This window comes from Labrus bergylta, chromosome 1, assembly GCF_963930695.1.
Source record: "Labrus bergylta chromosome 1, fLabBer1.1, whole genome shotgun sequence".
Taxonomy (NCBI): Eukaryota; Metazoa; Chordata; class Actinopteri; order Labriformes; family Labridae; genus Labrus; species Labrus bergylta.
This window is the reverse complement of record NC_089195.1, coordinates 17,755,917-17,884,124: the sequence shown is the minus strand read 5'-3', so window position 1 is coordinate 17,884,124 and position 128,208 is coordinate 17,755,917. Positions and strand designations below refer to the sequence as shown.

The window sequence follows — 128,208 nt, the reverse complement described above, 5'->3', positions numbered from 1 at the left end:
AAGAGAGAGAGAGTATAGTGTAGCGCCCAAATTTCCCCTCTGGGGATCAATAAAGTACTATCCTATCCTATCCTAGTGTACCAACATTTCCTGTCACATTTTTAAAGAACATTTGAACAAATTCTTACCAATTAATGTAGCTATTCATCATGATATTATTATTTTTTTTTTTTCTGCGCACCACTTATACTGGGACAGCATGGTGGAGGTGTCTTTATGTATGGAAAAATACTTTGTCCAACTTATAAATCATGTCTAAAACCTCAATTTTTCCACCAAAGAGAAGAAAAAAAATCTATCAATTTCCACTCATTGTTTTATGAAGAAGGATATTTCCAGAGAGAGCTAACAAATGGATCTCTACTTTTGATTTTGTTGTCAAACTATTGTTTCGAAGGTCAAAACTGTTAAAGTCAAAATTCTGGAGGTAGTCTCTGATAAACCCCGCTCTGTGGGGGCAAGCATTGTCATCTTGGAGGATAGAGTTCGGTCCCAGACTGTGGAGATATGGGATTGCCATTGGGTTTCAGAATCTCATCTTGATATCTGTCTACATTGAGATTGCCTCCAATGATGAAAAGCCTCTTTTTTTCAGTGAGGGAGATGCCGCCCCACACCAACAACCTGCCGCCACCAAAATCAGCATAGCGTTCTCTGTGTCTTCTCCACACTTTGACCCTATGAGCCAACTGCTGTAGGCAGAATCGGGGTTCCTCTACATGTTCAGGTTCCGGTGCACCAGCGAGAAGCTCAAAACAAGAGTCAATAGCAACAGCAGAATAAGCTGTTTGGCATTGGCAGAGAAGATATGGCAAGTTTTTCATGGGCACAACCCACATACTCAGCTCTGCTGCTCATCCCACAAATGCAGGTTCCTTACAAATGTGGCACCATTTAAAAGGGAAATAAACAGGCTTTCCAACGGTATAAGATTTATTGCCATGAAGCATCGTTACAACAAAGAAATAATCTACCAAACTCAAATTTACTGACTTTTTTGTGCAATGTTTATATATCTATATTAATATGATATATGCTTACTCTAGCAGTAAGCCACTGAGGATATAAAATATCAAATTCCACATGCCTGACTTCTACACAAAACATCTTATTTGTCACAATGCTGGGATGTTAGGCAACACTCAGTTGAGCTTATCCAGAACTTTGTCCTGAAGACTGAATGCTTACATTGCAACTTTTGCTTAAACCATAGCACTAGAGTTTGTTAATATCAGGGTTTGACAAACAACTGACTTTTGCTAACTTCTAACATTTGATTGAATTTAATAACATTTCTGTCTAATAATGCAGTTCATGAACTCTCTTTTTATCATATAGATTGGAAGACCTGCAAATCCTATGAACCTTTGAACATTTTTACAACTAACAAATGTGCAAACAAAAACTGACTTGACACAGTTTACTGTTTATAATGTAGTTAACAAGACTGACAAGAGTAGATTCACTGTAGGAAACATTAAAACTATGTCTGCTTCATCAACCATCTCTGCTCCTGATGTTGACCCAGATTACATACCGTTTACATCCTGTCCATAAATAGCGTTACCTTGTGATGTTGTGGTTGAACATTTCTTCAGTAGGTGACTGTGCAGTTGTGGTTTGTTGAAGTAGAAGCTCTATCACAGATTCATATTGGGGGAAATTTCCAAATGGTTGGTATTTCCCTACCCCTATGTCATCATTGTAGTGAAATGTGACACACTCTCAAAGCACATATAACTGAGATAGCATGTTTGAATGTCAAAGTATTAATCTTGTTGCAGTGCATATTTTTTTCCACATGATGGCAGCAGACTACAAGACGAACTTAATATAATTCTGTTTTAGACAACCAAATATACAATAAACAAATTTAAATATCTCAGGTTTGGGAAGGGCTGTATATGGGCCTTTTTGTAATCAGCCCGCATAATTTCTTATCATTAATAGATTCATATTTGATTTATAAATCCTTATTAAAATAACCTTTCACACAAGATACAGCAGATCAAGGTTATTTATGATTTCATTATCAATGTGATGAAATGCCTTCATTTCTCTGGTCTAATTTACTGAGTTGCCAAGAATAGACATGTCTGGCATTTTTAAACATAGCGACACCTCAACCAATTTTTCAGACACACCAAATTCATAAAAGATACATAAAAGTAGGATAGATAAACGTATACCATGACAGAATTTTTTATTTCCATTAAAAAGTCATGGAGCTTCATATCAACAGTGTATGCTTAATTAATTAATGTGCCATTCACAGAAAAGGAGAGAAATATTCCATTAAATACTGCTTTAACTTACTTTAACTGCAACTTTAGAGTTGCAGTACATTTTGGTGTTATGAAGACATGCTCGATTAGCCAAATGGAAAAAGTTCTAGCCTTGCAGATTTCCAAACCACTGTTAACATTATACAAGCCACTTTTGTGTTGATATCAATTTTGGCTTAAAAACAAAACAAAAAAAATCTAAATCAACAATACAACAAAAAAAAAATATGTGTGTGATCACACCTGTAGTGTTATGTGAGGGATCAACAGCAGAAATAGGTAGGGATGTTGTTAAGTAGGATAAATATATGGAAGAAGGAGGTGTATACTTATGGTTTTATGCAAAATAAATCCCTCAAAAAGAGAGAAGGGAGAGTAGGAGTAAGAGGCACAGAAGAATAGGATTAAGGAAAGCCAGACAAGAGTACGACGGAAACAAAAGTGATGTGAGGATGCTATGAATGGCAGTGCAAGCAAATACTGCCACACCAACACTTAGTCTCTGCGTCTGACATTCACAGAGAGTCTCAGCAGCCTCCTGCCTTGAATGCTCAGATCCCCACGTGGTGTTCTGCAGGGACTGAATCCAACGACGAGGCTGTAAAGCAAATGTGAAGCATCTCAAAGCAATCACCTTTCCCACCATGAAGGGGCTGATGAATGGACTCCATGTTTCTTTATAGATGCTTTTATGTGTGTTACTGTTTCCTTTTTACAATGCCACAAAAATCATTTGCCTCTAGAAAGCTGTTGCCAAGGTGACCTACAAAGATATGTGCATCTATTGTTATGTGGCCTGTTATGCAGCTTCACAAAAAACTAAACAGGTACAGGTGTAACAATTCAAATGGTGAGTGTGTATGTCTTTGTGTGTGATACACTTTTGAATGTGTTTAATGGTCTGAGCACATAAAATATCATCCAGATCCAAGACAGAGCTCATAAAACTGTTTAAACAGGTGGAAGTGGACTTGTTTATGGCTCGATGCAGCGCTGCCGTTCAGCATTAATGGACCTGTTAAGACTGTTTTGTGTGCGTGTGTGTGTACACGTCAGTATGTATTAACACTCTGCGACAGCTGAATCTTTAGGGTGTCGAGGGACTTCAAACTCAGGAGAGTGAGTGAGAGAAAGTGAAAGGATAAAAGCCAGAGCAAAATATATTGTATGTATGTGAACACAAAGGAAAAGACATATATGGAAAAAATACATCACATTTCATTCTGTTTACCTCACCTAACTCCTCTTCTCTCCCACCTCAAGAACCTCTGTCCAACTGAGAGGAGGCAGAGGGAGTGAAAGGAGGAGAGTAGACATCTTTAAAAGTTTCTGCTCGCTGAATACTAAAAAGAAAGCCAAGTCAAAAGTAACAAATCCAACAGTGCATCTCAGATATCCAATTTATAAATGTTTAAAACCTTTTTTTTTGGTTCTAAGCCTGAAAACACCTGCACAACACAGAGTGAAAGTGGATACATGATAGAATGTGTAATAACAATCTAAACATCAGCCATAGCAAAGAAGATTTATGAAAAATATCATTGTATCTAATTCTCTTTAGAAGGTTGCTGCCTTAGGATGTTTAACAGTATGTTAGCACAAGTATATTAAATACACTTACAACCTCTTAAACTTCACAAACGTTACAATCTGTCATCCTCAAATATAGTATCTTTCTAAAAGAATAAGATGTATCAATATCAGTGACAATCTTTTAGAATGTGTGTGCGTTAAAATAAAGGAGTTCAAAATCTGAAATGCCACTTAGCAAGGCTTGGGTATCTTTTTGAAATGGATTTCTATGTTCTGTTTTTTAAAGGAAGCTCAATAAAAAAAAACAAATGGATTAAAAGTCAAGAAAGCGTGACAGGGACAACCAGTGGCGATTCCAGAGATCGTTGGGGCCCCAGGCTAAAATCGATTGGCTGACCCTCCTACAAGTGTTCAGGAGGGCAATGATAGTGAATGCTGTAAGATGGGGCCCCTTTAAGGGAGGTTGCCAACTGTCATTGCAAAATGTGCACATAATGGGTCACTGCTTTAGTTTGAATTTTGACAGCTCTCTGGGCCCCCCTTCTGGTCTGGGCAATAACTTCTCCTTGACGTGTCATCCACTTTGTACCACGGTAGAGTGGAGAAGGAAAACAGGTGGACAGAAATGGCTGCAGCCTCCAAAATACCTGTGAATATGCAATAGCTAGTTAGCTAAAAGCTAGCTATAGCATACTCACCGGTAATGATCCTTCCGCAGGTTCACCTACTAAGCCTAGTTTTGACTTTTACTTCCTTTAGATTGTCAAGTTTGTGTTGCAAGTTTAACGTGAGCTTTATTTAGTGTGAGCAGAGAACAACAGCATCACTTGATAGCCAGAGGAGAAACAGAGAGAACAGTGCCACCCATTGGTGAAATTACTGTACTACAACAGTTTGACCGTTTTCTTGTGGTTCAAAGAGAAGGACACCTCAGAGGCTTCTTTACTCTCCCTCAACTCCACAAGTTTCTCCTCCTCCTCCTTTTTAGTTTTCTGCTGAAAAGTTGGAGCTGTAAATTTCCAATGTGTTCAAACCCGTAGTTCTGCCATAGTTGTGATTCCATCAGCATTTAAAAACTAACTATTCGGTATGCTCCAGAACAGGGGCTGTAAACTTTGGAGGGCGCATTTGAAGACAAATTACACAGAAAGGACTTACCCTAAATCAACCATGAGTCTCCCCTATCCCCTTCCAAATAATACAGACTGCATGTATAGAAAATGTATTGTGTTGATCCCTCAATTGCAGTTATCAAACACTTGTGGAAAAGATATACAGATAAACATATACACAACATAGACAAGACGGTGACTCAACTATAACTGTACATGTGTCACGCTTGACACTCTGGAGGGGGATGATGCTTGTTATAATACCTACAGCACACTCTGCTGGTGACAGCCAGAAAGAGTAGTGAGTACCAGAAGCTGCTAATGTAATACAACAATACTCAAATGAAATGCTATTTGACTGGTAAATAAATCTAGTAACATACGCACATATCTGCGATAACATTAGTGATTACCGATAGTCACTGGATAATATTGGCTGATATTATTGGCTGGACGATAAATCGGTGAGGCTTTAGTACTATGCATTGTCCACTTCTACCTGGTCGTGTTACTGTGCTGCACTCTGTTTTTCCCTTTTTATAGATATTTGGTTTCACTACTCCTCTTATTTAACAGATGAGCAGAGAGAAATCTAACATAAGCAGAAGCCCCGTTTAAGTCTCTTTAAATTAAAGAGTGAATAAACTCCATCTCCTGTTGGGGCTGACCCTGACCTCCCTGTGTACTGGGCTCAATTGAAATGATCATTTCACCTCAAGTCCAGAATCATTCAAACATCAAGTATCAAGTCAGTAAGAGTCCATTTTTTCACCTTCACCCAGTGGACTCACATCACCACCAGGTTTAAACAGCTGTGAAATAAATGCTTGTACCTTTGTTTTAGAAACAGCCCTTTGTGTAAACCAGACTGAAGAGTTTTAAAAGATACTTGAAGATGGTGCTTAAACTTTGTAAAATTCCCTACGGCTCTTTAATGGTAATGTACTGAGTCAAAATTGCTGTTCTAAGCTTTTGTTCCTCAAATAGATTGGACTCTCATACCATATTCTATTATTATTCACTGTTAATAAAAGTTATGTGATATATTTGTATGTCAGATACCTTAATAGGTCAATCAGCATGAAATGGTCCTGACCATAGCAACAGTTTCCATGTGTTTGGAGTTATGGCAAAGAGTGGCGAAATGACCTTTTTAATGCATATTTATCTCATCTCCATTTACAAACAGAGGATGGATCAGAGCTGGTGGATGTGGCAATGAGGGGGGCGATGGAAGGAAAAAGAAGGCAAATACTTCAAAGAAAGTTGTACAGGATAAAGAAACACGCATACACAAACACACGCACACATACATGACCCCCTGCCAGGCCTGGGAGCGGAATAATTCAGAAGAGCAGAGATGTTTCTGAGGGCAGTATTGTGTGGATTGTCACACAGAAATGTTCCATTAATCAGTCAGAGAAAATCAGAAAAGCTGAGCTGATATTATCACATTTTTCTAGTGTGATTACATGCTTGAGTTTTATGAGCTTCAGAAAACTGAGGGCAATGGATGATTCCTAATATCACAGGTAGTGTCATAATGTACACTGAATTTAAATGGCCTCCAATTAAAAATCTAGATTTAGTTAGATGGTATAATTCAAGCTCATCTTATCTCGATTTCGAGCCCTGAACTTTGCAAACCCTTCTAGTCATTGGCCAAAATGTCCAAATACATTCAATCAAAAAGTTTATCAAAAAATGAAACATCATTAGTGCTCTCTAGTTTTTTACTCACAAGTAGAACAAATTGTGTTGGTCACACTTTAGTTGTGTTATTACACTTCTGGAGAAGAAGTGAATATTTGTATCAGCAGTCCCTTTTTCCTGTTAATAAGGGAACTTGTCAGCCAGTGCAACACTAGTGTGGATCATTAATGTGTTTTTAAACATTTATATTTTAAAGTGTGCCACAAGGGAATCAACTTTTAGATGCTTTGAACACACAGGCACTATGTTCATCGTTTAAGTTCATTGTTGGTTTTAATTGGACCCGTTGGCTGAATTTATGTTTTTCTCTTAGAAGTCTCTGATTAAATGTAAAAGAGAATAGAATCATGGTTGATTTTGTGAGTTTAATTTACCCTCTACCATGTCTCTCTAGATTCTTTAGTCTTTTATACTTTTTCTATGCTTATTTTTCTCCATCTGAGACGTCATCAGTTTCTCATCTCTGTTCTGTCAGTTTGGATTTGTATTCCGCCGCCCTGTGTAAACAAACAAACACTGAACCAGAGACGCTGAAAGTAATTTTCAGTTGGGGCTGCTGAGAAAAGTTATTCTATTTGATGATGTTATACTTTTTGCTGCGCAAAAGCACATTTCATTAGTTAATTGTTTTGTGTTTAGTATTATAAACACTTAGCCTAGAGTTAGCATCTCTTACAGATTTAAGGACATTTTAACAGACATCAAACCTCACACTGAAAGCTCAGACTTGGCTTATGACCAGTTTTAATAGTTTTAAATAAACAGAGCAGTGAGGGTGACGTGCAGCGGCACAAACAGATGCTCACTCAGCGCACATTAGAGCGTCTGGAAGGCATCAGACATTTTTACAGAAACTGCACTTAATAGTGTAGTTCGTACACTTCACTGGTAAACCTGTAAACTGTTGAGCAGATGACCAATTTAAGTTGTTGATTCATGAAGATATTACTAGATTTATTTACCATTCAAATAGCATTTCATTTGGGTATCATTGTATTACACTAGCTGTTTCTGGCTGTCACCAGCAGAGTGTGCTGTAGGTATTACAACAAGCATCATCACCCTCCAGAGTGTCAAGCGGTGACGCACGTACATGTGCAGTTACTTTCCAGTTGAGTGACCATCTTGTCTACGTTATGTACATGTATATCTGTATATCTTTTCCACATGGGTTTGGTAACTGCATTTGAGGGATCAACACAATAAATGTGTATATCTATTAGAGGTGGGCGATATGGAAAAAATATCATATCAAGATTTTTTTTATTGCAAAATCACTATCACGCGGTAACAGGTATAGCATTTTTAACCACCCTCAGACATGTAAGTAGTGTTTGGGGGTCCAGATCAGCTTTTTAAGGACTCAGAGCATTATTGGACTCTGCAAACGGCTGACATTGTTGTGGTTAGCCTCTCTCTACTCTGCTGTGTCTCCGCTTGTGCATAAAACGGATTTGTTACTTGGTAATTGTTTATTGGTGTGAAAAGCTTGAACGGTGCGAAAGTTTGGGTTTATGACCGTGGTTCAAGACGGTCTAATGAATGTAAAATCCGCTTTGTTACAGTATCTGAGCTTTATAAGACTCTGCTAACTTCCCGGATAACACAGCTGTTGTTGTCCTCTTTCTACTCTGTCGTTTCTACGATGTCGTAAGCCAGACCATTGACAATTGATCTAAACAGCTGGGCCAGTGTTCAGGTGGTGTTGTTTAATCATAGCACTGAATGAAAAAGAACGGGTTAACCCATAGATAATACATTTATAAATTCAAAAACGTAAAGATGTGTGCAGCAGGCACTTTTGTTTTGAAAGATATGTGTGATCTGCTTATTTAGCTATGAACAAGAAGACAGTGCATTTCTGAATCATGTTAGATTGCCATGCTAAATTTACATTTTTTCTGTACTTTTTTCAGAGTACATCACAGCAGATTACACAGACATACCTACCTCCAAAGGGGTCATCAGTCCACACACAGTTGGCCTGGGGTACACTAAGGGACAAGCAAAGGTACGCACACACACCTAAAAATCTGTTTATTTAAATTAACTTAATCGCACAGTCCCTACGTTACATTTCAAATTCTAGTGACTTCAGGGATCGACCACTCTAAAATATGCAGCTCAAGATTTGTTTTTTTTGCATTTCATTCTACACTGTTCATATCTCCTGAAAGAGAGACAGACAAGACAGGGTACATTAAGGACAGTATGCAGGTTGTGTTGTTTACATAGACTTTGACATGCAGATTTAAAACGTGCATTGTGTTATCATCTTCATTTTAAAAACATATTATCACTTAAATGTGTAATTTACTGACTTGTGTTGCAGAATGTTGTAGGCAATTAATGAATATTGTGATAAATGATTGGACATCTCATTCAGACAGAGAGAGACAGAGGCAGACAGGAGAGAGTCTTTAAGTGATCATTCCTTTAGGAGTAAGGGAGAATTCAGCTGAACAGAGTGAAGCAGTAAACTTCTCTGTTTCAATCATTTGATTCAGTCATGAGAGATTAAAAACCTCGGGCTAAAGAGTTCTAATAATGGCTGTTTGAATCTTTCTAGAAAATTGCAGAGAATACAGTTAATTTGTTAATGTAAAAATAATTTAACACCTTTTGTCTGTTTTACATTAGAAATAGACACTGAATTCCCTGAATGAAGCTGCATGAAGAACAAGTTACTAAATGTTAACAGTGCCCATATAATTCTTTTTTTTATCCATAACCATGCCTAATAAAGCACACTGACTACTTCATATTTAATGCCATCAAAGTCTGTAACTTGCACATCATTTGATTTCCTCTCTGTTCTTTTATCTTTTATTCTGGTTTTTATTTTCAGTCACTTGGTCATTTCAATGATCAAAAATGCATCACATCTCTCCCCATCTTTTAAGGTACTTCCTGTACCCATTACCCCTCTCTCTATGTGATCAGCTTGCCATGTTTCTGTATGTAAGTCTGCACAGTCCAGGTCATGCTGTTGCCCTTGTTTGCCAGGGGCACCAGATGGTCCATCCACAGGAGTGTGCCAGCCCACAGGGCCTCCATCCCCCCCATCATACAGCAAGGTACAGACCCCAAGACCCACCCTGCTCCATGAAGTCACCAAGCCACTGCACTTTGCACAGGGCAGGTCCTGAAAGGAAAAACTTGCATTAACATGTATGTACATAACTACATAGGGCTGGAGAAAATATAGATATTTATTTCTGTATGTATACAGGCAAAAGTGCAAAACACATTTTTTTCGCCGAGTATGCAACAATATGATTTAGTATCTGACGTCACATGGATTGTGGACATTTTCCAATAGCTTCCTCAGTTCTTGATAATATAACTCAGCCAAAGTTGTAGAACACCTGATCTTTATATTTGTAAACTGATCTAAGATTGAGTCTTGCATCATGAAAGAATTTCATTTTTCAATATAATAGTGGATATTAATATGAAGACTTTCGATATTCGGCCAACTTTTATTCATTATTACAATGATGATGGTATTATTTACAAAAAGTTTTTTTTTTTCTGACAGTCCCAAACTGTGACTGTCCTGCAGGGGCGATATGCTCACAGCTGTCCTGTTCTTAAAGTAAAGTCCCATAATGACCACTTAGCTCCATCAAATGATCGTCTCCGTTTACCATCACTGTGACAGCTGTGAACGCGCCATTAAACATAACTGTCCTTTGTCACAACTCTGTCTGGTCTATTTTAGCTACAGTCTTTACACGGACTCCTTCTAGATAAAGATAGCTTGAGATGAAAAGAAATAAAAGAACAGACCAGTGCCAACGTCAAGAGAAAGCGAATAGAAGTGGTGGGAAAGGAAAGAAGAGGGGGGGAGGGGGCAGACAGGTGGGGGAACGAGAGAAGGAGAAAGGAGAGAGGAAAGTAGAAGAACAGGGGGATAGAGACAAAGTTTTTGTGTTTGTGTGTGTGTGTCACAGTAACTAAAATTTAAAATGGGCCCTCGATTGGTGCTTATTCAGCACTCAGATCACAGAAAGAGGGAGAGGAGTCAATAAGATGAGAAAGACCGCAAGACATAAATTAACTTAACTTAGTTTTCTGAAAACAGAAGTCAAAAGTATAGATGCAGGATGAATAACAAGAGGATGACATAAAAGAAATTAAGAATAAACATGCACCGGATTATAAAATATACTTTTCTCAAGCGAGAGAAACAACAAATAAGAACAGGCTTTGGGATGAAGCTGACAGATTGCCTTTGAACCAGGGTGTCTAACTGAGACAAAAAAAAACACACACACTGGCCTTTTCAGTATAAAAATGAGTAAGAAACGGCTTTAGTTCTACAAACTTCAATGCCCAGAATCCTCAAATGTGCAAACAGCAAATAGCTAAAAGCATGGTCCACTTTTTCCAGCTGTTCTGTGTTTATATATCCAAATTGTACGAAAGTGTTAGGCAAGGCAAAATATCGAACATAAACTTGGCTTCACCTTCAGTGCTGTTGGAAAGACCAGACAGTTTTAAAGTTATCATCTTAAAGTTCTCAGTCCTGCTTTACAGAATACAGCTAAGGGGAAGAAGTGAACTTGTCTCTGTGTCTTTTGTGTTCATCATCAGACTCCATGTGAATGATAACACTTGAAATCCGCTCGAATGTGAAATTTCACATCCATGCAGGAAGAACCACAAATGTTTTATTTCTATGAAATATTTTTTCTTTCACAAACTAAAGGGTAAAAAAACCTTCTTGCCAAATGTGTGCACAAAACACCCCAGAATACAAGAATTACAGTGTTTGATGCTCAAAACTTTCAGAGGGAGGACCCCCAGACCCCCTGAACTTATTTTTTTTCCCCCTTGAACTGTGGATATTAACACATTACCTCTAATGTTGTGATGATTTTAATTTGAACAGGGCACGTTGATTTGGATAATAAATTTGGTTTTATTGTGAGATTCGTCCTTTCTTCAATGACACAATTATTATAATTTCTAATGGCCTTTATAAAGTGTTGAGCCAGTATCAGCGCATGTACAGTACATGGTAGGAAAGGTACCATAACCACCTGATTTTGAGCCGGGAAAAATGCCGTCGAAACAGATCTACTTTCAGAAATTGTCCAAAAACAGTAAAAAAAAAAGTCATCAAATAATCGAGTCCCTCTACAGCAATAAAGCTAACGTAGCATAGCCTGATAAAGACGGCACATTTAGCTGGTGCGCAACAGATAGAGTCACTCTGTTTTGTTGAGTGCAGGTTGCACAGATACTTACGTTCAGATTTTATCTGGCAGTATCCATGCAAAAGACACTGTTTTTCCTATGACTGCTTACCCATAGGAGATCATACGTTTCTCTGGTTGAATGCGTCTTGTGATAACAAGCAGCAGCAGGAAAAGTTTTGTCTTCCAGGTGTTGTTGTGTTCTTGTTTTTTTTTTAAAACACTCCTAGGCACTGAGCATAGGATGAAGTGACAGTTTCTTTGCAGAATTGTGGCTCTCTGTTTTGTTGGAACATCTGCAATTCTGAAATAAACACTAAAAATGATATAATCTCTGCAGGAAAAATGTTACATATAAAATGTTACACAATGTAAGAAGAATAAAAAAAGTAAGGCCTGCCTTAGTGGACCAAATCTTCATCAAAACTTGCCCTTTTTGGCCTGTACTGTTGGTCACCAGCTCAGACATACATTTTTAGCCATAACTTTGTTGAAGAATTCTGTGATGAAAAATCACTAAAAGTAAAGTTGTAGCCAATGTTTGACCATGTGTGCTGGTGCAGCCTCTGCACAGCTATTAAACTTTACTCTGGCTACAACAGGAAGGCAGAAAAATAAGCAAAGCAAACACGAGGGTCTGTGGCCTTGTTTTGTGCACACTGTCAGCTGTCACAATGTCCCAAAGAATCAGGCCAAAGCCCAGTGCACCCAAAAATAATTGGCCATTAAAGTATCATGACAAGCACAAAAGAGCGCAAGTCTCTTGCTTGCTGATGGAGAGATGGGCACTTTGCTGTAAAATGTGAGGGTTTCTTCAGAGAGCTCAGAGGCCTGTAGCTTCCCTGGAGCTCCAGGATGATGAGGCAGCTCTCTCTGCCATCGCAGCCCAGTCAGGGGCCACTAATCTAGGCTATGCAGTCAGGGAGCAGACCTTGGAGTAGGTCCAGCTCCTTCAAAATCGGACAATGAGAAGCATAATCTGTGCATACTAATGGAGCTACTACTAACTAACTCACTCACTGTATGTGTTGTTATGTATTGTACATGTGGCACAATGAATAATGCATATGATACCACAGATGTTTAGCTGTCAACTCACCTATGTACTGTATAATGTGTATGCTGACAGATGTTCAATGACATACGCAAGCATGAGGACAAACACACACACACACACACACACACACACCGACACATACACACGTACACATCTATTTGCAAACAGTCATTTAAGATGCAGTGCTTAATGCAGGGAGACCTTGCCACTTGACCTCCCAGCATTACAGAAAATAACTATTTGACATTGTGTGTGTTTAAGTGTGTGTGTGTGTGTGTGTGTGTGTGTGTGTGTGCGGAAGTTTCCATTGAAGTATCAGTTAAGTGAGTGTGTCTATCCCATCCATCCATTGAACATAACAATAATAATAAAATGTGGGCCATAAACACATGAGGGAACATACGGTCTCGACATTAGAGGATGATTTATCGCCTCCCCGAACATTATCACATTATTAGAATCTGCTAACTTCCACCAAAAAGCATCAACCGAGCTGTCGAATAAAGCCAAGTGTTCACTTTTACCGTGAATACCTGTTGTGTCTTTTGTTTGTTCTGTTGCTGTTTTCTTTGATTGGTTTGCGGCTCTTGCTTATGTCATATTTTGTGCAGGTTGACTATTTTTTTGTTTGCATTTAATTTTTATTTGTCAGACTTGACACTGACTGGCACCCCAAATTAAAACCTTGTCAAACCCGCTACAAGACCCCTTTGCCTTTGAGTGGCATTTTCTTTCCCTAGACCTCTGTCACAAATCATGACAGAATGTTCTCGGTAAACATTGCAACCCATATGTGCATCAACTGGACAGGTCTATGGAACAGAATAGCAGCAGTCTTCATTCAAGTTGCAAAATTACAACTCAAATTAAACATGTGACTTCAACATCCACGAAGCAGCTGCTTGACAGATGCCCAGGATTAACCATCCTCTAAACACTACATCAGATCCAACATCTTCATTCTGAGCTTTGACAGGTCATACTTTTGTTGTGCACTCCTCTAAGGGAGTGGGAATTTCCATCACCTACTGTTAATCTTGATGCGACCGACTTGTAATGTGAAAATAGCAACAGTGGATGATAACAAAAAACAACAGCATTTAAAAGAAATGTAAATACGGTTAAAACTTGGTCTATATTTTGGTGGATACTTGCTCCCCTAGGTGTCTTGTAGAGAACAGTACAGACAGGGAGAAGAGTTACACATTACTCAATTATTTCCTCTCTGCATATCTCTTGCAAAAAAAGAACTTAATCTGAATTTCCAGATAGTCCAAACTAAACCAGGACACTTTGTGGTTATAATGTTGACTAGAGGAACAAATCATTGCTTACCCACACTATGGGAGTTTCTCATTGCTAGCCATCAGTGTCCTGTCCCTTAAGCTAAGAATAGAATAGATGTTTATTGCCATTTGCACAGGTACAGGACAAACAGGTACATTGGAATTTTTGTGCATTTCTCCCTGAGTCAGCTCCTACAAAAAAGTTAAAATTATATATAAAATAGAATAGCATTATAAGAAAAAAAGAGTAGAAAAGTACAAATAAAATAAAAAAATAAATAAGTTGTAGTTAAGCTAAGTAAATTAAAATAAACTGTACAGAAGCTATACACTGTATTAAGGCAAATATATAATACAAGAAAATAACAAAGGGGAACACTGTACAATGAATGAAAATATAAATATGTTTTCTTGTCTCTGCTTTCATCTCTTATTCCACCTGAGGTTATTGCACACATGTTTTTCACATTATATAACTACACTGCTTTTTGTTTTTAAGGTTAATATTGCACTGTGAGGTGGTCAGCTGTCCATTTAGTCTGTGAGGTGTGGGGTGAAGTACTTCCTTCCCATCTTAATGTCCTGTGCTACAAGTCTCACAGCAGTCCTCCGATGCTTTAAGAAAGAGCATAGGCTCTAGAGAAACACACAGATAGACAGATGGACAAAACACAGACAAGCACACACACAGGCAAACATGTTGCCTTCCATCAGCGCAGCCTGCAGAGCTCCAGGGAGCTGCATGAGTCTCACATTTAATTATCTACCTAATGGTCACAGTGTAGTGTCATTAGACAGAAGAGCAAATGAGAGGCAGAAAGAGAAAGAAAAGGTAGAGGAGAAATAGAGAGAGGTCAGTTGAAAGGAGGTGGTAGTTTCAAGTACATGGCACATAAAAACAGTATAGCAATGTAAACAGTATTAGAGATGCCATATAGAGAAACGGTTATTGCACTATACTAGCTGTGTCGCTAACAGTGTAATTTATAGTTCAGGCGTTCATGTGATTAAATTAAGCATTCAACTCCAGACATGAATACATTAGGTGTTCAATATATGCATAAAGGCTGATGAATAGGTAAGCATAGTCCGACAGCATAAACCACACAAAGAACAGTAATGTTTCATCATACATTTAGCATAATTAAACTATGTTCAAACTGTTTTTCAAATAAACAGGGTCTTTAACCCATAATACACTAACTTTTTGCATCCTTTTCAAATAAAAATCTTCCAAAACAACTTATAGAGTAGCTGAGTTTTATACAAAGAGAAAGCACTCAAAATTGTAGAGCCAAAGCCTGCTCTAAATGAGCACAAATTATATAAGACAACTCTTTTGTTTCCTCAAAATAGGCTAACAAATGCACATAGTATCTGTACACATGCATTAGATCACTGCATTACACCCCTGCGATGTGTAGCTCATTGTGTCTAATACAAAATCCACTCTCAATATTCATTAGTAAATTGCCATAGGAGAACACAAGATGAGAATACACATTTATGACTCTCTAAAAATTGTAAATTGATGCGTTTTCTCTTCAAAGCCCTAAAGCTGCACATTCAATCTTTTGTTATTGCAGTCACTAATTCATTCACTGAACCCAGAGCAACTGCTGACAAACTGAAAACAAACAACAGTAATATCATTTAGTTAAAAAGTAAGCAGTCTTACCCTGAATCAAGTGTTTTCATTTTCCCTCTCCAAGGAGAAGCATGGACCTCCCTAAAATCCAGGTGTCTGTCCCCATTTTGAGAGACATTTGTTAGTTGTATAATTCTAATTTGGTGCACCAGCTTAAAGTATAAGCATAAAATAACTAACCTTAGTTGTAGTAATTAATTAATCTATAAATCTATCTCATATCATCGGAGTAAATTCTCAAGCAGTTAAGGTGGCTAGCCCTAAGTTGTTTTGGCAGAATGTGGTTGGAGAATCTGTATTTTTGACTTGCTTATCGTAGCATGTAGTTTAGCTTAGCTTAGCATGTAGCTTAGTTTAGCCCATAGCTTAGCATAGCATTTAGTTTAGCATTTAGCTTAGTTGATCCCTTAGCTTAGCATTTAGCTTAGCATAATTTGCTTAGCATTAATGTTATAATTGTATTACAAGTGAAATTGATTATTTAATTATGTGAGGTTATTTATCGCACCTTGCTAATTTGTGCATTTTCTTTGTTATAGTTTTCACTCTGGATTCAACCTTGATGAATAAACAAGATCAACTGAGAACGTGACTCACTCATCATTTGAATCGAGTTTGGCTGACTGTCGAACTGCGTACCCACACATGTAGGGAGGACAGTTACACCGACAAAGTACTGAAATTTTATGTGCGAAGTTTAATAAAGTAAACTGGTGAACAAAAGATATATTAAGGGAGTAAATATGCAAAGGATGTAATTACGACAGTGATACTGACATGACAACGTAAATAATGACAATGTTATGTATTGGTTTCTAAGTTGGAATGGTGAAGTTCTTATGTTAGAGTAGGGAGGTAAAACGCAATATCATTTGAGTGATTTAACTAAGGATTTAGAAGAAAGGGGAGTTAATGAATTTGATGAAAAAGTTGATTTAGAGGCTTTGATTCGGGTACGACAAGCTTTGCTGCTACACACCCACTACTTAATCAGAACGAATCCTTACTATGAGTTGTGTTCGGGAGAACTCCGCCAAATGGTACCACTTAGCCCTCGTCGAGTTCTTTCGGATCGAGGATGCCGGCGGTCCACGGTGATAGCGGTAGCAAATCTGGTCGGAGTTGATGAGTGAAGTGGGTGATGAAAAGCACAGCGGTCCGGTCGTCGTCCGTTGGGTCCGTCTCTCAGCGGCTCAAAGCGGGTCCAAACAACGTTCTTTAGAATTGAACGGTCGTTAACTCTCACTGACTTGGATGGTCAATTCTAGTCAGTTTGAGAATAACAAAGATAGTGTTCTGGAAGATGAGTGGTCAACACTTCAAAAAAGAAAAAAGGCTAAGCACGTAGCTTAGGTCAAAAGGGGACCTGAGTATGCGTGTGCATGAAAAATAGTAATAGAATATAAGATGGTAAATAGGTCCGCAGTTCCTACAATACCGAGCTTAAAATTGGAAGAGTCTCGCGGGAGCAAAACGGGAAGAAAGCAAATGTAGAGTAAGAGATCGTAAGATTTAGAAGAAGCAAGAGAGCGAGTTTGTAGAGACGTGCTGTTTATATCTACGGCGTTATTTTACAAGGGGGCGGGGCCTAGCATCTAAACATATCTCCGTTCATTAATTTGATTCAATCTGAGTTTTTAATTATTAAGAGTATAAATAAGAACTTGATCATATGAACATCACCATGTCAATATTTGTATGTAGAATTCTATCAGACATTAAACATTTCAAACAAATATACAATGAATAAGCATTGCGTCAAACCTGAGGACAATCAGTCGATTCCTGCCTGTATGAAAATAAAACCAACGTTATAAAATTCAACATTCTCAATAAAACACATTAATATAGTATGAAAAGTATAAAATCATATATTCAAATACCATCTCCTATAACTAGAACAAAATAACATAATTAAAACGTATCATCATTCCTTCGATTCTAAAACTTAGATCTGTGCAGTAATCTTGTCACTAGGGGGCAATAGTGCTCCATGAAAAATTCAGTGATGGTTCATCAGGTAATTTGAAAAGAACTTCCTAGATATAATTCCGTCATAGATGATCTTAGCGGAATCTAACTCACATGAAAATGTTACTCTTGATGTCACAATTATATATATCCAATTCAGGGATTGAACAGACATGCTTTTATATCAGAAATTGAGCATGTTGGTTGGGACAGATTGTTCATCAGATGTAAAGCTGTTAAATCAGTAGGTGAGCTAGTCCATCAAAAGCATTCCCTGCCGTGTTGATTAACTCTGGAGACGGCTGTGGTTCTGACCCCTTCTGAGTGTGCTAATTCCGAGGTCGTTCACACATAGCCAAGTGGTCTGTTTTACCGGTGCAGAGAAAGTTATCCAAAGTGTTTTATGACGTCCTGTCTCTACATTCCAATGCAAAGTCTCTTTCAAACAGTTAATCAATGAATTGTGTTTTCCCATCAGCAAACAGGAAAGGGGGTTTGGGCAAATTTGGGTTTATTCCAGGGCAACACGTTACACTTCCCCTCCGCAGTGTACATGTCGGTTTGCTTAGGCTAGTTAAGCTACCGCTAGTTAAGCTAGCACTCACTTGACTTTTCATTTCGTCCATATGATTTGTTTTTTTGTGAGTTGATGCTGGTTTATACAATATACAGAGTTCATGGTGTGGTGACGTTGTCCAAACCTTCCCGGTTCAATTTCTGTGACTAGACAAGTCAGTGACAGGGCAAGGCTGTGATGAAAAGCCCCTTGCTGCTTGCTACAAAAAATTACGTAGATGAAAAACGCACAAAACTGCCGGTTCAGCAACACCGGAAATCTATAAGAAGAAGAAATAGTGCCTATTTGCTAAGTGTAGGAGGAACCACAGTATCCAAAAAAACCCATTTGGTTTACTTTTAACAGGCTAACCAAACTAAGCTAGCTAACCTATCTTAGTTTTATTCATTGTAGTTGGAAGTAGCCAGTTACAGCTACATGGCCATACAGTAAATATGCCTTATTCATTTGCACAATAGTCTATGAATTGCCCACAGTCAATTTGTTATACAGATATACTACGTCAGATAATATATGACTAGTTATTTTCAAAGAATAATGTTGTAGTATGTAGGCCAAGTATTATTAAGTATTCGCTTAATGGGTGTTGTGTCACTCCCTCAGTAATTTCTAAAATGTAATGCTACTAGTTGTCAGTGACCTCATCACCAATATAGTAGTACATAGACAAAAGCAGTGGAAAGGTTGGGACCAATTAGATTAGAACTTCCAGGTGAGGCAAAGTTTAAAAATGCATTTGTATATCCTTATATATGAATATAACTCAACTCCCTTCAATCATGAAAACAACATAATGGAGATTAAACAATACTGTGCTGCATGCGCTGTTGTGCTCGTTTTAGTCGTGTGGTAAATGTTTCAAAGTGTTAGTTGGTATATTTTGGCATCAAGAGTACATCACCACTACCTCAAAAACATAATTTTATTTATGTTCATTAAACTGTTGTTATTATGTATATTTTATTGTTTATTCCTCCTTATTAATTGCATGTTTTTTAAAGTGCTCAGAATGTTAAAGCGTTAAGATTGAGTTTGATTTATGCAGAATATGATGATGATATATTGATGCAGATTCTGTAAAATCAATGAGTAACCGTGTTTAATAAACATGATCTCAATATCAACCGAAACTATCATGATTATGATTCATGCCCTAACTAAGCAGCGCTAACACAAAGCTAATTTCTGTATTCTATTTCTGTCAATGTCTCAAAAATCTCTTTATTCCTTTTTACTCTGGTCTTATATCTTGCCATGAAAGACATTAGAGAGGAAGCAGATCGAAGAGAACAAGGGAGAAAACATCTGTTTGACTTTTGAAACTAACTTTAGCATCATTTAATGTAACTTTGGGTCTTTTTCATACTCCAAACTCCTTAACCATTACAAGAGACTTTTTAGAATAGATATATGTCTTGCGTTTCTGTTCCAGTAATAGTGCATAATGGTGCTGTACTCTGAGCTTTGAAAGATCACAGACCTTTAAAGCACTGATTCTGAACCTAGCCGTCATGGATTTTCCGTCTAACTGCACTTGTAAAAGTTAGAATTTTGACCAATTGCTGACTGCTTTGTACTATATAAAGCTAAAATAAATATCTGTATGGTTTTAATTTACAGTAGCCCTGGTGTAGTATGTTTAATACTAGAAAGGTCCTCATACTAGGAAGTAACTGTATTTAGAAATGCACCTTATGGATATTTACTCCTATCTGATGTTCTGGGATTTCAAACTCATCTTTGCGTGTTGTAGATATTGATAAATGGAAATATTATTTTCAACTGAGCTGCATTCAACATTATGTCTACTCTTATGACAAATTAATATGTAAAATACCATGTTTTCCCAATTCCCCTCCAAATAAGAATACCACTTTAACTTACATTGGTAAAACATTCTGTATTTTTTATGTACATTATACATTTATTATACTTTTGTGTCTATGTTAAATATTAGGATATATTTTTCTCTAATCACAATGCAAATGACACATTGAACCACTATCTGAACCACAGATATGGGAACAGTATATCATATTAAAACTATTCCATCTCTAAGCGTTTTTTGGATGTATAGCTGAAGCATACTGGAGGCCTCATTCCCACAACAAATCATGGAAGTTAAATCCCATATTCAGCCTGCTGGAACAGGTCTACTTACAAAGTACTTGGTACCTTTTTGATAGAAATTACTGACTGAACAAAACCTCACAGAACTTTAGTGAGTAAACTAGAGTTACAGTTCACATTTTCCAATTTTAGCTCATAGTGAAAATATAATCAATAGTGTTTAGCAAGTACAATAGTATGCTGACTAAATTAAAATGCTACATAGTTAGGTTTGGTGAAGTGAAAAAGTTGAATGTTAGCCTTTAAAGGCTTTATATGCGATTTTTCACACTTAAACATAATAGAAATCAAGTATATCCTCTGAAAATAACTGTGAGTAATGACTGTCTACAATGGGTGTAACACCCGAGTCCCACTGTCTGTGATGTTTTCAGAGTCATATTTTCAGTTTGTTTACATCGCCGGGATGGCGGCTGACTCCTCCCCTCGCGTATAAAGTTGTTTAATTGAGGGACTAGAGAAAAGAAGAATAACATACTGTACTCATTTCAGGTAAATTTACATGCAGTGTGAAGATACGAGCATAATAAAGATCACTAGCATTAGCATGCTAACACAAAAATGCACTGTGAGTTGTTTTGGTTTCATGCTGGTGCTCAAGGGCGACATCTGCTGGATCAAAAAAAATGCATATAAAGCCTTTAAGTAACTTTATGAGATCACTCTGGATGAGAGCCTGGATCTCTTGCATTATAAGACTTGTCTGATATGTTGAGGGTTTGTGGTGCATGACTAGATCATTTAAATGGTCAATAGCCATCAACACAAGAATAATTTTGCATCATCTCATCTGCAAGTCATATTGACAGAAATGTTCCTTTAGTGCTGTTGCGCAATTTAGATTAAAAAGGCGATAATATCATGTTTTCCAATTTTTTGTGATTCATAGTTAACTGAGACCTTGTCACATGTTGCCATGAAACCTCATCGATCTCGAGTTGTGCCAGCTGTGGGACTTCCTTCAAGTTTCTCTTTCATTTCTTTTGTACAGACATGAATGGGCCCATTTCTTAAGGACACCTCAGTCCTACATCAAGGTCACTCCAACTGATGCAGAGCCACTAGTGAGATGTAATGGAGCAAGGAACAGGCTCATCTGCAAAGATCCTTCCTGCTGAGGCTGCTCAATGGCCCATCATCAGGTCATTCACAGCCTACATCTGTCAATATGGAATGTGTTGTACCCTTCAAGGCAGAGAACCAAACAAAGCATTTCTGTCCCAGGGGCTGTTGTTAAGATTTCATTTATAGAGAATTTTATTTCACAGTGTGTCATACTTAAAGACACTTAACAATAACAGAGGACTCTTGTAAAGCACAGCAGGGTTTACGTTGGCTGGATTTACATGATACTGAATTAATAACAGGGTTTTTTTTTTCTGTGCCTAATACTATTATATAGTTCTATAGGGTCGTAATTCTGGGATGTCAACAGGCATATTGGCTGTGAAGAGAAAGTCTAGCGTTTCTCTTTTTGGAGAAAAAAATTGGATATCACTGTGATATCCAATTTTTTTTATTCAGATCAGAAAATCATGGATGTACAATTTAACTTGGAGCTGTTAAAAAAAACAAGACCGTTTTTTAATGCCTCTTTTCAGTTCAAACGTTTTCCTGTAATTTTTAATTATGACCTTTATTAATCATTAAGCTTAATTAATTAAGCTATCATATTTTACTTCAGTGTGAATTGGCTGGCTGCCAACGTTCCCCTCCATTAAACTAAATGTTGTTACCCTTATTTTGTGAGAATCTCAATTGCTAATTATTGTACGTTTAAGAAAGAAAAGAAAACATGAATCATATGTTGCTATTGAACATGATACATGAGCATCTACATATTCCCTTTTAAGACATCATCCATAAGATTTACTTAAATTTCAAATATTTCAAGTATATTTTAGAATGAATCAAAGTAGGTCTAGTTTATTTATACTATAGTGTGATTGTTTCATTGGTTGGAGAAAGAACACCTCGGCTTAAGATGCCTGTGACAGGAAAAGAAAGGACAGTCATGACAGAAGGACAGATACATCTAAAAAGAATCAAAGTGTCCAATATGAGATTGACTATTTATTTTTCAACTAGTTTTGGACACTTGACTGTATTTCTCACAGAATGACATTTTATTGGTGGTGGAAACTTACAGGGATGTTTCATTTTTTTCGAAAACAAACAAGTTTACTTAAAATATATACTTTAAGCCATAATATTGTTCAATCAGTGAGATGTAAATTGAAATTGTCCTGAATAAAGACACTTAAACCACTTTTTGTACCAATCAATATACATGTTTATCTCTGCTGTAAAAGCTAGGGGTTTCACAGGGGTTGACTCCGTTTTTGGAGCCAGCCTCAAGTGGCCATATGAATATCTGCAGGATTTTCACTTGCATTATGTTCATGTTGCAGCGACTGAGTTTCCCACATGGTTAAAAACAAAAGCTGTCCTTTCAAATCAGGAAACCGAAAGCAGAATCTGAATTCTCTAGAACACTGAAATGAAACACAATAGGGTGAACATTTTATCAAGCCACTTTCTGCTCACTAAGTCAAACACTAAACCCCACATAGCCTAATAAACTCCCATTTTGGAGATAATTTCACCCTCAACAAAAGCACCTCTTCATCATAATCCAATGGCACCGAGATGCTTTGTTTGTTTCGTTATTTTGTAGCTCAGACCTTCAAAGCCCTTGCAAACTGTTGGTTTGTCCTGGAAACGCATGTGTGCAGAATGCAGAGAATAAAAAAATCAATCAGGCTGTGTTTTGCCATGCCAAGCTGCTTGCCATATTTTAGTTGCCTACCTTCTACTATTCCTTGTGCTCCATCACTGGTATGTATGAGGAACTGATGTGAAAAGAGACAAGTAGGCATTGAGCGGACAGCGGGAACGTGACCGAGGTGCACAACAACCACTCTGCCTCCGGGGTGGGATTGCTCACCAGCGTCTTGAAGGCCGCTTGACCTTCCTTGTTCTGTTTGCAGTGGCCAGGGAACAAGGTGAAATCCAATAAGATTTTGATAAAGTATGCTGTCACCTCCGCTGTGCTTCTCTGTGTGTTTCTGTGAGCTGCTGTGTGTGAGATAAAGAAGGGAGAGTTGTTCCCGTGTGTACTAGCACTACCACAGGTTCATCATCGGCATTTGTGTTTCTTGATGTGCCTTGTTTGTGATAAAGGAATGATGTTAGATCAAGATAAATCTTGTGTTTTAAGCTATCTTTGAGCTATTGAAGTTTCTTTAAGTGCAGATTTACCTAGTAACTTGCTTTGGGCAAATTGTTTTGTTTATGTGACTAACAGTTAGTCTGCACATTTGGGGACACACCTTTTGCGACTTGTTGGAAAATGGAAATGGAGAATGCTTAACAAGCCGAGTGTAAATCATCTTTTTTATATTTATTTTGAGACAGTCAGAGTAACGAACAATCTAAAATTGCAATGAGTTGTTCATCTCCTTTTTTTAAACCCCTTTTAGCAACAAAGTAAAGTCTAAAAACAGATCGGTGGCATGATCCCCAGTTGTTTGATTTAGAATTTCTTTTTCTTTACTGCTAGTGTTTTGAAACAATTAACTAAATCTTTCTTTATTGCAGAGTTGCTACTGTTGCTAGAGTTGCAATAATTTATGTTGAAATACTGAGATGGCAGTCTTAGTTTTCAGATAGAGAAAGTCGTATTTAAAAGACAAAAAACCCAGCATGTGTTGAATAAATTCTTGGTTATTGGCAAGTTGTAAAGAAAACATTATATCACCTAAGAAGAGTTGTAATGTAGATGTTCAGATCTAACTTCTATTCTTCAATACACGCTTAGTGTTGCATTTGGCACAACCATCTTTAGTTAAGAAGAAGAAAATGCTTTGCACAGACAAGTGACGGGTATGAAGTTGCCTTGAAACAGACACAGACATGATATTATTTCATTTCATTTCATATTTGATTTATTTGCTCATTTCAGTGTATGGTTTCAACACAATAATACACAACAAAAAAATATTTTCTCATAATACTGAAACACTGTTCATGAGCAAACATGATATTATAGAAATAGAGTCTGAGGTTATGTTGGATACAGTCCAAAAAGAGCAGAATGGAAAGAGACAAAAAGTTCAATAGAACAAAATAATGTTCCTTTTCTTATTGACTTGATTATAGGGTATTTTGTATTTCAGTAAGAGAAGGGGATGAAGGGGAGAAATGGACTAACATGAACCCTGGCTATAGACAGAAAAGTAGAAGAGGGGAGAAGTCTTTTAAAATGAATGACATATTTTACGAAATGGCTTCTACAGTTTGCTGCTAGTACTTTTCCCAATGCCTCAAAGCTCAATAAGCTCTAATGAAGCAGACATTTGCTTCATAGGCAAATACATGCTGGGCCCACTGATGTGCAAAGCTGTGTGTGTGTGTGTGTGTGTGTGTGTGTGTGTGTGTGTGTGGGGGGGTAAATAGTCGGAGATAAAGATGATCAGCATTAAAACACCACAGGAGTGTCTTGTTCAAATAGAAGTCAGTGATCTTGCATCTTTCGCTCAACTTTGCAATTAAACTGTGTGTAAAGCATGAATAAATCAACACAACACATACTCTGCCCTTGACAATGTAAGAGCATAAGTCACTGAAAGTCACAGTGGATATTATCATATTGTAAACTGCTCACCAATCCATCAACAGACGATTGGCTGTTTGAAATTTACATCTTGGTTCATTTTCTTTTTTTGTGTGTGTGAGTGCAAACTGTCCCTTAGGGCAGTTTGAATTGAATTTATGTCTTAGTTTCATTTGAATATGCCAAGTCAAGACCTCAAGGACTACCTTCTTTGTTGAAGATCAATACAATAATTTAACTGAACTGATTTAGCTAGTGATAGAATATATAGTGGCTGACATTTATTATCAGTCAGAATGTAAAGGGATTTTTTTTTTAACTTAGCTTGCAGGCACTGTCACTGCTGGCTCAGTCTCTGACATCCCCTCTGACATGAACAATCAAATAGTCCATTCTATAACAAATGGTAGGGCTGAGGAATACATTAGTTGACCAATAAATCATATTTGAGGTTTCGGAGGTTTTTTTAAATTGAAAATCTAGATTTTCTCTTTAACTTCCTCCGCTGCTCCCCTCCCGGCTCCTGTAGTTCACCTCCCATGTGTCCTTCTTCAGATGCACACAAGAACAGCATGGCTGCCAGCATTATTAAGTTGTCTTTTCCCCAAAAAGGCATAGTCTCTTCAGTCGTTTGGAACTGGTTTGGTTTTGCGGCATTAGCCCTCAAACAAACCACAGTCTGCTGCAAAAATTTTTCCAAGGCTGTAGCAACTCAAGGCAGCAGCACAACCAATTTATTTCAACATCTCAAACTGAGGCATGCAGCCAAGGGCTCGCTACAAGATGCAAAAGACTGCCACAGCCCACAAAAACCTGCTAAAAAGCAGCCAAAAATTAGACAATCGTTTTCCCAATTCAATAGGTATGACAAGAAAGGGACGCGGTGGAAAGCTTTTCCTGAAGCAGTCGCGCTGCATATCGCCAAATATGTGGTTAATCGATATTGGTGTGAAAAAATCTGATAATTTAATGTGGGCCATATTGACCAACCTTAGGAAATGGAAAGCTTGTTTATAGATGTTAAACTAATGTCTCACTCTAACCTAAAGGTTATGAAAAAATACTTTGTTGGCTTACTGTGTTTGACAATAACCTTTTATTCATAATTGCTGAGGTGCTTGGAATGCAACAGGGTCAGCGAGAATGTGTTGAAATGTTGAGACGATGGCAGTTTTGTTTTTCAAAAAGAGAAAATTGAGTTTGAAAAGACAAAAAACTCTGCATTATTATTGGCAAGTTTTAACACAGGAGAAGAGTTGAAATTGAGACGTTCAAATCCAATGACTATTCTTTAGGGAATTACATGCTAGTATATACATTTTTTTTTTAAGATTTATTTTTGAGCTTTTGGGGCTTTTAATGGAGAGACAGGACAGTGGATAGAGCTGGAAATCAGGGAGAGAGAGAAGGTATATATAGTATATATATATACATTTTACACTAATGTCTCACTCTCTACTTAGGGTCATGAAACTAAACTATTTAGAGATTACATTTTTTGATATCTAAGAAAGAAAGATGTATGATATAAAGCGGCCATGGCAACATGAGGCCATAATATTATTCTTTAAAAAAATGAAACACAAATAGAACATTCATTTATAAAATAAGTAGAACCTGACTGATGACTGATTGACTGGCAGATATAAGCCTTATACATGTACTGTATACATTACTGTTTCGTGTTTTGGGTTATTTGCTGGCATACGTTTTACAATGTAACAACCTTTTTACAAAATACATTTAGCAGGAAACAATGCTGAAGGTGATTTAGAAAAGTATTTCATTACATAGTTTGGCCAACAGAGTGCAGTTTTCACTGTTTGCAATACTCTCAGCACTGTCCTGGTATAGACATATCTGGAGAGCATGAAAGTGATAAAAAAGATGGCGGTTCTCACTGTAATTGGTTGACAGAAGTTAAATTAGATTTTTTATAAATTATATTTGTCAGAAAGCTGCTCTTCTCTTGAATAGTCATTTTATTAACAGTTTCAGTGTTCTTTTTTTCTTTCTAAAATTTCTGTTACAAAATCCTCATATCACTCTGGCTCTGATTATATAATAATGCTAGAATGAAATGGTCAATATAAAAAAAAAAATCTCCGTTGGTCACAACTGACACAATTTGAGTATTAAAATTGTTGCTGCATGCTGTGGGCAGCCCATGAGACTCTGAACATTTTTCTCCTCTAACTTTGCAGTCCCAGTTAACAACTTGGCATGCACACCCTGGCTGTCCTTACAGTGTTTTGTTCTTGGTTTTAAAAGGATTTGCCTCAGTGGATGTGTCAGCTATTTACAAACACAAATAGCAATGCTGGGACACACACCGAATCCAGCTATTCACACAATTGAGAAACAAATGTCACCATTTACGTCCTCCTACAAGCAAAAGAGAGGGAGGATTCTAGGAGAAATCTAGTTTAAGTGACAAGGCTGCAAAGATTATGAGAGATCTTTTAAATAACTATTTCACATGTTGGAATTTAGATGCAAAACATTCAAACATTTATGCATGTGTATAAAGCCGGTCTGGGCGATATGACAAAAGAATGTTATCACAATAAATGTGAAATCCTAATTCCTTTCAAATTTAAGGAAAGTTGAGTGAAAGTTGAAGAATCCAGATGGTTAATTGTGGTTTATCACTCTTTTTGTTCTGAACATGACAAACATTTGTTCAACAGAGGAATATTTCACTATCATAAGCACAAGTGCATAGTGCTGGAAAATGCTGAAATTACAGTTTGCTGCTTGCTTAGGGTCCACTAACACTTGTTGGTGACGTTTGACCATTCTTGCTTTCAGTTCTAATGGGTGATATTGTTTAAATTGGTGGAAAATGTTTGTGTTGTTGCCCCTTTTTAGCTACAGAGCACTTACTCTGTTTTTTTTTTTTTTGGCGGACTGTAAACATCCAAAATATCTCTGGACTCCTGAAGTTGAGTGGCCTTTCTTGTTGTCTCGTCGACAATCTTTTCTCCCTGCTTTGAGCTGGTAGTCTCAGCGTTTTCTTGGGTGTCGCTATTGCTCATTTCGGCATGTGTTTCCATTCTGCTTAAAACGTCTGTAAGCCTGCGACATGATTGGCTGTTGAAATATAATAGTTTTCTTGTTGCCTCAGGTTTATGATATTAAAGAACTGTCTAATCTTTCTATTAGAAAGAGATACAAAACCGATACGATGACAAAGCTATAGGGAAAATCAATTTTGAGCCCTTTAGGCAACCGTATTTAATCTGGCGTTCATGAAGTTACAAGATGATGGTACACATGCCTACCTCACCCTCAGCCGGCCCACATATTGTCTTTTATGTGAACCAGAGCGCTGCTGCCTGCCCCCCGGTCGCTGTCCGAGGTGCTGATCCCCCCCCCCCGTGCCTGTTCTATTTCACTCGCTTGTTGTTTTTCATGTCTTGTTTGGGTGTTTTCTCACACAGTCTCCTTAACTCATTTTGTCCCTTACTCAAACAAACATATCTCATCATTCTTTATCGCTCCCCCCCCCCCCATCTCTCTCTCTCTCTCTCTTTCTCTTTCGCTCGCTTGAATTTCTCGTCTCTCTGACCCTCTCTGCCACGCACGCGCTCACACACACCTCCCGTTAAAATATTAATCTCGAACACCTCAAAGGCCCGTTTTTCCCTCCCACCTGTATCCTACAGCGGAACCAATGGCTTGTGGAAGTAAACAAAAGACATACATATATTTCTGGCTCTCACATACAAATCTAGTAATTGATAACTAAACATCCCCTTGTGTGTTTTTTTTTTAGAACACAGAGGCTTTATTCATACATGTGGGCTATAAATCCATCATGGATCAAGTTAGCACTGTCAGTCAGTGTGTTACTCTGAGATGGATTCACCCGCCGATGTTTTGTGCGTAGGCGCAAGTGGCGACTAGGCAAACTGTTGATCACCCTCCACCACTCTGGAATGACCCATCCCCGGCTGGCAGGTGTACACACTGAATTGGTTTTATCGAGTCCGTCAGGATTTGACGCAATAAGGCATCTGTTTACGCGTCAGTTAAGGAATTTCCTGACTTTATGAACGAGCCGCGCACGGAGAGCGCAGTTGCAAACCCCTTTGTAAGCGGGGATGGTGGAAGCTATCCCACAGTTCATCTTGTTTCCCTGAAATTCATCACAGGACATCATTTCGGAGAACCTTGCGGGGGTCGTAGGGGCATCGATTAAGAGTGGAGAGCACACGGACTCGGCTGGAGGCACTCCTTCAGATCATCTTCGATCATTCTCATTCCCCTTTCTGAGAGTTCTGATACTCTCCGGTGAAAACGACACCGACCTGACATCAAGAGACTATACACTCTCGAGTCTCCGATGCGCAGCGCGTCAGTCTGTGCGGATGGAGCGGTTACTTTCCTGGTCAGTTAGATTACCGTTTCTGGGCCCCTTATCGACATAGGAGCCACTCTTTTGGTAAAGACAAGAGTGGAAAAAAAAGACGAGGAAAGACAGAATGGACACGTGGATTCCCGAGGCGCACGCTTGGATGTCGTTTTGATGCGCGCAGGTGTCCAATACATCAGCCCATTTCTTTCTGTCTCTCTTTACATGAAGTGCTTTCTTTCAGAATTCTGCGCAAAAGCACCCGGAGTGCTTTAAACACCGGAATGTTCCTGGTCGGATATTTGCTTTTGGTTTAAGGGGAAATCGCTCGGATATCAAACCGCTCCAGTGGAGCCACAGCGGAGGCTCTGGAGTTACAGAGAGCAGGGGAGAGGAATTTGGAAACTACAGCAACATACGGATTACCAACCTTTTTCTTCTCCTTAACAGCTGAAGACGCACTATTCTTTAATGTCTGAAAAGGTAAGAAATGTTTTCTCTATATTCCTTGTGGCTTTTATCTCCTGTTATATATATATATATATATATATATATATATATATAAACATTAATACGGTAAAACTGGTTATATAATATTGGTTAAATATGAAGTCAATTACATTTACAAGTGTCAAAATCATTCCTATTCAAAGATAGACATTATTTTATTGTCTGCAATACACGTTACTTTTTGTATACTGTATCTTGTTTGCAATAAGCTGTAATGAAAAGCATTCCTTTAGGTGACTATGAGAGATGACAAATCAAGCATTAAGTTATGCTCAAATTCACAAAAGCAACATTTACATTCTGTTGATTCCGAGATCGTGAGATTGAGATTGTCAATTATTCAATGTACAAATTGTTTTGTGTTTGTTAAGAGATTTTAAGCAGTTACTGGTTTAGGAAAATAACTATATGACTATTTCATCTAAAATTTAAAAAAAGCCTTCGATTTTAAGGTGTTTTTCAATTAAGTGACGCCCATGCAGGGTGTTCCAACCGCACTGTGGGTAATGAATTTCCATTTTCTTATAAGGCTCTGGGTCAACAGGTCCGGGGGCGTGTGTGTCTCTCTCTCTCTCTCTCACTCTCTCTCTCTCTCTCTCTCTTCACATGTGGTCTCCGCTAGTGCATAAACGAACACTGAGTAAAGTATTGATATTGATTTCCTTAAATCAGGGAAATACTTCCCCAAGTTTAGTAGGCTAATCTCACTTCTCCTGTCTATGTTGATCTGAGGGAGTAGGGCGATCAAACAGGCAACAGGGGGCGCTGTTTCAAGCGATTTCCTCTAACCCATTGCCTCTTTTAAAGCCATTAGGATTTGCTGCAGCAGATTAGATCACTTTCTATAAGGTATTCTTTTACTGAATGCACTTTGAATTCATGCAAAGATGCTGTGATGATGGAAAGGCAGTGTTGTATTAATGTTTTATCCTTATTACAGATGCTGTATGGATAAAATATAGATTCAGTTGTATCATTTTATCAATAGATAGATAGATGGATGGATGGGTGGATAGATAAGATAAATACTGGCTGCAGTTTGCTGCCTAGTAAACTCAACACATTGTATGTCATTGCCTTTTGGACAAAAGTGATTAAAGAGTAAAGATGCAAGAGGATGAAGGCAATTAAAATCCCAGAGGATGGCATTTAATCTCATCATTAAGAATGATTAGTAGGAGGGGTGTAATCAAGTCATCTTTGTTCACCATGTGCATGGTTGACCTACCAAACAACAACATGTATTTGTGACAGCAACATGACATCTCTATCAAAACCCTGATTTGATTTGAACCTTTCATACATTGGGTTTTGTCCTGATTTGTGATCTTGTGCTATGCTCTTATGAGTGGTGTTGTGGCTTGCAGGTTGGAGGAGTAAGCTTGTTACCACAAGGCTCCCAGCTCAAACCTCAGAGATCTCCAATTGGTGGGAGAAGGACTGATGCTTACCATTGCTGTGGTGGCCTCAAGCAAGGCACTTAATACCCCAAAGCCTCAGAGGAGCTGCTCACCAGTAACCACAGAATACTAATGGAAGAACAGTAAAAACGGTAAACAGTAAAAAAAACAAAAAAAACACTATAACTTTTTTTGTTTGAAAATCAATGATTTAGACATTTGCTGTAGGTTCCCAGTTCTGTTTGGCTACTGTTCACTTGTCTGAATGAATCATTCAAACACAAAGGACAGTCACAGATTGAACAGGTGTTACCCATTTATCTTCATCCCAGCCAGTGCAGGGATATTGAACAGTTGCCTTGAGTCACAAGTTCACCCATCTAAATCCCAAGAGATGTTTATTCCTTCTTATATTGAGGATATATCACCTTTCCTAAGATTTTTTTTCCCCATATGGCTACAAAAGTGTAGTATGGAGCTTTCAAACCACTTCTGTGAATTCTGCTCTTGCCACCCGACTGCTTGCTGACAACTTCTGACAGATTTAAAAGGAAACTGACATAAAGTGTCTTTGTGGGACGATGGTAGCCTAGCGCTAAGTGCGTGCCCCCCATGTACGGAGGCCTAAGTCCTAGAGAATCCGGGGTCAAATTTGACCCATGGCTCCTTTCCCACATGTTCTTCCCAAATCTCTCTCTCTCCTCGTTTTTTGACTCTATTCACTGTCCTATCTCAAACATAAAGCCATAAAAAAGCCCAAAAATAAATCGTAAAAAAAGTGTCTTTGTAAGAGAGTGGGCTGTTGAACCATTTAAGTAAAGACAATAAAAAACAACAATTTTTATGGCACATTTTAAACAAAGAGCCATTTCAGTGCGTGGCAAAAGAAGGGATTACAAACAAACAAACAAATAATTATTGAGGGATAAAGTCATCAGCAAGTTTCTCTAAATCTTTCCTGGACCTGAGAACTTGGAGTCATGCTGTTTGATTTTTACATGAATCGATTTTTTCTCCCACCTCTAGTGATTTAGTAGATTGGGTAGGATGATTATGCACTGGCATACACAATAGTTTGCTTAAGTAAAAGTTTTTTGTTCACAAGAAAGGCAGAGTTTCTTGTACACATGGGCCCATTTTTCCATTTCAATTGTAGTTTTCTGCCAGTTTAAAGACTTTTTTGGCTATAATTTTGCTTGTTTGCAAAAACAGTAAAATGCCTGAAAGATGCCTTGTTTTGTTTGCAGAAACTGCATAGTTGCCTGCGAAAATACACCTATTTGAACCAGCTTTAAGGCTTTGTTGGTGACCATCTAAAAGTACTTTCTTGCCCCATTTATCATCCCTTGCTTTAGATAATTTTGGCTGCACCCATACCATAAGCATTGAAAGTGTAGCAGGAATGATTTTGCTCCAAATATGTATTGTAAATCACCAACTCTAGCTTCTCTAGGTTCATGTGACTTGTGTGGTTTGTGGCTTAACGTTAGCTGCAGTTATTTTAAGTGGATCATCTTCGGATGACTGGGTGACATTTCTGCTGCGGGAGAGATAGAGTAAGTGAAATTTTGTTTGTTAGGGAGCAAGATGCAAGCCATGAAGACATAAAACAGTAGTTGTATTGTATACTACATTTAGTGTTCAGTACATCTATGGCTGTTTAATGGCTTTAAACAAGATGACAACTTTTTGGCACTATTTAGCATTACTTGAGATTCATTTCACAGAGGGCTTCGAAAATGTTGTTGCCAGGAGACAACATAGTACATGTCACTGGATGTTCTTGTGTTTTTTGTTGCAGTAAACACTGCCTAGTTACCTTTCAGAAACAGAGAAAATATGTTTTTTATCATATGTTTTACTGCTGGCTGGGATTTCTTAAACAAGATGACATTGAAAAAGTGTGTTTAAGCATTAGAGTGAAATATTAATCCTTTTTTGAAAAGCAGAACAAAATGTGATGGAAACAGTTGGGGGTATTGTTGTGGAGACCAGAAAGCACATTGCATTTTGATGGTGTGACTGGCTTGCAGCAGGAACAATAGTACTTCCCATATACTGCTCGGGGAAGAGTGCAATATGCAGAGAGAGAATGTCTATAATATGACTACAAGAAATGTAGGATGATTGTTTTAGCAAGCAGCAGAGAGAAAGTCAGCACAAGAACAAAGTGACATTCCCAACGTCAGCTGGCTCCATATTCCCAATCTAATCCCTTTATTCAGTGAATCAACTTTGTCAGAGACCATCTCTCTTGCCCTGTTGGTGATGGCGATGGCGAAGGCATTGGGGTCCAAGGCCAATGGCCATGAACCAATCACATTTAATGGATGAGGAGTTGTGTCTGACCTACAGTGCAGAGCTCAATATTGGCATACAGGAAGGGTTAACTGGGTTGCCTTTGGATTGTTAGTGTCCATGTATGTTCATATCAAAGTTAAAATCATTTTCTATACCCTTTTATTCATTTTATAGTATTGGTCACCTCTTGCAACATGTTCCTGTCAAACCAATTTGCTGTGTAGAGTGTTTTTGTGCCCTCAATATTGGTATAGTGATTTCTTGATTTGTATGCAATCAAACTTTTGGAAGTTATTTTTCACTTCTACTATTTATCAGTGTTATGACAGTCACTAGGGTTTCGTAGTACTCAGGACCTCAGGACTAGGACTTGAGTCCAGACACACACTTACTAACTCTCCCTCATTTATCATTTGGTACTAAATTATGTCCAGATATTTGAAATTTGGTGAAGATTGTGTTCAAAACAGTTATAACTTTGTCAGACATCTTACAGCCCAAACTGGTAATTTCTCTGAAAGCACCATCACCTTTTACATATTTACAGTATGTAGTTGAATTGTTTAATAAAATATCTAAAAAAACAGTTTGTTTTGATATATATTTCTAATCTTTATAGAGTTCCACAGCAGAGGGTCAACGTTAAAATCTCCCTAGCCTTATTGTTATATGACTCAATAAGGAGGTACATGTCTGAAGTCACAATAAAAAAAGGAAATAAATGTGGTTCCACATCTTTTTGTTTCCTTCCTTGATTTATTTTGCCACCAAATACATGTGATGGGGATGGCATAGGAAAAAGAGGTTTATTTAATATAATTCTGTTAAATGTAGGCAACTGTTAAAAAACAAACCACCCCCCCACCCTGCTGTCATGGAGCTGGAAACCAGGCCACTACCCATAACAGATACAGTAAAGACTGGGAACAATACAGGCCATAATCTGATCTGCTGAAAGGAATTCTCAGGAGATGGGCAGCTCTCTGCGAAACATTGTTAGACCTCCTTGGAAGGTTGTTCTACCTGTCCTGAGCTCTGTCAGAACATATCACTCCATCTCTTACCAAGGAACTCTTCCAGCCCCCTGGGGGACCGAAGGAGATGAAACTCTTCTTGGCTTTCTAAGCCTGAGAACTTTCCTTAAAGGTCTAATGATGTTAATCTAAGTGTTCAGGGAGGCCAAGTAAGGTGTTTAACCTTATTGTGTTGGTCACAGGAGCAGGGATTTATTTGTTAAGCATTGTATGCAGGAGGCATTATCTTGGAATATGGCATCAGGAAACCACATTGACCATCTTATGGGTTGTATAATATATGATCCACTAGGAGTCTTTTCACCCATGACTCCCCAGAGACAGCTGCCTGTACTATTACAGATACACCACATTGTGAAACATACAGCAACAGTTCGCTGTGGGTTTAAAGCAGCTTAGCCTTTTTTTAAATAAACCTGTTGAAGCAGGTAAAGGATCAAAGGGAATTTTATATTATTTTTCCACTGCTGAAGGCTCCAGCTTTTCTACTCGTGATACCAGGTTATGTGTCATTTTGCACTGGCGTTGGATTTTTTGATGACACCCCTTCTACGAACAGCAGGTTAGGGAATATCTTGAGGTAGAGTTTTATGTCAAGAGTGTGTCACAGACGTGTTGATTTAGTTCTTCAATTCAGTTCTTGAGCCTGTAAATTCATGCTCTTAGCAACGTTCCTGTTACATCTGTTTGTCAGCTTTAAATCAGCAAGCTTTAACCTACAACTCCCTTTTCCTCCTTGCCAAAGACTATTTCCTCCTGATAAATCATTTAGAAGTTTTCGAGGGAAGCACCTTGAGTTTGAGTACCAGTCGTTTGGCTTTTATTGACCTCAGTTGCCTTAAGGTGTTTTGAAACTCTTGCAAGGCCTTATTTAAGGTTGACACATACAACTTGTTGGTATTTTATTGAAAAGCTCACCTGCGTACCACTTCTCTTTTACTAATGGTTTAATAACAGTGCAGCCGACAAAGGTTCAATTAATTGCTCCCAAAACAACATGTAATCATCTCTTCTCTTAGTATCTATTCATGATAAGTTGTTATTGGTTACCACATGATTGTATAGGCACGTAGGAAATCCAAATAACATCCTCTTAATTAATGAAAACATATATGAATAGAAAAGTTAGACTTTGAAGTATAAAATATATCATTGACTTGATTTGCATAACGTTAATAAGTATGGGAATAGTCATCAGTTGAAGACCTATAACTAAGATACAGTTTTCCCCAAGAGTCTACGTTTACTATCCAGGTCATTCAAGACGAACACCATGTTATGCAACAGTGGATGCACTTAGGGATGAGACTGTGTTACAAATGAGTTAGCGAAGACTGATCCTGAGGTTTTTCCTCTCGTCCACCCTACAACACACATTGATAGGAGCTACTATCTGCACAAACAACCCACAGTCATTTCAAGGCTCGCTGGGATCGATACCTCCTCGTAACTCAGGGACCCTGAACCTGACTGCACATCATTATGGCCCTCTGGAGACAAGGCCGATACACACATACCAACACATGCTCACACACATACACAGGTGTTGTCTCTGCTATCTTGCCAACCTTCCCAAAAGGCTTTAAATATCCTCACAGGCCACACACACAAATTCAAACACACACAAGTAGTGTGGCTCAGTGGTGCAGGAAGATTGGAGTGCCAGGGGGCTGACAGGTGGAGGAGATGCAGTCAGGGAATACACTGGAAGAACAGAGCAAATGACAAGGAGGCAAGGGACCCCCTTCACTGTGAATAATATCTATTTGAGTCGTTTTACCTTCACCATTACCAAAATTATGAAACATTTCACAAGTTAAATATTGTTCAAACATACAGCCCTGGACATTTATTTGACAAATTAAATAAAAAAAAAAACACCCAACAGCACATTTATTTTTCGACAGGTGAGTTCGAAGAGATTAACATGCTATGCAGCTAGATGTTGTTGCTATAGATAAAACTGTTCAGAGTGGGCCAATCAAATAAAAGCACATTTATACATGGTATAATTATTAAATGATGTATTTTGTTCATTATGCTTTATTCTGCAACATCATTAAGGGTGTGTCTAGAAACGGCTTTAATCTACTCAGCTTTCCTTCAGTTTTAAGCATCTTCTAAATGAATCGCAGAATCGACACACACTATACATTACTTGGGCAACTGTAAATATACCTGGTTGGGCCGCCGTTATTGTCCATGTGGGAAACATTGCATTGTCCCACAAACGCGTCTGCTATTTACTGCATATCTGCGTGTGTGTGTTAATTGTGTCGAGGAGAAGGAGAGAGAGCGAAATTCGGGCTGTGCAATAAATTATTGTTATTATTACCTATTCATTGTCTTTACTGACTTGTTGAAGACAGCTTACTTTAGGTAAAATGATTGATCAACTGAACCTGTAGCCTTTTTTGAACATATTTTTTTCGGTCACATCTTTCAATATCTCTTTGTGAAGCTTGGTCATTCTTACTCTCTGTTTGAGTGTTCAGTGTTTTCTTGTTCAGGATGTGCAGGGCTCCAGACTAACTTTTTGCATTGGTTGCACTGGTGCGCCTAACTTATTTTTTTTGGTGCACCCAAATTTTTCATTGTGTCGCCTTTAATGCCATAAGGTCACCTTTTTATCGCTCTCCATAACTTTCATATAATGTGAATGATTTTTAAACAATGACAGTAGTAGGGCTGGTTGTAACAGTAGGCTTAGTTTTCGTAATGAAAAAACTTTCAATGTTTCTACCTCTCTTCAGTTTCTCTCTTTTTGTCGTGTTTATTTTCTCTTTCCGTTTCAGTTAGGCGCTCCGGTCGCTCGCAATTTTTAAACACACACAACTTATAGCAGTGAACAGGACCACAGCCAATCAGAGGCAAAGACCCACCCTAGCTCTGTCTCTTATTGGTTTAGACCACGATATGCTCCTACCATGAGTGTGAGTTCTGTCACAGGAGAACACAGAGAGATGATGCGCTTGCGAAAGAAATCTATGTTTTCACCCGTGCAGCGTCAGGTGCACCAGTGCGACCTAGAAAAAAATCTTAGTCGCACTCTTAAAAATGTTGGTCACATGTGCGACCAACTTGGTCGCACTCTGGAGCCCTGATGTGTGTATGAAGTGCTATTTCTGTCCTGTCTATGACCCAGCCTTAATAGTGTTTGTCTTGGATTGTTTGTGCTTCTCCCTCCATCATTTCTATTTTTAGGCTTCTGTCTCCCTCATTTATTGAGGCTGAACTCCGTGGACACACAAACCATTATGATGAGTTGATACAGACAAACAGTTCCTCAACTCCTCACTCAGGGGTGAATGCCATTCAGAGTTAAAACGAGCAGTCATCAGTGCAAACGATTAACATTATTATTTCCATGATGATTGTTGAATAGTGCAGCTTCTGCTTGATAAAGCTCGAGTGGATAGACAAATTCTTAACAAATAGTAAAAAACTCCAAGAAAACTGTTTTTTGGTAGGATGTTACATCTCATGAAAGCTAATTGACTCTGAAGCTTAATAAAAAAAGAAGCGTTCCTTGGCCATTTCCTTTTTCTGTTCAGCCAACAGCTTAGTCAGCACTTCTTCCATCACTGACATTTTCAAGTGGAAGCAAGTGGTGGTCCTTTCAATGATTATGGAGCTAAAAGTTCCACCTTAAAACACATCTTTAATAGCTGTGCAGCTCTGTAAATACCATCTGGAGTTTGCACTCCTACTAGCTACAGTACGGTAGTTGTAGTGATGTGTCGGTCATGAACGATTCGTTCAAAACGAATGAATCATCTGGGTGAACGAACTGAACTGAATCACTGACTGAAAAGAGTCGTTCATTTCTCAACTTCACTTGTGCTCTCCTCTCTCCCGTCTCGTGTCTCACTCTCGAGACCGTATGAGTCGCTCAAAGCCCGCCCTCCCTCTCCCTTTCATGTCCGTGATACGTACTGACTGAACCAACAGGACGGAGTGACCGCCTCCGAGTCACTCTCTTCCTCTCAGTCAGACAGTCAGTGAGTGATTTGTGTACTGAACGTACTGAACAGAATGGTCGGGAAAATAAATGTGATTGTTTTAGCAGCTTTCAGTTTGCAAACTGTAGCTTTATCCAACTACATTCTCAGCTCATTGGTTTATTATTCACCACCGGCTGTTCTCAGTACGATCGCGAGCAGAACTAAACGTTCGGCCGTGTTTCAGTTTATTAAATTCTGATTCACAGGCAGAGCTGCAGAGAAGTACTGAACGATTCGGTGAACAAATCACTTTACTGAACTGATTCTACTAATTCAGTACACTGAAAAGAACTGCTTTTCACATCACTAGGTAGTTGAGTTCTAAGCCTAAAGTGACAGTTAACTACAGACCCACAGCACGCTGCTCCCACTGTCAACTATGCTGGCCGCTCATTCAATTCAACTGTGGAGTCAGTGCTCCACAAGGTTTATTAACTGAACAATATACCACATTTCCTTTAAATATAGGAATGTGGCCTAATGAGGGAGAAAAAGTCAAAAGTGTCACTGCCAGCCTGTATAGCTATGTATCCCAGCAGGTCTTGGGAAATGATGGACGCTTAAAATACAAAGTGAATGGGGCACATTTGCAATCGCGTCAAGTCGCGTGTGTGGTGTTGGCAGCTGCAGTCGCAGTAATGACGGCGCGTGTGTCTGCATTTTATACTGGTATACAGTGGGTACGGAAAGTATTCAGACCCCTTTACATTTTTCACTCTTTGTTTTATTGCAGCCATTTGCTAAAATCAAAAAAAGTTCATTTTATTTCTCATTAATGTACACTCAGCACCCCATCTTGACAGAAAAAAAACAGAAATGTAGAAATTTTTGCAAATTTATTAAAAAAGAAAAACTGAAATATCACATGGTCATAAGTATTCAGACCCTTTGCTCAGTATTGAGTAGAAGCACCCTTTTGAGCTAGTACAGCCATGAGTCTTCTTGGGAATGATGCAACAAGTTTTTCACACCTGGATTTGGGGATCCTCTGCCATTCTTCCTTGCAGATCCTCTCCAGTTCTGTCAGGTTGGATGATGAACGTTGGTGGACAGCCATTTTCAGCTGCAGTGATAGTTGACTTTGTGGAACTTTCTCCCATCTCCCTACTGCATCTCTGGAGCTCAGCCACAGTGATCTTTGGGTTCTTCTTTACCTCTCTCACCAAGGCTCTTGGCTTTTCTAGCCTTCTGACTACTCAAAGCGCGTTTACACCACATGTCACACCTACACATTCACACACTGATGGCAGAGGTTGCTATGTAAAGTGACCATCAGAAGAAACTAATCCATTCATGCAAATGCTGCCGATGAAGCAGCGGGAGCAATTCAGGGTTTAGTGTCTTGTCCAAGGACACATCGGACATGTTGCTGCAGAGAGTAGAGTGAGAGTAGAGGTGAATATTTGATTTTGTGTAGGGAATGAGATAAAAAGATTGTTGTGCAAAAGTGATTAAAGTAAGAAAAAGCCTGACATTTTCAGTCCTTATATGCAGCTATAATTAGACCTACACAGAGATAAGCGCACACAAGTAATTGACTAGTTGTCTTTGACCAGCACCTTAATCAACTGAATTGATTAGACCCGTGTATGTATGTGTGTGTCTGGAGGATTGCTCAGGGCTAATTGGTTGAAAATCTCAGAGAGGATCAGAGGATGCACGAGAGCACTTAGAACTAAACTCAGATGTATCCGCTTAAAAAATACATCTGCATTTCTTCATCTATATTTTCTACTTCTTGCTCCATTTTGTATTATAGATCTCACCATCTGCCAGTTTGACAGTAAGTTTGGAAAAAATTACATTATAACTATATTGTTTCTCTGGCTGATCTTTGTATGTCCTCTCTACAGACTACTCTCAAGGGAAAGTGGCACAGACAGAAAATACATCTATTCATTCTTTGCCTGTGTTTGTATGTAAACCGTAACCAAAACCTGACCCTAGAAAAACCTACGAGATAACAACGTGAAGCAACCAGATACAAGTTTACGGTTACACCCTATTGACCCTATTTTTCCTAAGTAAGATATACTGCGTGTTCAGTAATATATTTGAAAATGAAAGCTAATAGTACATGTGGACTTTTTCTCCTTTTTAAATTCTAACATAAGTATGAACTTTCCCTCTCATTATTTAAATGTGGTGTGTGGCAAAGTAGTTGCTCACAGATTATCTTTGATGTTTGGCACTTCCGTCTGATGCAACACAATGAGAACACAATGCAATGAGGACAGTGTGCAACACAAATGCAACGTGACCTGAATGTGGAAGACAGTGCGTAGGAACAACCCCAAACTCAGATTAACCAACTATACAACATGTATTAGCATGCAATGTTTACAATAAAACTTTGAAAAAACTCGTTTTGGTTTATGTTCTATGGTGATGTTGTCCTTGTGTTTATTGTCTTCTGTGTGCTCCTGTTGCAACACAAATGTCCCCTTGTGGGACAATAAAGAATCTGAATCGGAAAGAATAGTTAAGTGTTTTTTTCACAAATAAAATTTCTGGCTGAAAGTCTGCCCAAATAACTCCGACCAATAACGTTAGCATGTGTAGCTAACTCATCAGGGTAAAGTATCATCATTGTGCTAACATTAGGTTGTAACACGATAACATCAGCTACCTTGAGATAGACTGAATGGGTTCATGGTGAAACGACTCTATAACTATGATAACAGATCCAACAAAGACAAAATGCAAAGAAAGGAGACACAAAGCTTGGAATAAGCATATTACTAACCAGCCCAATAGCAGCTGTTTCATAAAGCTCTCTCCAACTTGTTAAAGCCTGGCCAATATTTCCTCCGGTCCGGCGTCTTGCTCGGTCTCTCTCTCTCTTTTGCTCTTCTTAGCTTCATCTGTCAACATGCTCTTCCTCTTAACTTTAGCCATTGTATCAAACAGTACAGAGACAGGCTATCTAACTAGCTGCTTCAAGTGCTGCTGACTGAACTAGAACCGTAGAGGTGTACGTACTTATCGGGATATGACTGCAGGCTGTGGCCAAAGTTACATAGTGCAGTATTCGGGCGACCGGGCCGCTCTGTTGACATGGGAGGAATGCCATTCTTGTTGCATGTGTGCAATTAGATCAATTTTGAAACTCCTTTTTTAAGGTGGGAAAGTTAAATATTGCTGCTTTAAGAAATCTATGAACAGATTGTTACATGCAGAAACAGAACCGGCCCGAACCCATTTGGTGCCCTAGGCAAGATTTTAGCTGGTGCCCCTTGTATGCAACCAATTCCACTACCAGCCACAATATTTATCCACTAAAATAAAATTGGCATACAGCTTAATGTTTTACAGACTTTCTTCATTTAAACCTGATAGTTATCGGTACGGTCAATTTAACTCACTTCTGATAAATAGCCTGCCCTCCTCCCCCACCATGAGCAGGGAAGGACCAGCTGTGTTATGATGTGTCAGGTTGAGCAGGGAGCAAGAAAGTAGGGCCCTTCTTAAATAGGTGATGTAGTTATGTTTTCTTGGCTTCGTTGGTTATATTACTGAATAATAGCATCAAATTATATTGGATACATTAACATTTAGTGATGGTTAAACACGTTTTTCCTTCTTTTTCTTCTTATTATCTTCAACTTTTCTTTCTAACTTACTTTAAGTGCCAGGGTGCCCCCTATGGACGCCTGGCGCCCCTAACATTTACCTATACACTGCCTATGCTAGCGGCCGGCCCTGTGCAGAAGTCTGTTTATAGTGTGTTTGATTAAATGTGAAATCATCTTTAGGATAATATCCCATGTGAATAACATTAGGACATTCCACCACATTTTCTGACACTGATTAATTTCCTGCACACATTTAAAGCCTGTTTACAACATAAAGGCAGCTTATCAGTCCCTTCCGAGACCGCCTTTTGGTAAGTCCGATCATCTGTCAATTTTTCTCTTACCCACATATGTACAGAGGAATAGATTAGTCAAACCAACTGTTCGCTCTATTCAGTGCTGGTCTAAAGATGCTGAAACTCAACTACAAGGGTGTTTTGATGTCACTGACTGGTCTGTTTTTAAATCTGATGACCTGGAGGAATATTGTGACGCTGTCACTGGATATATTGACTTCTGCATAGACCTGTGTATCCCTCGTAAGGTTGTTAAGCAACACTCCTAGCAAAAGCCCTGGCTCAATAATGATGTCAGACTTAAACTAAAGGCCCGTGCCACTGCTTTTAAATCTGGTGATGTCACTAGTTATAAGCTGGCCAGATACTTGCTGGAGTGGTCGATAAAAGCACTCCTATGGAGAACGGATCGAGGGTCACTTTACTGGGAATGACCCCTGTCACTTGTGGCAGGGTCTAAACACAAACCCAGAAGCCACACTGCAGCTCACGACCTTTCGCTCCCAAATGAACTGAACATTTTTTACTCTAGATTTGATGCTGCAAACACTGAGGCTGCTGTATTCATCCCCTCCAATTCTAGTGACCAGAGAGGGCTGTCTGTGACACTACAGCAAGTCCAACCCACTTTGTCCAAGACCAAGCCTAAAAAAGCTGCTGGTCCCGACCATATCCCCCCTCGTGTTGCTAGATCTTGCTCTGAGCAGCTCGTCCCTGTACTCACAGACTTGTTTAATATTTCGCTGGAGCGCCGCATTGTACCAAGATGTTTTAAGGAGTCAACCATAATACCTGTAGCTAAGAAGTCACAGGTTACCTGCAACAATGACTACAGACCTATTGCACTTACCTCAGTGCTTATGAAATGCCTGGAGCGGCTTGTGCTTGACTACATTAAATGTCAGATTCCTAGTTCCTTGGATCCTTAGCAGTTTGCTTATAGGAAAAACAGATCAGTTGATGATGCTATTTCTGTGGCCCTGAACACTGTCTATGAACACTTAGACAAGGGGAAATCCTATGTCAGGATGCGCTTTGTAGACTACAGTTCTGCTTTTAATACTATTATCCCTTCAAACCTGATACGCAAACTGCAGTGCATTGGTTTGTGTGATGCTATCTGTGAATGGATTTTTAGTTTCTTGACTCTGAGACCTCAAAGAGTTCAAATCAGAGATTGTCCGTCTGATTAACTTGTTTTAAGCACTGGGTCACCGCAAGGCTGCATTCTAAGCCCATTGTTGTTCTCCTTGTGTACGTATGACTGTATTGCTTTACATGATAGTAACATCATCAGGTACAAAACTTAGTCAGGTGGAGTTAGTTAAACAATCTAATCCTGAACTCCTCCGAAACCAAGGAGTTAGTCTGTGACTTCAGACGGGAAAGGGTATCCCATCCTCCCATCATCATAAATGGCGAGGCCGTAGAGATGGTGGAGTTTTAAATTTCTTGGTGTCACTATTTGAGATGACCTCAGCTGGCACTTAAACACCAGTAACATTGTCAAGAAGTCCCAACAGCGTCTCTTCTTCTTAAGGAAATTAAAATAATTTACCTTAAACGGACACATCTTACATACCTTTTACAGGAGTGTTATTGAAAGCATCCTCAGCAGTTCGCTGACAGTCTGGTTTGGTAACCTCACTGTGCAGGAGAAAAAATCCTTAAATAAAGTAGTTCGCCGTGCAGGTAGAATGATTGGTGTCAGCCTGCCATCTCTAGAAGAGATTTATAGTGCTAGGCTCCTGTCACGTGCCCTCAGCATCACCAGGGCCCCTGCTGCGAGTCTTTTTGTTCCTCTTCCCTCAGGCAGACGGTATCGCTCTATTAAATGCACTTGGTCCCGTCATGCAAATAGTTTCTTCCCTTGCGCTGTGCGCAGCCTGAGCAAACTTGTATGATTCACTGGTATGTCAATTATTTATATTTATATTGCCAATTTTTTAATACTCACTGTCCTGTGTTCGTGTCCAATTGTTCTGTCTACCTCTTGCAAATGTTTTCCAATGTGGTTTTCATGCTACAAATGGCAATAAACTGAACTGAGCTGAACTGAACTGAACTGGATAAGTGGTTCCATTAACATAATATATATGGTTTATACTGTTCATGAACAAACAACCAGTGTTATTGTTGACAATTTCTGTCATTTTTTTCACCCGTGTTTGAATAGGAGTCTCTTGTACAAATAAAATATTTCTAACTGGTATGTTACCAGTTTAACCAAAAAGCATCACTTCTTTATAACCCATTTTGCTCCTCCTCTTCTTTCTCCACCATGCTATCTTGACTTTCTCCTCCCTGTCTTTAAAAAATAAAATAAAATAAAGATTTATTTTTTGGCTTTTTAATGGAGAGACAGGACAGTGGATAGGGTTGGAAATCAAGGAGGGAGAGTGGGGAATGACAAGAAGGAAAGGATCAGGCTGGATTTAAACCTAGGCCGCCCGCTTGGAGGACCATGGCCTCCTTACATTGGACGTGTGCACTAACCACTGCGCCACCAGTGCCCTGCTCCTCCCTGTCTTTTGATCAGCATCTCTTTTCCATACGATCTAATGCACCCCCTCTCTGCCTCATGTCTTCACGCTGTCCTCTCCTGTCCCTCTTCTCTTTATTTCCTTTGTACTTGTAATTAATCTTTGCTCGCCCCCACTCACATTTCCAACCAGCCTGCAATATCTCCAGTATTGTTTGCTGCTCTCACCACTTCTATTTGAGAGACCGTAGTGTATGTGTGCGTGTGTGTCTGTGTGTGTGTGTGTGACAGCGAGAGTCTTATTGGTAATATCTGCTGGTGTCTCCCATTGTTTATGTTTATAGAGACTCATGATTGCATGCATGCTGTTTGAGTGTGAGTGTGAGTCTGTGTGTGTGTGTGTGTGTGTGTGTGTGTGTGTGTTTGTGTGTGTGTTGAATGAAAATAATGTCTGTGCGTTACTGTAATTCCACACCTGGTTGTCAGGAGTGGTTACTCAGTGTTAGTGGCAGCCAGCTAATAATTAAGGCAGAGCCGAGTGCAGAAAGACAGACAGAAAAGAGAGGGATGAGCAACACCAGGAAACATAGAGCCATGAAGCAAAAAAGACAACACAGCCTTCAGAGACCCACTGTGAAAATAAATGTCTTTGCATAGTTGAGTTTAAATGCCTCTGGTTTTAATTTATTTACATATTTGTAATTGAACCATGTAATTTGTGTCATCTGAAACCCGTTATTCTCTCTCTCTCTCTCTCTCTCTCTCTCTATTCTGGTTCATCTCTCCCATTATTTGCAACCAAACTAAATCCGCCCACCTTTACTGGCACACACTGTCCTGTTATTTTTGCTTCTGCTTCTCTACCATCTGTAAAGCTGTTGCATCACTTCACCTGCACACTGTACACAACCTTCAAGTTCTAGGAAATCCATTTATTAGAGATAGTGCAGAATTGAATAGAGGGTTATCATGCCCTGGAAGAAACAACTCTGCTCTGTTTCTGGTGACTTTGGCTCTAAATCATGCAGGTTTTAAGGAAGGATAATTTTCACCAAGGAGCTTTTTTCTCAAATGCAATGTGAGACAAACATTTCAAAGTGAAATGTGAAGGAAAAGTAAAAAAATTCACATCAAAACACCCAAAATAGGCCTTTTTGAAGAACATCATCACACTAAAACAACCTTGTTTTCAAACTACTAATGTAGAGGACTAATTTGATTCCTTTTCAGATGCTTACAAATGTAGGTTTTACAGTAACCAGGTTACTTTAGGGGTGGTTTCACGTTCCATTGTTGTCATCTTTCCTTAACCTGATTGTATCCATGTGACCTGATTTATGTTCTCAATGTCAACATGGTCAATGATATTGTAACGTCTTAAAAAAAGACAGGGATACACTCAACTCAATATGACAAAAAGCATTTTCCTATTATTTTGCCTTGATCTGTGCGCCAAAAGTAGACATGCTTAAATGGAGTCCATGACTATCTTGACCTCACATCAGATCTTCTCTGTTTTCCTCTTCTTCCATTCCATGTTTTATTATTCTGCCATTTCTCCTCCTGTTGCTCACCTAAGTCACTGTTTTACTCATCCTCTCACTGTCTACCTCTCCGTATCTATATTGACCTTTCGCCTTAAAGCGATAACCAATGTCAGTAAGCGGATATAGATCCCTCTCTTATCACTTTTTAGTGCTTCAATGGATCTAGCTCCCAGGTAGAGTGATAGTGTGATACTGTGACTCAGTCAGAAACGGAAAACAGAGAACTAAGGATGAGACGTTTCAGTTCAAGAAATGTGACCTCTGCTGTTTGAGGTACGGGCAACGCCCTAACCCTAACCCAATCTTAATGGTAAAGCAGGGTCTTTGAACAATAAGAGCATCAACTACCATCATTAGATTATTCAGTCTTTGCACAGACTTGCAACCAAATTTAATTTCTATTATCTGTCGAAACTTAACATTCGTATTGCATGACTAAGAGACAAACAGTATTAAAAAAAACAGGAATAAAGATTAGCAGAGTCCAGAGGCCTTTATCTCATTTTACCAAAAACACTTTAAACAGCTCGATTGTCTTTCCGTTACAGCCTATCTGTCTGGTTGACACCTTTCAAACCTTTCATCTCCTGTTAAAACTAAGTCTTCAATCCAGTTCCTTTGAGTTGACTTTAAATTCAAGAAATTGTTAATTTAATTCCTAAACAGCATTTGACGGAGATTAGCATAGCTTAAGGAGGAGCTGTTTTTCACAGTTTGAAATTGAATCATAAGGACAAAACTGAGAGTAGGAGTCTGATGACCACAAAACTATAAACTACGGCCAACTTTTCTTGGCTGATACACTTGTTAACTGACCAAACGCTGGCATCAGCTCATGGCTGTTAAGTGGTAAAGTAAACAAGTGGACTTGAGGGAATCATCCATATCTCTTTCTTGCACTTTGTACAAATCTATAAAAAAAATTAAGGTTTATTTTGGGGCTTTTTATGCCCTTGTTTAGAGATAGGACAGTGGATAGAGTCAGAAATCTGGCACAGAGTTTGGGGAATGTTATGCAGGAAAGCAGCGACAGGTCGGACTTGAACCTGGGCCATCTGCTTGGAGGACTGTAGCCTCCATACATGGGGCGCGTGCACTAACCACCCCACGGACACATTTCCAACTGCATATGTGGTATTATTGTTTGTATTTCTGTTTAAAGCACAGCTGGATCACTTTACCGTTCCCTCTGTGTTTTCTGAGCCAAGAAATTACAAGAGTTACCCAGTGCTATGATATAAGGAGCAAAACATGTAGTAGTAATAAGTAATAATAAGTAGGAATGCTTTGTAACCTCATGATCTAGTAAAAAGAAGATCAGATTCTGTTTTTATCTGCCTGAGGCTTCTGATGTGATTTTTTTCCCACAGTGGCAAAGTCGTGATCTGCCATGCTTTGCTTCTGATTGGCTTTACTGGCATTAAGGTATTCTTTACCTTAACCCAACACCATCTCAATCCCCTTAACCTAACTAAACCCACCAATGAAGGCAACAAGTACTAGCCAATGGAAGGCTCATGAGGTAAAAAGCATTATTTCTAACACTCCTTTTTCATTTTCTTTGCTACTTCTTTAGAAGAGGCTCTTTCTTTTTTTGTCTCATGTCTTAAAATCATCTCTACTTTGTGAGGTTTCCTTTATTAAAGAGCAATGTGTAAAATATTTATTTATTTCTACCCGACCTAAATGGCCTTAGCACATTCTAAATAGCTCCACGACCAGAAACTTAATCAGACTGGGGTAAATATTTTAGATGTTTTTGAAAAATGGGGAGAGATTAGAAGAATGTAGACAGGTTTCAAGACTTATGCAGAGCTGGCTAAACACTGAAGCTTCATGTCCACGACAAGGCAGCCCACATGCGAATTGGCTATAGGGAACAAGGGGCGGGGGGAGACAGCTCTCTCCAATGTTTTGAATTTGAACTACAGTACCCATTTGTTCCAGAGTTACATATTGCTCCTTTAAATGTAGATGAAAACACAACAACCAAATCATTTGAAAAAGTAGAAGTGTTATGAAGATAGTCAAAATGTGTCAGAAGACAGTACAAGATGTCTGTGCCAAATTCACAGAAATCAATATAACAAACCAGGCCTTTGCAATTCCAACTAAAGAAAAGACTCAAACATAACTTGCTCTCCAGAAAGACAATCATTGTATAGCAATGATATATTGTATGTGTAAACATTGACTCATCACTATTTTAACCATAGACTGTATAAAACATGGAAGTAGTAAACTCATTCCCCTGCATGTAATAAAATGTTAAGGATACCCTAAACTCTTGTACTGATCCCCTCTTCCATACCTTTTAAAATTAGAAACATTTTCTTAATCAGATTAACTGCTCAGGCAAGTGCAAATAGTGGGAAAATTATTAAGGTCTGCTCTGTTTATTAAATGTCTAAAGAAGGGAAGTTGAAGTCAGAGGGAGCCAATGGCAGCCTGACCCCAATGCCCAGTTCATGCTGGTTGGCATGCTGTTAGCACATGGAAACAACAACAAAGCTCATGGGAAGAAACACACTCAATCTAAAAGGCACTTTTTTCCTGTTCGGAATTTAAGGTGGTTCATTAATTCCTTCATCCCTTCAGTTTCTCGACAGATTAAAACCAGTGGCAGATAGAGCTGAATGATGAAAGTGAGGTTAATACGAAACCAATTTAAATGTAGATGGTGTCATTGCAGTGTGCACTATACATCCACTTCTTAATGATTAGTTCAAGAATAAAACCTCCCTTTTGCTATTTTACAAATGAAAGTTGCCAAGTAAGGAGCCACAATTTTGAAAAAAATAATGTTGTCCTTCAAAAAGTTGTGTAGACTTGGGCTGAAAAAGACAACAACAAATTTCTTATTTGAACTTCATTGTAGCATCCCTGGACATTAATGACAGCAATAGTACAGTAAGGCAAATATCAAACTTCCTGAGAGGAAAGTAGTTTCAGAAACTGCCAACTTTCCCTTTTTTCAGATGCTCTGTCTGGAAGTGAGGAGCAAAGACAAAAGAGAGCGCTGGCTCTGAGAGAGACTGTGATTACTATAAATGTTTAAAAGAAGAGAAAGGGGGACCTGGACAAGCAGGGATGTCACATTCCAGATGGAGGAGGTTGACTCTCTTTACCTCTTTGAATATGATCCAGCTTGTATAAACACACACGAACACACACAACAGCAAGGGAGGATTTGAGTGCTTGCTTTGAGTCTTGCTTTTACTCATAGTTGCTTGTCATCACTTATACAGTATGCACATAGTCAAGCCAACACATCCACTAAAACACACAAACTCTGGCTTGAGTCAGTGCAGAATCAAATTCCCCTGCTTGCTCCATGCCTCTGTTCTCTTATCCTGGCCTTACATCAAACAGATTTTAAAGCCATTTTCCTGTAGCAGAAATTTTCCAATTTTGCATCTAAATCATGAGAGTTGTTGAGGCCCTCCCTCAACTCAATCATTTTGTGTAGGGAGTTCATTATTCTCAGTATGGATTGAGAGTATGTCTATTTCTCTGTTTGTCTTTCAGAAAGAAATCAAACACAATAAACCTTATTGTAAGTTTTTAGATGTTTTGTTGACTTTAATGTATAAAACATTTGTAGCAACCAATAGGTACTCTCTTCATCACCAAACACACAAATGCGTTGTCCTTACTTAAATGTAATGCGGTCGTTGGAAGTTTGCTTGCTGTTATGACACTGTTGTAGTGTGAAAGTGAAAGTTTGATGTGATAGGGAGAATTGATAAGCACACCTCAGAATGGGCCTGTTGGGCTTCTTTGCCTTGGTCTCCACTTGCAGAATATGAGCAGGTTAACCAGTATAAACTAGCTGCAAGTTCAACCTAGTAATAACATAAAATGTCAGTTTAATGCTTTTGACATTTAAGAGCAAACTTTGCCACTTGGGTCATTAAGCTTAGCATTAGTAAGGACATTTGAGGTAGCTTGCAGAAAAAAATATTTACATAATTGTCCTCTTGTCTCACTCGTGAGCAGTCTTTATCAAAGTCCTGCTGCTTGCTATATATATATATATATATCATTATTTGCATGTTACAAGCCAGTATCTTTTAACACTTTTTAAAAACATGTATTAGCATAACTCCAAGCAGCTGACAGGTAATTATGTGAAATGATGTGTGACTGCTTTGATTAAATGTGGTATACAGAAATTATATCTGATGCCTGAACAAAAAGTTCTAATTGGATCCTAAGCTTCACTTGTTTTACTAGGAAACCCTGCCAGCAATAACATGTTTTATGGGTATGTAAGCGGCATATTATTTAAAATTGCCACGTTAGAAAACTATTTTTCTTACCATTTCTTTGCCCTTGTTAGATGTGTGTCCCCTTAACTTCTGAATGTGAATCAAAAGAAAAAATGTTAAAATTGTTAGCAAAGCAGAAAAGGCTTATTGTTATCATATTTTGTAAAGCAAAACCTGCTTGTTAGCAAACCCACGAGGTAATCAATGTCTCCTGCATACTTTCACTCCCACAGACAGTTGCATCAAGCATAAGAAGAGGCGTTTGAATGTCAGAAATGATCCAGTTTGATCTTGAGCAGGGAATCACATGCTAATGGCTCATCATTGACATCAGATCAGTGTAAAGGTTAAATGCTTCTTGGCATCATTGAAAACATTTTCTCCATAGTTTAACTTGAACCACATAAGATGAATCATACTTATTGTTCTCTGCTGCAAGCTACTCAGAGGTTGAATGGATACGTAACTTTCCAACCTTGGATTTAAGAAACAAACATTGGATGTTTAATAATTTATACTCAAACAAGAAATAGTCATCTAAACTTGACACTGATGTTTGTACCGATACAAACACTTGAAGGAATCTTTGTGTTCATGCGTTACTTTTAATGACAGCTGTCCTGTTCTATCGGAAAGGTATCCTTAAAGGTCCCATATTATGCTTTTTCTGGTTTTATATGCTCTTTAGTGTGTTTTCCAAGTGTCCTGTGCATGTTTAGGCACATCTATGTGCAAAAATTCAAAGTCCGTGGAAACGTGGCTTCTCCTACGTCCTCCTGTTAGCTGTAGCATTAGCTGCATGTAACGCTCAGTTCTAGCCCCCCTCGATAAAAATTTGTCAGTGTGAGATCACTGATCTAAGCCCATTGGCTCGTTGTGGCAAGCCCAGCAGCTCATGTTGAAATTTCTGAGAAGTGTGCTGAGCAACTGACCAATAACGACAGAGCAAGCGGCAGACCAATCAGAGCAGACTTGGCCCACGTGGGGTCTAACAGTGGAGGCTCAGCAGAGTGTAGCTGACGGACTCAGAGCGTAGAGGGAGCAAGGAGGAGCAGTACATGAAAACAGACACTTTTTTCAGACTTTAGCTATTGTGAACGTACAAAAGTAGGTACATAGATTAAATATACGAACTCCCAAAAGGGGTCTTTCCCTGATTTCCGACTCTATCCACTATCCTATCTCTACAATAAACGCACAAAAAGCCAAATAAATCTAATATATATATATATATATATATTTTTTTTTTTTGTGGTGTTAACTTCACCTTCAAGGGGGGTGGGAGAGGGGGAAACACTGGATTTCTAGTCACTAACATTCTTTCTGCCGAATGATGTTGAGTAGGTAGTTGACAGTGGGTTATTGGAGCTCTACGGCTCAACAGGGATTTCTCACCAAAATGTGTCTTGATTTCAGGTAAGTGCTTAAAATATCTAAGACATATTGTTTGATCCTGCAGTTGCAGCCAATGGATCATATGCATATACTAATTAAATATTGAATTGTGGACGGCCTCATTCTCAGACGTACTTTGGTTTTTGCTAAAATGGTTTGCCAAATGAAACTTTGCACTCTGCTCAATCACGGTCTATTTCTAGGTTTAAAGTAATTTAGTCTGACCCCTCTGACTCTTGTTTTCTCTAAGTGTCTGTTCATCTTCAAACATGGAGGTTTTTGTCAAGTATTCTTCTTGGATGAGGTACTGATGCAGAGAAGCTTGTTTAAAAATGGATGATTCCATTTAATATACAGCTGAATGAAAATGCTTTAATAGTTTTCAGCCAACAGCGTCAATGTAAAATGAAATTACGCTTTCATAGAGACTCATTTGTATTATCTAATCTCTCATTTTTAACAGAACAGAGGCCAGCTGCATGTGGTAGAAAAAAACAAACAACCAGACACTTAACTGATGGAAGTGAAATCAAACATCAATACAAAATTATTGGTACAAATTGAGATGATGCATATTTTTTCCAAAATCTTCCTCTATGCAACCAAAAGGTCACTAACATGACCCAAACTGCATCTTCTCATGACCCTCATGTCAGACTTTGTTAAACGCAGAGTGCATTATTCAAACCATATCCTTCTTTTCAAGTACAGATGATTTGATCTCTTCACATGCAGTTATTTGTTGGTGCTAGGATGTGACTAATTTCTTACATCTCAAATTTGTCCTGAAAATTAAGATCACTTGTATTTCCAGCAAAGGCTGTCACCTCTTTGCCTCTAATCACAGTTGTCAGTTAATGAACCTGCTGCAAACACTAACAATTATTAAAACAGAGCAAGTAACAAGATCAAGAAGTTCACCTCACTGCAGTGAATGAGCATTGATTAGTGTCATAACAGTTTGTTGTTTCAAAACAGAAAGAGAAGTGAGGCTTATGCAAATGATTTTAACAGAGTGAGTCATGTAATTGGTTGTATATGCTGTTTACTTTCATGTTTGAATCAGAGTCTACTATTTCACTCTGATTGCTGCTCTTTTTATTTATTTCACATCAGCCTGTGGAATCTGTCTGTATACACTTGCTACTTCTCTGCACTGTCATTCTCTGGTAAATGTTGTTATTAGGCGTGCAATCTAAAATAAATAAACCCTGCCATAGTGGTTCTCAATATATTATGAAGTGTAAACACTATATTAAATCAGCACAGTCATGATTAAGGTTATAGTTTTAAGAGACGAGCAAAAGCTGAAATTAAATGAATGCATTGCGTCGTGTTATATTTGTCATGAGTGTGACTTGTGAAATTCATGGTTTCAGGATGATAATTCATAAATGACCTTTACGTGGCACAGCAAAAGGTTAGGGAGTCACCGATGTGTTTTGTCATCCTCTGTAGTGGAACTTGTACAAAGCTGCTCTAAGTGTTAAATCTTTTCTGTTTTCTATTGAAGAGAAAAATGAAAAAAAAAAATCTGTTGGACCACAACATGTGTTACAGTGGCCCAGGAGAGCGAGAGCGACAGAGGTATATTGGGGCTCATTTCTCTTCAAGTGCCTGGCTGTTAAATTAGAAGGGCTTCTGAAGTGGCTGAGAGAATCAAGCTCCCTTCAAGTTCCTCTCGATACAAAGAGAGATGACAGCGAGGGTGTACACATGTCTGTCCTGTCTTCTGAGTACAAAAATCAAATTGACGATCATGATTCACTACTCTGACTTATTTATATACAACATATCAAATGACATTATTATAGGATTTTTTTCTTTTGCTGGACCCACAGAGAAAATCACTTGAATCCCCAGCTCCCATACTTATCCAAATTTTGAATTAAGTTTAACTCATTGTTTACCAGTTGAAATCATTCTCAGCCTCATGGCTCAGAATGCCCTGAATGCAGCTGTTAGTGCAGCCATCGAGCTCTTGTCAAGTTCTGTGTGTTTTTGTGACCACAACTCTGCCCAAACTTGAAAAACTGCTTGATCAACTGCTGAAGGATGGAAAGGACAACTCAATTCTTCTCATTCTTTGATTTTTATTTCCTTGAAGATGGTTTTGGGTTTGATGGTTTCAATGGATGTAAACAGAATGATGGAATATGAGGAAATCGAATAGGTTGATAACCTTCAAGATAAACAGAAAAGACATACATTAGTCTCAAATAAATTCTAATAAACATTTTCTCTCAAAGTTTTCCTAAAGAATACATTTTCCCATTACTTGGTTCTCAAACAAACAAAGTTTCAACAAAGTACACAAGCTTAAATTCGCATAACCAAAATTGTCCAACTTAAACTGCATTTTACTCACTAACTCAACCAAACAGTCATGGAGAAACATGACCTCAACACATCATCCACATTCAAAGTTGTTTTTCCTACCAGTTGCATCTTCTGATTGATCAGGAGTTGCGGTCGTGCCCTGTTTCCAGGGGCAGGTGAGAGGGCCAACTGAGCTACCTCCAAACATTTCATGCCATGCTTTACCAGTGGGTGCGCAGGTGAATATGGTCCCTCTAGGAGAACTTTCCAAGATTTTGGGTTCCACCAACTTATTTTGCATGTGGTCGCCCTCTGCAGGTTTGGAGTGCATCAGAGTGTGAATGTGCCACACCTCCCACTTGACCTCCTGGTTCTCCAACCCAAGGAGGTCACACCAGTTGCGTAATGTACTGGATTCAGTTGTTCCATTTTTAATTTTGTTGCTGCTCTTCAACTGGAAGCAGGACAACTATCCGTCTGACATCCCTGTGAAGAACTGTTGCAGGTATTTTGGTTGATGGCTTTTTCACCTTTTGAGTGGGCTTCCCAATTGAAACTGGGTAGCTGGGGAAGGTTCTGACATGTACATCGCTTACAATTCCTTTCTTGTCAGTGTTGACACCAACAACTCTGGCAATCCTGAACTGACTTCTCAGGGCATTTTGGTCAGCCAGCCAGACGACATCTCCAATGGCCACGTTCCTGTGTGCTGTGTGCCACTTGGTCCTGACAAACAGGTTTGGTCCCGCTAACTGGCTCCATTTCCTCCAAAACCGGTCAACTTCTGTTTGGATGGCTCTTAATCTCTTGTAAGAGTAGCCTTCAAAGTCAAAGGTCCCTGGATCTCCACTGGGTCCAGTTCTTCCAAGCAGAAGTGAATTTGGGCTGACGTATTCTACACAGTCCTCCCGGCTCTGAGTCCTGGCATCAATAGGTCTTTCATTGGCGAGGTTGGAAGCCATATAAAGGAAGGTTTGAAACTCACCCCATGTGAAGACTCCATTACCTCCAAGATTGCACAAAGCCCGCTTCACGGTGCGGACAGCAGCTTCAGCGGCTCCGTTCCTGTGAGGCGAGTCTGCTGGATGGATTTTCCAGCTCCATTCTGTGCCGTATTTGGAGGCTTCATTTTCAAGCTTGAACTGAACAGAACTTGACAGCTCTAATAACCAGCTGTGAAATACCTGCTGAGCATCATTGGCTAGACCAAATGTTTGTGACTAGCAGGTGAACATACAATGAAAGCAATGAAAGGCTTTAATGTATAATATCCAAATTTCAGAGTAAAAGTCCAGTAGACTTCGTACCAGTCTCTCAAATCCCAAACCAAGCTATCCCTCAGCGCACTGCTACCCCTCCCCCACCCCTCCCTCAAAGTGCCCACCGAGTGCAGCCATTTGTAGGACTTATCTCCATTCTTTTAAGTAATTTAGACCAAAGCAGAGCTAAATGAAACACAATTCTAAAATAACAGTTTGGAGTTAATCATTTGTCAGTGATGGGTTCTACATATGTGACGAGAAATCCTTTATTGCAGGTTTAATGATGTAGAAATAGTCTTCAATAATTCCCTTATTTTGTGACCCCTAAAGTTCCTGTTTAATGTGTTGGTAAAACTCAGGTTTCAAAGCACTACAGAACAGCAATGACAAAAACATAAGGCAAATAAGCATTTGACAGTCTTCAAAAGAGAAAGACAAAGAGACCTCAAAAAATGAAAATCACAGAAAAGCCGTCATTGAAAGCAGAAGAAAAGAGGTAAAAAAAAAAGATAAAGGATAAACACATCAAAATAAAAGAATGAAAAACAGGAAATGCAGTAAATGAAATGAAAGGCAGGTTAAAAGCTTATGAAGGAGCCATTGTGCTGCAGCTTCAGAGAGCAATAAAGGTGAAAGGAACACAGAAAATGAAAAGCAAAGAGAGAAATAGGAAAATGCTGAAATAAGAGGAGTGGCGTGAAGAGAGGAGGGCTTTGAAGGAGAGCAGCTCAAACTGTTGTGGTTTTCTAAGGCAGTGCAACATTTTGATTTAGTGGGAAACACAAGCACATATACAGGCAAAATGTAACATGTGGTAATATATTTAATGTCATTCCTCTTAGTCACTAAAAGCATTTATTTTTGTCAATTTGTTTTCACCATCAGTTTAAACCAAGTCTAAAGAAAATACAGACAAACACAACGGCATATATCAGTGATCATTAACTGGCGGCTCACAGGCCACATCCCTCCCCCCAAAGCTTCCAATCTGGGGCCCCAGAATATAAATTAACTTGGGTGATTAAACAATACACATCAAAATAAAATCACAAAATACTCGCATACGGCTGAAATACTCGCAAAAAGGACATTTCCACTCTGACACCAACTTCTGCAAATCGGGCTCGACAGTTGTCAGGCTTTTATGCAAGCATATTTTAAAGTCAAGCCCCCACAGTGTCTGTCTGCCCTTGTACAAATGTAGTTGAAGACCCCTGGCCTGTATTTGTTATCTCTCTGCATGTATTTTTCGAGTGAAAGAGAGTTTTCAATGAAAGAACAAAAGTAGCATTTTTTTGTTTTGTTAGTCGACTCATTATGGTGAGCATTATTTCAATCAGGAGAGACAAGTTAATAAAGAAAATTGTTTTTTTGACTTGACAGTTGTGGTAATCTGGGGGATGGGGGGGGGAGTCAATCAAAACATCAGCGTGAAGGAACTAAGGCAGAGAAAGAATCATATTTTAAAGGGGAGCAGAACAATGATAGGCTGACAATGAGGGAGGAACGCCATGCAATTTGTTAGATGAGTACTGCTGGCAAGACTGATACCCAATGACAGCCCCAGGAAATAACAACTTAAGAATGACAGTGGAAATGTGAGTGAGAGGGCTGAATGAGATATAGACCTGACCCTGAATGCACATAATAGTCTTCCTGACTGAACTTACTCTAGAGCTTCCTTGAAATCAACAGTTGCAGCATGGATCAACTTCTGTCTTTGTAAATTGGCTGATTTATAAATGCATACAACCTTAAAGATTCATGACCATGTTGTGTTTAACTGTCTTTTTCCACTGAGTTAAAAATGTTGTGTTGTCGGACAGTTATAGCCCAAACTTATTTTTTTGTATAAAGAGCAGAGGTCTACAAGGGCTGGGAAAATTGATGATATTTAAAATGGATTCTATCGCCAATCCTCTTCTTTACAGAGGGATTTTACGTCAAACAGGATGGCAAAAAGTTATTGGCTTTAGGCTTGCATCTTGCTCTTATCCATTAAAAATATATCTGATTTGCTGCCTCCCATCCATAATCCAATGTAGCACCCTCAGTGAGGCAGTGGCTTGTTTAGTGCAGTTTGGGATTACATAGCTGAGTGATGTCACAAGTCCAACTATCTATAGGGAAATTGTTGGCCTTGCTCCTGGGATGCTTCCACATGCTGCTCCTTACCTCTTGCCCATTTTGTGAGTTACAGCTTGAGCCTGGAGATGAAGTGCCAAAAAGCAACGTGTTAGTTACAATGTGAAAAGCCCCTAGATTTCTACTCAGTCAGTGCGATAAGGCTCAGACACCGAGCATGTTTGGTAATTGTTTACACATGTTGTGTTAGCTTAGATGTCTTTTCTGGGCACATTGTCACACAGCTTGAGCAGTGGCATCAAGACTAAATGAGAATCTGTGGTGATAGATGTTGGAACATCACATATTTCACTTGAAGCAGATGGAAGGAAACGAAACACCCTGCTTGGTGGAAAATGGATGATGCAATCTCCTCACATTTTCTGCTCCATCAAACTGAGGGAGAGCATTTAAATATGCCTGTTGGTGTTAGACAGATCATTCAAAGCCTGGCAAATTCATTCATTTTGTTTTCCATGTTCCAGTGGGTGGAAGGAAGCGAAGAACTCTTAACAGGGCCAGTATATACGGTGAAACACTTATTTATACACCCAAAGGCATCTTTAAGACTCATGACACCAACACATTGGCTACCCCGAAAACTTTTAATAAACATAAGGAAAACAAACTCCAAATTACAAAGAACATTCCTGCTGTGCGGCATTAAAATTCAACCATCACACTACCGGGAGCACTGGTTGTATGAACCAGAGAAATATGGTGAGGACAAAATGAAAAACAACAACACATTTATTAAAAAATAATTATATCAAGGCATTTTGCAACCTGTGTTTTTGGTCTGTTTGAATTGGACTCTGGTTTGCCTTTTTGGAGGAAGTGGTGTTGGTTCATTCTAAAATACATTCTGAGATGGTTTCTTTCTGATCTGCTTTCTGGTATCGGGGCATCCAACTTTGACATGGTCTAATTCAAAAGAATATTCTCCATGTCTCAGCTAATCAACTTCCATGGCATGCTCTGCATACCGGGATGTAAATGAGGGTAATCAAAATGTGTTCATCAAAGACTCAGTCAAGGTAAAACCTGCACTACCAATGTATAATGCTTTCTTCATATTTGGCCATAGAGTTGTACATGTCCTTTACATGTTGTAGAGATGTCATTTGGTTTAGCGGATGTTATTGTGAAAGAGTCTGGACCCAAAGGACAACCCAACAAGTGCAATAGAAAGCAAACCCAACTAACTATAGGCCTTTAAAACCCCATATGATATCCTGGCTCAAGGTGAGGAGTGGAAAGGGACTCAAAAGAAATGAGTCGAGCTGCTATCATATTGGTTTGTGTGATACTTGAATATTTAACTCAAGACCTGACTTTACTCTCTGACTCTAGCCCCTTTTTACACATGAACTCCCGACATAATGCACCTCACAGCAAGAAGGTGACTGAAGGTTTGAATCCTCAGCTGAATGAGTCTTTCTGTGTGTTGGAGGTTTATTGGTGACTCTGAATTGTGAATGTGAATTTGTTGTTGTCTTTATGTGTTTGCCTTCTAATTTACTGACTAGTCCGGTTAATTAGGGAAACCTGCCTGTGAGTTGATATCCAATTACTATTTGCTAAAGTTGGGGGAAGCTGAAAACACTGGTGTCAGATTATGGTACATTACTTTAACTTGGCGAGTGGCGAGGAGAGGCTGCAGTATGAAGAAACTCAGCCTTCAGATTTTTCAAATCAGTGGCGTGGGGACATTTCGGTTTGGGCACTATAATGACAAGGAAGAGAAAGTGGAAATAATACAAAATATATTTTCAAATACTGAAATGTCTTTGTATTTGTACATTTCTACACAACACTACTTAAACACTGCCTTCTTTTCACTGAAACTGTACACCATACCCCAGGAAAGTGTCAAAATGGAAACCTTTTTTTTTTGCTAAAAAAAAAAAAGACCAGAGAGAAATTGTTTTGGAATAAAAAAACAAACAAACTGAGGTACGAGGGTTAGGGTTAGGTTAATCCTAACCCTGCCTGTATTGTTGCATCCCTATTACATATTAAACAGCTTTGATGATCTGCTTTACTACAACTCCCAATCTCCCACCTCTTTGTACCTTCATCTCTCTCGCCCTCTCTCTTTCGCTCTCTCTCACACTTACATAAAACTGACATGTTACACAATTTGAAATGCTCTGTGTATCTGCCTATGTTCTCCTATGTGTGTGTTTGCATGTATCCTACATGTGGGCTGTGGGGCTAAAAGTATTGACAGAGCCTAATATGAAAGGAAACATCCAATTATAGCACTGTGTGTATGTGTGTTTGGTGGGGATTTTGTTCATGTGCTGTGCTGTGTGTTAAGTTCATTGCTTTCTCTACTTTGAGCCAAGGCACTGTGTAGCCTATTTAACTGTGTAGTGCATGAATGCTAATCCTCATATCACAGGCTTTCTTTATTACACTGTTGACACAAAGTTGCACTGATTTCCCTTCAGCTGAATTCAGCCCTGTTCTGCATCACAAGAAACAGACATATGACAAAGAGAAGTTGATACTGTATGTCTTCATGTCACACATGTTGGTGGTTAGAGATGCAACAAACCATTGACATGGACCGAGATGTAATGATCAGCAATTCAATATTATCGTTAGAATGTTACAACACACATCCTACCATCACATTTTAACTCCCTTGGCACATTCATGTCAATATTTCCTCGGCCAACAGCCAATAAAAATGCCTCTAACATTCACTTCACTCTCAGGATTGTCTCAGAGGGAAGCAGTGTGGACATATTTAGTATTTCAAAGATAAGAGGATTCAACAGAAAGACACATGGCACATTTCAACAATGCCACAAGATGATTCAATTAATAGGCCATAAAACAAACCTAGCCTCCTGCTTTTTTATGTGGCTGAAAGAGTTGAACAATCATTCAAATCATATTTAATTATTGTTTTGCAAGTTTAGTTTTTTTTTTTTACTCATTGTGATAGATGGGCTTATGACATTGTCTATCATTGAGCACAGACCCCTTCTGAACTGAATCAAAACCCTATCATGTGTGATATCAAATGGAAATTGGTCGTCAAATTTCTGATCAACACTTGTGGTTCTTTATGGTGTTCTGCCTTTCTTTGTGGCAAACACTTCCTAACTGAACAACCAGTCACCTCTCCTCCTCTGCCTCACTTTGTGCTGTTTCTTTCATGCCCTGTTGCTTCCTTCCCTCCCTATTTTCTAACCTCTATGGCTTCCTGGCATCCTTCCTTTATGTTTCCTTGCTTCCTAATGAAGGTCTAACTGCCCTGGCTTGACCCTCTACTCCTAACAACAGTCCTCCCTGTGTTGCATTTCTTGCTTCATTCTTGTGTACTTTCACCCTCGATCTCTCTATCTCTCTCACCCCTCTGAGTTTCCTCTTTGGTGCCACACAGTCAACATCCCCCATTTTTCTTTAACACTTTCACACTTTCTTTTATTCTGATGACTGATTTATTCATGTTTGCAGCATTCTCTATCCCAGTGGGGTTTCTCTGGAATACTCAGTTTCCCAGTTACACTGTTCCTTTAAGAATACTTCAGACATGTATTTGTACAGGTCAACAACCATATACTTATTTCGCCACACTGAAAAGTAGTGAACACACCCTGTGCGGTGTGCACGACTGGAACAAATGTTCAAAAAATCATTTTCATCACCATGGCATCACCAAGCATGTCTCCAGAGTATTTATAACTTTTGGATCCAGTTAATTTTCTTTAGGAATAACTATATGATCAGATGCTGTTGGACAGCAAGGGGTGTAGGATTGACCAATAACTATGTTCACCAATTGTGAAAATCAGGGCTAGTCTTGGTACCACTGTTTAAGTGAGTAAATAAATAAGTATGTGTTTTTATGTGCTGCCCTGTAAATGTTTGTTTGTATAGTGTTTTATGCTCTCGGTGCAAGGAAAATTCCCGTAGCGGCAATAAAGGTTTCATTCATTCATTTCAAGTACAGTCTATGTGTATAGCACCTGTCACAGAAACACCTCACACAGTGCTTTGCATTAAAACAAGTACACAATGAAACTAAATAAACAGGCAAAGAACAATAAAAAGCACCGGGAAGACAGTTACAAATCATAACAATGAAACAGTTGAGATGTCACAGAGAACTAAAAGCAACATAAATAAGACATTTGAGTAACTAGACATCAAGAAGATAATAATTTAGCTGATTGCAAGTTCCGATATAGATGCTCATTTTTATTGCTTATTGTAATTCTTCGTGTCTTCTTCTCAAATGAGCAATGTGACCTGATGTATTTCAAATGTTGTTAGGAGTCCCTCCTCTTAAAAATGTCACTGGAACATGTCCCACAAATTGCTTGTTGCTGATCTTTCTCAGAGAAGTTGTGAGACTCCCACACTGCCGACATTTTTTTTTTGACCATGAATATAAATCAGAGTTGGTCCAACTGGTACATAGTGAGGTATTCTAGATGATCGTTAATTGTTAAATTGATCTAACCCAAAAGATAAAGATTGGCTACTGACATTGGTGCATGCCACATTATTTGTCCATGAGCTGTTGTCTGTCAACCAAAATGTTAAAATATATAAGTTCAACCGATATATATGTGCATCCCTACCAATATCATTCCAGTGACAGACGCTGCATAAATGTGGGAGCTGCGTTTTCTCATGTCATGCCTTTTTTAATTTTTACACACAGCCAGCAATATCCCAGAAAAGTTTGGTTCGGTGTAAAAAAAGGAAGGCAGGAATGATGAAAGATTTTCAACTCATGACAAGACTGAAGCCGTAAAGAATTTCACGATTTGTTCACTTGCAATTGAACGTGCATACTGAATGAGAATGCCTAGAGGCAATTTACCTATTTGCCTCTGCTTCTGCCTCATTCCACCTTTCACACATTCCAGTTTCTCCCCACCCTCCCCCTCTCTTATTCACATTCTTTACACCTTCCTTATTGGGTGAGTGCTACTTGCCTGCTTCCCTGCCATCCTCACCTTCTTCTCTATCTTTGCCTACCTACCTTGCCGTCCAGCCTTCATCCCCTCCGCCTCCTCCCTCTCCCTATTTAGTGCAGTGATGTAGTATGATGACCCTGTGTGTCTGACTACGTTGAAGGATTAGTCGCTGTTGCAAAGGTGCTGAGAATCTCACCTACAGGCCAGTTGTGTCAGTACATCATTATCTGTCAGCAAGGGCTTGTGTGTGTTGAAATGAGGTAGAGAGAGGGTGTGTGTATCTCTCTTCTTATTGGTTCCTCTCTTTATAGCTCACCTTGGGACATCTCGTTATCTCTTTGCAGTTGTTTTAACCTCCCCCCTTTGCCCCCTTCATCTTTTTCTTCCTAATTTTTTTTTTCTCAGACAATCTGTCTGTCCCTCTCTCTTTCTCTCTCCTCCCATTCTGTCTCCCCTTCCCTTTCTTGCTATATTTCTTCCTCTCTCTGCTCTCTCCCTCTCTTTATTGTACTTTCCTGTATTCTCTTGTTTTCTCTTTTTGCCACTATCCCTCACAAGCTTCTCTCTCTCCCTCCTTCTTTTTCCCCTCATCTCCCTCTAGCTTTTGTCTTTATTTTTCTCTCCGTTTCCTCTCTGTTTCTCGCTTCCGTCTACCCCCCTCTCCTTCTCTCCTTTTCTCTTTTATCGCTCCCCCTCTCTCTATGACTTACTCCCTGTAGATCTCTCACAGGAGTGTTCTTGTCATCCTTTCTTTTCCCCACAGGTGGCTTGTGCTTCCCTCTACATGTTTTTTTTGCGCTGACACAAATCCCCCGTATAGATCGCCACACACAGTACATACAGGAATTTACATATACACACATACACAGCACATTATAGTGCTTCTGTAATGCATACTTTTCACTCAAACACACATTAAAGCCCCCCTGTGTAATTCTAGCGATGAGTTTTTTGCTCCCGGCCCGTCGTTACTCACGAGGTATCTGTCATATCACCCCCACGCACCCGCGCCTCCCTACCCATCCATCAACTCACACCCCCGCCTATTCTCTCTCTCTCCCCCCTCACTTTCTTTCCCTCTCCTTTTTCTCCACACACATTTGCACACAAATCCTCCTTCTGTACCCTGCCTCGATTTCTTGTGATCCCTGACCTCCCACACCTCCTAATTTCCCCTCAGATAATTTTTTCTTACATAACCGTCTTTCAGATGCAAGTGTCAATATTTAGCTGCTGCTAATGTCAAAGCTAAGGCTGTAAGGTGTGCCACAGTCTTTTGCTCTCTGTGACTGATGTGAAATCAAACCTCTGCTGACTTATCAAAAATGTCTGCTTAAGGTGCAACAGAACAGTGTTGTACAAGCATGCAATCGCTTCCAACCTGTCCAATCATCTCAGTTACATGCACCTAGACCTCTCCAAGGGGTACAAAACACAACAGGTTAGCATATAGGCTAGCTTACTAGCCTGCTAGTAGTATGCTGATGAGCTGCTAAATAATGCTATAGGAGAAGTACTGTACACGTATCAGTAGCTTGTCAATATCAGAGGCGTATATAAAGCTTGATAAGAACAACATAACTTGTAAGTTCCAAATTCCTAAATGAGTTTAGCTTTAGTTATTTTGGTGTCTCATTTGTGTGTTTTTTTTATTTTTTCATAGCTATACAGCTTAAGGCTAGTAGCTCATGGTATACATCACTTCTACTGTGGTGGCTCAATAGTTTCAGACGGATCAGCCAGTGAGAAAAACACATTCCTACTGTAAATTTAGCAAACATACCAGTGCCCATAGTTAACATAATGCTCCTGGATAAATACAAAACAATGTGTATGAGTAGAAATGGGCTTATAGATACAGAATGTCTTCAATTCAGAGAATAATATGGACATTTTGCAGGGCAGGACTATAATATATAATTTATTTACATTTGACCCAATAAATGTATCATATATTTTGTACACTGTCTGAGTCATGCTATTTTTCAAAAACACACTGAATTTAACCAATTCAATATGAAATACTTAATATAATTGATTAAAACATTGCCCTGATAAGTGCTTTTCAGTTTCCAGAATTGTGGTACTAAACTTGATTTCGGTATTGAAGTCAAATTTCTGTTGGAACGAATATTTGTTTAAGTGTTCCACTTTTGTCAACCAATAACTTCAGTTTCCTACAGCCCCTCAACAAGAACTTTAGTTGATTATCGCACACCTTTTTTTGGAAATGTGGACAGTTCACTTCGATTTCTTATTGAAGGACTCTGTTGTGTTATACATCAATTAACTTTAAACCATTCAAACAATCCTGAGACAAAACTTTCCAATCAAAATCAATGATTTGACCTGATATTCAACATTCTTATTTCATACTGCTGGTACAAAAGATAACAGATTAAACAGTTAGCAGTTATGTTTTCCCCCGATATTGTTAACAACTCAAAATAAATCCGAGACTTCAATTTATCTCTCAAGCAACTGTAGGATGCTACCAAAATATTAATGAACCATGCCATTATGTATGCAGTACCGATATTACTAATTTCTCAAAGCCAAATGAATAGTTGGTGTCCCTCCATGATGATATGATACAAATGAAGAGTGTCATGTCATTTACAAGCCATACGTCTCCTAATTAATGTGGTTCATACTTGCAATTATCAGATGACATTGTATGACATGTTTTATGTGTGCAATGGCCCAAAACCGAGCCAAATATTGAAAATTAATTAGAATTCTATGTTGAATAAATTAATATCAAATGAAAGTGTTAAACAATCAGTGCATCACTTATTCCACTGTACATGACGGCAAAATAAGTCACCATCACGTCCTGTTTTTTTTTATGAATCCATTTTAACATTTTATTCCACTGACTGCGATCATCATTGAAGTCCTCCTTGTTTATTCCTTAACCATCTATTGCGTTGAAGTATGAATCTATTGATTGCATAATTAGTGTAGCTAGCTAGTAACCCTAGTTTTCTAAAAGTCTTGCATGACTGTTCACATTCTTTCTCCATCGATAATTGTCGTTATCGTTTAACCGCCCAGGCCTAACTGCACATACAATAACAACACCAGTGATTACATATACACACATCAAAACATAATGATGAACTACAGTATTTGTATTGCATGAGAGAATAGAAGCTTTAAAAGTAGTGACAGGTGTGATATGGACCTTAGGTTGGCAGGTAGTTTGTTTCAGAAAGCAGGACCACAGAAACTAAAGGCCCTAATTCCTTTAATAACCTGACCTTAACCTTAATAACCTGACCTGATAACCTGAGGGGTTGGAGTGGGTTGAAGTGAGCAGGTCAGAAATGTACAAAGGAGCTAAACCTTTGAGACTTTTATGGACTGGTTTTAAAGGTGATTCTGTATTATACGGGGAGCCAATGAATTGTTTTGAGGACCGGAGTGATGTGTTCAAACAATTTGTGTACCTGTCAGGACTCAGGCTGCTGAATTTTGAATGAAGTTGAAGTCATCCTACAGATTGTTTGGCTAATGGAGAGCATTACAGTAATCTCACCTGATTTAAACCAATGCATTGACTCATTTCTCTGCATCTGTTTGGGACGTGAAGGATCTGAGTTTTGAGATGTTGTTGAAATGTTAAAATGCTGTTCTGGTAATATTGGTGATAAGATTGTCAAAGCTAATGTCTGAATGCAAAATGATTCCAAAATTTCTGACCAGCTCACTGTGTTTCATATTGATTTAGGGTGTAGTTGCTGTCTCTGATTTTTGCACCAACAATGAGTAATTCAGTCTTGTGAGTGTTTAGTTGTTTTTTTTTTAAAGTTGCTGGACATCCAGGACTTTATATATTTCATTTCATTCTGTTTTTATTAGGACTAAGCTCACCAGAAGAGAAATGAACAACTATGTTCTATTAGCATATGAAGGGTATTCTGTCTCTTCAGGATTGTACTGACTGATAAGGACAAAATATGCTTGAGCAAAAATATTGCAAATTTTAGGAAGGTGATGCAGTTAACACTTTCACTGTGTGGCAGTTAAGGTGGTTGGCTATAGTCTCCTGCCTAAAGGGTGATATGGTGTGTTTTTAAAGGATGGGCGATATAAGGCTATAACATGTAATTGTTTTTTTTAAGTTAGAGGCAGGAATGTGCATACATTTTACATCAGTAGGACTCATGCATCAGGAAAACTTACAAGTTTGGCCTGATTGTTATGTTGCTATAGTAACTGTCAAAGCTTCAGTAAAATCATAAGCATACTGTAGCAACTTTTCTGCCCTTCCTGCCAGCATCACGTTTGACGCTTATCTTGGGTCCTTAGCAAGACACCCGCAGTTTGGAAATAAGGCTCTTAAAGAAAATGTTACATACAAACATACACATATAAAAACTGACAGAGAGATTTCCTTTGTGATATAATGGGCATGGTTTTCATCAGGTAAAAACAAAATAGATGGACTACAGCAGATATAACTGTCAATACAGTGAACAATGAGAGCTGAAATCAATGACTTAACCAAAAAACTGCTAACATATTTGTATCCATCGTTTAACTCGACCCTCCCTTTAACTCAATATCCAATCAACAATTCGCTTTCACCAAACAGCCAAAGGACCAGTAGTCAAACCTGTAACCAGTGCAACGAGGACTATATCATCTGTACATGTGGTGCTTGCTCTATCAACTGAGCTAAACCAGCAACCTTCTCACCATTATGTTGACAATTGTTCAAATGATTTGAGGGTACATAAGGTAAATATAGAGAATGAATTTTAACAGTGGGGGATAAATAAATTATTTAAGGGTACAAAATGATGTGTGCGAGGAACAAAGATATTATGTTATCCTGCTGACTATCTGTAGCAAATAAATGTACTACACAAAAAGCTCTGCACAAATACATGATAACTAATCTTTCCTCAGTGCCTAACATTAGAACAGGCTTGAATCTTTTCAAGAAAAATGAACAGTGGTTCAGCCTCAAACGAACCCCACAAATTGGAGCCATCACACACTGCTCATCTTCCAGTTCTCCCATGTATATTTACACTCCTCCTTAATGCTCTCTTGTATCTATGTATCCATTAACTCAGGAAGTAAATGGGTGATTTATGGACACATCTTCCTGTACTGTATCACTCAGCACTGCAGACCAACAGTGTGACCACAGACAGCTTGTGTTAGTACCAGCCTTCAGAGGGCTACATCTGCTTCATAGTCTATTTTTACCAACCATAGATCCTAGTGGTCTGGTACTGTCACACCCCCACATCTAGACTAATGGAGGCAGACTGAGAATCACACTGATGATACTAAATGCACATAGTAACAAGCATTGGAAAAAAACAAAACAATGCACCCATAAATGTCAACATGTAAACAATGAGTTATGTCCTAATGCACATCTCGAGTTACACAAACAAAAATATGTGGAGTAATGAGATGCTAAAGCTACTGAAGAGTGTGTTTGCAAAGCCATGTTTCTTTTCCCAGCTCGTTTAAATAAAATGTACAAAATACAATAAAGCAAAAAAAAAAAAAAAACTGAATCGGAATAACATCTGCAAAACATGATCTATCCCTAATTGTCACACATGTTCCTATTGTCATAGAGTGCCAAATTGGTCGCAATGACACAATTGTTTAAGAAGCACCACAACCATTATTGCAAAAGATTGCCAATTACTATTGCACATTGCATTGGACCGTATTTCACATTAACTTCTCTGGACCATAATCCTCAGAAGGTTCAGTTAATCCAAATGAACACATGTAAAACAAGATTTCTTGATTTTTGACGACCCCCATGAACTTTCCCCCTGAGCAATCAGGTCACTTTTTTCCTGTCTATCCTATAGACTGTATAATGATGGACAGAGAAACAGCCTTCTGGGAGTGAAGTCAAAAGATTAAGAGCTCCCCTGGCTGAATGGCTGCAGTATAGGTCCAAAACCCTGGCTTCTCTATTTTAGTACAGATAGGACATCGGTCAGATAATTATTTCTCAAACCCGGTTTTGTCACAATAGTTTTTAACGTGCCATTCAGTGTTCAATCTTATTTTCTGAGCTGCTTATTTATTAACTTGTAATTTTATGCTATAAAAGAGTCAGCCCTGTAACACATACATGTGAGGACGCCCTGCAACTATACTTGAGTAGGTCCCTTTAGTTTTTCTTGGAATGAATGAAAAGCCACCCCTTGTCCCGGGCAACCGAAGTGATGTTAGAGAGCGGCGCTGAACAAAGTTATGACAGAGAAATAAATCGTTTTTGTATTATTTCACAGGCGGCCATTCTAAAGCACAAATTAACACACAATTCAATCATTGAGTTAAAAGTACTTTAAGGAGTCAATTGTACTAAGTAGATTTTTAACACTTTGAGCTTTTAAATGTGATAAACTATTAAGTCACAGCCGCTGACAAGGTGTTGATCCTGTGACTGTCATGATGCAGAAGTTGTCAATGGTACTTCGGTGTAGGTACCCACACTTAAAGTGTTGAAGGCAGTGCTTTTTTTCGGAAAAAAAAGTAGTGAAATACGAATACGACGTTATTTTAGGGAGTTCACCGCTTTGATATTGGCACTTCATTTTAAGTGGCTCTGTTTTGCAACCCTGGCTGTGATTTCACTGAGTTGTAATGATTCAAATTTGCAGCCTAGTGTATCAATTTGAAAGCATTTATGTGAAATGATATTACCTATAAGGGTCTTTAAAAAGTCTCTCCCCCCCCCCCCCCCCATAAACACATTTTGGAATGTTTCTTTTGGATATGTTGTTGTTCTTTCGGACTGATATCTATTTTGAACCCACCTCATTAAGGTTCTAAAACATTATTTTTATCTAACTTCACATACGCCTACATAACTCCAAATCATCCAAGAAAAACTTCTGCTAAGCAGACCTACATAGGAAGTGCTGCTTTCTGCTAAACTTCTCTAAAATTACTATCCACTCAGGTCAAAAAGAACATTCTGTTCCTGTATCCATCAGACGTACAAATAAGCCGTAAATTAAATGATTGCTGAAAATTGTTATATTTTGCAGTTGATTAAGAGTAATGTGGTAAACCCAAAGTGTTTTTCTAAACTGGTGGAATTAATCCAACATCGGAGGCAATCCTGAAAAGGATATTCATATTTCTCTTTTACTGTAAGTATCTCAACTTTGGGATGGATTTTGTTTACATTTTGAATGGACAGAATGTATGACCCTTAAACTTTTCATCTGGCACCATTGATTTGGATCATGGAAAATATTTTATAAGCATGTGAATCAGCCACTGGCACTGTATTGCACACACACAAATAGATCTGTGTCAGGAAATATGAAAAACAGCCCTGCTTGATAACCAAACAAGTTTTCAGGTTTTGCCCATGAGGAAGGCACTGAACACTGAGGATGTAGGAGCAGATCTGGTCACTATGTGTAGGCTCAAGCTGTACTTCAAATGTTACCTGGATGTTTGACTTTTTAAAGAAGTACATGCCAAGTATTTTCCTAAGTGAAAGAAAGTGCAAACACTAGGGGTGTAAAAATGCATTGATCTAGATAAATACATCGATTTGTTGAAAAAAGATCAAATCAAATTGATGTCAGGATGAGTCATCTTTAAGATAAGCCTTTATTTTAAAATCCCCATCACAGGGATGTTTTGTAGTTTCAGTCCAGCTGTGCGTCACTCTGAACAATCTCACATCTATATGCCCATCTCGAAAGTCAGCAGCTGCTGATACAGGCTCTGCAGATAAACAGATAGAGGGAGTTTGCCTCCTCAAATGCATTGAGAGTCATGCAATGTCTCATTTTTAAAAGTAGAGTCAGTAGAAATGTTTGTTGCAGTTGTAAACACAACATTGAAACTGGATCCCCCCTCCAGGCGATGTTATTGTGCGCTCTCTTAGTTTTGTTATTTTATCGATAACCCTCCTCAATCAATGATCACTAGTTGTGAGAAGCAGAAGTGAAACTATTAAGAGCGGGGGTTGTGCAGTTTTGGTGAACTCATGAAACATAATGATGATGGAGATTGTCAAAAGAGCACACAGACACGCAGAGAGAGAAGCTAGAGGAGGTGATAATGTCAGCGAAGTATGGACCCTGGTTATTTTTTTTTATCTGCATTGTTTAAAGTTAATCAACACGGTGTCAATTTTTTCCGTGCTTGCTGCGTGAGGTGACCTCAGAAGGACAGCAGCTCTCTCTCTCTCTCTTTATGAGGCTCTGTGTCGGTCTACATTTTTTCCCAACGCCTCCACTGATCAAAATCAAGAGTCAAGCAAAAGTAAAAAAAAAGGGTCAATTTTTCACTTCATCACCATGTCTCAGATTTCGAAAAACTTGTTTTTAATTTTCATTCAGTAATAATTGTCCAAAATGATAAAACTTTTTTTTTTCTTAAGGTGAAATGTAATTGATAATTTTAAATGGGTACACGATATTCTCTTAAATCGATCGCAGGTCCCTGAAAAGATATGAAGCGAATGGAAATCGTGTCGTGGCAGACTTTGTGACATCGGCAAATATCATATCGTTTTCCAAAGAACAGTGTAGATCAAATATTGTATCATGATTAAATTGGTGATTTTACACCCCTGGTAAACATACACACACATACACACACACGCACACACACACACACACACACACACACACACACACAATCCAGATCTCTGTCCAAGCTTTAAAGAGGAACCAGACAGTGCTGTTGAAGAGTTGACTAAGGAGCTAAATAATTCAAAATGCTCTCAGCCAGTCACTCGGCAGCTCTCTGTTACTATGGAAGCCCCACTGCTTGCCCCCTGCTACACTCTGAGTGGCTGCTCATGTCAGCTTCCTGCAGTGTTTTTACCATGTCACTACATCGTGATTTGACAGGACATCTTATTTGCCCCCCATTCACACTCCCCCCTTTCTTTTCACTACCATCTGCTTCCTGACTCCTACAGGATGTACACCATTGTGTTGTTTCATATCTGGCTAACTGAATGAAAGCTACCTGCTGTAGCTGATCAACTCTGTTAATTATGTAAGCCATAAAGAGATCAGGAAAATGGGGTGGGCCCATGAAAACAAATTAGATAAAATGTAAACTTGTTTCATTTCTTGGTCATTTCTTGCTACAAATTCTTTCTACGCACTTTCACTGTTGCTGGAGTAAACATCAACAGTTAGTTGAATGCTATGTTTGGGACACTTGAGAACACCAGCAACAGCAGCTTGTGTGGAAGAAACAAGTCTTCAAAGACAAGTCTGGAACAGACGATCAATCTTGTTATGGTTAGTGTCAGTTCAGATTTGGCTGCACATCGGTAAAGGGATACCGTGTTTGTCAGTCAGCAGTTGTCGGAGGTTGTTCACCTCATTTTAACTGCTTGTGGTGGCATATGATGTAAGCTCTGGCATTTGAATAAGTCCTGTATTTCACTTTCATTTTGCAGATCCTGCATATTGAATTTGTCAGGTAAAGTTTCCTCTTACCCAGGGGATTGTAGACTCTTTTGTGCTTACTTTCAATGAAAACAGGCTGAGCTGAATGTCTAACTTGACAGTACAGTCAGTATGTAAGTATGTCAGACACAGACAGGGTTGTCAGGTCTGAGTAACAAAATCAGCCCAAAGCCAGAATTTGAAATAAGACCGTAAAACCTCTGCTTCACCATACTGTATATGTTGCCTTTAAAGTACAATAGTATTACTGTCATTGTCAGATGTATTGCAATATTTACAAATTAACACCATAAATGGTCAGCCTACCAGCAGCGAAAGAAGTTTTCCTTACACCGTTGTTTTATCTGAATGTGTAGACTATTCACTAAAGCACAACTAACATGTTGCTTGGTCCCTTTGATTCTTCATCTTTTCTTTTTCCTCTTCCTCCATGCTTAGGGAGGACCATAACCTCCATACATGCGGCCCGACCTCACTGCTAGGTCATCTGCACCCCCAATGAGTGGTGTCGTTGCTTTGAGTAATGAGTGGGTGTACCTAGCTGTCTGCTAGGTTTCAGCTAAGCTAACTACAGTCACTGAACCCAACCTCTAGGCTTATTTACAGTATGTTGTTGGTTTCTTTGAGGATTTTCCATAAAAAATATGTAACAAAAAAATTGGTATGCTATGGAGTTTATTGAACTCAAAGGCTGCCCAAGAAGTCTTTCAGATGCTTTTTCATTAAAATTGTAGTTTTATTTAACTGGTGTGTTCGCACTTATTACAATGAATTTGTGTTTAGGTATTTTGTTGTTTGTTTAGCTTAACAGTGCATGCTTATTACAGCTTGAGCTGTGTGATTTGAGTTTGCGGTCCTAATTTAAAGCTTTTTTTATACTGATAGGTGTGTAAGTGTGCGATACAATTCAACACATCAAAGCATTGACTTTCAGTTTTTTTTTTAAACCCTGTGTCACACATTCAGATGCACTCAGCTCCGACGTGGTGAAGGTTGTGGCACACATGCGAAGCTGGGAAAGTTAATTAAAGATAACCGGAGGGTGGTGACGACTGTGGAGATTATTAGACAGTGGATGGAGGAAGACTGCTGTTTGTAGATAAGATCTCCCATCACATAAAGCAAATGACATAGAGTGAAACCGTAGAAATATGTCTGGTGAAATCTCTTGATAAGTCTCATAAACAGAAGTGAGGTTGATGGATTAATTTAAATGAATTAATCCCCATAGTTGTCCCCTTGGTAAAATTATGATGCAAGGTTGAACAATATCCCTGGCGTGGTCAGTGATTGATTTTTGTCGGCTGGACTTTTCACCCACTTATTTGGTCCCAGTACTGTTGCATTGAAATCTCTCTTATTTGTTTTTACATTTTAATTAATTACTATATTTTCAATGAAACTAATTTTCTTAGTCCAGCGCTAAAATTATCAGCAGTGAGGTACCATCAACATCAGAGCATAAAACAGTGTTTTATTCAGTTTCCGTCTCTGTTTTAAAGGTACAGTAGGTTACATAATAGATTCTTAATATAAAGTATGGATACACGATCTTAGACTGATCTGTTAACTCAAATTGATCTCTGGCAAAATGAAGAACAAAAAAGTAGTAGTGATGCAGTAGTAATTCAGTCGTCATTTAAAGCTGCAGCTTATAGATTCAGACGATGACCTGGAAGTATCTACTGTACATTATTGGAAAATTAACACCTTGTTGCTTATCATGCTTAAGAATTCTCTGATCCCCCAAATGTGTGTATGATTTTGACTTCAGCCATCAATACAAAAGCTATGACGTGTTATAATGAAGTTGTGTTTCCTCTTGGGTAGAAAATGTTATAATCCTGGTGTTATTTGAACAATATAGATATATATTTATTCACAGTTGAATTGTTATTCACATTTGTAAGAATTGACTTGTTAAACATTTGTTCTACTTCACCTGCCTAATATATCTCTAATAACAGTTAATACCAGGAGTGTACCTAATGCTTAGATTTTTCCCAAATGTAAAACCTTGAGACAACACTGCGTGCAAATCTTTGGAACCATAATGAGAAACAGTAAATTTTGAGTAACAAAAAGAAGGCAACTTTTTTGGTCATGTCACCGGCAAAATTAGTTCAGCTTTATGTGCATCTTTATTAGTGTCTTTTCCCAGTTTCTCAGTTCTGTTTATTTATTATTTTGTGAGGAGACATGTTTCTATGTGCTATGAATATTAGTTGTGCCTCAAATGTGTTAGTGTTTGTTTGTTTGCTTGTTTGTTTGTTTATGTTTGTTTGTGTGTTTTCAGGTCGTATGTGTTTGCTTGGTTAAGGTGGGTACATGCAGGGAAACTGTGTTTGCTGCTTTGTTTGCTATCCATGAGACTCAGGGTAAAGGACGATTAGGAGCGTTACAGTAAGTCAGGGTGTGTTTTCATGTGTAACATGCCGTGCCAAATTGGATTCCTGTTTAGAGCCAGGCCTTTTAACCTAGTGATAGTGTGTACCCAGTGAAAACCTAACAAACTATATGGTTTTTAAAAGATGAATACAGAACAGGAGTTAGTCTTGTTGTTTGATACATAAAGAGTTTGACAGTTTTAAAATAAAAATAATGGACTCGTATTCTAGTTGATATCTCGTGTAAAATGAAGAAGCTTAACAAAACCACTTCGCACATTGTTCTGATGGAATAGTGGAATCAAAAATGCCTTACTGCAAAAAAGAAAATGTGGGATCAGTTTCAGAAAGTAAAGCAATTTAGCAACAATCCAATATTACAAATGATTAACCTTGAAACAAAACATGATTCTTTTACCAGAAATGAATTATCCATCATTCCCAAACAGATTTGTACACAGCAAGTGATATCAGACAATATAACAAAAGTGAAATGTATTAATATATTTTATACATTTATACAAATATTGTCAAAATGTAGAGGATTTAAATAAATATTGCAAATCCTCTACAGTAAAACATTGATTACAGACAATGATAGGCAAGTTTAGAAATAGGAATTGGTATCCATAGGGTAAACACTATTGGACTATTGGACTCTGCACTTATAATGATCGGCACAGTTTATTTTAGAATGTGATGTGCACTTGATTTATTTTTCAATGTTTCACACTGTAAAACCTGCTGCCAGGTAATAAGAGCCTTATGCATAGTAACATCACAACAACATCTGCATAATATTCGTTCTTTAAACGAACCTAATCTCTAATCCTAATCGCCCAAACCCACCTTGACCACTCCCTCTGGATCCATTTCAACCACCAAGGTATTTCCATTCAATAATGAAACATTTAAATTCACCTCTCTTTGTGTTCATTGCCCTTTCTTTCTCATCCTCCCATCCCTCCCTCCCTCTGGCCATCCTCCTTTTAATGCAGAGGCAGTAAATAACATCGCTTCCACAAATGAATTCCCCCTCAACCCTTGTTGGCCTTTTTCATCATCTCACTACCAGGTTTATGGGATAACTCCCCAATCAATTAAAGGCTAATTCTGTTAGCTGTCATGTATGGAGCACCAGGGTATTTCTGCAGCTTATGAAAATGCCAGCTCATTTTAAGGAACATGTCATCTCTAATACTACCTGCACATTGTGGCACTTTGAAGGAGACGATAGCATGTGAGAAATAACAAATATTAAAATGATTAAGCAGGTGGAAACAACCGGGTGCTAATATTAAAGTCAAATACATTTTGTTCAATACCAATTATGATGGGCTACTTTAAATGTCTGCCCACATGCCTTGTCTGTTTAACTCTGTCAATTGGAAATAATATATTTATTTATGTCTCTTTTCAGTCACAATGAATTTGCCTTCCAATTTTGGAATCATAACTACTTTACACATCATTTATTTCTTGAGCTTTGTCATAGTCACATGCTGTGTTGGTTGTCACTTTAGTTATCTGGTACTAATTGGTCAGAAATTTAGATGCAGCACATCAGATTATACTGATACTTATACCTTCTTTTGCTTTTTGACCAATGCGAATATTTAGAAAATGTCCATATTTCAAATCCATCCCATTTCTTTGAATCTGAAGTTACCAATCTACATAGTGGTAGTATAAATGCAGACAAATTGTTCAAATTGTTTCACTTCAGAAAGTGGTGGCGCCCAGGGACATCGACCATTGGGAAACTAAGAGCCTGATGCATATCATCCCTACTCTTACTTACCCATGTTTTCTGTCTGTCTTTAGCTGTCCTATTAATAAAGGCAAAAAGAACCCCCACCCAAACAAAACAAAAAAAAAAAAATGAAAAGTAAAAAAAATTAAGTAGATTAAACAACTTTAGTTACAATCCAATCCCATGCAAAAGATACAGGTTGTTTTGTGGCATGAACAGAATAGAATATAATTACTTTATTGACCCCAAACTGGGAAATTGTGGCATTACAGCAGCAGGTTATTCAACACACAATATGAGTAAAAAACACAATGTTAGCAAAACTGAATGAGGATCATTTTCAAACAGTGTTGGTTCGGTTGAGATTCGAGGGGGACATAGGGGCCCAAAAGAGTCCTCCTGCCTAATATTATAATAAATACAGACAATTCCCCACCACAGTTCACTCCTTATCCAGTCACACTAACTGGCTGGCATTTCTGCAAATATGTTTATGCCCCCTGTTCCCTGCTGTCAGACACACTGAAAAAGCTTTGAACAAATCACTGACGCTCAAACTGGTGATAGTTACTACCTTAAAGGAAAGCACTGGAGGCCATCACACGTGCTTGTCTTCAGAGGGGGAGATGTTGCAGAGGCAGAGACAGCACAGAGGTGTTTGTGTAGAGATGATTTCTTCTCAGCAAAAATAATCCTGCCAAACAACTACTCAGTACTCTGCAGCTTTTATTCTCTTTGAACCCTTAGAAAGATGGAGAGATGAACTGATTGCAGTTTGTGGACTGAAGCCAGCTGGCTGTTGTTGAATCCAGGATGGAGACTTACTGTAGGTAGCTGAAGAGATTTGACCCACTCTACAAATATTTTCACGCACAGGTGGTTATTCTTCCACTCTTCTGTGGATGAAAGAAGTACTATACATTTGGAGTTGTGGAATACACCTCTTATATCAGATTGGTTTACTAGTTCAGGCTTTATACATTTAGTGAATGAAAAACATTTGAACAGCTTTAGTCAGATGTCATGATAAAAGGCTTTGAGAGTGCTGTCCAGTTCTTAGAATAATTGCCTGCCTTCAACAAAAAGAGTTCCTTCCTTCAGTCTTTTCTTCTTTGAAAGGTAGCCTACTTTTCTTTTTACTTGTAGTTTATGCTTTCTAGAAGAAGTTTCCCCCTTGCAGCCTGAACAGATCTGCCATTTGGAATTAATTTGTGTTTGTTAGTGCTTTGGAATAACTCATGTATTTGCTTCTTTAGAAGAAACATTTAGATTTCTATTAACATTTAACCTAGAGACCAACAAAATGGAGATGAAAATGCCCTTTTTATAATTGTATATAATAACAGATAGAAAAATACATTTAGATATAGCCTCGATATAGAGAGATGGGGATATAGATGTACATTTATAATGAGATAATTCCTGCTGGATAGTAATAGCATAGTGAACCTAAATAATTGAATTACAGGTTCAGCCATTAATTCTTTGAAGGCAACTCCTTTGGAGACTTTGTCCTGCATTCTTTCTTAGACCATGGAAGTGGCAACTGTACTTACTGAAAAGTAAAGTTTGAGTGTTTAGAACCACATTAAAAATTGACCAATATTAGGACTTTTAACTAAGTCTACATTTTCCCAAAAGGGTTTGGTTGTTTTAATTCCCAAATTCAAGGTACAAGATGGTGTTTATTTAGTACATTAAAGTCCCATTTCGGATGCAGTAGATTATTAATAAGGGTAGCCTATACTTTAAAAGAAGTTAACCTCTTAATAAAAAGTCACTTCCATGGCACCTAACTGGCCTGGCAAAATATCTAAGCGCAATAAATGAGAGTAAACTGAAAAATAAAAAGTAAAACCAGCCACACCAACTGTACAACTTAAACCCAAACCAGTGTGTGCATAGCAATCCTAATGTCACAGCAGCATTTGTTTCTTTGTTATTTCATTGTTTGGGTGTTTCAGTTAAGATCAGGAGATTACAATTGTTGAAAATGTGTACCAAAGCATTTACCTGGCCTCCTACTGACTGAGAACAATGCATTAACAAGCAGTCTCAAGCAATCACTCTCAATGGCACTCAAAATAGACTCTAATTAGGCTCTGAGAATTTGCTGGAAAGTGAGTATTTACCCACACTGGTACTTAGCTTTTAATAATTCAAATGGGACTTGAGTGAGCATTTGGAAACAAGTAATGATTTGCCTTTTACTATAATCTTTATGTCATTTGGATAATTAATGGTTTCACATACAAGTCTCAACAAAAGTAATAAATAAGCTGTCAGTATGAGTGGAAATCGGTTCACTTTCACTCAACTGGGGGAGAAAATCAAGAAAGACAAATAACAAATGAAGTTCAAATAGCCTCATGTGGTTTTCTAAGGCTCTTTTACAATTTATCATTGTTGTTAAATACAAGGGATGGAAATGCTGCGGAGGAATCAAGAGGTAATATTTAATTATTCTGTTCTGTGTTGTGCCTATGGGATTGTCCTCCACAGGGAATTGAACCCCTAACTGTATGTGTTCCATTGCTCTGCTCCATCTTCAGTGGCTTGGAAATCAATTTCTGAACCGAGCGAATGTGCCGGTTTGACGTGAATGTGGAAGCGCTCGTTTGTCAGTGTTTGTTTCTCTGTGGGAAAGTCAATGAGCAAACAGGTTTGTGTTGTTAGTTGAGGGAAATGTCAATGGGGGATAGTGGGAGCCGCACTGAGCTCCACCGGGCCTGCTGAAGTCTTTCATCTGAGTAAGCTAACATCATTAAGTGCCTGCCACGCTTGCTTTTTGGCGCCTGTGTTGATTTGAGGCACAGACTTGTCTCCACATTTTGTTTTATATGACTTTGTGTATTGTAATTTTCATATCTTTATGTGTGTGCGTCTGTGCGTGTGTGAATAAATGACTGCGTCTAATTGAGCCTACAGTCCATTAAGCCGTCAGTACGGTCTCTAGCTCACTAATGAGAGCCTGTGTCACATCAAAACACATCCACCCTGGACCTAGTTAGCTAACAGTTTGAGTCCAGCACTGTATTCAAAGGTGGGTCTATGAGAGTTCATTTACATTTCCTCTAGTGCGTCACATCATGGCCAGCCTAGTTAGTTAGCTTGTTAGCCTACATGCTGACTTCTTCAAACTAACTGTATACAAATGTGAAAATGTATGTGTTTGTGCCTAGGCCTCAATTTCCTTTACATATCCATTCTTTGCTGTTTTTAATATCTGATCTCCACAATCCAACTGATTCACTAAAGTACTGTGTTGTTAAGATTTTGTTTCAGTAATATAAAGATTTGCTGCATTGATAGGCAAATGTAGACTTCCTGCTGCCCAAAGTCAAGTTGGGCTACAAAGGTAGCTCAGTTTTCATCAGCAGTGGAAGTGGAAATGTACTTTAAATAAAATAAAATAAAATAAATAAGAATGTATGGCTTTCGATGCTTAAAATTGAGGCATGAAACATGTTTAATCAGAATCAGAAATACTTTAAGGTATTCGCCAACAGTATGGCACTTATTTTCATGCTAACTAATGTAACAAAGGGGTGATACATCATGTACCTATACCCATTACATATTGTGTTAACAGTGTTGGAAGGGTCTTTCTCGGGAGGAGTACATTTTAAGTCACTAAATACAGCAATATGTCCTACACAATAACAACATAAGTATGTGGTGTTAAGAATCGTGAATTCATTAAGAGTAACTTAACTAACTTAACGAAACCAAGGGATTCAGAAAAAACAACTGTCCACAAAAGTTCTATGGGGTGACCGGTTGCTCCAATGAGGAGCTGTTGATGAATAAAAACAGGACAATTAGAGTGGATGAAAGATGACACCACACAGTTGTCATCACAAGGCTTTATGATACAGGATTGAACTGGAAGGAAAAGACTTCAAGACGTTCCAAAAGTTAGTGGACTAGATCAATGGTTCTCAACTGGTTTAGCCTCAGAACCCACTACCTGCTCCCTTGTAAAAATTGCGACCCAAATTTCGGATACTTTGCGATCAATCAGATTGAGTTCATGAAAACAATTGTACAGTTAGGACCTCAGACTGTAAAAAAGATGTGGCAAAAAAAGAAATGGAACAAAACTATCAGGTTTTAAAAGGGCTGCATAGGGTTTTTGAATTTTTTTTTTTTCCAGGCACACATTTTGCAATCCGTTGAAACAGCTCTGCGACCCACTTTTGGGTCCCGAACCACCAGTTGAGACCGGCCACTGTCAGCTCAGCAGCCGAGACATAGGCCTGCCTGTCGCCGGCGGTGAGGACAAGGAGCTGGGGTAGACTGGTAGTGTCGGTGCTCTCACTGTTTGCCTATGGACACAGACATAGAGTCTGTTTTCTGCCAGGAATTTCCAAGATACCAATTCAATTCTGGAAGAAATCTCTGAATCAGTTGAGGAAATGGCCGTATGTGTTGAAGTAAATATGTCTGTAAATGTTTTTATTACTATATTTCTCCTGCTATATTGTGTATTTTGGAGAAACTATAACGGTCGAATTTCCCTCTGGGATTAATCAATTATTTCTGATTCTGAAAAACACAGATTCATGTTTCAACGGGTGAAGTATCCCTTTAATGGTTCATAATGTTGATGTGCTGATCTCTCATCTTAAATGTCATAATCATGTAAAATGCTGTTTCTTAAATTGAGACCAGAGAAAAAAGAAGTAGCCGGAGTCTAAAGAACATCAACACCTCCATGTTCTACAGGCCAATAGATACTCCCATGTACGTGTAAAAAGAAATGCAAATATTGTAATCTCATTACAGACGCTCTGCCTAGAAGCCAGAACACAACACACAAAAACGCACCAACACATCCATAAAGGGAATTCTGTATGTTTGCCAGCCTTGATGTGGCCCTCGTATCTATTGCTGTGATTATATTGCATATGTATATGAAACATAAACCCACTAATCAAATTAACTGAATTCTGAATTTAGAGCATTTTCAGTAAGCTGTGTGTGTGTGTGTGTGTGTGTGTGTGTGTGTGTGTGTGTGTGTGTGTGTGTGTGTGTGTGTGTGTGTGTGTTTGTTTGTGAAGTTTGCTGTACACACTGTACCTCTTATACATTAGGCTGATTGGTGCCAAAAATACAGTAAATCAAATTTATGCAAAGGGAAACTTATCACTCTTTTTTTTTTTGGAAAACTTGCTGCAGAGATTTCTTTGTGTGTGTGTGTGTGTGTGTGTGTGTGTGTGTGTGTGTGTGTGTGTGTGTGTGTGTGTGTGTGTGTGTGTGTGTGCGCATGTGAGAGGGTGTGTGTGTTTACATTGGACTATTATGGCAGTTTACGAGTTGTGGTGCCCATTGTGACCCGTGGCTCTGCACAGGTCTGTGATATACGAGCCGGCCGCTGACATGTGATCAGTAAAGGTCAATCTTTGGCTGACATGTGCCGTCAATCACACACGCGCCACTCAGAGCTAACAACACCATCGAGGAGATGGCTGTGTTGTTTTATTGCCTTTTAGCGGAGTGCCAGCCCAACACATTGGAGGAATAAAATTTGCTTTTCCATCCACAGAGCACAGACTGTAGACTCATCCAAACTGTTCTCATAAATAAGCATCATGCTTTCAAAGGGGACAAATGAAATGTTTTATTTGTTCATTGCTCAGTAACAGTTTGAAAAAGCTTTACACATCAGAAAAAAATACTTATACAGCCGTTAAAACAAATTAATGAAGGACTTCTGTAAAACGAAACTGTTTTCATTTATATTTATTATCTGTTCACATTGGCATTTTAAACATTTGTTTTAAACATTCATATACTCACGAAAGACAACACAAACAATATACGGTTGTGACAATTTATCAACTAACAAACCATTCCCACTATTTCTTAACCCCTCCAAACTATTCTACAAAACTTACCAAATATAAACCACTTCCTTCAAAGTTCACCTGTTGAACAACGTTGATCATCAAAACTGTAACTGTCCTTTCATTGTCATTGCATCTTTATCAACCATCACATGAAACATGCTGGATATGTAATATATTGTTGGCAGCCGGAAAGAAAAACATGTGTTTCAGCTTTTTGCAGGAATAAAAAAAAACAAGATCATTAAAGTAAATATAATGGTAACACGATGTACTTTTGTAATAAGGTGTAATTTACTCTGCTGGCAATGCGTTTGGAAAAATAAGAGAAGAAAACATTGTTATACAGCCTCAGTCACAGCTATTTCTCAAAACATGGATCTGGATTTGGATCTTTAGTTTAGATGTAATGGGCTGAACAAATGTCTAGACTTATAAACATTCTTTACATTTATTTTTTTAGGTCACTGGCAGTAATGTTGTGTTATCTTCCTTTGTATTATTTATTAAAACACATTTAGAACTTGTGTGAGCCAAGACATGTTGTTGTGCATAACAATAAAAGTATAGTACAGGGAGAGGAGGAGATCAAAATCAAAGGGATAGTATCTCTACTCCTCTAACCCTTAAAAAAACCTGTTCTCCTGAAGTAGCATTTAACCTCCTTTAATCTTTGTTAGCCTCTTTTTTATGATTTCCATTATCATTCTAATAGACGATGTGTGTAAATCGTGTCTGTGACAGCTTAATGGGAGCTATGCCCGTTCATATTTGATGTCTTCTGTGAACCTCACCTCGGGGTTAATGATTCAGGAATCTGATCATTAACGTTTGAATGAATGTTAAATTTCACAGCTCACAATTCTTCTTTTTTTCACCAAGAAACAGAAGTTTAGTTAATCCAAGCACCCCCTATTATACAGCACATTGATGTGTGAGAATATTATATTGAATCCCCCTTGAACTTTGTCTTTTTGTTCTCATACTGTCTAAAATACTCACTGGGTCATCAGCTGAATAAACCATCCACTTGAACTTCTCACTTTCTCTTTTTGTTTTACTTTCTTTTCTCTCTTTTGTACTTTCATTTTACATCGATTAATACCGGGACACACTAAAAATAGATTTTGAAATTGCATTGTATCTCAATCTTGATGGAAATGACTAGTTATCGTGCTGAAACTTTACACAGCCCTGCAGTCTCAACCTGTAATTTCCATCATGACTCCATAAACTCAATCGTGAAGGCAGACAGCTGAAATTACCACATGAGACTTTGCCTGTAGTGTATCATTGATTGCTGGGTGTTTCTGGATCTAGAGGAGATGAAATGCAGCTAGATAAAAGATCAATTGTCAAGTATCACTTTCAGACACAGGTAGGTATTTGTCACTTTGTTGCAGCAGTCAGTATGGAAGGAATTAACAGAAATAATCAGAAAATCAGAATAAAATCGTTGATTGATTGATTGATGTCTTTATTTTCGACCATGTAAAAATGTGACCAGGGAGCCATTATGAAAACAAAGGAAATCAAACACTACTAATTACATTTACTCATCATCACCTTCAAAGCCCTTCACAACCTGGCTCCCCCCCTACCTGTCTCACCTCCTCCACCGACACACTACCACCCGCACTCTCAGGTCTGCAGATGCAAACCTCCTGCCCCCCCCCCCTTGCAGGACCAACCTGCAAGGGCTTTCTCTGTTGCTGCTCCCACCCTCTGGAACTCACTCCCAAAAAACATCAGAAACTCCCCTCTTCTCCTTCAAGAAATCCCTCAAAACTCACCTCTTCTACATTGCCTACAACCACTAACTCCCCCCTCCCCCCCTGCATTACTTCTTTATTGTACTGTCCTTGTTGTTTTTTGTTTTGTTTTATGGTTTTATAATTTGTCAAAGCGTCTTTGGGTTCCTAGAAAAGCATTACTAAAAAAACAATATATTATTATTATTATTATTATTATTATTATAGCACCTCATACTTTAGGACTGCAAAGCAATAAAGAAACGTTTGATTCTCAAGAATTACATTTCCCCAAGTCCTTCAGTAGTCATTGACACTGAGGGTGCCTCAAATGACTGTTTAATATTTGGGTACATAGGGACTCATACATCCTTAAGGTAACCCTCAGCCTTATGTCACTGACATTATGACACACTATAGAGCTAATTCTCTCATTGCTATGCTACAGTATCATTAGCTCTAATGCTCATTACCAATACAGCCTCAGTCTTCTTGTTCTCATGATGGAGGCTTCCTCTGCTTCCCTGTTCATCCTTCTCTGCCTGGCAGTTCTACACACGCCCCCACCTGTGGCTTTATAACAGTGAGCACTGCAGGAACGGCAGAGTCTTTACAAATGTAATGGCATCTTGGTGGAAAGTATTTTGAATTTACACTTCATTGCATATCCAAGAGAAGCTATTGACACTCAAGTTTCACATCCAATGGACACTTTTACTTTCTGAGCAGTTATCCACACCTCGAAGCTCTGCTTATTTGTTTTCTTTTTGACAATCATAATGAATGTCATGTTTGCTTCATGATGCATTTTATACACCTAGAGTAACAAATCTATCATCTAACAACAAGCAAACAAGCATTGCGAGTCCTTTAATAAAACGCAACATGCAATAAAAGGCTGACTGCTATTGTTAGCAAGATATAGCTTTGTAAATATGCATCTGTTAATATTATGTTTTAGATATATCTATTTGTTTTAACCTACACTCCACACATCGTTTATTTTTATGTTTTGGTTGAAGTCTATTTTTTTTTCTCTTCCATGTCAGGAATCTTTTTTTCTCTGCTGCGGGAACCAGCTAATTTCCCCACAGGGTTGTGTGAAGTTTGATGTTATCACACGATGACTCAATGATTACTCAGCCAGATGCTCAGAATTCTTACACCGAGGACTCTATTCTGGGCCCCTGCTGTGATTTAGCAACATAAACCGCTTTGTTAGAATTGAGTTTTCCTTTACAATATATTTCCCATGTATCTGCTGTAATTACTGTATCGGCTTTCATTTCTTTGTTGTGAGCATGTTTCTGCCCGCTTTTACCAGAGTTAGCTCTGCTGCTCAGACAGAAGTACTCCATATTGCTTAAGTGAAAAGGAACACTATTTCGCATCGCTTTTGCTGTCATAGAAAATGACCTAAAAACAAAACCAGTAACTCAGATAGACACAGTGTTCTGTATGCAACTCCTGAAGCTTTGACTTGTGACTGGGGTGGACGATAAGTAGCATCTGTGGGGAATTGTGTACTTGCTCACTCATTGGAAATCCATGGTCAGGTGCCACTCAGTCATACCAGGACTCCTGCTTCTTCTATTCTCTCTGGCTACACATTATTGATTCTATTCAACACTAAGCCTCTGACTTAACCACTGAACTCTCCCTCCTAACATGTCCTTTCCCTTATTTTTCAGGATTAGCTTTTTTCGTTATTTGATGATAGAATCCATGTCATAAACCCACAGGTGGTTTCTTGAATGCACTGATTTGTTTGATGGGAGATAGTCTCTCTATTTCTATTGTAAGCTTTCACCATAAACGCATGTCCACATTAAGCCTGTTATACCTGCAAACACAGATTTTTTTTCAGGTAATTCATCTTTCATGTAAGCAGTACACCAATCACCAGCCATCAATGGAATATGCGACACAACATTAGTAAATGAAATCGGCCAATAAATTTAAATCGAGAAGATTATTTAATAAAATAATTTAAAGATGGGTTCTGCCGTTGTCAAGATAGAAACAAATGATAAAGAAAATTGATACTGATCACTGTTGCTTCTTGCCGTAGAGTTGTACGTTCCTAACACAGTTTTGGAAAAAGCATTGTGATTGTCTGTTGTCATTAAGATGCTGTTGTTTTTTTTGTTTGTTTTTTGTGCAAATCCCTTAGTGCCTGCCCTGTCCCCTTTTCAGCCTTGGTGTTGGATTGTAAAAGTTTGTGACATCAACTTTAACAACCATGTTTTTTCTCATCTCTCCTACCAACACTTAAGCAAATTTTCTCCAAACCATATCAGTTATCTCTCTGTAACTTTACCAAATTCAAAGACCTTCAGCCTACATTTTCAAAGTGCTTTTGGTTGTAAATTATGCAGATTAGATTTTTGAGTCTTTCTTCATGGCTTTAGTTATTTTGGCTTGCTCGGTCTCTCTCTAGTGTGAGAACATAGAGTGCTGTTTATCTGGTTGAGCTGATCGGCTTTGAGCTGCTTTCTAATCTGTTGTTGTTGTTGTGGGGGTTTGTAAATTTAAACTATTTTCTCTCTCTCTGTCCCCCTCTCTCTATTCTCTGTTTCGTTCTTCCCAGACCTTTGCGTTGCCATGACGAGCGAGGAGGAGGAGGGCCCAAACGTTGCAACATCAACAGCAACCTCACCGTCAGCAGCGACAGTCTCAAGAGTAACAGCAACCACAGCCAAGGGCGATAGCAATGATGCCATCACTCCCTCCTCCCCCTGCAGACCCTTCCCGTACCACCTCCCATGTCCAGAGGAAAAGGAGGAGAAAGAGGAGGAAATAGAAGAAGAGGAGGAGATAATTCCGCGAGAGAGGCTTGAGAAGGAGGAGGATGAGTATGAGGAGGCGGTGGAGTGTGATGGGAACGATGGAGACGAAGATGCCAGCAGTGACACCAGTGTGTTAGTTGTGCCCTACCCTGAGCTGGTTCCTGTGGTTTTCTTCTGCCTCAAACAGACCACCTGTCCTCGCAGTTTGTGCATCCGCATGGTCTCCAGTCCATATCCTTTTAATACTGGGGAATGATTAGTATAATAATCTGCCAAATTGCTGTGATATGTTCCATTATTAGTTTGTGGGTTGGCTGCAAAATGATACAAACTCTGGTTTTGAAGTTCAAAACTTCCTCAAGTTCCAAGCTGAATTTCTCTCTTGCTTCATATCAATGAACCAGTCTCCAATGGTGAGGAAGTACTGTTCTTTGGCTGTTTGATATTTGTTTGTTTGTAGTGCCTGGGAGGCTAGATCCTAGGCCAGCTGTTGAAAAGTGTTGTTAACATCGAGGGCCCTATTCACTGATACTTTTGCTTCCATTCTTCCTGAACAGATCAGACTCACATGATGTACTCAGAGTGTGTAAAACAGAAGTGGACAGCATTCCTGAAAAAACAACATTTGGAAGTTTAGGAAAAGTAATGTCAAAGGAAAGTGCAAGTTTTTTAAATATAGAATACACTTTCAAAAGTAAAGTTGATAATTTTTTTAGGTGGGCCTTTTAAAATTCCTCCAACTATCCCTTAAAGAATCTATTAGGATCCTTTTAACAGGTAAGTTATAAGCTTTTTGGTAATGATTAAACTTTTCCAATTTACACCCCCCCCACCCCCCCACCCACACACACACACACACACACACACACACACACACACACACACACACACACACACACACACACACACACACACACACACACACACACACACATCTTAATACAGACCATAACATGGTCATACATACAAAGCATTTAAACCGGGCCTCTCCTCTTGTCTCATTGCCCCTAATACACACTGCAGGACGTAGTGTGTACGTTTACTGCTTGTACCTACAATGCAAGCTACCTCACACTAGCACAAGCTAACCGCCGGTGTTTAGCACCTGCTTGTCCAATAGAAAACAGGTCAACTCTGCATCTGTGGGTGAAGGCTAACACAAGGCTCACCCTTGTTTTAGAACAAGCTTTATCCACATAACATTTTGCCTCACTATGATTAGATTCAATCAATTCATCAGTTACCTTTACAAGTGATCCGAAGATTTCCTCCCAGTAGAATTGTAAAGCAAAAAAAGCCCAGAACATATGACCATGTTGCCATTTTGAAGGCTTCTCTAAATGTGGCTCAAACCATGAAGGATGTTTTTGGTACATCCTTTGTGGCCCAACATATTCCCTGATTCATTACGTACCAGTGCAAGCGGCTGATTATACTTTTAAATGTAAGTAACTGGTTTTAACTCAGTTGAAAAGCTAACAAATGATTATTGGGGCATTGAAACTTACAATTATCCCTAAAATAATGGGTGATGTTATGTGACGTTGGTTAATTTCCCCAGAGCCAGTGAAACTTTTGAGGTTGCTAGGTGACAGGAGCTTTGCTTAGTAACAAAATGGTAAGTGGGGAAAAAAACCATTGACACAAACAGTAAATCCTCTCTGGACTAGACCATCTCATTTAAGTTGGGCATGAGAGAAAGGGGGAAGGGTCCTTCAAAGGATGCTACCCCTGAATTTGTGTGTAGCCAGTGTTATGGACACTTCAGACTGCTAATGGAAAAAATGGAGGAGAGGTTTGTTGTGGCCTTATCTGTAAGTCCCATCCATTACTTATGTCAGACAGAAATAATTGTAACAGAAAAAAAAATACTTCTGGGAGGTCAGCCAATGGTATTGATATGATATTAAGTTTATTTGATTTCGCATCCAACCAGTCACTGACTCACATCCTTCTTGATCTACAGTTGACAGAGTCAGCAGTGACAGCCGGTACATTTTAAAACCCTTACAGACTACAAAGGCAAGTGTCCTCTGGATCCTTCTCAAGAAAAAAAAACAAAAACAAATAAACAAATCACTTTGATAACAGGCTGGAAAATGAAATGCCAAATTGGGAAATTAGCCCAGCATGTAAAGGCTGCTGTCAAAATATTGCTGTCACACTAACCCAATTGATAGGTTCTGTGTATTCTGTCGCTGTTGAGTGTTATTTTAAGGGATTCAAGTTCTGTGACCTGTAAAAAAAAAAAGCTTTGCTTTACTCCAGGGTTATGGTTGGGTCATGAAATACTTGTCATCCTTAATCTGTAGCACTCATATCTTAATATACTTCTGCAGTGTTTGCATTCTCTAACACCAGCGTATACACACACACAGACACACACATTTTTGCTATGCTTGAATATATTGAAATGACAGGAGCACTAGATTACAGTAGAAGCAGTATCCTGAGTTAGCTGCCTCCAGGTTCAGCAGACACTTCTTATCAAGCTTCTTAAGAGCAACACTTCTAGTGAAGTCTTGTGTGACTCACACACTTACAAGCAAACTCCCAAATCACAGAGTTTATTATACAACTCTGTGATTAGTAACGCCACTGAGTGTAAAGAGTGAGAGTGAGTGTGTTTAAAAGCAGAGATAGGATTGACAGGTTTGGATTTATGAACGCAGCGATAGAGGAAGAGAGACAGTGATAACGGAAACAGCAGAAACACTCAATGGAAGACACAGATAGAGGCAGTGAGCAAAATGCATACGAAAAGGAGCTGAAAACAGGAAGGAGGGCAAAAGGATACTCAAGCCTGTTTCATACTCAAGTGGTCCGGTTCATTTCAGTGCGGTACAGTGCCCATTTATTAGCGTTTCCACCTTCAAAAGTTTGGAATGGTACCAAAATAAGGGATCCATACCACACTGCTTGGTGGAAACTGGGCTATGTGGAAAGAGGGAAAGACTATTAATAGATACTGTTTAAGAGAGATCTAAAGAGGTTGGATGCAAGTATGTATAGTTGCTTTAAAGACAACCCATCCATTTTAAAAGGAACATTGTCCAAGAAAAAAAAAAATCTAAAGTCAGAGAAATAACACTTGGCACAGCCTGTTTTGATCCTCTGTCTTTAATTGTGTCTCTCTCTTGCTGCCTCCTAAGCCTCTGTTACAAGTTTTTCCAGTCCTCCTGTATTACACTGAAAAGCTCTCAAGTGAATTAAGTATAATTTTCTCCACTAGACTAAGCTCCTGGGCAGTGCGCAGACTGACTGCCAGGAACAGAAAGGGTGATTGTTGTGTTGACAGATACATCTGAGACTCATGTCAGATAGAAGTATAAGATTTAACACAGGGTCTGCCATCTGGACTCCCACTATTAATAAAAAGGCAACTCTTGCTATGAAACATTGTGCCTGTCAAGCGTAATAGCCCCGTATTGTAAAATCAAATCTTAAAAGTTGTATACAGAAAAGCAGGTTTTCACAGGGCTTTCTGCTGCTCCATTGCTGTTTCACCAAGTCTGAAACGTTACACAAGTAGATGCAATTTAATATATTACAGTCTGACCAATACGTTTGTCAACCTATAACATGGATATATCAGTTTAAGATTCAACCTTTTCCAGTATGTAGGTTATACTGGTAACAAAAAAAAAACAAGAAAGCAATATTTACTATAGGTGGAATTGAAATGTCTTTATGAAGTGGTTTGCAAAGCAGCTCCATCATTTCAATTCTCTCACTACTATCTGCAGCACTTGTGTCAGACCATTCCTGCATTGAAATGTCAAGGCGACTATGTGTGGCATATTCCAATCAGGCAGTTTACTGACAAACTGCAGATAGAATTCTATATAGAACTATTTAGACTATAGCATGAACCTCTGCTGCTAACACTTATAGTAAGGGATGAGAGTCATTCTACATCCATCAGTTCTGTTTTTGGAGCCTTGTCGTGCTTTGATGACACTTTGGCCAGAGTCTTCACTTCAGGTGTGAAAGTGTTCTCATATAGTGTGAGCACAACCTCTGTTTTTTCAGCTGCTAAGTTTACACATCTCCAGCACTCAGCATTCAATTTAATAACTGTGACTGACTGTGAGGAAAGGACAGTGACCATAGATGTGTGTATGTGTGATCTTGTTACTTCCTGAAAATTCAAGGCCGATATTGACCAGGTCCACTTTCGCACATTGTGAGTTAAGAATAAGCGGTGCAGCTGATTGATGTGTGTGTGTGTGTGTGTGTGTGTGTGTGTGTGTGTGTGTGTGTGTGTGTGTGTGTGTGTGTGTGTGTGTGTGTGTGTGTGTGTGCGTGTCTTCATTTTACACTGGAGGAATATTGGCTCAATTTGGGTGAAGACAGAGTGCAGTTGTGAAACTAAATTGGAAATGAATGAATGTAATACATTCTGAAATCAGCACCACCTCTTGGCCAAATAATGAGCAAATTAATTATGAATGAAAGAACTAATAAGAAAGAAATGACAAAGAGAGGAAGATCTATGCAGGTTCTTAAGTCTTTCTTACACATTCCACAATGGGAGTGTTTTTAAGAAGCCATACTTTTTAACCTTATCTTTAAAGTTTTGACCATTGTTGTCATTGATTGATAACATAAGCTGCAAAGCTGCAAAGCTGCAAAGCTGCTGCAGTCTGCACCTAAACTTGCTTTTAGATGTAGCATTGATATACCTCTGAACTTTGTCTTACTAAGGTAAAGGTTGGTTAAACTTTGCACTTTTTACAACATGTTACATTTTAATCAGTAGAGTGGAAGCAATATGGGAGAAAGTAACTCAAACCCAAACATAACATAACTACTATTTGTAGACATGTCTCCAACATAGGCTGTATAAAACATGGACGTTGCCTCAGTGACATCACCCATTGGTTTCTGAAGTGCATTTTTAAAGCCTATGTAGGATTTGCTCTATAAATGAAATGTGGTCAACCAAGTAACAGGCAAATAATTGGAGCTGATCGGGCCGCTGGGTTTACCCCCTTAATATTTTTCACAGGGGTGACTTTGTCTGGGGGGGATTTCCGTTGCACAGATGCCATCAAACAAAAGTAGTAATGTAAGAAAATTACAGGAATTCTATGGGCAACAATTTGTTTTGAGTTGTTTTTCTCAAGACTACATATTCTCTGACTTTTTGGCAGCAGTACAGTGGAAATTCAAAATTTTGACTTTACAGTTGAGGTGACCTGGAAGTATATTTGAGGGCAGTCTAACCTGAATCAAAGAGTTTAACCTGAAACATGGAGTTCTGAGTTTAGGAGATCCCCTAAACTTAGGGCATACTCACAAACCAAATTCAAGTTGGACATTAAAAAAAAGATGGAGTGAGTTTTTTGAAAATGTGTTCAGTGAGGTTCATTAAAGTTTATGATATGTTGCTGCAGGCACAGCTCACACCTCACGTCTTCTCCCTCTCTCCATCACTCTTCTTCACCTTTTCCCTTCTAGAAACTAAATCATTCATAGTTTGTTTGAGGCAGAGTGGGATAGCTAGCATTCAAGTTAGAAAAAAGCACTTCTGGCAATCTGCAGTTATTGACTGATCAAACTTGTGTTGCCCTGCATGTGTGCCAAATTCCAGTCTTATATGATTTCGCCCCTTAACCCCCTGTCTTTTATTTGTGCATAATTTTTTTACATTTGCCAAGTCTGGCTGGTTGGCTTATGTTGAACTCATTTGTTCTTTTGACTGCTGAGTTTTTTTAAGCTGTCATAACATAAACCCAAACTGTCCATTTCAAGCTTTTTTTTTTTAAATCTTGTTATTGTGAGGAAGAATAAACATCCTGCCAGAATCTCTTTTAGAGAAACAATAGAACTGTTGTTCACAATGTGGATGATGCTGATGAAGGACCATTTATATGTGTCATGTTAGACAAATTAAAAGAAGTGCTTCTCACAATGAGAGCTTGGAAATGAAAAGACCATACATTTGAGTTTCCATCTTTTCAGATTGGTGCAGCAAAAACTGATTGTTACAACATGCACATTTGTGCTAAGCTCATTTCAGCATTATATGTATTACTATTTGAGAGTTAACCATGTTGGTTTGTGTTCATGCCATTCATTAAGAATACGGGTATTCAGTTCTTAAAATGCTTAATGTAACGCAATGTAATGTAGGCAATATTTGAGATATTTTAAACGTTGGTGTGAACCTGAAAAAAGGTTGTTAAACTGTTGCTATCTCACTGAAAACCACTGGCATTCATCTCTTTGTATAGTAGCCATTCTATTTATGTCCTCTATTTAAGTGTTAACTAAAACTCATTTTACACTTCAGGAAAAAAAAGAAAAAAAAGAAAGAGAAAATAATTACTTTTTTAAAAAGCCCCCTTAAAAAAGTGTTTATAAAGTGCTTAGACTAACAAAGAGAGAGAGAAAAGAGGAAAGAACAGGATGCAAATGTAAAATGGTAAATCTGATTGAATGCACATTAAAGTGATTGACCAGGTTGATCTTACTACAACACATTTATACAAATAGAGTAATAAATAAAATAAAATAAAATAAAATAAGCTAATAAAAGCAAACAAAAATCATATCAAGAAATTCTTCTAGATAAGCTGGGTTCTCCTTGCCGTGAGGAGGGTAGAAGTATTAGTTGTTTGGTTGAAAGTGAATCTTATTGAATCTCTTAAACAGACTTTTGTGGTCCTGCACAGACTAACTTATTCAAATTGGGCAGCTAACATTATTTCCATCCCTGTGAAATTGTTTGTTTTTGCTAAATTGTACATTTCCCATGCTGAATCAGCTCCAAAGTTTCATAAGAAATGAAACGTCAAGCTAAATCTGGTTAGTGCCATGGTTTTTCCCTTCCTTCCAATAACAAAGCTGTGCCCAACAGGGAGTGCTGTCAAGGTATCCAGATCTGTGAAATTCCCTTAAAGCAGTGCTGAAAGTGAAAGTAGAGGTGAGTGCAGAGCGGCAAATGCCACGTTAACCAGGAAGAGACAAAGCTGCATTCGCTCATACAGAGAGGGGATAATCAGAGCAGCATGAGGCAAGGGAATAATGGAGATCATTTGAAAGGCTGAGGTGTAAAACTCTGCTCTCCACATCTAAACCTGCACTTGTGGATTTGAAAGGAGGGACAGAAGGGGGAGATACAGGGAGAGATAAAGATGGAGCGATGAGGGAGGCAGGCTGTGCAAAGAGAGCATTTGAAGTGAAAATATATCCGCTCCAAACCAAATCTGATAGCAGGGGGGAAGGTCAGATTAATAGCTTCCAATTCACTTTCAATCTTCTCTGGACCAACACATGTGGCCCTCTGTGCCACAGGCATTATTACACACACACATACACATTCACAGATGTCCCCAGATACACACCCAGCTTTTTTCAGATGGTATTTTTGGATTTGATAGAATGTTCCATAGCCAAAAGCTTGAAATACCTGTTTTACATTTTGCTTCCATCTATTCTATAGGTCTCTCCTTTTCCAATCTGCTTTCTTGGAACATCCTGTTTCTTAATCCTACTGATCGTATAATACCATATCTGGCTGCTGATTGGTATTTAACTTAACTCAGACTTAACCACATGTAATGTGTGAAATTGAAAATTTGGAAAGGGTGTCCTTAATATATTTTTTTTAGAGATACAAGTGAAAGGTGCATATTTGTAGAAGTTAACTCAATTTTAATTAATAGTATGTCTGGGGTGGAGTGATCATATAGGTTAGGTTATGGATATTCTATCATGGTGGCTTTTTCCAGTGCCCTGTATCAAGCAAGTGACATTTGAAGGAAATTGACTGTTCTGGACCAGTAAGGAGAGAAACAAGGATGTCTGTGAAATACCCTTTGGGTAATGTGACTGGCTGCTGAGATAATTCTGTAAAGACTTTATTTCAGGGGGAAAGGTGATTACAATATTGCACTAAATTTGTCTACCATGTACTACTAGATGTCTGCTTTTATAATCTTGTTCACTCCTCTGGTCAGATCCTGGCAATTTTAGAATATTTTCTTGCACAGCTGCTCCACGTTAAAACAAGTTTAAAATACTTATTTGCTATTGAGGATCTGCCTGACTCAAACTGCTCAAATATTAATTATCAGTCACGCTAATGTGAATCTATCAGCTGCTCGACTTCAACTGGATTATAGCTACATTATCAGTCCTCCCCATTTTATTTCCATTATAGCTGTTTATGTTAGAATGATCTGTCAATAATCATACTTTGATGTTACTGCACACACATGTGTACCATTCTTGCCTGCATTGTAGCCAGAAATATGTTGTAGTCATATGATTTTGTTGTTGTTGTAGTTGTTGAGTTGGACACTCATCTCATGTTTGTTGTGGCCACTGAGTTGGACCGTAGTGTCCAACTCAGTGGCCACAACAAACATGAGATGGGGATGTTTATCCCCCTAAATAACTAGCTTTGAGGCTGATTTTACTCTCTTGCCATTTTTCATTTATCCATCTTTTCTCTGCTGGTGAAGAGGTATATTATGCTGGGAACTCAGATACCTGTACAATCCACTCCTATGTCTTTTCCATCGCTGTAGTTCCTGTGGTTGCCATGGTCACAAACGGAGCAAGTTGACAAAAGTTGAACCATTATAAACTTTGAATACGGGGGCGAAGAACTGCGTGTGTTCCTGCCCTCTCTGGCTGCTGTCATATTATTGTTTAAAGCATTAGAGACGACGGTAACCTCACACTGCTGGAAAGCCCATCTTTAATTCCAGCATAATTTGACTTTGAGTGTCATGGTTGGGGTTATCCATTTGTTGTTTCATTTTAGCATTGGCTTGTTTATTATCATCTCTATTTGCCATACACAGGGATTGAGTCCACACAGAGGTGCAATAATTGCAAGTTTGTCTCTATGCTGGTGGAGTTTGTAAGCTGTCTGTAAATGTTTACATATCAAATATTACATTTCATGATGAATTGATCAGAGTCTTGCCTTCCAACCCTGCTCCACAGATCTGATTTAGTGAATACATGTGTCATTACTTCATTCTATTTTCAATTGCGCCTATCCTCAAGCCAAAGTCTTTTATTGGCTGGGTTAGGGGGTAAAACAGCATAAGTAACTATATTTTACTGACACTTTAAGGAATGATGCATCCCTTACCCCTGAAGTCTGGCATTTAAAATTAGTGTTTGAACTCCCAAAGGGAAACTACAATTGTTGCCCCAAAAATATTGTATTTCATATGAATTGATCCAAGTGGGGAGCTAATCAGTCAGAGTGGATGACATGTTTACTGGTGTTTTCATTTTCATTGTGCCTCAGTGGTGCAAAATGGATTTCTTGCAATGATCCTGCCACTATAAAAACAATCATAAGTGAAGGATTATTTTGTGTTTCATTGAGACTGAGGTCTGATGGAGATAGTAATGAGGTTGTTATTTAGCTTTTATCGTGATTAATAATAAACTAAATGTTACAGAGTTATATAAAGTGAAATGATAAAAGTGCAACAATTTTTGGAACTGGTCACTTTTTTTTTATCAAAGCCTCAAACAATATTGTACTACATCTTGATGTTGTTTTGTCTTTATTCTTGCCTCATTGTTATGGATGTTTTACCTCAGAAACGCTTTTAGGAACAACCTTCAAATTTGTCACTAAAGTCTATTTGGAATTATTGAGCGACAAATTAGAATTTGTTGGTTAAAACTCAAAGTCAAGGGTTACTGTGATCTCATAAAATAGACTTTTGGCTATAACAAAACAATAACATAAAAGAACATATAACAAAAAGGAATACAATTATCAGCATAAACAAGCAAATAAATGTCTACAAGACATTCTTTAAGTGACAATTTTTGTTAAAGTGATATCATGATGTGTTGGAAGGTATTGCATTCGCATCTCAGGAAAACTTGGAGAGAATATATTTTATTTAAATGTAACTTTTGAGATCCAAAGACATTTTGACCACATATTGTATCTTCATATTTAAAGTGATTATCTCAGCAAGACCTAGAACAAAAAATGTTTTTGCTTTTGTAGTTTTTTTCTATCCATGCAAGAGAATTTATCCATTGTTTGACTCATCCCCCATACTGTACCCCTGACATGTTGGTTCTGCTGAAAATCACACGCTTTTTAGATAAGAATAAATAAATAAATACTCTGTTAATAATTCCAGTTTCTTTAAGCTAATCCTTTCTTTTCAAATGTTCCACTCTTTAAGAATAATTGCCATTAAAAACAGTAAGATAAGTTCCTCTGCTGCATGTCATCCCACACTCTTTCCTCCCAACCATTCCTGTCTCTCTTCAACTGTCCTATCCAATAGAGGTAAAAATGGCCAAATGAAAACAAAAAGAGTCTTCTTTTTATCAAGTAGAAGGAGTCCATCTTCATGATGATGGTCTCGTTTGCTTTTGTAGGTCAAAGATAATCGGGCAAAAATATTCATTTCAACCTGTTTCATAATTTAGAAACAGATCGAAATTGTTGTTTCATAACTAAAACTAACAACTCCTCACGGGGGCTTTAATGATGGTGGTGCAACCTCACCTGTTAAATACATTCATACAAATACCATTGTTTTGTTTCAAGGGGGATGTATTTTTTAGAATGAAAAGAATGATATTATAGAATGATATTATGTGATGCAGGTGGATATAAGCTGCGACTAGACTGGACAGTTAAAACATACAACCCTGAGGCCATAATTCTACTCAAATATCAAAAATCACCCTGGACTATACAGTATAGGTTCCCCAATTTTTTCAGTGTGTGTGTGTGTGTGTGTGTGTGTGGGTGTGTTGTGTGTGTGTGTGTGTGTGTGTGTGTGTGTGTGTGTGTGTGTGTGTGTGTGTGTGTATATATGCATTGGTCTGTGTTTCTGCCTATTAAACTAGACAGGTTGTGGCTGTAATGCCAGTGGGAATAGTGCTGACAGCTCCTCTATCTCTCTGGGACATTCCTATATCATAAGTGGACATTCAATATGACTGAAGAGGAAAGTTATTCTAGATGATATGTAGGAATACACAGAGCTTTTCTGTCAACAGATGGGATGTTAAAAATACATTTATATCCTTTTCTTTTCTCTCTTTACATTATTCTTGGCAATGGTATCCATTTTTTTTCTATAGTACAAAAAACTATTTTTCTCATACTTCCTCATTCTATCGCCGTCCTGTCTTGTCTTTCTTTGGCCGTCTCCCATCCTAGCTCAGCTGCCGTGCTTATGCTAATGTCAGTATTAATCATTATGCTAATATGATTGTTAATCACTATGCTAATGTAACTATACCTACCTGTCAGACTGGTTGAAAGGCTGCACTCGAGGACCTGTCCTTTTCTCCTCTCTGCTCCCTCTCTCCCGTCATGAATACTATTTATAATTCAAATGTTAAATATTATTTTTTATACACTGCATATATTCCACACTCCCTTCACTTTACTGCTTCATAAACACTTAGCCTTTCTCTGATTCAACGAGACTGAACTGAAACAAAGGTTTGCATCTTTTTCACAAGCGCTCAGCAAAAAAAAAACTTTTGATTGTTAAGTTCAAGGCAGAATTGTACCATTTTAACCTCTTTGCCAGGCAGTACAGCTCTAAAATGGTTTGCATCTCCAGTAAATATTTATTGCATCACCTCTTGTTGTTTCAGCCTGTTTTGGTTTCTTTAACCCGTCTGTTCCCATTTTCCCTCCCGTCCTCTGAAGTGTTTGCTGCCTCACATCAACAGAACACCGTGACACAAACAGAGAATAAGCATCCTCAAGGAAATCCCACTGAGTTTGTTTTCAAGGATGTTTGTGTGTAAGGGAATAAACATGATGCACATTTTGCACCAAAAGCAATTTTTTAAGCTTTTATGGTCATTCATGTGCAGGCGACAGACAGAAAAAGAGCCTCCTTGTGTCACAGTAAATGCCGAGAATTTGTGTCTATGTGTTTGTTTCAATTTATTGCTAGTGACAGCAGTTGTAAAAACCAGGCACAGCACATCCCCTATCTGTGAGTATGAATGTGTGTAAAAGACATAGATCCACTGTTTTGGGTTCATACCAAATTTCTATGGAATAAATCACATAGTTTAAGAAGGCTCTGTTGGAAAGCTTTGGGGAAGTTTAAGGTGGTTAAACATAAAGAACAATTATGGGATGGTAAGGGAATTGAGCTGATGAATATGTCCCTGGATAATTGAACTTAAATAACAATAAACTGAACACCACAAAACTAAACAAACTAAAATGTCTTCATAAAACACAATATAACATTCCATAGAGCTCATTAACGATCACTGTATATTTCTTGACATAAGGAAAATAAATGGAATATTAAAATAAAGCATACAATTGCACATAACTAGTACAGTCTGATGGCAAATATTTGTTGCTGATTCAGCTACAGACATAAATGCATTACATTACATACAATACATTAAATACTGAGAGCTACATGCAGAGATTGTCCAGTGGTCATTCTGTTTTGCAATCAGCGCTGTATATTTTCTTTCACCAGCCATTTGATCTTATCCAGATTTGCTTGTTTTTCTAACAACAATAGGGTGGTATTGCTCCCTGCTGTTGAATGTCAGCTTGAAAAGACAAACACCTGGAGCTCCGTCATTTTAACTTGCCTCCTACTTATTACACACATTCCCCTTAAATCAGTTCACACTCCCCTCATCCAAAACCACCCCTCTATCTATATATGATTATGAGTAACCATTGTTTGTCTTTTAGGATAAAAGCCTGTTTTTAAGGCATTGATGTCATAAAACTTCAGTGGTTTTTGTTTGGCTGCAAGCACTCCCTGATCATTACTCAGCCATAGTGCACTGGATATATGAGTGTTGTAAACCAAATTAAAGGTTAAAAGGCTGCGATCAATGTATTCTGAGATGTAATAATCGATTAAGTCATGCATTAATGAATGCATTAATTATCGGATTAAACCTTCAACTGTGACCCTTCTCTCCCATCAATAAATAATAACCTTTACTATCACCCTTAAGCTGATTCACTACCCTAATGGCAATACTAATACAAGCTGAAATACTAATTACAAACATTTAATTTAAAACATGTTGATATAGTCTAAATCGTGACACATTCAGTGGTATTTTTCTAGTTAGGAGCTTATTCCGTAGCAAAAAATGGATTGCTCATTTGTTAGTGTTGTTAACCACTACAGGATTTCCAAACTTTAGCCATTAGATGCATAGATGCAAAATCGGGTACCACTGAAAGTTTCAAGGATTTCTACAGTGTTTTCTCATATTTGAAAGAGAAATGAAAGAAGTGCATCTGAAAATCATCAGTTTACATTTATAAAAGTTATAGTTCAATTATATTTAGTCATTATCAGCTCTTACCTTGCAAAATTGTTCTGTATAGTGAGGGGAATAACCCAGTTTCATGACAGAGCAACTGAATACAAGCAGCAGTTTCCTGACAAATTGGACACAAGTTCTTTGTGAATTAAAATGTTCAAACAAAATGTTCTGCAGGCCCCACAGCCTCTTTAACCCACAGCATCGGCTGATCCTATTTCGTTGAAAAGACATTTTGTTCTTTCACACAAGATTCAATTTATTTTAATGGTCAACGTTTTCACTGTAACCCATTCTGGTAGAAACTTAAAGCCTCACTTCTTAAAGCAGTTCAAGCCAGCGTAGGGATGGAAAAGACAAATGAGAGAGCTTAATAATAAATCAGTTTGCAATGGCACAGAGCACGAGAACCTTTTAAGTCAATATACTGAATCATATCATGGGAGAGGAGGGTTACATATGTCACATAAGTGGTGAAGAGAGGCACAGTATGGGAGACATAGAAAACTAAATGTTAAATGCTGTCAATTATAAGGAGTGGTACTACATTTAAATGATGACATTTTTTATGTAAACCTTCTGCCCCCTGCATTTAATATTGAAAGCCAGTCAGTTGGATAAGGCTTAGGGTTAGTTGGATTTTTTGAAAAAGCCCTTTTTTTTGCAACAGCCACTAGAAGGTGGTCTTCTTCCGTCATTATGGAGTTCAACCGTCGCTGGTAGTTTGTTGGACTAGTCTTAAGAAATATTTTGCTTTTTGCCTTTGGAACTGCCAATCTGCTGTGAATAAAACTGAATCAAAACTGTCAGACATTAAGGCACTTCACCTCACTGAAACCTGGATCACTCAGCTAGAGGTTAGATTCTCTGCCTGACTCGACATGTGGCCCATGTCGGGCCAGGACTGAGACTGCACGGGGGGTAATGGAATCGCTAGGTTTTGCTAGAGCTGCTAGGCAGTCCTCAGTTCTTTGCTGCTAGACCTGCCGGCTGCCGTGGCACAGTTCAAACCATCAAACCTATACCTCTCAGGTAGGTTTTTTAGAGTGTCTTGGAAGAAAGAAGTGCTAGAAGCGCACCATTTATCCACAGGGGTGCCCCAAGGGTCAGTGCTCAGTCCCCTTCTCTTCTCCATATACACCACCTCACTGGGTGCAATCATCCGCACTCATGGTTTCTCATACCACTGCTATGCTGACAATACCCAGCTCTTCCTGTCATTCCTGCCAGATGACATTACAGTATCAGCGATAATTTTGTCATGTATTGCTGATAAATGGACAAATTAAGTTGAAGGCCACCTTTAACTGTAATCTCTATGCAACCACAGATCAATATCAAGCGTGGTGCAAACAAACTCATCCCCACAAAGTCTACCAGGAACCTAGGTGTCATGATTGATAACAAGCTAACATTTAAGGTTCAAGTGGCCTCAGTTGCCCAGTCAAGTAGATTTGCCTAGTACAATATCGGGAAGATCATACCTTACCTGTCAGATCATGCTACACAGCTCCTGGTACTATCACACATTGCAACTCCTTACTGATATGTCTTCCAGAATGCACAATCAAACCACTGCAGATGATCGAAAACGCAGCAGCACAGCTGGTCTTCAACATACCCAAAACAGCAAGTCAATATGCTGTTTATCTCCCTCCACTGGCTCCCAGTTACTGCTCACATCAAGTTTAAAACTTTGTTGTTGCTTAGAATATGGAAAGCCGATTGAAGATTTAATAGATATCCTTGATATCAAAGCTCAGTTTCCTGTACTAGTCAAGTCTTTGGCCGCACTAGTTTACTAGTAGAACGTTGAAAGACTTACTAGTAAACTAGTAGAAGGCAAAAAGTCCTACATGTTAACTAGTAAGGTGCAAAATATCTACTAGTTAACTAGTAAGATATATTTTGTGTCTACTAGTTAACTAGTGAGCCTAAAAATGTTTACTAGTTAACTAGTAAGAGCAACAATGTCCACTAGTAAGCTAGTTTGACTCTTTTTAACCTTACTTGTAAACTAGTGAGGTTCAAAATGTTTACTAGTTAACTAGTAAGACCCAAATGTCCACTAGTATCACTAGTGATGCAGTTACAAATTTTACTAGTTTACTAGTGAGGCTCTTAAAGTCCACTAGTTAACTAGTTAGTGCAAAAAGCCAACTAGTAACACTAGTTCAGGACATTTTAGTGCTACTAGTGAACTAGTGAGGCTCAAAATGGTTAACTAGTTATCTAGTAAGAGCCAAAATGTCACTAGTTACACTAGTAGTACTCTTTTTGGCATAACTAGTTAACTACTACGGTTTTAAATGTTAACTAGTACTACTAGTGAAAGCCAAAATGCGTACTAGAAACACTGGTTGAAGTACATGCTAATAAGTGGGTGGGATCAGGGCACTCTCTGAACCTTATCATTGGTTCTCCATATAGACCTCCACCTTCCACAAATTTAACCCTTTGTAAGAAGGAGCAAGTGCTGTGAAGCAACGGCTTCTTCCTTACTTTCCATGGAGAGTAAAACATGAAAATTATATATATATTAAATGTTAGAATTGTTTTATAAACTTAAAATAAGATAGAAGACAGTATTTACAGAAAACATAAGAAAGAGTACATCTTAAGGTCAGTAGAGTGATAAAAAAAATGCCCAAGGTGCAATTGTAAGTTAAAAATGAATGTGTAAATATTTCATATAAATTCATGCTGTTTTTAAAAAGGAAAAAAGTTAATCAGATAAAATTATGGACTTTAAAACAACTGGAACTTGATACAGAATTTATGTTCTTGTACTTAATACGTTTTAATTTGGCCTAAAGTCGGTAAACTAAGAAAAATAAAGGGATTCAAGATTAGGGCCACGTAAAAGGAAAAAAACCTAAAATTTAGAGATTCAAATAGTTAATTTATGAGAATAAAGTCAAATGTACGAGATTAATTTCTTGTTTAAGTCTATATCAGAAGAGCAGCAGCCGCCTGTTCGAAAATGATAAACGTGGAGCATCTTGTTATAGTAAAGGTTTAACAAATAAGGAAATAGGCTCCTTCCTTGTGTAGTCTGTAAAAACAGTTGGACAAATATATCCGATAAGTTGTTTTATCGGCATATCATCATCACAAATAAAATATCAGGACCCTGAAAAGATACTGGAAGCAACTGTAACTTTTGTGGCAGAGGAAAATGCTTTAGGGGTTCTCCTTTCATCATTTATGCGCAGGCGGAAGGCTTCTCTATGAATGTACATTTTCGTAAATTTATGACTTTATTCTCCTAAATCTACATGTTTATTCTCGTACATATACAAGATTAATCTCAAATATTTTCTTTTTTTTTCTTTAAGATGGCTCTACTCCATCGTATAAATGAGCCCTAAAAATGTAATTTTATTATGTAAAATGAAGGTTAAAAATTGTACTACTTGCAAATGCCCCACAGATGGGGCTATACGTATATATACTGCTAATGTCTACAGTACTAGTTGCACTAGTAGCACTAGTCGTACTAGTAGCACTAGTCACACTAGTCGCACTAGTCGCACTAGTAGCACTAGTCACACTAGTCACACTAGTCGTACTAGTCGTACTAGTAGCACTAGTCGCACTAGTCACACTAGTCGTACTAGTAGCACTAGTCACACTAGTCGTACTAGTCGTACTAGTAGCACTAGTCACACTAGTCGCACTAGTCGTACTAGTAGCACTAGTCACACTAGTAGCACTAGTCACACTAGTTGTACTAGTAGCACTAGTCACACTAGTAGCACTAGTCACACTAGTTGTACTAGTAGCACTAGTCACACTAGTAGCACTAGTCACACTAGTTGTACTAGTAGCACTAGTCACACTAGTAGCACTAGTCACACTAGTAGCACTAGTCACACTAGTTGTACTAGTAGCACTAGTCACACTAGTAGCACTAGTCACACTAGTAGCACTAGTCGTAGACAGAGACAGAGAGAAAGAGAGAGAGAGAGAGAGAGAGAGAGAGAGAGACAGACAGACAGAGACCCTTTTCTTGGCTCGGTGCCACTTCAGCTAGCACGGATAAGCACCTCCACTACTGTGGGTCTACCTGCTGAAGGTGTTTATAAACTGATGTCTCATTGTCTTAAGTCCAAGATGATTCAAATAAGTTGGCTGTGGCTCTAACTCTTGGGCAAGGAAGTGGCTGAGTACTCTTTCTCACTACAGCCTTCGCAACTACAATCGCCGCTGCAGCTCCGAGTGATAAACGCATTTAGTTCCGGAAAGTCTTTCACAATAAAAGTCCCTTATTACCATCTATGTCATGTGCTTTTATTTTGAAGCAGATGAATGAGGAAGTTGGGTCTTGTAAGCAGCTGCAACTTAACATATCTCAGATGTGTGAAAATAAATACTTAAAACCAAGAAGATTCAGTTAGAAGCTTCAGTATTTAATAGGTAAACAAACAGAGACTAAAACATCTAATATTTAAGCTCATACAGGTTCATTTTAAAACAATAAATGGATTATCTTTCATCTCAGGTTTAGTTGCAGCTACATCAGCCTTTGAGGCTGCATTTGAGACTAAAAATAAAAAAACTAAAAACACTAAAATACTCTACACTGTTTATGATTGAGACAAAGTCCCCTTTAGTATTTTCTTAAATAGTTTAAACATTTCCCTTCATAAAACAGCTGAATACTTGAACATATAATATATTATATAATATAATAGTAGAATATATTGGTATATCAGAAGAGCAGGAGCCGCCTGTTCGAAAATGATAAACGTGGAGCATCTTGTTATAGTAAAGGTTTGACAAATAAGGAAATAGGCTCCTTCCTTGTGTAGTCTGTAAAAACAGTTTGACAAATATATCCGATAAGTTGTTTTATCAGCACATCATCATCACATTGTCATAAAATATTAGGACCCTGAAAAGATACTGGAAGCAACTGTAATTTTCCAAAGAAAGAACCACACTGACTTGGATGAAACTGTCTCTTTTGTGGCAGAGGAAAATGCTTTAGGGGTTCTCCTTTCATCATTTTTTTATTCTCCTAAATTTACATGTTTATTCTCGTACATATACAAGATTAATATTTTCTCTTTTTTTCTTTAAGATGGCTCTACTCCATTGTATAAATGAGCCCTAAAAATTTAATTTTATCATGTACAGTAAAGGTTAAAAATTGTAATATTTGCAAATGCCCCACAGATGGTGCTATACGTACATATACTGTCTACAGTACTAGTACTACTAGTTGACATTTAGGCCTTTACTAGTGCGACTAGTAGCACTAGTCGCACTAGTCGCACTAGTAGTACTAGTAGCACTAGTACTACTAGTGGACATTTAGGCTCTTACTAGTAGCACTAGTCGCACTAGTCGCACTAGTAGCACTAGTGCTACTAGTAAGAGCCTAAATGTCCACTAGTAGTACTAGTGCTACTAGTACAACTAGTGCTACTAGTACTACTAGTGCAACTAGTGCAACTAGTGCTACTAGTACTACTAGTGCTACTAGTGCGACTAGTGCTACTAGTAAGAGCCTTAATGTCCACTAGTAGTACTAGTGCTACTAGTACAACTAGTGCTACTAGTGCTACTAGTGCAACTAGTGCAACTAGTGCTACTAGTACTACTAGTGCTACTAGTACTACTAGTGCTACTAGTAAGAGCCTAAATGTCCACTAGTAGTACTAGTGCTACTAGTACAACTAGTGCTACTAGTACTACTAGTGCAACTAGTGCAACTAGTGCTACTAGTACTACTAGTGCTACTAGTGCTACTAGTAAGAGCCTAAATGTCCACTAGTAGTACTAGTACTGTACACGTTAGCAGCATATATAAGTATAGCACCATCTGGTGGGCATTTGCAAGTAGTATCTTAATTTTATGCTTTAATCATAAAAACATGACTCCTCATATGATAAAATAAATCTTAATGTATGTTGCTTGTGCACTTATATCTGCTCACTGCCATATGTATCTTTTCTGCTGGGCTTACTCGAAGCTAAACCAAGAAAATTTAGCAAGTCCATAACATACCGATCCTGCAACTGACACCTAATGGCCGAAATGCATATCTCTCTGCAGCTACTTCTTGTATAAGGGTTATTTCTCCAGATGTAAGAGGCTGACTTTATATTTATAAAAAAAAACATTAAAACATCTTATTCACATTAGTTTAATAATTCAGTATACACTTGTCCTAAATCCTAATATTTTATTCAATATTTTGCATGATCATCTAGCAGATAAACTAAATATAAACACATTTCTTTCATGATTTAAAAAGAATATACTTAATTTTTCACTTTGCAAGTTTCAAACTAGTATATCTTTCATATTTTATATTGCCATATTTTCAATGGCAAGAAAAAAGCTAAAATCCTTGAACATTAATGTTGTGCAAGATTTTATTTTATTCAATCATACTACTATATATAAATATTAAGTGATGGGTTATTGTTTATTTTTTGACAAATACTGCAATAATGAATAATCATTAGTGATTTTTAGAACAAATAATACTAAGTTTAAAAAACAAAAAAGTTGAAAAGATGAATAACAATGTAACATCAGATTTGGATTCAATCTGTGCATGGGTCATAAAATTCTATCAAAGGGCATTCAGTGAGTTACCATTTAGTGATAATATAACATGACACAAATGAACAAACCTTCAGAAATTAGTGCTGGTTTAACCGAAGGTACTATTCAGATCTGGCCCTTTAAGGCTGGCAAAATCGCAGGTTTGACATTGACCAATCAAAATCCTTGTCCCGCCTGCTTCATTATCATGCGGTCAACTAGTGCTACTAGTACTACTAGTGGACTGCCAGTTGACATTTACAAGTAAACTAGTAAGGACCAAATGTCCACTAGTTACACTTGTAAAACGCATTTCGACTTCACTAGTAAACTAATGATGTTCAAAAAGCTTAACTAGTTTATTACTAAGGGCATAAATGTCACTAGTACCACTAGTTGCAGTCTAATTGACCTTACTAGTTAACAAGTAGGGCTCAAGATGTTTACTAGTAGTACTAGTGAAAGAAAAATGCACACTAGTAACACTACTTTGGTCTTCAAGGCCTTACTAGTAAACTAGTGAGGCTTTAAATGCATACTAGTTAACTAGAACGAGTCAAAATGTCCACTAGTTTACCAGTTAGACCATGTGTGACCTTGCTAGTTAACTAGTGAGGCCAAACACAGTTAACTAGTTAATAAGTAATTGCAAAATGTCCACTAGTTGTACTAGTAAGGGTCTTTTTGGCAGTACTAGTTAACTAGTTAGATAAATTGTCAGTCACAAGTTAACTAGTAGTCAACAGATCAGACTACTAGTTGACATCTGTGTTCAACTAGTTAACTAGTAAAGGGTTTTAACTGTTCAGCATGTAAACTTGTCAAATTATATCATTCAACTAGTTTACTAGTCAAATGCAAATGTCCACTAGTATGCTGTTTTGTCTGCAACTAGTTTACTAGTGCCACACAAAGTCTTCAACTAGTTTACTAGTGAGGCCAAAAAGACACTAGCTAGTTTAACTAGTGGACAAAAAGGCACTTACTAGTTTACTCGTAAACTGTATAGGGCTTTACTAGTAAACTAGTAAGGTTAAAACCGCCCTCAGTAGTGTGACTAGTTGACATTTTAGCTGCTACATGTTAACTAGTAAACGTTTCCGAGCCTCACTAGTTAACTAGTAGGTTTAAAAATATTCCAACTAGTGTTACTAGTTGACACATTTTATCTTACTAGTGACCTAGAAAGGTAAAATGCATCTTCACTAGTGTTACTAGTTACCATTATGAGATTAACTAGTTAACTAGTTAGCATTTGTGTCTAACTAGTTAACTAGTAAAATGAAAACAGATATCAACTAGTAAGATAGTTCTAATCCTGCAATCCAACTAGTTGACTAGTGTGCAATATGTAAATGCAGTGGGTGGGATTATAACCAAATCCTGGGTCCTGATTTGATGTTATTTTTGTTCTTGATTTTTAGAGCCTATCATAAGCCTCAATCCACACTTATCCCCCACCTCCTCGTTACCATTTTGTGCAACAAGTGTTACTAGTGACATTTTAGATCTAGCTAGTTTACTAGTAAAATATTTAAGTCTCACTAGTTAACTAGTACGACTTGTAAAGATGATACTAGTGCAACTAGTGGACATTTGTTCTCTTACTAGTTAACTAGTGAACATTTAGAGCCGCACTAGTTAACTAGTAAGACTAATAAAGCCATCTCTAGTACAACTAGTGGACCTTTCTGCTCTTACTAGTTAACTTGTAAAAACTTTTTATCCTAACTAGTTAGCTAGTATGGTCCATATATATGCCTTTCTAGCTTACTAGTGGACATTTTGGCTCTTACTAGTTAACTAGTAAACATTTTTAGGCTCACTAGTTAACTAGTAGACACAAAATATATCTTACTAGTTAACTAGTAGATATTTTGCACCTTACTAGTTAACATGTAGGACTTTTTGCCTTCTACTAGTTTACTAGTAAGTCTTTCAACGTTCTACTAGTAAACTAGTGCGGCCAAAGACTTGACTAGTACAGGAAACTGAGCTTTGATATCAAGGATATCTATTAAATCTTCAATCGGCTTTCCATACTTAGAAAACAGCGACAAAAACGGCTCCTCCTTACCTAAACTCTCTTGTCCAGGTCTACACTCCCTTCTGCCCAAGGACCCACAGAGTCCTCACCAAAGGACTATTTTACTGACTTGCCTGCAGCTCCTTCTCACCCCAAAAGAGAAAGACAACTCCATGATATACTTTGATATTAACCTGGAGACTAACCCTTGACATTGGGGCAGAATAGTATATTCAGGGTTCAGTCCGAGAATTGAGGTGGTGTACCCCGATTCCCTGGTGAAGGCAAAAGTTAAAAATCCTTAAAACAAGTTTGTGAAATGTGACTTTTAAAGAGAGAATTCCACTGGAACGTCAAAAGTTAAGGGCGGTTTAACTTTTGATGTTCTTGACAGCTTATGTTTGTCCTCTGTTGAATAATGTCCCGCTCCCCTTTAGTGTGTATGTGCTTATGTCACTGTATTGTGTGTCCTGAGCTGGAAAATCAGAAATGCATGTCAAGCACAGTCCTCCAGAGTTAAGTGTTCATTCATTATAAGTTGTAGAACTATATATAATTGTAAAACTGAAAATATCACATATATGATTGATTTCATCCAGTTCCTGATTTGTCTTTTCACCCCTTCGCAGTCCCTTCGTGATGTAGCTCACCCTTTTGTGAGTGTTATCCTTCATATTAGGGCTATTCTCAAGAATAGCTATCAACACTTTGATAGTGGCATTGATAGTTCCCTAGAGCCATCACTTGTATATTGATTGAAGATGGATACATGTGGTTTGGCTGGAGGTTTTTGTGGTCCTCTGAGAATTTGTCTGGATCAGTGGTAAATGGATAATGGTAAATGGACCTGAACTTATATAGAGCTTCCTCTTCTGTTAGACTACATTTGCTTAGAGCCAATACAGATTCTTGAATTGATAATTTTTTATTTATACAATTATATGTTTTTTTAACTTAGACTAATATTATATAAACACACAAAATCTTCTGAAGAATATTTGGAGTTATTTTGACATCTGCTCTCTACAACAATGTAATCCTATTATGATCCCAATTACAAATCCCTCACCTTGAACCTTTAAGTGTGCATTTGTATGCATATGTCCCCACACTGTTCCTTTTTATTTGGATGCTGGACAGTTTTTTTTAGCACTAAGCATATTTACGTCAACTCACTGTTCAATTCCATTGAAGCCATGCATGCAGCATTGTCTGTTTTGGTTGAAGGAAACAGTCTCTTTCCTGGAGCTCTTCAGAAAAGAAAAGAAATCGACCCTTATGACAGCTAACTATCATCAGAGACAAAATGTAAGAACAATCACTTTGCTATAGCCCTGTAGAAGAACACCTATTGTGCCTGTAAATAAGATTAAAAGTCTTCATATGTTCACTCATATTTAATTATGTAAATACCTCTGAACTGGCACACATCTATGCACACTGCTTTTATTTAAATACTGTCAAAATTCGTATCTTGATCATTTGGATTAACCGTTAAAAGCCAGTGTTGAAATATTTGTTGAAATTGTCAGGATAACAGCTAGTAAGCTTTGTAATAAAGTTACAGTATGATGCTTTCCAGGCCAGGTGATTAAAAAAGGCCAGGTGATTAAAAAAAAAAAATATATATATAAAAAGTAATTATGAGTTCAAATGGAATGTCAAGAAAAACTAATTTAGCTTTTGGATAGAAACTTGAATAAATACATTTATTTTGAGGAGAAAATTGTTTGTCTTCCCAGAAATATAAAAATACACAATACGGATTACAGAACGACTTTTTTAACTTTCCAACCTGTACATCATACAAACTACTGATGCCAATTATTTTCAAACCAAATGTTGAAATAAAAAAGTTATTTCCTGACCAGAACGCGTGTTTGATCAGAAAGAGTGTTTGAAGTCTATAGGTATTTTTAAGTTAAACAAGGGAATCACACAGGGATGTTAACTTCTATATTTAGTTTGTTAACTCTTCCCTGTGTGTTATCTTCTCTTTGCATTAACCCCCCCATCCTGCTGCAGATAGCCCCGTGCTGTTGATGTCAGGTACTGCCGCTCTGCTCTCATGCTGGTTGCTGCCGATACATATTATTGTCAGCTTGGCATCACCCACTGAGCTTGCAGACGCTGTAATAACACAACAGCTCCTGAAGTGTGCGTGCGTGCGTGCGTGCGTGCGTGCGTGCGTGCGTGCGTGCGTGCGTGCGTGCGTGCGTGCGTGCGTGCGTGCGTGCGTGCGTGCGTGCGTGCGTGCGTGCGTGCGTGCGTGCATAAGGGGTCATGCAAGGTGAGCAGCAGCCTTCAAGGAACAACAGACCCAGTAATTAGCACAGCAGGGTTCTGTACACGGGACTGGATGTGTGTGTGTGTGTGTGTGTGTGTGTGTGTGTGTGTGTGTGTTTTTCTCAGCACCAACTCTTGTTTCATTCTCCTCTGTTTCATTTCTCTTTCTCTCAGTCCTTTCATCCCTCTCTTTTGTTTACCTCAATTTAACAGCTGTCTATTTCACCATGGTGATGTATAAAACTCAGGTGGTCTGACCCGGCGCTGCTGAACAGTTCCCTCATACCAGAATGTGTGTGTGCGTGCACTAGAAAAAACAACCTATAGAATCTACTCAATATAATTGAGGTAACAATTTGCACTCAGTTTGATTGTGTAAATTCTACCCTATTTTTTGAGTAAAGATTACCTGAATATATCGACTATATTCTACTCAAATGAATTAGGTAAAGTCTACTTAACCATTTGAAATAGATTTTACAACTAAATACCTATTAAAAATGAGTAATATTTAATCATGATTGTAGTGTATTTGTAGTAGGGGATATTTCATTTACCTAATGTTTTTTTAATACTTATTAACCAAAACAACTTATTAATGATTACTTTTTAAAATTAGGTTTGTTTTACCAAAAAGTTAATGCCAGACACACAAGACAATATAGATCCTGTCAATTACTTTTTTATTTGACCAATTCTTTATCAAATTAAACATTAAGGACAAGTATCATTGAGCCCAAAATATGTAACACGTAAACAAACAAAACTTTTTTTCTATAAGTATAAATTGAAGTAATACCTGAACAATATGCATTACACTATGTAAACAAAAACACTGAGTGGTAAACAAGCTAATCTAGAAAAATGTTGAGATCCCACTTTTCTGAAGAAGAAAAAAGAATGCTCTTGCTCTTAATTCACAGAACACACACACACTTTGCACCAACACAAATATGAATCAATTACATTAAATACTAAATACTAGAACATTTTTGCAACAAAAATGTGATGCAGAGGGTAAGGTCACATTGTGCACATACACATCTCTTAATTCATGTACATTAAGTTTGAGAAATCATTTGCACAAAAACAGTCTTAAGGCATGAAGAAGCTTACAGTCCGCATGTGCAAAAGTTAATACAATAAGCTTACTTTTGAGGCTGTGTACCTTCTTGAGCAGCTTTGCTCCATCAAGCTCCAAAAAACATTACGGAATACTTCAAAGTTGTATTTCAGACTCTTGGGATACTCAAGGTTGAGAGCGTAAATCAATCCCATCAACAGCATACATGACTTGGTGCGATTTGCACATCCATTCAGTACCTTGTCGCCCTCTATCACGATAGAAACATCTGCTGGATCCACCTCAGCTCTGGGGTCATGGATCACAAGCACTTTCATGGTTTGGTCTGTGTGGTCCTCGTGTTCGTCCTCCTGGAAGAAAATAAACAAAGAATAAGCACTTGTATTTAAGTCATGCATATAAGCAAAGTGCTTTTCAGTTTGATTAAAAGTTTTTTGGGGAAGTCATTTATTTGAAAACAAGGACATTTAGGTAAATCGGTCATTTATTACAAGCAGGTGAACAACAAAGGCAATCCAGAGTTCTTAACCCCATATCCTTAAATCTAAAACAGGTGCACAGTCACACTCAATCAGTTTAATAAAATTATGTCTGAAATGTAACAATTGTGTCAGAGTTAATTATTGATTAATACCATACCTGGCAGTCTCGGGAAAGATCTTCCTTTTTTTCTCCAAGGTACTTGATGAGGCAACTAACAACCACATCCCTCTTTTTGTCAATACTGAGGAACTGAAATGACAAGCATTTAAGTACTCGTATCTGCAAACTGGTTTTTGCAATTTACAATGAAAACTGAAAAATTACCTCATTTGCAGTGCTCAGGAGATGCTGCATCCTTGTCGCAGCAGCTCTTCCTTTTGCACGCATCAGCTGCGGAAGACGTGATGTGTGCTCGTCTAGCTTCAGCATAAATGTCTCTTCCAGAGGAACAGTGGTTATAAGTCGGAACCCTTCTTTGACCTAAAAATCAGTTAAGGGACATAATTCTCACTATCTAACTATGTGAAGTAATTTGGCTAAAGATAATGGTAAATAAATCAAACATCAAAAGATACAGTTGGTTTTAAAAGCTGTAAGCTACATGTCCTGCAAAACAAGTTAACAAACACCTATTTTTTTTCCTTTAATTTAGAAGGCTCAGTGTTCAGTTCAGTTCAGTATCTAAAGCATATAAATGTTAAAATTGACATATGCATTTCCAATGGGTCTTCACAGGTTTTCATAGATCCTGCTGTATAAGTAACAGAAAGAAATACGGAACATTTGATTGTGTTAAAACTTAAAGATTTAGTCAGCTTCAAATAATTGTGTAAAATAATTGAAACCTTAATATTTGCCCAGCAGTTAGGAAGGCAACACACACATACTCTACCTGAGTTTTGAGGTGCTGTTGTGCTTTTTTGGTAGACAACGTGAATTAAACTCTGCATATTTATAACTACTTCACATCTTACTTCTGCTGCTGTAGAACAGCTGTCCGTTCAGCGCAACCGTCGCTCTCTCTCCCTTACTAGCCTACACACTCGCTCGGTGCAGAGCTGTTTGTTATGAGAGGTATCAAGTAACTCTCAAAATACCTGTTTCAAACTTTATCCCGTCTTACTTTGTTTGTGTAAATGTACCGGAGCTCAACGCTAACGCTAGGTCAATATCACTTATGTGCGTCATGTATATGTGTCCCCCAAGAACACCATGCTGTATTTTGTGACTGTGGGGGAAAAAAGTGTCACCATAGCAACGACGGCAACGGTAGACGGCGAGGGTCATACATACGACGAAACATACGACATTGTGCCCGTAACCATGTGAACAATTTAGTTAGAAAATGTAGTTTACTGTGAATTTAGCCCCCAATTGAATATCACATTATGTAGCTAATTTAGTTTAAATTAATTCACATTCTGGCCACAAACGTATGTATTGCTGTGTTCCAGAAGTAGGCTACTTTGCTTGTGCTCAACTAGCGTGCTAACATTAAGGAAAGTCTCCGAGAGGGCTAAAATTTTAATTTCATGTTTTATACCGAGGCTTCCAGATCAGTCTTGCCATATACCAGACTAACACATTTTCATACATCGAATGAAACAGTTTTATGATCAATATTAATCCTACCTTCCACCACGATGCCAAACCTCACACGGAGTCCTGCCAACCAATATTGTCCTCTGCAAAGAAGTATGATGCATGATTCACCCATATCTTCGGTAGATATTATTTAGTTTATTTGTGTAGCAATTGTTACTGTTGAAAAATAGGTAAAGAAGGTCAAATGTACCCATTATAATAGAGTTGGCTTGCTGACTTATATTATTTTAGTAAAATTTAGACAATTTGTAAGGATATTATTTACTATCCACAAAAATCATTTTTTATAGCACGTGTGCATGTATGTGTGTGTGTACAGTATGTGTGTGTGATTTATGATAGACCGTCTGGCTTTCCTCAGAGAAGTTTTCCTGACAACATAACTTTCCAAAAAAGGACTCTCACAGGACAGCATATTCTGTCGTTGAAAGGCATTTTCAAACCTGAAAAAGAATCATCAAATGTTGCATTAACATACCCAATAATGACCTGATAAAAATAAATCCAGAACAAAACACAAAAGAGTACATTGTTTTTGTTGAATTGAGAAAACTAACTTCAAAGCAAAACTTGAACTTCTCTTCTGTGAAACTTCTGTTTGAAAGAGGATCCTGTCTGTGCACTCTGTGAACAAAACTAAGAAGCTGTATCTATAAAAAAAACTTTGCTGGGGCAACTTCAACTATTCAGGATTCCACAATGATTTCTTTATTTTATATATTAACTGTCAGACTCAGAGCCACTGTTAATAACAGTAACGTTAGCTAGCTAAGTGAAGTCGGGAACAACGTTATAGATATAATGTTGGATATATCAGTTTACGTTACCAAACTTGCTGAAGTTACTGCTGTCTTACAATGATAATGACTGCGTTGTTTTCTGACTTGGTGACAGCTTTAGTGCATACTGTATGAATACCTCTGAGGTCTCGGGTGTTTTTCCCCTAATTTTTGTTGTTGCCTGGTCTCCTTCTCTACATGTAAAAAGACTCACAGGAGTACAGAACCATATAACATATGTATTTTTTTTCAATTCAAAGGACAATCACAGTATGAAGAAAGAACACAGATCTACTGATACTAGAATAAGCTGAATTGGATGAATCCATTCAAAACAGTTCTATATTTCGTATTTCTGTGCTCAGAGCAGGCTGTGAAGTTTTGTTATGAACTTGCAGACAAAGAGCGTAAAACTAAGATAAATCCAAACAAAGCCAAATCTCCAAGTTTGCTAATTGACAGTCATTAGTCCGTCATTAACACTCGCCTCCAATGACTGCTATCTGCATGTTGTTATCCTGGGGAGTGTTGACTGGCATAGGCTAATGTGTTGTGGGGTAAGAGTGCTTGCTTGTGTTCATTTGTTCTATGAACCAAAATTAACCAAAGGGGTCTAGCCTCTGCTGAAAGAGACAAACATCCCAGAAGAAACCACACTCTGGCTTGCTCATTATTTGACTGAGCCATAACAAGATGACACATTAATATTCATGATCTGAACAGCGGGGACAAACAATACAAAACACCCATTCTAACGTGTCAGGACTAATTAACCTCCCTGCTTAGAGATGGAGATGTTAGAGCAATGCCGAAAGCAGAAATCTTCAAATCTTAAAAGTCTAAGAAGAGGAAGAGAGGAGCTGCAGAAATTAGACCTTGATTTAATAACATACAAGATCTTTGGTCAACATTAGGATTAGATTTCTGTCAGAGGTTAAAGTTAGAGGTTGTTCAAAAACAAAAAAGCCTGTTAGTCCCGCAGGTCTCCGCAGTGGTGATGCAGTATGGGGATACATGGCTCTCCAGCAGAGTGAGGGGAAACTCAGGGTTCAGGGGGACTACTAAGGGAAGCCGTAGGAGTGGCAGAGGGAGTTGAGGTAACAAGCTCAGAGGATACCTCGGTCAACTGAGCGTTGAGTGGAGTTGCACGAGCTGAGAGGTTCTGGAGGGCTTCCATTATTTCTTGCAGAGCTTGTTCATGACATCTCACTCAGATGCCTTGAGAGGCGAGGGGTTAGTGAAGTGCATCAGAGTCTGCTGGGTCCATGTGGCCATGTTTTTCTGTCAAACCTACTGAGTTTTAGAATATATTTTATTACAATGCTGACTGGCTGTCTAGTGGCTGAGTGTTTGTTTGTTTTTGAGTTCGACGGACATTTAATACAAGGTTGAAGAAATGCATGCCTTCTTATGCTCATCCTCCTGATTTTTATAAGGACTGTTTTGGCTCCATTATTAGTGTATGTTCTGGGATGACAAATTAGTAGGCTGTCATGTGTTATGGTCTGAATGGGTCTATGTTATATTGAGTGAAAAGTGGCCTTCCTGTTGACTTCTTCCGGCCAGTGAGACTCATTTGAAAGAAAACAAGTTTGGATCCCAGTGTAGAAGAACGAGAGACCATCAGGCTTGGATTTATCATTGTTTTTCTTACTTTTAAAGCAAAATGTACCAAAAAAAGACAGATTCACCAAATGATTACATTACAATCAATCCAGCAAATAACTTACACGGTATGTTTTTCTAGGCGCAAGTAACTCCCTCCATTTTCCTTTGCCCAAAAAAGCTGCCCATTGCACTGTTGATGACTAACATAGTTTGCTCTCCTGGATGTAAACTTGATATGAATCTGTTTGCTAAGGCTCCAATATCAAATTACCCATTCCATTTCATTGAGACAGCATAAGCACAATGTCAGATATTAATAGGGAATAAAATCACGCCAACATAGCCTATCCAGGTATTTTGTTTGTGCAAAGTGCTACAGCTGCAGTCAAAGCTAGGTGAATATTTGTAATTTACACACATCAAAAATTCACATACCAGCCTGGAAGTGTAGAACGGAGCTGTGTTCCTCACTTCTTCTTAAAAGAACATGGAACAAATGTCTGCCGTAAGCTCTTGCTAAACAATTATTATTGTATGTATCATTAGTTCTCATTATCTTCTTTGTTAAGGATCTGATGTCTTTTGCACTCAAAGAAAGGAAAGCAGCTTGTATGAATATTAGAATACGTCCTGAAACATGCAGTAACATACACATAGTAACATCTACTTTGGCTGGTAACGTAATACTGTTTAATGTTTGAGAGCAATACAAAATAATGTTAATCTCTTCTGTTCTCTTCACTTCCCACTGGTCCCTGTATTTATAGCTCTGTCAGTAGTTGCATTGCGTAATTGGTGGTCAGCCATGTTCCTCCAGTATTTGCGCACAGATTCACATGCCTGGCAGTGCTGGGAGACGGAAATAGTGTGCAACAGTGGCCGTGGGCAAGAGAGGAAGCCTACACACTTAACATCCGCATCTAATTAGCATTAAACTACATCACACAAACAAAGAGAGATAGAAAAAAAAGTGAGACAGAAAGCACAGAAAATCCCACCAGATGGTCTACAGGAATACTCTGTGTTCATGTTTGTGTTTAGTCTTTACTTACAAGCAGGATCCAATCTGTAACTGCACACTGAGTATTTCCCTGCGACTTCCATTTCTCCTATCACCACATCTCTGCTGAAAGACACCATGGTTGGTTGCTGGTAGTAAACCTGTAAACGTAATCTTTCCCTTTGCGTGCCTCCTTGTTGCTGCAGTTTATCAGCCTCAATGTATTTCCTGAAGCTGAGGGGCTGATGGGTATGCTGATTATCTGCCCCAAAACATGGATCAACCTTTATTTTTTTGGTTGTTGGTGTGGGCACGTGTGTGCATGCAGTTTTGGTCTTGCAGCAACTACTTGCAGGTGCATCTCCCATACATTAATTAACATTAAAAAGAAGTTATCCAAGGGAAGTTCTACCGGGGGCCAATAAAGATAACTAATCTGATCAGTAAACTTATTTTTACAGAATGAATCGAGCCATCCAAGAAAATACTGATGCTTTAATTGGCCATAATACATCTTAGCCACTAAAAAATGCACACACGCACACGACAACCAACACAGCGTGCACACACGAGGCTTCATAATATTTTTGTCAGCGGTGGTTGCCACAGCAACAGGGAAGAGCTTTTCTTGAGGGATCTTATGGAGAACCTAACATCTGGGAGAAAGGAAGAGCTGGAGAAATACATAAAGACAGACTGATTCAGTTTAACACTACTCTAAGCGACATTGACTTACACTTTATAAGTTATTTTATAGCCTGTTCTTGATTATATGGGAAAGTTGGGGACGAAAAGAGTAAAGGATTTTTAAATTCAGGAGCTGTGTGGAGATATTAGACTTACACCTCAGTTTAAAGATTTGTTTTAATTTGAAGAATTGAAAGTGTTTTGCGCTCCTCTTGTAACTGTACAAGTTGAAAAATGCATTGACAAACATGATATGACATCTTTTGAACAGGATGCGATTAAGTGCGATTAGTGTTGCCAGTACAACCGCGTTAACATTCTAACAAGCAAAGAGATTTTCAACGAAGATTTTTCTGTCCGTTGTTTTTCTTCTGACCCTTTTTTTTCTTTACATTTCTCAAAGCTTTAAAGCACAGACCAGATCTCGATAAGATGCACTCTGCCTGGAGGGAGCCTGGCTCTTTCTGACATACTGTAAAGTGTATATAATCACACACTACCTCTAAATCTGCTTTGCATGCAGTCTGTGCCCTATTCCTCAGTCTCTGTCCATGTCTCTGGTTTGATCTGTTGTTCAAATAGTACCGTGACCTGTGTCACCAGCGAAGTTACAGTAGGGTGCAAAGTCCACACATAACCATACATTCAAACTTGATGGTTTGTAATGTAAATTGTGTGATTGTTTGTTTCCACCACAGACGTGAGGAAGGCTGGACTGGTAATCTGGTTAAGTGATAAAAAATAATCTTGGGGGGGGGGGGGGGGGACAAGCCTTTTCAAGAACACTACCAACCAGGTTGAAGGTATATGGATATGAATGTTTCACATTAAAAGCAATAAGGGCAATAGGGCAGGGATTTCACACCAGCTTCTTTTAATCATTTTGGACTTATTACAGTTCAAACACACTTTCAGCAGGTAGAGCCGCTGTAATGGTAATGCAAATCTGTGCTGCGCTGGGCTAAATAGACAACGAGACGAGACATTTCAGCACATAGTCCAATAAACCAATGATTGTAAACACTGACTTGAGGAGGAGGCGGAGCCCTGTGGACAGTAAGCGTGTAGGACCTTCTCTGCTCATGAAGTCATACCAGAACAAACACAGGTCCAGGATTCAAGTTACGTTGTTTTCTATCACAAATCACTCTGTCAGCCTTTGTTATGTTGGTTTACCCACCACTGTGGCCTTTAATCATTGAACAATGGTCTCACTAGACAACAATATTAGTGCTGTTGTCAAGTGAGACCATTAATGCTGCAGAGTTAATGTGCTGATGATTACATTTTTAAAAGCTTCACAACACACCTTAAACCCTACAGCACTTTCAGTGTAATGAGTTAAGTAAAAATTCAACAAATAACCGCTTCAAGGCGCAGGAGGCAGCAGCCTGATGAGCAATGACACACTCACAGAACAAATAATAGCTTCTGTTGGTACCAGCGTCCTGACAATTATCCACATAACCTCGAGCATCCGAGTGTGTGAGTGTTTTTGAGTGTTTTTGAGTGTGTGCAACTATTCTGACCTGACAGCTTTGAGGAAAGAGGAGCTGACATGAAACGCTGTGAAGCATTACTGCGTGATATCCCATGACATGTTCTGCTACACACACACACACACACACACACACACACACACACACACACACACACACACACACACACACACACACACACACACACACACACACACACACACACACACACACACACACACACACACACACACACACACACACCCTTTAACCAGTCAGCTGTACTGGATCGAAGAACCCTCATGTTAAATTCCAGGAAAGAGAGAGACCTGCCAACCTTTCTGGACGTTATAGAGTGGTGGAAGAGAAGATAGATAGATGTAAGAAAAGAGAGAGAGAGAGAGAGAGAGAAAGAGAGCAACTAAAAGATGGATGGAAATAGAAGTACAGTTTGAAGTGAGATAAATGTGTAAAGGGGGAACACAAAGACAAAAAAAGGATCACTGAAGCAGCATGAAGGTAGAATAAATGGCTGTTTGTTGATTGTGCTGAGAGCAGTACAGTGAACATCAGTCTGATCAAGTGTTTTGAAGGAAATAAAACAAAAGAAAAATGTGACAAAATAATGAATTCCAATCTTCTGGCAGCTGTATTTTGAAGGAGTAGCTTAACATCTTCAGAAATATGTTCTGAAAGATAATTAGATGTGCGTTTATCAGTACCCTAGCCAAACATTATCTTTAAAGAGGACATAGTCAAGGACAGGCCTGGTCTCTTTCAAACATTACACTCTTAAGTGGGTTTTTATATTATATGGGTTATCTTCTTTTTATCTTCAAAGTACATGAAACTAAGTTTAGCTTTTACAAACACAACAGCAAAGTCTTCACCACAGCAGTTGGTGATTAAGTTGCACTGCTGCATGAGAATAATGAAAGACACACAAAATAAAAAAAACAACTGTGTCACTAAAAAGAAATCCTTCATTTTAATTTGGTTTCATTTGATTGCCTGTTTTCAGAAGAAACAAGATAATATGTCAGAGAGAGATGGATGAAGTCTGAACCGTTATCTTAAGCTTACTTACCGTAAAACCTGAATGTAAGTCGCACTGGTACATACCTTGTTTTGAAGCTCTCAGAGAGAAAAAAAAAGTTTAAACTTTTTTCCTGCGTGACGATTTATATTGTGTTCAGCGATGTCTACAGCGTGCAGTTTCTGTGCAGCTGTGTCACTCTTAAAGTCCCATCTTTTTTCACGTTCAGGAGTTTGCGCTCCTACTAGCTACAGTACGGTAGTTGAGCTCTGACTCTCTCAGCCTGCAGTGAAAGTTGTGACTCCTAGCTTGCGAGTCGCACTGCCCGACTCCGCCGGTCACTCTTTAACTTTAATATAGGACAATATACCACTGTTTTCTGTAAATGCATGATTATGACCTAGTGAGAAAGAAAAGATGTGGAAAAAGTCACGCAGCCAGCCTGGTCTGTGTCGCCGTCTTTCCCAGCACAGCGTGCAGTCAGCTTTCAATACACAATGAATGGGGATGGGTTTTTAATCACGTCAGGTGGCAGTGAAAGGGGCTGCTGCACCTGCTGTAATGACAGCGTGTTTCAGTATTTTATACTGGTGTATTGGTTGCACCGGTGTATAAGACGCAGCCAACTTTTAAGACGAAAGAATTGGTATTTAAAGTGCGTCTTATACACCGGATTTTATGGTAACTTGCAGCTAATTCGTTGAAATGATATCACTTTTGATGTTTGGATTTAACACAGGAGTCTGAAGCGCAGAGACGTCTGTTCAGATTGAATTTGTTCTTCAGCAGTTTCATGCTTTCAACTGGGACCTATCACATGAAAGCTCCAAACCAATGTAACTACTGTACCTCCTATCTCTTTCTAGTTTGTATTTTTATCTCTTTCTAATTCTTTTTCGCTTTGTGACTATTTACTTCATTTGATAGTCAATTGGTTTCCGGGGAAACCAGAGGTCGTTTGCCTCCCGCGTGCCTCTCTGGATACAATAAAAGCAAGCGAGGGAGAGCCTGGCAGAGAGACATTGAGAAAGGGTTAGAAAGAGTGAGGCCATGCAGCGAGGTATTAAGAATTCATTTAGCCCCTGCTGTCGCACACTTTCAGCCTCCTAGCTCTTTCCACCTCTGTCACGCTGATGCTTTCAGCACATGCACATCTTTTGGGTAGTGGTCTCCACTGCCACTGAATTCTATCTGGCCTTTTAAAATCTTGAATTTGATTCATCCCAGCACGCCAAAACAGACGTCAAATGTGTTGGTACCAAAATGAGTTAAGCTCATTTCTTTTTCACTTTATCATTATTTCGAGTGAAGTGAAGTTCCTAATTTATGAACTTTTGGATGTTTTTGAAGCATTTTTTAATGATTAGAAACTACATCTATGGGTGAATGAAATATCAAAGAATCATAAGGTACAGTACTAAAATTCCTCCCATAAGTGTGAGTGCATAGCTCATTTTTATACAGAGATCCTGCAGTAACGATGTGCAGGGCTGGTCATAATGCCTGCTCCGCTTCTTTACACTATTTTGACCTTTAATAATCATATTGAGTCGGACATGACATTCTTAAAAATCATGTTATTCCTTTATCGTCTCCGTTATACGGTAGTTGATATCATCCTCTGCTGGTATAGTTAAGCTCATCAGGGTCACATTTTTCATAGCCTCAAATATCTATTTGCTATTTTCAGTGGCTGCCTTCTGCTAAAATGTGGACGGCAGTAGCTCAGTCTGTAGGGAGTTAGGCTGGGAACCGGAGGGTCACCGGTTCAAGTCCCAAATCTGGGAATTGGTCTGGTAGCTGTAGAGGTGCCAGGAGCTCCTTCACTCTGACATCATTCCATTAGTGCATGTTCATAGGATCCTGTTTGTGCATGCGTGTATATATATGTGTGTTGCATGACTTACAGGGTGTAAAAACTGAAATTCAATCAATAAAAGTTAATCTTAAAAAGACTCTGCAACTCCCTGCTTCAGGTGTAAGGGGAGAACAACAAGTCCCACTGTTATGTCTTTGGGTACATTAAATCAAGAAACAAGGTACAACATGTCTGCCTTGAACAGGCTGTGTAAAATGGACTAAGGTGTCAAAAGTTAAGTAATTGGTAACAATATGGAGCCTTTTTCTGTATGCAGTAATGACCAACAGAGGCTCAGTAGTTACACCAGATATTCATTTTATACACTAAAAAACAAACCCATCATAATGATTTTGCTCTGTGTAATTTTCATGCTAAGGCAGCAAAAGAGGCGAGAGAAGGTGAAACACACAGCTGTTAGGTGTTGTCGTCTCCCCCACTTTAACTCAGAGTTTGACTTGCCTCTGTTACCACCTCCACTCCTGGCTTGATGGTAGAACACCATCATTCCATTCCACAAATAGCAGCACCACCTTGAACAGGCTGTTTAAAAAGAGTACAGGCTTTGACATTCATAGTTGATGAATGATAGTGTGAGAAATTATGTTTTACTCTCGAGTTTTCATTAATTCGGACTTTGTTGACAGGATTATGTGCCCCAACACTGCCTCAATGCCCTTGTTGAAGCTTTTCAACTTGCCAATGACAAAAAAAGACTGCTTCAGTTTATCAGAAAGAATCGATGAAAAAGCCCTTTTAAGTCAAACTGTACTCCTGACTATTTTAATGGAGCTGCTCTGTGGCCCACATTGAAACACTGTGGGTGTTACCGTCAACTTCCATAGTATGTGACAGCTCCTGGATAAATGAGAAAGCTCCTGGATGAATGAGAAGCAGAGTAGCTTAAAACCCCAACCAGCAATAAAAAAAAAGGAGAAAAAGGTTAATAAATTCTGGAGGTGAAACAATTTCTTGAGTTAATCTTCTTCGAACATGCTGCCTGTAATGGAGCTTTGCGCTTTGAATTCAACCTTGTCCTCCATCTGGTTGCAGTGCTGGTGTGCTCTATGTGTGCATGTGTTTCTGTGAGGAAAGAAAAAAAAAATGTTCCTCGAAGGTACCTCCGCTAATTGTCTCATTTTTCAGATGTTTAGAGGGATAGACAGACACTTTCACATTGTTAAAGGCAGCTCATATACGGAGCGATCATGGAAAACTAAACTGGAAAGCTTGGCAACTCACTGAAGCTGTTTTTAAAATAATGCACTTGGTAGTGGAAATAACCCTGAGATTATCCTTACAGCATTAGCCCAAGGGCTGTCATCATTACTTAGACTGGGGGAAATAAGAAAGCGCTGACCTGCAGTTTCAGTCAGCCATGCTTTTCACATTAAAGTGTGTATCAGCCTGGAAAGCCTGCTCTTTCTAGGCGGTGTGTTCACAGACACTGCCCGGAGGGTCTCAGCACTAGCTCGGTGACACCTGCGGATGATATCTCTGTCCTCATTAGGAAGGGTCGGATATACAGAGAAGAGCTGAAGCTGCAGAAGTGTGAATGTGAGTGAATGTGTGCTAGTTAGCCTGCAGTGTGTTCTAGCCTGTGGAATGATGACATTATTGGAACATTTGTATCATTTGTAAGTGGACCTGAATTCATTTTCCAGGCAGTTCTCGTTCATTGTTCATTCGTTTACCTAATGAACTGAAACACAAATACTCATACCCCATGTTAACGTGAGCCAATTTTGACCTGTCCACAGCAATCGAGATGCTCTGAGCACTTCGGCATTTTCTTTTTCACACACACTCCCATCCAAACATATTTTTTGAGATTAACCCTTGTCCTGCAGTTCTACAATTTGTTTAGCAGACTCGTTAATCCAAAGCGATGTACATCAAGGAGTAAGTACAACACAGAGAGGAAGAAAACAGGCCTCAAACCGATGCTGTAGGATCCCTTGAAACCGGCAAAGTGTTCGAATTTTCTGACTCTGGATGAGAATTGAGGAACATAAGCTTATGCACAAAAAATGTGCTTATCATATGAATTAGAGTTGGAATATGTGTCCTTTAACATCTCATTGAGGTTATCACTGGAGATGAAAAGACATATGTCTGAACTTCAAAATAAAATAGTCAGAATTAAGACTCCACTTTAGAGAAAACAGGCATTTTTTGTATTTCTATAAACGTCTTTAATCTAAAATCAAAAAATATTTCTAAATATTTAAAGATCGCAAAAGATATACTGGTGACTGTTGTTTAGATTATTTTCTGTATCATATTTTTCCATGATTTGGATCTTACGAGTATTAAAAAAAAGCCTTTCATTAACAAACAATACTTTGAACTGAGAATTAGGATAAGTCATGAAACTTTATCATCTCTTTTGTGACTTTTTTTGTCTCAACCTATTTTCCACAGAAACACTTTTGATTGAATTCACACATTCTGGCCTCAGTGTAAACCATTTCCTTTAAATACAAAAGCTAAAAATGCTTTGTCTCGTGTTTTCCCTTGTACAGCTGTGGCTCAGTCATTAGAGTCACCCGTCTTTCAAGGTCTGTGGTTCGATCCCCATCTCCAGCAGCTACATGTCCGATGTGTACCTGGGCAAGACACTTAAGTTGCTGCTCCGACGGCAGTGTATGAGTATAAGTTCATACTAGATGGACGCTTTACATAGCAACCCATGTCATCAGTTTGTGAATGTGTAGGTGTAAAAGTGCTTTGAGTTGTCAGAATACGAGAAAAGAGCTAAACAAGCTCAAGTCCATTTACTTTGTTGTATAATGTAAATATTCACATGTACAGTATATAATGTTCATTTTTCTTTATGTTTCTTGCATTTACCTCCAACTGTGTTTCTATTAGTCAGAACCTGGCAGCCAGTGCTTTCATAAGTAGTATTTAAAAGATTTATTCAAATGTAAAAAATTGATCCTACATCCATGAATTGCTGTGTGTGATGTTGGTTTGGCAGGAACCATCAGTGAGGTAAGACAGACATGTATTAGATGACATATATCGCCCCTTGAGCTAGTCTCACATGAGTACTTCAGCTTTAACAGATATTAAACATGCCTCCAGCAGTGCTGAATATTTTTACTTCAGAGGTTACCCATCAGCGAACACACACATTGATTTAACGTCAGCTCTAGTGTGAGACGTAATGTGCACAATTAAAGGCATGTGTTTGTTTGAATGTGTGCTTATGTGTGGATGGAGAGTGTGAGCGTTTTGTGTTTTTGAACATGCTGCACGTGCAAACCTGGGTATGCGTACTTCTCCCGCTCATGTTAGTGTGTTGATGAGTGGGTGTTTGTGTGCATGTGTGCGACTGCTCTGTCTGTGTGTTTCATGTGTATCCATGTGTTTTTGCCCACTCACAGCCTATCTTTATCCGTGCTGTGATACCGACAGTACAAAGCACAACTTTCTAGGAGGGTTCAGGCTGGGCCAGCAGAAACATGCTGAGAATTTAAGCCTTTGTGGGATTTCTGTCTGATCAAACATGCTGTGTAGTACTCTCAAAAAGAATAGTCTCTGTTTCTTTTTTGTCTTTTTTTTTTTTTTTGCTGAAGCTGCTCCTGTGTTGTAGTCCGCTGGGGGAGCGTTTCAGCATCCTGTGGTGTACAGCCTCGGGGAGGGATTGGACCTCCTGGGCTATTACAGCACATCCTCTTTCACACGCTTGCTAGCCAAGCCGTGCGCTCACTCCCTCAACACACTAGAAAATGTACATGGAACTACGCCGTCACACTCTGCTGCTTTGTTTTTGTTCCTTTCCCTCCGGTGTGCAGCTTGATTTTTACATTTGCTGCTCACTCCGTTAACCTCTCCTCTAAACACGTGTTCTCGCCTTGGTGCTCTCAAAACATTTGACAACGACAGAGAAATTGTCGGGCATTCATTCTGCAGATTTCCCCTCCTTCTAAGTAGTCACAGTCCCCATAGGGGAAAACTGAAGAAGTGAGGTTTTAAGAGATGATAGAATTCAATTCAGTGACATGTACCTACCATCTATTAGAGCTTGTTCAACTTTACATCTACGGTACATTTCTATTGGGATGGTAAGTGTGAGCGTCTGGGCACTGATAGATAAAGAATGAGAGATAGTGTACACATTGTAAATGTACACTTATTGCTGCTACAAGCATACCATTATTGGGTATAACTTTTAAGTCCTGTACTTTGAAGATTATAAAGCAGTTATTTAAGAAAAAGCACTTAAAGTCAAAGCTTAAATTTAACATCATGATTTTATGTGACTAAATTGGACCCTGTAGAGTTCCCTGTTCCATTGCTCTGGTGTTGTAACAGATAGTGCAGTAATAACTTTGAGGACTTTTAAAGCTTTTGGTATAAATGTAAGATTTGTGGTAAGGAAGAAGCCTGGGGGAGTGATGTGACCCTGTGGAGTCAGAGAAAAAAATAAAGCACTGTGGAGTGTTCAACACATTTCTAACTTGCCAAAAGCAGGAGCTTGGTAAGTGGCCTTAGCTTTAGAATATGAGGAGCCAGCCTGTTTTCACTCCCAAGTTGTCAGTTACACACATTTTATCTCGCTTTTATCTTATGAGACACACTCAGGTTTCAACTGTCTCCAATGTAACCTGCAATGCTTAGAGAAGCTGTTTGGGGAAATAATTACCTCTGGATTGACATTGTGAAAAAGTCTCATGCTGTGCTGAGGCACTAAAAGGACTTGATAAGTCATGAGGAATGCATATAGTTAAGGTTTAAAAAAGTACTTCTTAGGTCAACTTCTTATATTAATTAAACATTGACAACTTTCAGTGGAATCAAAACCACTGACCTGAGACTGCCATGTGTGACATGACCTCATCCTGACTGCAAATCAAAGAAGGATACTGTGTTTTGACGATACAATACTGTAAATCATGTCTCTGATAGTATTTTAAATGACCAAACCCAAAACACACCAGATCAACAGTCAGAATTTGACCCCAAACTAATGCAGGCCAAAGAGAGAGAGAGAGAGAGCAGCTGTAGTTGAGTGACAAAACGAGGAAGTTCAGAGAAAAAGGGCCACTAATGAAAACAAAGCTAATAAACAGGGAAATAAGATTTTATGTTGTGATTGTTTCATAGAGGTCATACTTAAACACACTGAGTATTTTGCAATAACAAGCAGGAAGGAGCTGGATTTTGTTCTTCCATGTAACACAGTGTAAAATTCTGGGATTGATGAAACCAGAAACTACAACATTCCAGTAGTTACAGGAGAGGGACACTTTTTAAATGTTGGGCCACAGAATACTATGTTTGCCTAGTTTGATCTAGAACGTGTTGGCCACACTATGATATAGCTGTGAAATGATGAATGGAAAAAGTCTGTTTCTTTGTCCTCTCAGCAATGCATATGATACTCACTGTGTAAACTGTTCTCCTTAACACTCCATGTTCTACGTGGTTTGAGCGCGTGAGCATCATGGTGATCCTGTTGAACTGTGTGACCCTGGGAATGTAC

The 128,208-nt window shown here is 38.5% G+C and overlaps 2 protein-coding genes across 2 annotated transcripts in view; both read left to right on the top strand.

The window, feature by feature from the left end:
• Positions 1–29,178: 29,178 nt before the first annotated feature.
• LOC136179299 (voltage-dependent T-type calcium channel subunit alpha-1G-like) lies at positions 29,179–87,752 on the top strand. Its single transcript, XM_065955409.1, has 2 exons — positions 29,179–29,971; positions 86,731–87,752. Exon 2 carries the CDS (start codon positions 86,745–86,747, stop codon positions 87,183–87,185), a length of 441 nt encoding a protein of 146 aa, XP_065811481.1. The 5' UTR covers positions 29,179–29,971; positions 86,731–86,744; the 3' UTR covers positions 87,186–87,752.
• A 40,211-nt stretch (positions 87,753–127,963) lies between these two features.
• Positions 127,964–128,208, top strand: part of LOC109991323 (voltage-dependent T-type calcium channel subunit alpha-1I-like) — a 140,579-nt gene continuing 140,334 nt past the window's right edge. The window contains exon 1 of the mRNA XM_065955400.1: positions 127,964–128,208. This exon is cut by the window's right edge and continues 51 nt beyond it. Within this exon, the coding sequence (XP_065811472.1) occupies positions 128,170–128,208 (39 nt within the window). The 5' untranslated portion in view covers positions 127,964–128,169.

Bases quoted from the DNA above. Each gene is read 5' to 3' on its own strand.
- LOC136179299 (XM_065955409.1), top strand. From the start codon at position 86,745: ATGACGAGCGAGGAGGAGGAGGGCCCAAACGTTGCAACATCAACAGCA.